General features: G+C 37.0%; 1 protein-coding gene and 1 pseudogene across 14 annotated transcripts; one reads left to right on the top strand and one right to left on the bottom strand.

Moving 5' to 3' along the window:
* Positions 1-4066: 4066 nt before the first annotated feature.
* Positions 4067-71904, top strand: LOC117014598 (membrane cofactor protein). 14 transcript variants are annotated; one of them, XM_033092662.1, is made up of 14 exons: positions 4067-4883; positions 25224-25412; positions 26136-26229; positions 32089-32174; positions 32754-32951; positions 43272-43454; positions 43845-43889; positions 43997-44041; positions 44149-44193; positions 44301-44345; positions 59592-59642; positions 61141-61176; positions 61680-61740; positions 70025-71904. In XM_033092662.1, exons 1-14 carry the CDS (start codon positions 4646-4648, stop codon positions 70092-70094), a joined length of 1386 nt encoding a protein of 461 aa, XP_032948553.1. In that variant the 5' UTR covers positions 4067-4645; the 3' UTR covers positions 70095-71904. The 14 variants fall into 14 exon arrangements, with proteins under 14 accessions (XP_032948553.1, XP_032948556.1, XP_032948555.1 ...); XM_033092665.1 differs by lacking the exon at positions 70025-71904 and adding an exon at positions 69706-69728; XM_033092668.1 differs by lacking the exon at positions 4067-4883 and adding an exon at positions 4890-5048.
* Positions 10861-24812, bottom strand: LOC117014557 (60S acidic ribosomal protein P1-like; annotated as a pseudogene).
* Positions 71905-101572: the final 29668 nt, after the last annotated feature.

Here is a 101572-nt window from a genome sequence, read left to right as displayed (position 1 = left end):
TATTTCACTCTCATGAATGCACTAGTAAGATATAATCCTAACATTTTATTGTGGCTGGAAAGTAGGCACCATCCTTTGATGCTTCCTTGAACCGGGTATGAATTTGGTATGAACTATCCTGCCTGGTTTTTCTTAAACAACACTTGCATTTATAGAGCAAGTCAAGAGTATTAAAATGGGAAAATGTTTGTTTTTATGTAAAAATCTCCATATTTAGAGAAATATAGTCCAAGATTAAATTACATTTTATGTGTGAAGAATGTGATTTTGAAATCATTTTTGTTCAAAGATTAATGCCAGCTCTTAATGTGCATTCTTTCAACAACTCTAAAATGTATTTTATATACTGTTTCTTCTAAAAAGTCTTTACACTATGTGTATGCTACTTCAGCCCATAAAAATTAACAAGAACATGGAAAATTGGGATTTGAACAAATTTGACTATCTTAACTAAGAATATTATTGGAAATTCTCTTATATTTAATAGGGTAAAATTCTATTTTAAAAAATTATTTGTAACTTCTTGGTAATTTGAAGAAGTCATGAAGTCAATGTATGAGTATGACATTTGTTCTTCACCTTTTTTAATACCAATAAGCCAGTCTGAGAAGTCGGTGAGAACTGGGAATCAGTTGCATGCTTACTTCTGTAAAACTTAAGACGGCTCTCATCCCCGGAACAAGGATGCCAGCTTGGTACAAAGTGAGCGCTGTGGCCTTGTCGTTTGCTTAAGGAGAATTCCAATCTTCAAGAGACAGAGAATCACTCTGAACTCTGGCCTAGGTGGTTTTCTCTCTCCGTATTCGAGTAAAAAGATGTCTCACTTAAACACATCATCTAAATGTAGGTAGTTCTGTAGGGAGTAAATTCATCGGATAACCTCAAGTTGTATCAGAATCTCAGTGTGTGTGCCTCGCACCTCAACTGCTAAACGGCGGAGTAAACATTAAGCCATGTATTCCAGCAAAGGAAACTTCACTTTGTGTGGTGGTCATTGGTCCTAGGAAGGGATGAAAAAGGGCCTAGCTCAGGTATCACTTTGTGCTCAGGTGGAATAGATCCCTCCCTCTTCTGAGTCCTCATGCCAGGCAGGGTCACTTTCAAATGAACCAGCGGGCAAAGAGGGGGGACTTCCACTCTAATGCAAATTACATTTTTACAAGTTTTCTTTTATACTTTTATATTAGCAGCTCATGGGCCAAAGAAGCATTGCCTTGAGAAGGACATGGGGAAGCAGAGTGGACCAGAGTAAATACTGTTTTACTCTATAAAGACATGTTTATAATGCACCATAAGTGTTCCTTCCCTTTGTTATTGCTGGTGAGGGACTTTAGGAAGATGAGTTTGAGCAGAAATAAACTGTAATTCTGAATTAACTACAGAGTAGATGTTTTACTGCACCCATTTTCACATATGTATTTCCAAGAATGTAAGGCTTAGAAGTGGGGGTGGCTGTACTATTTATTTTTTTAAAGTCTTCAGTCAAAGATTCTTATGCTTACCAACATATTTTGACTTTTATAGTAGGTTCTGCTTCAAATTTAGTTTTCTAATTTGAATATATTTACAAGTGATACTGACATATATGTGCAAATATAAATTATATTGTTTTTCAACTAATGTCTCAATTACTGAAGTAATTGAGTATATAAGAAAAACAGTTTTTTTGTACAAAAGTTTGTTTAAATGACAGAAAGAAGCATATTTGAACTAAAAATTTCTTAAAGCTGGAAGAATGTATTTGTAGTGAAATGGAAAGTCTTCTATAGAGGTCCTTATTGTTCATTTTGTGAAAATTTGATGTTCAAATCTGGTAAAAATAAAATGTAAGAATGGAGAAGTTTTATTTGTGATAACACGTTTATTTTCCAAGTGTTTTCTCTCAAATGAGAGTATGTTTCTAACTGGGACCCGTCTCCTCTAACCATTTCACTGCCACGATCATCGCTCCTGCCCCTCACGTCTCAGAGCCTGAAGTATGTCTGGGCTTCTCCACTCCCAGCCCATCATGTGCTGCTCCTGCTCACAGGTGTTCAGTGACACCACATTACTTACAGCATAAAGTCCAGGTTTCTCAGCATGATGCTTGATGACTTTCCACAATTAAATCCCCACTTCTGTTCCCAAACCGCCTCTTTCTACTTTGTTTCTGCTGCTTTTCCTGGTTTCTGCCCAGCTCTCATCCCCTTTGTCCCAACCTTGAGTTACCCACATCTAAGTATCTATATACACGTTTCTGGTACAAACTTATCTTCCACATCAGTTTAATGCATGGGTATGGCTAAGTAATTAAAATCCCAAGTCCAACAATGAAACTATAAATTTTGATCTGTGTAACTGATATTAGGCTTTGTTTCTGTTTATGCAAAAAGTTTCTTGTTTTCTTTGCAGATTTGAATTAAATCATCTTGCTACACCTCTGAGATCAGGCCTCAGTGTGTTTCAACCATGGCTGCACATTGCAATCACCTTAACAGATACCTGTGTCCCACCCCTCAGAGGTTTCTCACATCATTGATCCGGGATATGGCCTGGGCATAAAAATTTTTCAAAGCTTCCCAAGTGCCTGTAATGTGCAGTTAAGGCTGAGAAACTTTGTGTTAGTGACTCTCAAATCCCACAGGTCATTTCTACATAGAAAACTATAAAGATAGATGGTAAAGCCTTATATTTACAAAAGAAAATCGAGGTTTTATTAAATTGGCCTATTCAAGAAATCGGAAAATGCCTAAGACTTCTTAAGGCCTTGTTGCCTGGCTAACCAAACAACGGTATCTGTGGTTTCAAAATACAGAAGCAATCTTTCTAATATCAACACAGGATGAAAATTAGGTTGACTATAAATAAAGCATTTTATCAAATTTTATTTGGCTTTAACTTGAAACTAAAACGAATTTTTTAAATTAGTATAAAATATACAAGGGGAGCTTTTAAGGTGACTAACAATAAAATACTGCAAGAATGCTGAAAAGATCTGGGATAAGCAGGAATTTGAATTTGCATTGTTAAAGTAGATTCTAGGTTTAAGGAAAATAGGCAATCTGGTATTCCAAAACTTAGTAATGCCTGACAGCTAGCATTGTAACCCAGAATGAACTTTTTTACATATTTTTAAAAATTGCATGTTTGTACTCAAGAGAAAGCTTTAACATAAGTGTACTGACTTCCAGTAATGATGCAAAATTGAATGACTGTATACTTAAAGATTTTTTATTATTTCTAAGGTACATAACTTCCATCATTTCCAGGCTCATCCATCTAAGGTTACACTAATATGTAGTTGTCGTTCTTTATAAATCGTAGCACCGCTGCCCTCTGTACTGAAAAGCACAAAGAAAATGAACTATGTATAATCCTCTCAACTATCAGTTAATTTTGGTATATTTACAACTGATCTCTTGTTATGTGTATCAGGATACTTTTTGTTTTTTTTAAGAAAAAGAATGGCAAAAGGCACATGCTGATTTGGAGTCTGCTTTTTCCTCTAATAAATATATTATAGTTTCTTAGATTGATACTGTCACACTGCTTGCTGCATAGAATTCCATCGCATAAAGCTACCTACCATAAACTCCTTAATACTATTACTAGACATTTAGTGTTTATATTTTTTCCAAAATTATACATCTTTGCTCACAGCTCTGATGATTTCTTTGGGATAAACTCTCAACAGTATTGGTGGTTTAAAAGTCATGTCTATTTTAAAACTTTTAACTTAACAGAGACATTATATTAAAAACTGAAAATTAGAGGGTGCTGCTACTTCCAATATGTTTACTCACAATCCCTGACGTTTTAATTCTTTCCAACTAATAGGAAGAAAATGTCAGCTCTTTTAATACTCATCATGTTATTTCTTTTTTTTTCCTTTTACTAGTTATACAGGTTTACTTAAAACTCTGGAAATAAATCTTGCTCATTTTTAATGTTCCTGAATTGAAACTGCTTCACCAGAAAAGTTCTCCCTCTTATCAATTCCTATCCATCCCACCAATCATGGCATTCCTTGCATCCAGGAATTTGGCACTTAATACACCCTTGTCCTTACCTTTTTCGTAAATGTATATTTCCTCTTCAATAAAACATTTAGTTGCTCAAAGGTAAGGGTCCTATAGAATTTAGGCCCAATATGCATAACGGCAGTGTTTGATAATTTACCTTCCTGGGCGTCCTCTCAAGGGAATAGGGGCAGAGTCATTTACATTAGGGGTTGGGAGTGCAGTGGCGAAACCATCTTTGTGATTTTGAATTCTATGAGGCTTTGATGGGATTTAGTAGCAGACATTGAACCAAGGAAATCTCAAGTACTCTCCTTAATTATGTCTTATTAATGTCAAATATTAAGCAAGGGTCCTGGTAACCCTGGCAGTCTGGAGGCTCCAGGACAAAAGTCGAGTCTTTAGTGGTGTTGGCCTCAGGGCGATCCCCTGTGAAATTCTGGGTTTCTATTTTCAGGTCGGTACGCTTTGTTCTTCAATCCAGCATTCCGGAAAAGGCACACCCATAACCCCGCCAGCAATTGTTTCCTTTCCACTATTTCTGAGTGGGGTGGTAACTGTCTCTTTAGGGACGCGATGGTGAACTAGCCATTTCCCGCAAGCCGCCGCAGTGCTTCCGGGTAGGTATGTAGCCAGAAAACAGACCCATGGGGGCGCAGGCGGAGCCAGAGCTGCCTGCGGACCCGGATGGGTTAAACCCCGGCCGGGGCTACGCTCCGTTTCCGCCAGGCCTGTACCGCTCCGGCACCGAGGGCCCACCTCGCAGCTCGCCGATTGTCCCCGCCCGGCCCCGTTACGTCACGGCCCACGCCACGCCCACCTGGGACTACACTTGGCACTTTCTGAGTCTGCGTATTGTTGCGTCTAATAACCGCACTCAAAAAGGTAAATTCTCACTGTCCCTCAGTTTTCCGCAGATCTCCCACAAAATGAGGGTGTCTTGCGCACCACGCAGGGCACCACCCCGCCGCCCTGAAAAACCCGTTTATTCTTGGAGCTTCGTTGGGATCCTTTTGAAGGCTCTAGTGTTGCTGTTACCCACATCCTCCGGTAGGGGCCTGGAGGGTTTGCGCTCCGGGGGCAAACTCGAGCGGGTCGTGGATGAGGCCGGCGGGAGCCGAGGGCGGTGGGTGCTGTGCTTGGTGGGTCCGGTAGGAGACGCGGAGGTGGGTCGGCTCCGGTGGTGCGAAGTTGGAGTGAAGGCGTAGCCAGAGATCCCCCGGGTCGTGCTGTGCGCGGATCCAGGGGAGTGGGAAGCATGTAGTGCCGGCGGTTAAGGTTGCTTGGTGGAGGGCACTGAGCTCTGCGGAGCGCTGGGCGCGGCCGGTGTTTGCCCGCGGCCAACGTGTGTCCGTAACGCCTTGCCGGTGTTTCCGGACTGAGCCAATCCGGCTGCGGAACGCGGACCGGGTTTTCGAGGTGAGGGCTTGTTCTTGAGTGCCCAGATGCGTGGGGATGTTGCTAGGGCCCGTGCTGTGCCCGTGGGGAGGGTTTGCACTGTGTTCTCTGGGCGGGGTGATGCCTTGGTAAGTGGGGTGTTTGTCTTACTGGGTGCGTGCTTTAAAGAAGTGGCCAGGCCTGCGGTGCGAGTGTGGGACAAGGAACCCCTGCCTGCTTTGTGTGGGGGCTGGGGAGCGCATGTTGTGCGTGGAGTCCTTGAGTGAGAACTAGCTCTTGGTGCATGGGGTTTAGAGAGATTGGGAAGGGCGCACAGTGCTTTTTGTACATAAAGGTAACAGGCTCCTTGTTGCCCCAAAATCATATTGGTATTGGTTTGTAGGTTGTTACTTTTTTTTTTTTTTAACCATGGAGTCACCTTCCTATTCCTATCCAAAGTAGACAATATCCTATTCTATCCCCTAATGTCCTTTGGGCATTGTTTTTCTTTTTTTCTTTTTTTTTTTTTCATTAGGTTGGTTCCTGTTTGAGGGGAGATCCGAAGCAACCTAAAAAATATTGGTAGCCACACCTAGTGAGAAATGAGAATCTTAAAAAACGAGTGGTAAATAAACGTTAATAGCGTTTTCCACTACAGATCATAAACTAAAGCTGAAAATCATGCACTAAGTTTGATTCGTGTTTCATTGAATGTAATGAGTATTAAATATATATATATATGCTAAAAAATGCTTATTGTATAAAGCATACACAATCAAAGACAACCATTTTTAATAGTTTGGTATATTTCCTTATGTCTTTATATGTATGTGGGTTTCAATGCCCAACTTATTTTTAGGATCCCATTACATATTCAGTTTATATGTTTAGCAGCCATCACTCTACAAATATTTGGTTTGTATGTTCCAGGTTCTGTGCAGGTCCTGAGAATACACTGGTGAGCCAATAATACCTACCGTGTTTCCCGGAAAATAAGAGCTAACCGGAAAATAAGCCCAACATGATTTTTCAGGATGACATTCCCTGAATATAAGCCCTAATGCGTCTCTTGGAGCAAAAATTAATACAAGACCTGGTCTTATTTTCTGGGAAACATGGTAACAAGCCATTCCAATTTTCATGATCCTTATTTCTGTGTTTGTGTGTTTGTCTGTTTGTGCAAACACACACACAAATAGAAACAGGGACTGTGTTTTGCTCACTGTTAGATCCCCAGTGCCAGGCACACGGTAGACAATCAATAAATATTTTTAAAATTTATTGGGAGTGGCAGACTAACCAAACCACAATACTAATATGTTACCCATATAACCCAAGAGAAGTGATCTGGAGGAAAGGAGCATGATTCTCTGACAGCATTAAACAAACGACTGATATAAGGGAAGACTTTTCTGTTCATCAGACAGGTCGAACTCTGGCACTTTGGGGATTCTGCACTGGCTGTTCCCTCAGTCTGGGAACATTCTCCTCCTGCCTCTTGTATAATTGGCTCCTTATTTTTCAAACTCAGTTGTGATGTTACCCCTTCAAGGACCTTCTCTAACCAAACTACCTCAGGGAAACACACACACTTCAACTCAAATTCCCTGTAACTTGTAGTCACTCTTCCAAAACTAGCTCTTCTGTTCTCTCCTCACTAGAATGTAGTGATCCTGTCTATATTACCACACTTCTGGTTGTACATGCCCAATTATTTGACTTGGTATCAACACTCTTTTATAGTTATTAAGTGCGAGAAAATTAAGGATAGTATTCAGCTGGGTCTTAGAACCCAGGAAAAATTCTGCCTACAGGAGGAAGATTCTTTAAAGATCTATGCTTAGGATGGCCTTTCTGTGGTGCCTAAAAAGCTAAGGCAGGGACAACTGAGAGACAGGCTCTGTCTTTCCCTGTTTATGTAGAGTCTGCAGGGCCCTAGATACTTGTCATGTTGGAACTGATCATTAAAAAGCTCATTTCTGTGTTTGTGGGGGAAGGGGGAAGGGAGAAGGGAACAATGCTGGTAAAAAGAAAACTAAAGGAATTTTTTAAAGGAGAATAAAGTTTCGAATGGGCTTAAAGCTAGAAGTTAAAGGAGATTTGAAAAGCTATTTGGAATAGAGGATAATAAATAAAGTGAATAGGGTGCAACATGGAAGGTAACAAAACTAGAAATGAAGAGGATGAAAAATAAAATCAAGATTGAAAGGTAAAATCAGGATAAAAGGAAACTTAGAGAAAGTAAAAATGAGAACTCAATATGCTCGGAAAATATGTGGATAAAATAAACTCACTTTTGAAGCACCTCAGGAGGAGAAGATTTTGTACACAGACAGCATTGTGTCTGGGAAGCTTGCCATCTCAGGAGTAGTTAGTTGCCAAGTAGTACAAAGTAGCAGAAGGGAACATTTGTCAAATTTCAGAGACTGATCTCATGCCTCCAGAAGAGGTGGTCTTTTTGGACGAAACCCCAAATACCCTGCTTTGTGTGCTGTTGTCTGCCTATTTTAGGTCTTTTCTTTCTTTCTAATTAAAGAAGCCAACATTAACAAGTGTTTATACAGTAGTTTCCTTTTGCTGCATATTACAGTGCAAAGAGAGCAGTCCTTTTCTTGTCAATTGGTACATTACCAGAATACTGGAAGACAGGCAAAAAAAGACATCACATGGTCAAAAATTTCTCCAGTACATAAATTTTTAAAATGATTATTTTCAATATTATGTTTATTACAGTACACTCGTCACCATTGTTTTCTGTTTGACAGCAGTGGTACATTGAGTACCACATTTTCTTGAATAGCTACAACCGTATTTCTGTGAAAATAAGACCTAGCTGCACATCAGCTCTAATGCATCTTTTGGAGCAAAAATTAATATAAGACCCATCTTACTTTATTATAATGTAAGACCGGATCTATACTATAATAATAATATAATATAATACCAGGTGTTATATGAATTTTTGCTCCAAAAGATGCATTAGAGCTGATTGTCCGGCTAGGTCTTATTTTCAGGGAAACACGGTCTGAGGGACATACTATGCTAGGTGTAATAGCCACGTGGATGAATGGAGTCAGCCATTTTAACTATTAAACACAAAAACGTGCTATCGACCGTGCTATCGAAACGAGAGATCCACGCAGAGGAAAGTTCAAGAGGAGGGCACTGGTCACTGCCTCCTTGGGGCAGTGCTCCCTAGAGATGTTGAGTGGATTGAGTCTACAAGAGTTGAACGGGAGTTGCAGCTGAGAAGGAAGGAAGAGTGTTCAGAGCAGAGAGCAATGGGAGCAAAGGCTGAGAGATGTGACAGGGCTCAGAGTATTCATGGACTCGCAAACTGTCCATTATGGCAGCAGTAAGGCAAGGAAGCAAGAGAACAGCAGAGGACTAGTCACAGAGTGGCTAACTGTGAAAAGGACCAGGAATGTCAGGAATGAACAATTACCATCATAAAATTGAGACTACAAAGTCAATTACCTATCCTTTTAGGGCACCTTGAGTCCTTATGTTTGACTTAGCAAAATGCAAATCTAAAGTAGTGTTGCTTTAATTTCTCCAGGTTTAGTAGAAGAACATACTATGAGGACTAAATTGCAGACGGAGTGTGTTGGTATAAGCATGCGACCGTTCCAGAGGAACACTTGGAGTATTAGTAGTAGAACAAGGCTGTCTGGCTTGGATCTGTTACCTATTGGGTCCTGGATTTGTTACCTGCTGGGAATGTATTGTTGGGCAAGTTACTTCACCTTGCTATGCTTCAGCTTGCTCGTCTTAAAGAGGGGTAAATAGTACTCAACTCATAGGATTAGTAAAGTTAAGTTAGTTAAGAAGTACTTAAAATAATGGTTGGCATAGGTAGTGTTTAATGTTTGCTATTTCGAAAGTTATTAGTATCGTCACAGGTTGTTGAAGAAAGAAGTACTGGGATCTTTCATTACCATACGGTAGGAAAAAACATAACCAACAGTATTTGGAGTTCACCTTTGATAATATTAAAAGACTGTTTCTAATAATAGCAGGAATTTAAAATGGGTTCATAGTAAACCAAGTATAAATATTTTGACATGAAAGAAATTTTAAAACCTGATAAAGGAAAATGTCTATGACTAATGAAAAAAATTAAAGACAAGCATAAAAACAGCAAAGAAAAAATTGTGATTTACAGAAATCTCCAGAACAAGTTGGCTGAACAGTAAAGAATTTAATTTTGATGTAAGTATGTAGAACTGATAGCAGTGCTCATTCAGCTCTGACACTGGGTACTAGAAATGCAGTGATGAATGTGACATGGTCCTCAAAAAGGTGACAGTCTCATAGGGAGTATAAACAATAAGCAATTATAATATGAAAAGTGCTATAAAGGAGAAAATTAGGATGGCCTGAGGGCACTTAACCCAATACATGTGTTTTGAGTGACAGTTGTCAAGAGTTTCAAGGAGGAAGTGATATTTAAGATGAAACTGAAGGATGAGTGGGTGGGAAGAATGGCAAGGTCTCTGGTCAAAGCTGAAATAAAATGATACATGGAGGCCTAGATTGCTAAAGTAATTTACGTAATTTAATGGTCACTACCAGGAATTGAATATGGCTTGAGAATAGTGTGCAAGAGTGAGCAGGGTTCCGATAGTCACAGATTTTAAGTTCGTTAACCATGTTAAGGAGACTTAGACATTATCTTGAGGGCTTTGGGAAGCCATTGAAAGGTAATTGACTAGGGAGAGCTTGGTCATTGTGTCATATCAATATTCCTATAGTAGCAATTTGCAAAGTGAATGATAGTGACATAAAGATCATGAATGACAGAGTGAGAAGACGCCATTGTTTCTCCCCTTAAATTTATAGTAAATCTGACAACTGTAACTCAACAAAAGATCTCCTGCTCAAAACACAAACATGTCTGAAAGATCCATGCACTGGGACATCTAAAGTGGAAATATTGGAAAAGCATGAGAGGCAGGATGGGGGGAAAGATGGTAGGTGGCCACAGATGCAGTTCGGCACCCACCGGAGCTCCAGTGAATGCAGTAGTGAGGGATAAGTCGGGCTGCACCACTCACTATGGTGTGGAGCATAGGAGGGTCAGAAGCAGTTTCCCTCTGGTAAAAGGCATCTCCTTTCCTCCTTCCCTAACGTGGCACAGCTGGGGAGAGGTGGCTAGAAAGCTGGAAACAATACAGTGGTGCCAACTGCCATTATAGGAAGAGGACAAAGCAGCGATATGAACTTGCAACTCCTCTGCCCCACACACCCTGCAGAGCCTGGTGAAGCCAAAATCACATCAGAAATAGGACATAGCTCTGGGAACTCACAAAACTGGTTCTCCACCACCTACCGCATTTCCCACCACAGTTGTGATGCCCCATAAATGACACGAGCTGGTCACAGAAGGGACACCCAACATCCCAGTGGGAATGCAGCATTTTTCTTTTCTTTCTGTTTCTTCCCCCAGAGTTCAGCTTTTTATTCAAAATGTTACAAAAGAGGTTTAGTCAAAAAGACCAAAGCCCGTGTTATCATCAGACTCCTCAGATTCTTCTTTCTTTGCTTCCACTTTCTTCTCTTCGGCTGGGGCAGCAGTGGTGGAGGGGGCAAGACCTCCTGCTGGTGCAGCACCAGCAGCTGGGGCAGGTCCACCAGCCTACATTGCAGATGAGGCCCCCGATGTTGACATTGGCCAGAGTCATTGCAAACAAGCCTGGCAAGAAAGGTTCAACATTCACACCAGCTGCTTTAATGAGGACATTGATCTTATTCTCCGTGACTGTCACCTCATTGTGTGCTGCAGGATGAGGGCCAAGTAGATAATGGAGAGCTCTGAGAGAAGGCCATGGTGCAGGCCAGTGCTGGGCGAGCGCTGCCTGGCGGGTGCGGTGCTAGTCGCCAGATGAAGTAAGGGCCCCACCCCAACGCGGCCTTAGCTTCCGTGGAAGTATCGAGCACCTTACCGACAGCTGAAGAAAGGGCACGCAGGATTTTTCTTAATGGAAGCTATGCCTCTCCACCCTTAACCTATAGGCACAAATGGTGCCTGTTCAGAGAAAAGAAAAATTTGCGCTATAGCACCATCTACTGGAAAACAAAAGAAACTACCCTACCTATTAACTTTCTGAATTGTTAGGAGCAAAACAATATGTAAAGAAAAAAAATCACTACCTCAAATGCACAGGGAAACAATCCATCAAGTACTATGATAAACCAAAGTAACTGGAAGCCCAGAAAGAAAATAAAAAGTCTTCATTAACCAAATCTCAAAGTCATGGAAGACTGATTTAAATGGGAGAGAATTTAAGATTGCAGTTATGAAGAAACTCAATGATATACAAGAAAACTAACAAAGGCAATTTAATGAATTCAGGAATAAAATTAAAGAACAAAAAAGGTACTTCACCAAAGATATTGAAACTATTTTTAAAAAACAATCACATAAACATAAATTCTAGAACTAAGAGAATTGATAGATGAGGAATGAATCGGAAATAGATCAGTCCAAATTCAATGCAGTCCCTATCAAAATACCAATGACTTTCTTCTCAGCGAACAAATAATCCTAAAATTGATATGGAACCACAAAAGACCCCACACAGCCAAAGCAGCCTTGAGAAAGAAGAACAAAGTTGGAGTTATCACGCTCCCTGATTTCAAACTGCACTACAAAACTAATAATCAAAACAGTATGGTACGGGCACAAAAGTAGACACATTTATCAATGGAACAGAATAAAAACTCCAGAAATAAACTCTCGCTTATATGGTCAGATAAGCTATGAAAAAGGACACAAGACTATACAATTGAGAAATGACAGTCTCTTCAACAAGTGATGTTGGGAAAACTGGACAGATAGATGTGAAAAAATGAAACAGGACCACTCTCTTACACCATATACAAAAATAAATTCAAAATGGACTGAAGACTTAAATGTAAGGCCTGAAACCATAAACCTCCTAGAAGAAAACACAGGTAGGAAATTATTTGATATTACTCTGAGTAATATCTTTTTGAATATGTTTCCTTGAGCAAGGGAAACAAAAGCAAAAGTAAACAAATGGGACTTAATCAAATTAAAAACCTTCTGCACAGCAAAGGAAAACTTCAACAAAACAAGAAGACAACTTACTAAATGGGAAAATATATTTGCAAATGATATATCTGATAAGGGGTTGATATCCAAAAATATATAACACAATAATAAATAATCCAATCAAAAAAACAGAAAGGGGACATGAAAAGACGTTTCTCCAAGAAGACATGCAGATGGTCATGAAAAGGTATTCAATATTCCAAATCATCAGGAAAATGCAACTGAAAACCACAATGAGATACCACATTATACCAATCAAAATGGCTATTTTCAAAAAGTCAACAAATAACGTGTTGGCGAAGATGTGAAGAAAATGGAACCCTTGAGCACTGTTGGTGGAACTGCAAATTGCTGCAACCACTATAGAAAACAGTATGGAGATTCCTTCAGAAACTAAAAAGAGATCTACAATACCATCCAGCAATTTCATTTCTTGCATATTTATCTGAAGAAAATGAAAACACTAATTCGAAAAAGATATATGAACTCATATATTCATTGCAGCATGACTTACAATAGTCAGGAGATGAAAGCAAACTAGGTATCCATCGATAGATGAAGGATAAAGAATATATATTCCACAATTTCTCTCTCTCTCTCTCTCTCTCACTCTCTCATACACACGGTGTGACAATTAAGTTCACGAACTTGCTGCAACGATGTTGCTAAATTTTTTGATATCAGAGGGATTATTTATTATGAATTTGTGCCAACTGGACACACAATTCACCAAGTTTACTATTTGGAAGTTCTGAAAGTGCTGCGTGAAAAAGTTAGACGAAAACGACCTGAACTTTTCGCCAAAAATTCATAGCTCTTGCATCACGACAATGCACCAGCTCACATGGCACTGTCTGTGAGGGAGTTTTTAGCCAGTAAACAAATAACTGTATTGGAACACCCTCCCTACTCACCTGATCTGGCCCCCATTGACTTCTTTTTTACCCAAAGATAAAGGAAATATTGAAAGGAAGATATTTTAATGACATTCAGGACATCAAGGGAAATACGATGACACTTCTGATGCCCATTCCAGAAAAACAGTTCAAAAATTGCTTTGAACAGAGGGCTAGGCGCTGGCATCCATGCATAGCTTCCCAGGGGGTGTACTTCAAAGGTGATTGTAGTGATATTCAGCAATGAGGTATGGAGCACTCTTTTTAGGTTGAGTTTCTGAACCTAATTGTCAGACCTCATATACCAATAACAAAAGATGAATACAAGTCACGTTTGACTTCTTCAATTACAAGAGGTGCTCAAAGTGGTTACCATCAGTGCCCCGACACTTCTGATTACAGCGAACTACTGCTTTAGCATAGATAACATCTCTTAAAATGTGTATACATGTTTTTGGCACCTGCGGTATATATACAAGTTCTGACAATTAAGTTCGTGAACTCATCCAAGAAAAGTGCTCCATACCTCACTGCTGAATATCACTATGGTCACCTTTGAAATACTCCCCTTTGGAAGCTATGCACCAATGCCAGCGCGTAGTCCATCCTTCACAGCAATTTTTCAACTCTTTTTCTGGAATGGGCATCAGAGGTGTCATCATATTTTCCTTGATGTCCTGAATGTCATTAAAATATCTTCCTTTCAATATTTCCTTTATCTTTGGGTAAAAAAAGAAGTCACTGGGGGCCAGGTCAGGTGAGTAGGGAGGGTGTTCCAATACAGTTATTTGTTTACTGGCTAAAAACTCCCTCACAGACAGTGCTGTCTGTGAGATGGTGCATTGTTATGATGGAAGAGCCATGAATTGTTGACGAAAAGTTCAGGTTGCCAAACTTTTTCACACGGCCTTTTCAGCACTTCCAAATAGTAAACTTGGTGAACTGTTTGTCTAGTTGGTACAAATTCATAATGAATAATGCCTCTGATATTAAAAAAGGTTAGCAACAGTTTTGCAAGAAGTTTGCAAACTTAATTTTCAGACCTGGTGTATATTTCATTATCTTTTCATTGCAGTGTAATATTATGCCTCAATGAAAAGAGAATGAAATCTTGCCATTTGTGACAACATGGATGGACCTAAAAGATATTATTTATGTGAAACAAGTAAGAATGAGAAAGACAAATACCATATGATTTCAGTAGTATGTGGAATCTAAAAACAAACAAACAAACAAAACAAAACAAAAACAGGGTCATAGAAACAGAATAAAGGGATGATTGTCAGAGGGGAGGTGGATGGAGGATGAGTGAAAAAGATGAAGGGAAATGCAGTTAATAATATTTTGGTAAGTTTTCACAGTGACAGATGATTACCAGAATTAGTGGGGTGATCAGATTGTAAGGTATAAAAATATCAAGTCACTACATTATAAACCTGAAACTAATACAATTTTGTATACCAAAATATTTAAATTAAAAAAAAAGAATTAGAAAATCTAAATAGATCAATCACTAGTATGCAAATTAAAATAGTTATCAAAAAAACCTCCCCTATAACGAAAGTCCAGGACCAGATGGCTTCACTGGTGAATTGTGCCAATCTTTCAAAGAAGATTTAATAGCAATCCTTCTCAAACGCCTCCAAAAAATTGAAGAGGAGGGAATACTTGCTAACTCATTTTATGAGACCAACTTTACCCTGATATTAAAGCCAAGTAAGGACAACACAAAAAAAGAAAATTACAGGCCAATATCTCTGATGAACATAGATGCAAAAATCCTAGACAAAATACTCGCAAATCAAATACAACAGTACATTAAAAGGATCATACATCACGATCAAGTAGGGTTCATTCTAGGAATGCAAGAATGGTTCAACATCAACAAATCAATTAATGTGATGCACCACATTAACAAAACAAAAGATAAAATCATATGATCATGTCAATAGATGCAGAAAAACCATTTGACAAGATACAACATCCATTTATAATTAAAACACTAAAAAATGGGTGTTTTAATTATAAATGGATGTTGTATCTTGTCAAATGTACAACATCCTTCTTCATAAAATATGTAGAAGAAAACTACCTCAACTTAATAAAGGTCATATACAACAAATACTCAGCTAATATCATACTCAATGGTGAAAAACTGTAGCTTTTCCTCTAAGATAAGGAACAAGATTAGGATGCCCATTCTCACTACTGTTATTCAATATAGTACTAGTAGTTCTACCCAGAGCAATTAGGCAAGTAAAAGAAATAAAAGGCATCCAAATTGGGATTGAGGAAGTGACACTGTCAGAGTTACATATGACAAGATTCGCTATATAGAATACACTAAAGACTCCACCAAAAGATGATTAGAAAAAATAAACAAATACAGTAAAGTTGCAGGATACCAAATCGATGTACAAAAATCCACTGTGTTCCTATATACTAACAACAACATCAGAAAGATAAGCGAAGATAACAATCCCATTTGCAACTGGAAGAACAGGATAAAATAACTAGAAAAAAGCTTAACAAAGAAGTTGAAGGACCTTTACACTGAAAGCTACAAGATTGTTGAAAGAAATTGAAGAAGACACGAAATATGGAAAGATATTCCATGTTCATGCATTGGAAGAATTAACATTGTTAAAATGACCATGGACCTAAAGCAGTATACATATTTAATGCAATCCACATTAAAATCTCAATAGCATTTTCAAAGAAATAGAACCAAAAAAATCATCGAATATATGTGGAACCACAAAAGACCCCAAATAGAAAAAGCAATCCTGAGAAGAAAGAAAAAAGGCAGAGGTATCACACTCCCTGACTTCAAACTATCCTACAAATGTACAGTAATCAAAACAGTATGGTATTAGCAGGAAAACAGACACACAGACCAATGGAACAGACTTGAGAGAAAGAAATAAACACATACATATGAGTATATCTCACATATGAATGAAATCATACAGTTCTTGTCCTTTTCTGATTAATTTCCTTAGCATTGTCCTCTCTATATCTATCTATGTTATTGCAAATGGCAGTATTTCATTTTTTTTTAAGGCTTGAGTAGTATTCCAGTGTATGAGGTGTGATCACAAAATACGGTGGATGTTTAAATTTTTAAATATTATTATAGTAAAAGACACATTGCCATTAATTCTCCTCAAAATACTCCCCCTGACTTTCAACACACTTGTCCTATAATTCTTGCCACTTTCTGAAGCAGTTCTGGAAATCCTCTTTTGAAGTGTCTTTACTTCATCCTTCATCATGACAATGATGAAATCCACATTCAAATCTCTGTCACACATCGCTTCAGGTACAGCAATTTCTGTCAAATAGAAACATTATGGTGTGTCCTTATGGACCTTATTCACTGGATCTGGCACTGTGCGTCTTCTGGCTCTTCCCCAAAGTCAAAATGACTATGAAAAGTAAACCCTGTGAATCGATTCAGGACATCGAGGCAGACACGACAGCGCAACTAAAGACACTCGCTAAAGAGGGCTTGCAGAACTGTTTAAGAAAGTGACGAGAATGATAGGACAAGTGTGTTTGAAGTGAGGAAGAATATTTTGAGGGGGATTAATGGCAATGTGTCTTTTACTGTAATAATTTTTTTTATTTAAGCATTCACCTTTTTTTATCACACCTTGTAAAACAAAAGCAACAAATGAACAAACAAAGCAAACACACACTCAAAAAAAACCTCACAGATACAGACAAGACAACAGAATTGTGATTACCGAAAGGGAAGGGAGTGGGCGCTGAGAATGAAGAGGGCAAAGGGAATCAAATTATGGTGAGGGAAGGAAACTAAACTTCAGGTTGTGAGCACATAATAGAGGATACAGATGTTCTGTTATCAAGGTGTACACCTGAAATTTATATATTGTTATTAACCAATGTTATTAACCCCAATACATTTCATTTAAAAAGATATAATTTTTGTTATTTGATAGAAATATATACAGAGAGTGCCAAAAAATGTGTACACATTTTAAGAAAGTGAAAAAAATGTATAAAATTGTAATATTCAATATATACCAATAACAAAAAATGAATACAAGTCATGTGTATACATTCTTTTGGCACCCCTTATATATATGCAGTGTGTGTGTGTGTCTTCACACACACACACACACACACACACACACACACACACACACACACACACACACACATATATACACATTAACAAAAAGTAATGCATACTCATGAGAATTTTTAAAAATTCACAGAAATATAAAAAAGTCCGCTGTTTTCACCATAGTTAAGCTCTTGGTATATTCCTCAGCAGCATTTCATCCCCATAGTCATCAATTGAAAAAAGTTTTAAATCCAGTTTGTAAAATATTACTTGTAATTGAACTTTTAAACAGCCACTGTTTTCTGAGAATTGTGTATGATAGGTGTCATGGTTACATTTTCATGAGGAAATTTTAGTGGTCTACTGAATTCCTTATTATTGGCTGCAGGAGCTTAGAAAAATAGGATGGTAAACTGCATTGTGTCCTTACAAACTGAGCTTAATACTATTTTTTCAAGACAGGAACTTATAGGGTGCATTGAATGATTTAACAGAAACTGTCTTCAACCGTGATTTTACAGATGGTATGTTGGAGAAAGAGAGACTGATAACTATGTGTGATCTTCACATACCAATTTATTTTATCAGTTTAATAAAAAATGAGGGCAAAAGGATAGCCAATTCAGAAAGGGAGATCTGGTAGAATTTTGTTGCACTCCTTCCTCACCACAAATACCCAAACTACCTAGATGGTGACAGTAGCTTAATTGTGAAATCTTTGTATCAATGATTTTCATTCCATTGTTGAAGAAGTTCTGTGGGATAGGATAAACAATGCATCTTGCACAGTTATAGACTACTTTTTTTAGAACGTATGTAGGTAATATTGTGACTAATTAAATGAAAATGAATTAAAGACAATTATTGTAGTCAGTAATAAAAATGAATTGAATGAAAGGTAGAAAGGTAGGTAAGGGGATCTAGTCAGAAACTCTTACTCCAGATGAGAAATGATACTGGCTCTAATTAGAAGTAAAAGATAGAACTAGAGGAATGGAACAAGTAGTTCAGTTGTGGAAACAATTGAACTAGTTTGCTGGGTGTGTGTGTGTGTGTGTGTGTGTGTGTGTGTGTGTAGAATCAAAGGAACACGCACTTTGGATTCATTATGTTATTTGAGAGAGTGTGACACTTTCCAAGTGGAGCTATGTGGGACAGCAATTGAATATATAGACTTGGCATCCCAGCTAGAGATCTGTCGTGGAGAGGAATTTGGGAGTCTGCTCTTCTCAGAGATAGTGAAGTCATGGGAGTATATCTACCCACCCAGGAGGTCTTCAGAATGGAATAAAAAGAGTGCCTAGAACAACCCATTATAGGAACATCATATTATACACTCAGGCAGAGAAGGAAAAGCAGCTAGAGGACAAGCTGAAAACCAGGGTGGCAGTGCTGTCTGGGAACCAGATAGCCAGCTTTTCAGGCAGAAAGGAGCGAAGACAGAGTGATCAAATAGCTAACTAAAATTACAGAGGAAGAAAGTGTTAGGATTCATTGACCAAGAAGGAGAACACTTAATGACATAAACAAACGAAGAGATCAAAGAATACATAGAAAAAAATAAGAATGAAAATACAGTATATCAGAATAATTGAGATACTGTGAAAGCAGTATTAAGAGGAAAATTTATATCATTACAAGCCTATCTCAAGAAATAAGAAAAATTTCCAATAAACAACCTAACATTACATCTTAAAAAGGTAGAAAAAGAAGACTATATGAAACTGAAAGTCAGCAGATGAAAGGAAATAATAAAAATTAGAGGAGAATTAAATGAAATGACACGGGGAGAAAGGAGCAGGATGGTCAGCTTTTATTGAGGTTCCAGTTTTGGTCAGAGACCATGATTTTCTGAAGGTATCAGTCTCAGTAGGGGTTGCATACTCATGTCAGAAAATAAATTTAGTTTGTGCAAGCAGGTATAGAGTGTTTTCATGATTTTGCCAAGTGTAGAGAAGGTGAGCAGTTCTCTTGATCCATAGCAGAAAACGATTTCACTTTCCTGGAACATTGGGGAATTTTCTGAATGAAGCATATCATGTTGCATAATATCATCTACTGTTGAAGTACAGCATTGCAGCCTAATATAATTAATTTTATTTAAACTATCTAGAAAATAACTAAGTCAAATTACTATTTTTATGGATTTGGGAATGTTCAGTTTCAACATCCCAACAGGAAAAAAAAATCAGTGTTCTGAGCAAGGGAAGAAATTTGCTTATTAAAATGTGTGATATTGGACTCAATTATTACAGCATATAAATATTGTAATCAACTGGTTGCCAAACCAAAATTTACACTCTGCACATTGGTGAAAGCATGTCTTTTATAAAACATGTTAGGAGGAAGAAATACTTAAAATTAGTTATATGGATTAAACCATCCAATTGACTTTTTCCATACAGAGAACTACATGTGAAAAACATATTAGGAATCCTCTTTCTTTTATATGCTTTCAAGATACTTACTGAGATTGAATGCATAAAACAAAGAATACGTGTGTAATTAGATTGTGGACATGCTGTTACTTGATTTCTTTTCTTGGTAGTTCCATTTGTATCTGAATGGAAATATATACCAATTCTAGCCCATGTCTGTTTTCCTATTGAAAGTGAGAATGTGTGTGGGTCAGGGTATTCAGTAAATGTAATGTTATTAATAAACCTCACCTCTATACTAATCCTCTTTTTAAACAATGCTTTTACTTACTAGGGTTTTTGGTTTGCTCTTTGCTGTTTTGGGCAGTTGATTGAGGAACATTCAGATATCAAGGTCAGCACAGTGGAAATGTGGAAAACATTTTGCTACAGTAGGTGGATTTCAGGACATGATGAAAATGAAATGTTAGCCTATATATACAGAGAATTCTAGAATTTAGAATATGATACGAAAGAAGGCAAACATTTTACTTGTTTAAATGGTTCAGTCAAGATGGCGGAGTAGGTAAAAACTGTGGTTATAACTTCTCTCACGGCCACATCAAAATTACAACTAAACTGCAGAGCAGCCATCATTGAGAGTTGCATGAAGTCTTGCTAAACTGAAGCCCTACAACTAAGGACATACAGAAGAAGCCACCTCAAGACTGGTAGGAGGGGCAGAGATGCGGAACAGGCTGAATGTGGCCATTAAAAATCTTGAGGGATATCTTGGCTGTGGAGTTCCTCCCTGAAGGAGTAAGGGGTCCCAGTACAGTACCACACCAGGCTCCCCAGCCCAGGGTTCCAGTGCCATGGAGAGAAGTCTCCATAATTTCTGATTGTGAAAATCAGAGGAGATTGTGGCTGAGTGAGAACTGAGGGTGGATGCAACCACACACAGATTTACTCACTGATGGAATGAATCACTGGCTCTGAGCTCCAGTGCTGGGGCAGCAGCTGGAGAGGCGACAGGGACTAAAGGGGGGGGGGAGGGCGGGAGCCTGAGTTGTCTGGCTGCAGGGCAAGGGTGGGAGGGTCAGCTTTCCCCCAGACAGAGTAGCTGGCAGAAGCCATTGTTTCTTTGTTGAGCCCTCCCCCTTCCCTACATGGAGAGGCAGGCAGCTGTCATATCTGAGTCTCCACCAAGCTGCCTGACACCATTTGTTTGCCGCACCCTGGGGATTCTGAGACCTCGCCCCACCCAACTTTTGGGTACACCCAAGCTGCCTCCTACAAACTGTAGGAGTTTGTAGGCTTCTTCCTACAAACTGCCTGCCTTGGCTCATGCTACAGACTTTCCTAGGGTCTCTCAAAGGTTCGCAAAACCCAGACAAGCAGCATCGTGTCTGGCTTGAGAATGTTCTATACCTCTGGCTGAGCAGCCCTAAGCCCAGCACTAGTTGCAGCCAGCCTTGCTTTGTGGCGTGGCCTCTTAAGTCACTTCCAAGCACAGACCAGGTGATCACCATCTGTGGATTGTTTTACGTCTCTTGCTGTGTGGCTCTGAGTGGGCATGGGATGCAGCCTGAACTTGACCTGCAGCGGGTCCCCTCCCAGGTGGCCCAGGGGCTGGCACTCCTAGCAGCCAGCTTTAAAACGAACTGGAGCATCACCCAGCCGTCTCCCAAGGATGACACACCCAAGGGGCAGATTGAGCAGGCACCAGAGCCCTGCTGGGGCAGATCTTGCTCTGTACGGTCAGCCCCTGCACCACAACTTCTCCACTGTAGTCAAGACCAGTCCTCACAACCAGTGAGCCCAAGGGTCAATCCCTCCCATTGATGTGTAAATAGCAAGCGGAGCTCAACTATAAGAGGAGGGCACACGCAACCCATACAAGGGCCAAACCTGAGTGCATGGCTCAGGTGACCAGGAAGATGGTGCCACTGAGCCCCACCGCACACCAACTATATAAGGCCACTCTACTAAGACCGGGAGACAAAGCAGCCCTACCTAATACATAGAAACAAACACAGGGAGGCAGCCAAAATGGGGAGACAAAGAAACGTCCCAAACAAAAGAACAGATCAGAGCTCCAGAAAAAGAACTAAGCAAAATAGAGATAAGTGATCTACCAGACACAGAGTTCCAAACACTGGTTATAAGGATACTCGATATCGGAGAACTTCAACAAAGAGATAGGAAATATAAAAATAGAGACAGAAAACATAATTAAGAACCAGTCAGAAATAAAGAACACATTACAGGTAATCAACAGTAGATTACATGAAGCAGAGTATCAAATCAGTGATGTAGAAGATAAGGTAGCAGAAAACACCCAATCAGAACAGCAAAAAGAAAAAAGAATAAAAAAACAGAGGAGTATTTAAGGGGCCTCTGGAACAACATCAAGCGTACTAATATTCACATTATAGGAGTGCCAGAAGGAGAAGAGAGAGAGCAAAGAATTGAAAACTTATTTGAAGAAATAATGACAGAGAACTTCGCTAACCTGGCAAAAGAAATAGAGAAATAGATATACAAGCCCAGGAAGCACAGAGAGTCCCAAACAAGATGACCCCAAAGAGACCCACCACCAAGAAACATCATAATTAAAATGCCAAAGGATAAAGACAAAGAGAGAATCTTATAAGCAGCAAGAGAAAAGCAGTTAGTTTTCTACAAAGGAGAGCCCATAAGAGTGTCAGCTGATTTCTCAACAGAAACTTTGTAGGTCAAAGGGATTGGCAGGAAATATTCAAAGTGATGAAAAGCAAGAACCTACAACCAACATTTTGCTACACAGCCAAGCTGTCATTTAGAATCCTACAGCAGATAAAGAGCTTCCCAGACAAGAAAAAGCTAAAGGAACCACCACCAAACCAGTATAACAAGGAATCTTAGAGGGACTTCTTTAAGATGAAAATAAAATAAAAATATGAATAATAAGATGGCAATTACATACCTATCAAAAATTACTTTAATGTTAATGGGCTATGTGTTCCAATCAAAAGATGGGGGTGCTGAATGGAGAAGAAAACAAGACTCTTACATACACTGCTTACAAGAGACTCACTTCAGATCAAAAGACACAAACTGAAAGTAAAGGGATGGAAAAGATATTTCATGAAAATGGAAACAAACCAACAAAAAAGATGGGGTGGCAATACTTATACCAGGCAAAATAGACTTTAAAACAAGAGACAAAGAAGACTTAATAATCCCACTTCTTGATATTTATCTGAACAAACCCAAAATGTTACTTCGAGGGGATGTGCTCATCCATATGTTCATTGCAGCATTATTTACATAAGCCAAGATATGATGACCACCTGAATGTCCCTGAATGGATGAATGAATAAAGGTAGTACATATATACAATGGAATATTACTCAGCCATAAAATAAAGAATGAAATCTTACCATCTGCAACAACATGAATGGACCTAGAGGGTATTGTGCTGAGTGTAGTAAGTCAGACAGCAAAAGATAAATGTCATATGATTTCACTTATACGTAGAATCTAAAGAACAAAATAAACAAGCGAAACAGAAACAAACTCATCGATACAGAGAACATTTTGGTGGTTGGCAGATGGGAGGGGATTTGGGGGTAAGTGAAAAAGGAAAGGGATTAAGAAGTACAAATTGGATGTTACACAGTAGTCATGGGGATGTAGGGTACAGCATAAGGAATATAGTCAATAATATTGTAATAACTATGTAAGATGTCAAATGGGTACTAGATCTGTTGGGGGATAAATGAGAGGAGTGTTGGGACAGGGTAAAAAAGGTGAAGGGATTAAAAAATACAAATTGGTAGTTACAGCATAGTTATGGGGATGTAAATTATAGGGAATATAATCAATAATATGATAATAACTATGTATAGTGCCAGGTGGGTACTAGTCGGGGGATCACTTCCTAGGTTGTGTAGATGTCTGACCACTGTGTTGTACACCTGAAACTAATATAAAATAATATTGAATGTGAACTCTAATTGAAAAATTAAAAAGTGCAGGGGAAGATAAAGAAGAATAAGAGAAATATAGTCAATAATATTGTGATAGCGTGGTACAGTGTCAGATGGTTGCTGGACTTTTCATGGTGATCACTTCTTTAGCATAGGCAATATAACCAATAATGTGGTAATAACTCTGTATAATGCCAGGTAGGTACTGTTGAATAACCATGATTTACACCTGAAACTAATATAATATTTTACATTAGCTATATTTTAATAAAAATCTTTTTAAAAATTTCCTTGTTTAGAGTTCTCTTAACCAGTCTCTCAGTCTGATGTAAGAAGGGAAAGATTCCTCAGGGATCGAAATAGATCTATGTCCTTTCTTCTTAAGTCCTTACCCTCACAGAAGCCTCGGCATTCTTTTGCCCTTTAGTTTATTTGATTTGTCTCCATCGCATTATTTTACATAGTATTTCCAACAGATATGTTAGGTATTTCAAGCCCACGATAATTTAAAGAAAGAGGAATTGCTAAAGTAGAAATGACACTATTCTAGGAAGAAAAACTACTACAAAAAAAAAAAAAAAAAGAAGAAGAAAGCCCAAAAATAAAAACTTGTAAAAGTATAACAGTATAGTAGCTTTCTTGTAGGTATATATTGGATATACACAGCCCAAACAGCTAACTCAGGGAACTTCTGAGGTCATGCATGATACACTGATCAGTGAAGGAAGATTAAATTATATTTAAAATAATGTCAGGAGTTGTAAAATTTGACACGTAAATTATATCTGTTCACTTATAAAATGCTCAGTTCACTGATACGAAACATATGAAATGAACTCTTCTATTTTCAAATACTTTAACCCATATTTATTTTGATCTGTGAAATCCACAATGCTTATTTAATAGCCACCTCTTACCATACATAGCATTTCTTAAGCACACGCTGGGTACAGCGTGTACTAGAAACGGAAGGCATATGATCCCTGACTTCGAGGAACTTCACTCCTGAGAGGAGACTGAGCCTGAAGTGACGGGTCATCAACAGTTTGTGTTTCAAACTATGGAAGAGTGATCTGGCCAGAGTGATATATCCTATACAAGTCTTCTTAGGGGAGAGGTGAGTGTGAAAGGAATTTAGAAAAAAACGGGGAAGAACGCATACCTATAAATATACATATTTTAAAACCAAAAACATTACTGCTGTGTCTTCAATTTACTGTTGAGTGAATATTCACCTTACTCTCCAACAAACCAAAGCTAATATGATGTTATTTAAAGCAAGCACAGCACATCCTCCCCTACTATGATCACTTGGGTGAAAGCATGGAATGACCATTTAAAATCTTGCCAAGGACCTTTCCATTTTTTCTACCCGCTGCCAGGCCACAGGTCCTGGCTGGTGAAAATGATAAAATACTTTATTTTCATGTTCTTATTCTCTTATGCCCAGATGCCTGTGATGATCCACCGAGATTCCAATCTATGAAGCTCAAGGGTGCTTCTCAAGCCACTTATAATCCTGGGGACAAAATAGAATATGAGTGCCGCCCAGGATACATGCGTATTGTTCCTCTTCTTACCACCACTGCTGTTTGTCAGGCTGATAACACGTGGGCACCTCTCCAGGAGGCTTGTACAAGTAAGGAAACAGAACTTTTTTTTAAAAAAATTGCTCTAGAGGTTTTTTTCACATTTTGGGATGCATATTCCACTATTACAGTGATGGCTTTCTCATGTGAATGTAGGTTTTAGGTAATAATGTATTTTTTCGGGCTTTCAAAATCTCCAGGGAATCTTTTTCTTGGCAGTGGTTGTCAGAGTAAATATGAAAGCTAAGTTTGAGCTTTTTTTTTTTTTAATTGGGGAATATTGGGGAATAGTGTGTTTCTCCAGGGCCCATCAGCTCGAAGTCGTCCTTCAGTCTAGTTGTGGAGGGTGCAGCTCAGCTCCAAGTCCAGTCACTGTTTTCAATCTTTAGTTGCAGGGTGCGAAGCCCACCATCCCATGCGGGAATTGAACCGGCAACCTTGTTGTTGAGAGCTCGCACTCTAACCAAGTGAGACATCCTGCTGCACCACCGCCCCCAACCCCAGTGGAAGCTCAGCAGCAGCTCCTTGTCTTCAGTCTAGTTGTAGAGGGCGCAGCTCACTGGCCCAAGTGGGAATGGAACTGGCAACCCTGCTGTTCAGAGCTCTTGCTCTAACCAACTGAGCCCTCCAGCCACCCCAATTTTGGGCTTTTAATAGTTAAAGAAAGAAAATTATATTCCCACGAGTTCAATAGAGCAATGTAGAATTTTGATTTTCATGAAAACCCATGTTGAAATTGGTATAAATCAATGAATTTCAAATTTTTCTTTCAGGAAAACCATGTCCACAGCTAGGAGACCCCCTAAATGGCCGCGTAAATGGAACTTTCCTGTTTGGTTCACAGGCTCACTTTGTTTGTAATGAGGGGTAAGTAGAGAAAATAAGGTAAATGTTACTAGTTTGATTTTATTTGGTTTTGTCTTTCTTTTAGCATTCTCATGATGTAGATTTCATTTTGCTTTCCATGTGACAACTTGTACTTATAGCCAGTCAATTCTTGGGCTTTTCATGGAGACTGAAAAGATGTGTAATTAATGCAAAGAAATGTCAACTGAAGGAAAGCAAAATTATGTAATACTTACTGTATGTAATAATAAGCATTGAGAACGTAGTAATCATGGTGACTTTATCCTTGACAACAAAGTGCACCCTATTCAAAATGGCCAACTCTCAGAGCTGAAGCGGGGCTTACAGAAATGTGAGGTAGAATAGCTCACCAAAGATATTCTTATATCGGATAACTCTATAAAGTGTGATCAGATCAAAATTGACCTGGTTAGCCTGGACCTTAATGTTGAGCAAGATCTCTAAGTTGGAAAACCTTTTTGAGACTGCTACAAAGGAGTGAAGCATCTCAAAAGCACTTAATAGTGACTTTTGTTCTACAGGGCTCTTTTAGTAGTACATGTTCAGAATATTGGGCATTTATGACAAATGTGCATTTAGAGGGTGAATGTAGTACACTGTAGAAATGCAACTAATTTTTTTTAACTTTGTGTCTTGCTAATTTGCTGAATTCATTTATCAGTTCTAACAGGGTGTGTGTGTGATCTTTAGGATTTTATACACATAAGATCCTATTAATTGATAAATTTTACTTCTTCCTAACTAATTTCATTGTCTTTATTTGATTGACTGATTGCCTAATTGCTCTGGCTAGAACTTCCAGTACTTTGTTGACAGAAGTGGTGAAAGCACACATCCATGCATTGTTCCTCATCTTAGAGGAAAATCTTTCAGCTTTTTACTATTTCGTATGATGTTTTTGCGGGTTTTGCATGTATAGTGTTTATTATGGTGAGGTAGTTTCCTTCTATTCCTAGTTTATGAAGTATGTTTAACATGAGAGTTAAATTTTGTCAAGTGCTTTTTCTACATCAAAGGAGATAATCATGTGTATTTTCCCTTCATTCTATTGATGTTGCATATTACATTAACTAATTGTCATATATGAGTCATCCTTGCATTTCAGGAATAAATCCCACTTGATCATGGTGAATAATACTTTTATTATGCTGCTCAATTCTCTTTGCTAGTATTTTGTTGAGTTTTACATCAAGGTTTATAAGGGATATGTGTCTGTAGTTTTCTCTTTTTTTGTAGTGTCTTTGTCCGGCTTTGGTATCACCGTAGTGTTGTTCTCATAGAGTGAGTTCAGAAGACTTTCACATTTTCCATTTAAAAAAAATATTGACAATATAGGTTTTAGTTTTAAGATATCACCAGGGACACCATAAGGTCCAAGGACGTTTTTTATTGGGAGATTTTTCATTCCCTATTCGACCTCCTTACTAGTTACACGTCTGCTCAGACTTCTTATATCTGTGTGATTTAATCTTGGTAGGTTTTGTGTTTCTGGGAATTTTTCTATTTTATCTAGGTTAGTTAATTTGTTGGCATAAAATTGTTCATAGTACTCTCTTATAGTGTCATGTATTTCTGTAGAATCGGTATTAATGTCTCCAGTTTCATTTCTGAATTTAGTAATTTGGGTCTTCTTTTTTATTTATTAGTCCATCTAGGTAGGTAAAGGCTTCTCAATTTAGTTGATCTTTCTGACAACCAACTTTTGGTTTCATTGATTTTTTTTTTCTTTTCTATTGTTTTTCTTTTGTCTGTATTGTTTACCTCTACTCTACTCTTTATTATATACTTCCTTGTGTCAGCATTGGGTTTAGTTCTTTTTCTAGTTCCGTAAGTTGTGAATTAGGTTGTTCATTTCAGGTGTTTTCTGTTGTAAGCTTTCATAGCTATAAATTCCCCCATTGGCAAGTTTTTGCTGCATCGCCTAAGTTTTAGAATATTATGTTTTCATTTCAATTCGTCTCAAAGTAGTTTATAATTTCTCTCATGATTTCTTCTTTAATCCATTGGCTGTTTAAAAGTGTGTCATTTAATTTTCACAGTAAGGTGAATTTTACAGTCTTCCTTTTGATGTTGATTTCTAACTTCATCCCATGTGGTCAGAGAATATACTTTGCATGAAATCTACTTTTTTTGTCTATGGATTATTTCATATTAATTTGTGGCCTAATATAATTATTTTGTTATGTATTATGTGATTAATTTATTAATAGCATTAATTTGTGATCTAAAATATGGTCTTCCCTGGAGAATTTCTCATGTGCACCTGAAAATGTGTATTTTGATGTTGGTCAGAGTTCTCTGTCTATGTCTGTGAGATCTAGTTTGTTTATAGTGTGGTTGAAGTCCTCTAGTTCCTTATTTATCTTGTGTCTCGTTGTTCTATCCATTATTGTGAGTGGGGTATTGAAGTCTCCAGCTATTATTGTAGGAAAGCCTGTTATGTAGAAATGGGTATTTCTCCCTTCAATTCATATATTTTCATGGTCTGTAGTTAGATGCATAAATATTTATAATTGTTATATCTTTTTTGCAATAGTGAACCCTTATTAATATATAATGTGCTTCTTTGTTCTTGTAACCTTTTTTGCTTTAAAGTCTATTTTCTATGAATCAGTGCAGCCACCTCTGCTCTCTTACGGTTACTATTTGCATGGAATATATTTTTCCATTTTTTCACTTTCTATTTCTTCGTCTTTCAAGTAAGTCTCCTATAGACAGCATAGAGTTGGATCATTTGGTTTTAATCCATTCTGCCAATCTCTGTCTTTAAATAGGAGAGTATAATTATTTTATATTTAAATAAATTACTGACAAGAAGGACTGCTTTCTGTTATTATGCTATTAGTTTTCTACATGCCTCATAGCTTTTTGCCCCTCCTTTCCTGTTCAGTTTATTTTTGTGGTGAAATGCTTAAATTCCTGTCTCATTTTCTTTTGCTTGTGGTTATCATGCGATATACAGTTACAATGCTGCACTTTGAATTTATACTAACTTAACTTCAGTAAATTACAAAAACTGCTCCTTTACAGCTCTGTCCCCACCCTTTTAGATTGTTGATGTCATACTGGTCTCCACAATAATAATTGTAATCCTAGCTTCTACAGTAATGTGTTGATTTTCTTTTAAAAGATTAGTTTCTCAAATTACATAGAAAAGAAAAATTATAGGTACAAACCATTGTTACAATAATATAGCTTTGATAATTGCCGAGGTATGTACCTTCAGGGAAATGTTTATTTATCCATATGCCTTTGGGTTACTTTCTAGTGTCCTGCAATTTCACACTTTAGGACTCCCTTCAGCATGTTTTTATGTGAGGTTTAGTGGTAACAAACTGCCTCAGCTTTTATTTCTGGGAAAGTCTTAATATCTCCCTCACTTTTGAAGCATGGTTTTGCTGGATAGAGGATTTTTGGTTGACAATTTTTTTCTTTTAGCACTTTGAGTTTATCAGCTCAGTCTTCTGGTCTCCAGGTTTCTGATGAGAAGTCTGCTCCCGATCTTATTTAGATTCCTTGTACTTGATGATTCACTTCTGTCTTGCAGCTTTCAAGGATCTCTCTGTCACTGACTTTTGAGGTTTGCTCATTCTGTATCTTAGTGTGGGTCTCTTGACTTCATGTTATTTGGAGTTCATTGTTTTTTTTGATCATTTATATTCATGTCTTTCATCAAATTTGGAAAGTTTTTGGCCATTATTTTTTCAGACAGTCTCTCTGCCCCTTTCCTCTCTGTCTTCTCTTTCTGAGAGTACCACAGTGCATATATATATTGGTCTACTTACTGGTGCCCACAGGTACCACAGGGCCCTTAGGCTCTGTTCACTTTTCTTCAACATTTTTTCTTTCTGTTCCTTAGACTTAATAATTTCCATTGTCCGTTCTTCAACTTCACTGATTCTTTCTGCTGCATGCTAAAAACTGCTAATTTATCTAGTGAATTTTTCATTGAAGTTATTGTACTATTCAACTCCAAAATTTCCTTTTGGTTTCTTTTTAGGTTTTCTATCTCCTAGTTGATATCTACATTGTGTTTACACATTGTTTTCTTGATTTTTTTTTTACATTTCTTCCTTTAGTTCTTTCAGTTTCTTTAAAGCCTTTGTGTATTAGATCTGGCATTAGGTCTTTTTCAGGGAGAATTTATGTTAATTTATGTTTTCCTTTGAATGGGCCATGCTTTCCTGTTTCTTTGTATGCCTTGTGATTTTTTTTTTTTTAACAGGACATTTGAAACTAATAATGCAGTAACACTGAAAATCAGATTCTCCTTTCCAAGCCTTCTTATTTGCTATGCTTTTGGTGTTTTGTTTTTTTGTTTTCTTTTGTTTGTTTTGTTTTAATCTTGTAGGGTCTGAGGATCAGCCTGCTATGAAAACTGAAGGCCTTCTCCGGTCTTTTCTGAGCCTTTCTCTGGGCATGCACAGTCACTCTCTAATTTTCCCCACATATACAGTTGTTTTTGAATGTCCTAGTTTTAATGTCTGGCTCCATAAAGCGGAAAAGCAGAAAATGAAGTGGGGAAGCAAAAGACACTGGACACTTCCCTATGGGAAGTCACTTTAGTACGCAAGGAATGTGCTTGCTAGAGTGGGGGACATGTGACAGTAATGCTTAGCCACCTCTTTATCTGCTTTTTTATGATCAGGAGCAGCGGTCAGTGATAAGAGTACAGATTCCTGATATTTGTGAAGACTGGGTCCTTTTTCCCTTCCTGGCTATTCATAAGCTGCTCCAGGAACACATGACCTCCTAGGGGATGGGGGTGGGTAGCTGCCATTATGCTAAGAGCGGAAGGTGACCAATATTAATGCAATTTCCCTATCCAAGTCTTTTCCTGGACCTTGCAAGCGTTCAAGGGATTCTGGAGTTCCAAAATTGTTATATCAGACAGATTCTAGCATTGTAGATTCTTGGTGTGTCCTACCCTGCCATCACCCCAGAATCCTCTACTAATACATTGTAATGTAGAATCAATGAGTGAGCCTTGGGGGGAAAGTCAGCTGGAAGCACGTACAGGCAGTTTCACTGACGGGTTTTTACTTGATCAAGAAAAAATATCTGGCCTAAAGTTAGAACCTGATAGGCACTTTGGGGAGTACCAACAGGTTAAGACATAGACATTTCTCAAAAAGTAATAGCTCTATTGAGAAGGACAATATATACAGAGAGGTGTCAAAGCAAAATAGTAAATGAGAAGTACCAAAGGAATAGAATTATTCATGGTCATTACAATGAGAGTCCAGAAGGAAGGGAGAGATTTCATCGAGTAGGAGTTTTCCTGAGCTACTTCTAGGAAGATATTGCGATCTGAAGAATATTTATAAGAGCTAAAACTTACCCAGCACTTACTGTGTGCCAGATGCTAACTCATGTAATCATCAAAACTAGCACACAAGACATATACTATTGTTCCCTTTTTAGTTGAGGAAACCAAGCAGGAGAAACAATAAGGGACTGACCAAGCTCAAATAACAAGTCACTTGTGGAACTGGGACTCAAATATGCACAGGCAAACTCTAGGGCCTGATCTCTAGTCAGTGTTCATCCTGATTGAGCAGAATGGAAGGAGCAAAGGCAGAGAAGTTAACGTGTGTGATTGCCAGTGATGGTGAACACCTGACTGACAGGCATGACAGATTTATATAGACATTTTGCTCTAGGTAGTGTGCTTGAAGCAGAAACTGTTTATTTCATTAAATTGCAGATTTAATTAGTATTTTCATAATACATTGTTTAAGAAACTCCTCCCTGAGACTACTGTAGTGCAAAAAAACAACCGTATAAAAATTTTCTTCATTATTATGTGCATCATGTTAACTGGTAAAGAAAACAGTAATCTTTTCTTTTCTCATTTAGTTTTTACATACTTGGATCACAAATCCTACATTGTGATCTTGCTGGAGATAATGTGGCTTGGGATGATGAGCCCCCACGTTGTGAAAGTAAGTATATTCTCTCTTTAAAATTTAGAGCAGCAGCTGTCACACATTTTGGCCTCGGATTAACGCTTTTAAATTAACAAAGATCCCACAGAGCTTCATTTCAGATGGGATATATATGTTGATATTATTTTGGAATTAAAACTGAGAAGTTTTAAAAAATAATTATTTATTAATTCATTGTTAAGAAAAGTAAGCAAAATACATATTAAAATGTACAATATATTTTTTACAAAAAGTGAAATTTTTCTAAAACAAATAGTGAGGATAATGGCATTGTTTTACATTTTTGCAAATCTCTTCAATATTTGGCTTAAAGGAAGACGTCAGGATTCAAATTTTGCAATAACACAGCATTTGTAGCTTCTGGCAAATTTCACCATACACTCCTTAGGATGAAAATGAGAAAAGATAATATATTTTCTCATAGAACTTTCTTCTAAATGGATGATGGATTCACAGCTAGATTGGAGAAATCATGTTAATGAATTTATTAAAGGCAGTTCGTAAGACATTACTAATGCTGTCTTAATGTTTTACCTTTTCTTTGGCCTTTCCTGTCCTCTTTTTTCTCTTTTTAAGAGATTTTGTGTAAACCACCTGGACAAATACCAAATGGAAAATACACCAATAGCCACAAGGATACTTTTGAATATAATGAAGTAGTAATTTATAGTTGTAATCCTTCCAGTGGACCAGATGAATATTCACTTGTTGGAGAGAGCAAGCTGATTTGCTCTGGGTTTGATACATGGAGTAGTGACCTTCCTGAGTGTAAAGGTAATATATTTCTATTTACTTTTTCATTTATAAATAGTATGTGAACACTTTGTGTATACTTTTACGAACAAGTAAACTAAACAGCCATATGTGCTTTTTCCTCTTTTTCATTAGTTTCTAATTTAATTAGGTAAAATAGAATAAAAAATAATTCTAGTTGTCGAGTTCCCCACCCTTCACTCCACATGTTCTTGACATTCTAATTTAAACATTGTGAATTACTGTGTAGATGTATGAGTTTAGGATTTTTTTTGCTTCAAAGTATCAAAACTCAGCACACCTTGGCTTAAAAATAACAGAGTTTTATCTTATATTACAAGAAGTCTGAGAGTTCTGGCTAGAGGAAATGGTAGAGTTTATTGTAAAAGACTAACCCTCTCATTGATAAGATTAATAAATTCCGGATTTAACATATAGGCATACCTTGTTTAATTATTTTTTGCTCTATTGCACTTTGCATTTTTAAAAATTTAAGGCAAGACCCTCACCAGCAAAAAGATTATGCCTTGCTTTATTTTGATACTCATTTTATTTCTGTGGTTTGATACCGAACCCGCAATATCTCCTACATATGCCTGTATTTTAAAAAGAATATTTAAGGCCTTAGACTGTGATTTAAAACACGGAGGCGCTGAAGGTTGTTTGACTCTTTCTTGTTTATATTTATTTTTTGAGTTAGAATTGACATTAATATTATTATATATTACATTTGCCTCTAAAAAAAGGAAACCACTAGATGGGACAACCAAGATGGCGAAGTAGGTAAATACATTGTTTACCTTCTCTCACAACCACATCAAAATTACAACTAATCTACCAAAAACCATTATTGAGAATTGCCTAGAATCAAGCTGAACTGAAGCCTTTCAATTAAGGACTTGCAAAAGAAGCCACCTCCAGACTGGTAGGAAGGGCAGAGACGTGGAACAGGCTGGTCCCACACCCATGTGACCATTAAAGATCAGGAGGGCTATTTCAGCTGTGGGAGTCCCTCTATCCCTAAAGGAGTGAGAGATCCCAGCCCCACCCCAGCTCAGGGATCCAGTGCCAGGGAGAGAAGCCCCCATAATTTTTAGTTGTGAAAACCATTAGAGATTGTGACGGAGTGAGACTGAATGCAGCTGAACTCACAGGCAATCCTCTTAAAGGGACTGCATGTGGACAGAATCACTCGCTCTGAGCTCCAGCCCTGGGGCAGCAGCTGGAAAGCAAGCAGGGACAAACAGTGGGGAAATGAGTTGTCTGGCTTGAGACAGGGGGCTGGAGAGGAGGCTTTCTCCTGGATGGGGGAGCTGGTGGAGGTCATTTTTCTGTTGTTGAGCCCTCCCCCTTCCCAGCATGTGAGCACAGGCAGCCGCCATATCTGAACCTCTGCTGTTCCTTCAGCATGCCCTGGCGATTTGAGACCTGGCCCCACCCAACTTTTGGGCAAAGCCAGGTTGCTTTCAGTGGTTTTTTCGTTCAGACCGTCTGCCTTGGCTCAAGCTACAGACTTTCCTAGGGTCACTCAAAGATTCACGGAACCCAGACAAGCAGAATCTGACTTGAGTGTGTCCTATACCTCTAGCTGAGCAGCCCTAAGCCAGCATTACCGGCAGCCAGCCTTGGTTCATGGGTTGGCTTGTCAAGGTGCTACCAAGCACAGCATGGGCAGCAGACATCTGTGGATTTCTTTCTGGCTCCTGCTGGGTGACTCCAGGTGCGGTACAGACTGTGACTGAAGTGGATCCCTTCCAAGGTGGGCCTGGGGCTGGCGCCCCCAGTTGCCAGCTTCAAAACTGGAGCATCACCCAGCCACCTCCAAGTACAACACACCTAAGGGACAGATTGGGCAGGCACCAGAATGCTGCTGAGGCAGATCCTGCTCCATAGGATCAGCAACTACACAACAACTCTCCTACTGTGGTCAAGGCTAGTCCTCACTACCTCCCATTGATATACAGTTATCAACCAAGGCTCAACTACAAGAGGAGGGCACATACAACCCACACAAGGGACACAACTGGAGCACGTGACTCAGGTGAACAGAAAGACTGTGCCACTGAACCCCACAGCACACCTTCTGCATAAGGCCAATCTACTAAGATTGGAAGACATAGCAGCCCTATCTAAGACATAGAAACAAACACAGGGAAGCAGCCAAAATGGGGAGACAAACATATCCCAAATAAAAGAACAGAACAAAACTCTGGAAAAAGAACCAAGTGAAATGGAAATAAGTAATTCATCAGACGCAGAGTTCCAAACACTGATTATAAGAATGCTCAATGAGCTCAGGGAGAACTCCAACAGAGAGATAGGAAGCATAAAAATGGAGATGGAACCCATAAAAAAGAACCCGTCTGAAATAAAGGATACAATAATGGAAACGAATAATATATTACAGGGAATCAACAGTAGCTTAGATGAAGCAGAAGATCCAACTAGCGATGCAGAAGATAAGGTAGCAGAAAACACCCAACAAGAACAGCAAAAAGAAAAAAAGAATTCAAAAAATTGAGGAGAGTTTAAGGGGCCTCTGGGACAATATCAAGCTTACCAATATTTGCATTACAGGGGTACCAGAATGAGAAGAGAGAGGGCAAGGAATTGAAAACCTATTTGAAGAAATAATGACAGAAAAATTCCCTAACCTGGTGAAGGAAATGGACATACAAGCCCAGGAAGCACCGAGAGTCCCAAACAAGATAAACCCAAAGAGGCCAGTACCAAGACATATCATAATTAAAATTCCAAAGGTTAAATACAAAGAGAGAATCTTAAAAGCAGCAAGAGAAAAGCAGTTAGTTATCTATAAGGGAGTCCCCATAAGACTGTCAGCTGATTTCTCAACAGAGACTTTGCAGACAAGAGGGGAGTGGCAGGAAATGTTCTAAATGATCAAAAGTAAGGGCATACAACCAAGATTGCTCTACCCAGCAAGGCTGTCATTTAGAATTGAAGGACAGGATAAGGAGCTTCCCAGACAGGAAAAAGCTAAAGGAGTTCACCACCACCAAACCAGTATTACAAGGACTCTTAGAGGGACTTCTTTATGATGGGAGGGGGGTTAAGGATGGGTGAAAGGGAGAGTATTAAGAAGTACAAATTGGTTGTTACACAGTAGTCATGGGGATGTAGGGTATAGCATAAGGAGTATAGTCAATATTATTGTAATAACTAGGTATGGTGCCAGATAGCTACCAGATCTATCAGGATGATAGATGAGAATGGCGTTGGGGGTAGGGTGAAAAAGGTGAAGACATTAAGAATACAAATTGATAGCTAATGCAGTATGTCATAGACTGTGCAGATGCCTGACCAATGCTCAGTATACCTGAAGAGCTGAAGTAGAATAATATTGAATGTCAACTATAAATATATAGGTATATACAGTCATGAGATGTGGAGTACAACATAGAGAAGATAGTAAATGGTATTGTAACAGCTATATAAGATATCAGAGGAGTAGTAGCTTGGGGGGTGGGTTATCACTTATGAGGGGTTTAAATGTCTAACTATTACGTTGCTTTGTACAACTGAAACTAATGAAAAAAGAAACCACTGAATAATACCAAAACAATTACTCTTGTCAACTGCAAATGGAACATTCTCTATAATTACATATTCTAGGCAACAAGATAATTTTTAACAAATTTCAAAAAATTGAAATCATTCATTATACATTATCTGATCACAGTGGAATGAATGTAGAAATCAAAATAAAGTTATCTATAAAATCACCAGATATATGAAGATTATGCAAGATACTTCTAACTAACACATGAATCAAAAAAGTCACAAGCAAAATTAGATAGTGTTTTGAATTGAATAAAAATGAAAATACAACATATCAAGATTTGTGGGGTAGAAGAAAAGCATTGTTTAGTAGGATATTAATAGCATGAAATACTTATATTAGAAAAGGAGAAGTGTCTCAAGTAAATAATTTAAGCTTTTACTTCATGAAACTAATAAGAGCAAATTGTACCTCAAACAAGAAACAGACGGAAATGATAAAGATAGAAATCAATGAAATTGAAAAGAAGAAAAAGTAGATAGAATTAATGAAACCAACCTGTAGTTCTTGGACAACATCAATAAAGTGTTTTAACATACAAACAGTCTGACAAGAAAAAAGATTTTTTTAATTACCAATATCAAGATTGAAAAAGAGGACATCACTAAATATCCTGCAGACATTTAAAGAGAATAACAGGAACAACTTTATGCCAATAAATTTGACAACTTAAAACTTCTCGCTAAAAGAACTGTTCTTCCTGGGGTAATTACCAACTATTTCAGGAGTAAATAATAGCAGCTCTACACAAACTCTTCAGCGAAGGACACTTTTCGCCGGAGTATCCTCTACACGAAAGCAAAGGATACTTTTCACATCATCTCATGAATACAACATTGTCCTGATATCAAAACCAGACAGCAACATTTCAGAAAAATTACAAACAATTTCCTTAATGAACATAGAACCAAAACTTCTTGACAAAACATTAACAAATCAAATCCCTATAGTGTGTAAAAATAAGAATACATCATAATCAAGTAGAATTTATTCCTTGAATGCAAGGTAGATTCAAATTTTAAAATTAATTAGTGTAATTAACATGAAGAGACTATAAAGAAAAAACTGCATGATCATCTTAATAGATGTGAGGGGGGAAAGCATTTGACAGAATTCCTCATCTTTTCATTATAAAACTTCTTAGAGAGCTAAGAATAGAAGGGAACTGACCAATGCTCAATATACCTGAAGAGCTGAAGTAGATAAATCCTGCAAAAATCCCATAGCTAACATTTCACTTATTGGTAGATGACTGCTTCATTTCCCCCTCACGTAGGAACAAGACAAGGATGTCTACTCTCACTGCCCTAGCACAATAAGGCAAGAAATAGAAATAGGCATACGTATTGGAGAGAAAGAAATTAAGTAGGCTATAGTCACTATGATGTGATTATCTCAATAGAAAATTTGAAAGACTGAAGTTTTAGCCAGGTTGCAAACAGAGCATTAATGTACAGGAATCAATTGCATGTCTATACACTATTAGTAGTAAACTATTAGAAATTAAAACTTTTAAGTAATAGTTACAAAAGCTCCAAACTACATATAATATTTGAAAATAAATTTCATGACATGTACTTTTTGAGTGGTAAAAACAACTAAACACTTATAAAAGACATTAAAGAAGACCTTAGTAGAGAGATAGATATTCAGTGGTCATGGATTGCAAGACTGAATTATAATAAAAATGTATATTTCTCATAATTGATCTATAATTTCAGCACAATCCCAATAAAATCCTAGTAGAAATTTTTGTATAAATTCATGAACTGATTCTAAAATGTGTATGAAAAGACAAAAGAAGTATAACAGTAAAAATTTTGAAAAAATTAGAGGACTCATTCTACATGGTGTCAAGATTTATTATAAGCATGTGATGCAGACATTATGGTATTGGTGAAAGGATGACCTTAGAGAACAATAGAACAGAATAGAGTCCAGAACAGACCCTTTCAAATGTTTCCAGTTGATTTCATTGCAGATGTACAAACAATTCAGTGGAAAATTGGTAAAGAACAGGCACTATTTGTTATCTGTATTCAAAAAGAAAAAAGAAAAGGACCTCAATCCATGTTAACATCATGTACATTTACTCAAAGCATTATATACTTAAAGATAAAACATAACAATATAAAACTTTTATTAGAAAATATATGGGTTTGCCTCCCGGTCAGAGAACAACATTTTCCTCTCCTGGGTTTCTACCCAAAAAATCTGAAAACATTTATTCATAAGGACATATGTGCTCCAGTTGTTCATTGCAGCTTTATTTACAGTAGCCAAGACATGGAAACAACCAAAGTGTCCTTCGATAGATAGATGATTGGATAAAAAAGTAGTGGTATATATACACAATGGAATACTATTCTACCATAAGATGAAATAGTACCATTTGCGACAACATGGATGAATCTTGAGATTATAATGCTAAGCGATATAAGTCAGACTATAAGTAGAAATAAGTAGAGAACCATATGATTTCACTGATATGTGGTATATAAAACTGAAAACAAGAAAGGAACAAGTCAAACAAATGAAGAAACAAAAACTCAGACACAGACAGTACGTTAGTGGTTATCAGAGGTTAAGAGGGGATGGGGTGGTAAATGAGGGTAAAGGGGATCAAATATATGGTGATGGAAGAACTGACTCTGGATGGTGAACACACAATGTGATATATAGATGAAGTATTACAGAATTGTACACCTGAAATCTATGTAACTTTACTAACAAATTGTCACCCCAATAAACTTTAATTTAAAAAGAAAAAAGAAAATATAGAAGATATTTGTGATCTAGACAAAGGTTTCTTAAATACAACCCTAAAAGAATGCTCATTTAAAGAAACAAAAAACGAATAACTGGGACTTCTTAGAAACTCAAAAATTCTCCCAAGAAACAGTTACAAGAATAAAAAAAAAATGACTCAGACTGGGAGAAAGTATTGGCAAAGCACATATCTATGATATGTAAAGATATATAAAGAACCCTCAAAACAAATAATAAGAAAACATCCCATTTTTAAAAAATGAGCAAAAAAGTTGTGTGAAAATTTACTCAATAACCCAAAGATGTTATATGGTTGTCAAAAAGTACATGAAAAGTTACTCAATAGCACTAGTTGTCACAGAAATGTAATTTAAAACCACAATTATTAAATCATACAATATAATTATATAATTAAACACATGTTAGAATGGCTAAAACTAAAAATGAAACCCTTAATACCATTACTGTCAAAGATATGGAGCAATGGGAACTCTCATAAATTACTGTTAAGAATGCAAAGTGGTATATCCATTTAAGAACACAGTTTAGTGATTTCTTAAAAAATTAAACATACAATAGAACTGCAACCCAAGTAAAATGAAACTGTGTTCACATAGAACCATATATGAGAATATTCATAGCAGACTATTCATAATCACCCACATTGGAAACGTCCACATGTCCTTTAGTGGTGAACGAGTGTACAACCATGGTACATCCATACAATGGAATAATACTCTGCAGTAAAAAGGAGTGAGCTTCTAATCCATGCAACAATAGGAATGAATCTCAAGTGGATTATGCTAAGTGAAATAAGCTGTATGCAGAGGCCGTGATCCCATTATGACATTCTGGAAAAACAACAATATAGAGATGAAAACAGATCAAATGATTGGGTGGTTGGGGGTGGTGGGGAAGGTTGATTACAAAGTGGCAAGAGGAAATATTACAGGTAATGGAACTTTTATGTGTCTTTATTGTGGTGGTAATTACATGATTAGTATTTGCATTTATCAAAACTCATAAAGCTGTACTCTTAAAAGGGTGAGTTCTTGTGCGACAGTTATAAGAATGAAAAATGAGTCATAAACTGGGAGAAAACATTTGCAAAGCACATCCCTACCTATGATATGTAAAGATATTTAAAGAACTGTCAAAACAAATAATAAGAAAACACCCCATTTTTTAAAAATGAGCCAAAAAAGTTGTATGAAAAGTGACTCAATAACCCAAAGAGGTCTGATAACTCAGTTCACAAACTTGCCACCGTGCGCTTACCTGGGCAGTACTGTACAAACAGCTCTGTAAGGTTTCATAACCTTGGTGTATCAGTGTCTCACAGCTGTATTCATGTTGATATGTGGCGGTGTCTTGCTGAGTGGTGTTCTTTATTGTTGTTGCACATTTTGTGTGCTGTCTCCAGAATGTCTGAGCTTGAATAAGAGCAACGAGCAAACATTACATTTCTTGTTAAACTTGGCAGAGTGAAAGTGGAATCAGGGACATGTTAGTCCAAGTTTATGTGGACAGTGCCATGAAGAAAACGGCAGTGTACAAATCGATGAAACATTTTTCTAAGGGGAGAGAACGCGATACTGATGAAGAGAAGTCAGGGCGGTCAGTAACGAGCAGAACTGACGAAATCATTGGAAAAATTTGTCGAATTGTGAGTCAAAATTGTTCGCTGACTGTGAGAAGCATAGCAGACCAAGTAAACATCGATAGAGAAACAGGAAAATTTTAACTGAAAATCTTGGCAAGAGAAAAGTGTGTGCAAACATGGTCCCGAAGGAGCTCTTGCATCACACCAGTGCACCAGCTCATGTGGCACTGTCTGTGAGGGAGTTTTTAGCCAGTAAAAAAGTAAGTGTATTGGAACACCCTCCTACTCACCTAATCTGGCCCCCAAAGACTTCTTTCTTTACCTGAAGATAAAGAATATATTGAAACGAAGACATTTTGATGACACTCAAGACATCAAGGGTAACATTATGAAAGCAATGATGGCCATTCCAGAGAGTTCCAAAATTCCTTTGAAGGGTGGACTAGGCGCTGGCATTGGTGCATAGCTTCCCAAGGGGAGTACTTCGAAGGTGACTCTAGTGATATTCAGCAATGAAGTATGTAGCACTTTTTCTAGGATGAGTTTGTGAACTTAATTGTCAGAACTCATATGTAAATTATGTCCAGCAAATCTAACTTAATCATTAGTGTGATTTACAGCAGTTTAGCACAACAGAGAATAGATCAGTGAACCTAAAGTGAGGACAGTAGTATCCAACATGATTTGAAAGAAATCTTTTAAAAAAAAGAGACTGAGAGAGACTTACCAACCTGGAGAAGACTAGCAAGCAGTCAAACATACATGTTAATGGAGTTTCAGAAAGATAGGAAAAACAACAGTATAAACAATTATTTGAATAAATATTTGCCCAAAATTATCTACATTTGATCCAAAACAACAACCCACAAGTCCAAGAAATTCAATGACATTAGCAAGATAAGTAAATTTTTAAAAATTGCCAAGAAATCTCCACTACACTAAACATATTGTGGTATAACTTCTGAAAACAAAAGGTGAAAGGAAAAGCAGCCAGTGAGAAGGGGAAAAAATCGCATTGCCCCTTTCCTCTAAGAATGACAGATGACTTCTCTTAAGGAACTATGGAGACTAGAAGACAGAATATCTACTAAAGTGCTGAAAGGAAAATAAAACACGTAACCTAGAAATCTTTGTCAAGGAGAAATCTTTTATTTTTTACTTTTCAATTACATTAAATTCAATATTGTATTAGTTGTAGGTGTATCACATATTGGTTAGACATTTATATAACTTATGAACGGATCATCCCATAAGTCTAGTACCCACCTGACACCACCCATAGTTATTAACAATATTATTGACTATATTCTCAATGCTGTATTTTACATCCCCATGGCTGTTTCATAACTGCCAAATTGTACTTAATCCCTTCACCTTTTAAGGAGAAATCTTTTAACACTGAAGGTGAAATAAAAACATTTTGAGATAAAAGCTGAGAGAATTGTCACTACTTGGCTTGCCCTAGAAGAATTGGTAAAGAAGTTTTTCAGGCTGATGGAAAAACATACCTAATGGGAGTTCAAATTCACATCCACGGGCAAGGAGGAGAGCAGTCTTCTGGTTTAAAAGGCTTTACATTATGGGCCCTTATATGTTGCTGAGATTTAATCTCATAAGATGTTCTCTTGCACTCACTGCCCAGACCAGTGTTTTCTTGTTTTTTTCCCCCCAAATTCTGCCAAAGTCGTTAGTGGATCTTGAAGTCAATGTAGAGGGTCTTGACCAGCCTTTTACTTCCTAAGAAGTAGAGTAGAGTGAGAAATACCAGAGTACACTGGTATGAAGCCTAAGTATTAACTTTATCTCGGGCCTGTGGGATTATATACTGGTTTACAATGTAAGATGTGCTGTTTGATCTCTGGATTGCAGTCCAAAGTGTTTGGAAAACCCTGCCCTACCTCCACTGGACTTTCTATTTCTTGAACATCCCAGTTCTTGTATGTTGTTGCTACCTGAGGACTTTGTTTTTGCCTGTCTTTGCATGGCTAGCTTCTTTCCAACTTTTAAATTTGAGCTCAAGTATTACCTTCTAACAGGAGTGTTTCCTGCCTTTCTTACAAAGCAGGGCACTGTAATCAGTATTAGCATGAAAGGGGGAAAAAAGTCTCTAGAGCTAAAAAGAATATCGAAAGTTGCTTTTGAACTTTCCCAGAATTTATATCAGGCAGTGATACCAGTACACTGTAATGACAGTCTGTTCTAGGTAGAAAAAGATTGTTAAATCTGTACACCTGGAATTAAAATGCAAAATAAAGTCTGTAAAAAAATTAACATGCTGCCTTCTATTCCTTGTCTCTTTGTTTCCACTGGAAATTTCTGCTTTGCACTAGTTTTTCTGTCCTATGTTAAAACAGCTTTCTATTAATTGTGCAATTTCTCCACTTTTCAGTGGTCAGATGTCCGTATCCAGCACTCCGAAATGGAAAATTGGTATCAGGATTTGGGAAAAAATTTTACTACAGAGCGACGGTTGTATTTGAATGCAACCCGGGTTATTACCTTCAAGGCAACGACACAATCGTCTGTGGAGCTGACAATATGTGGGAGCCTAAGATGCCAGAATGTATTAAAGGTACAAAGGGTGTCTTTTTCCTCAGGCTTGTTTTTTTTTTAATTTTATTTTATTTCTTTGATTTAAATAGAAATGATACAGAGTAACTGGAATGAAGCAGTTTTAGTATGTTTTGTATTCTTTTTCATGACGGATGTAAAATTCACAAAGAATCTTGCTTTTGTTATTTTGTATATTTTTATAGGGTTAGCACATTATGTACATCACACAGGTATATAAATTTTTCTTGTTTGGTCTTTTTATGTTTAGGTAGCAAACATTTTTCAGAAAACTGATGAATGGGTATTTTCATCTAAATAGGTCAAGCATGAAACGCATAATTCATATAAATAAAAAGAAAGTGATAATTCCTAAGTGGTTGAACCAGTCTAAGTTATTTTTGTTTTCCAGTGTCGACTCCTCCCAGTACTAAACCTCCGACTTCTAGTCATTCAGGTTTAATAACACCTTGCTTATATTTTTCAAAATTCTTTTAAATCCTTAGTGAAAATACCAGTGATAACTCCCAAGTATTTGATCCAATCTGTTATTTTGTTTTCCAGTGTCGACTCCTCCCAGTACTAAACCTCCGACTTCGAGTCATTCAGGTTTAATAACATCTTGCTTATATTTTTCAAAATTCTTTTAAATCCTTAGTGAAAATGCCAGTGATAACTCCCAAGTATTTGATCCAATCTGTTATTTTGTTTTCCAGTGTCGACTCCTCCCAGTACTAAACCTCCGACTTCGAGTCATTCAGGTTTAATAACATCTTGCTTATATTTTTCAAAATTCTTTTAAATCCTTAGTGAAAATGCCAGTGATAACTCCCAAGTATTTGATCCAATCTGTTATTTTGTTTTCCAGTGTCGACTCCTCCCAGTACAAAACCTCCAATTTCCACTGTCTCAGGTTTAGTAACTTTCTGTTTATATTTTTCAAACTTCTTTAAACTCCTGGTGATTATTTTGAAATCCTTCAAATCCTTGGATATGTTTTCAAAATCCTTTAAATGTCTGGTGACTTATACTGATTCATCACTTTTAGTAATGGAAGGAGGAAGAACATATTTACAGCCATTTTAGTTGTTATACTTAGTGATTCTAAAATCATTTGCCATGGTCCTCAGATATAAACAGCTATGTTAACTTGTTAGTTATATAATAACTGTAAATGTATTTATATGTACAATGATTCAATGCGGTCCTCAATGGATGATATTAAAGCTTAAGTTTGTTGCACTTAAAGTACTTAGCTCAGTGCCTGGCATATAGGAGGCTCTTAAAGGAAGCTCATATGACTTACAGCATCACGTCAATTAATATTAGAGAAGAGGAAGGTGGGTCTGTGGCATTTGTTTTCTAATATGCATTTTTTTGTATCACCAATTTTGCTTTTTTTATTAGTTTTAGATGTACAAAACAATGTAATAGCTAGATATTTATAACCCTCACAAAGTGATACCCCCCTCCCCCAATCTACTACCCCTCTGACGTCGTATGTAGCTGTTATACAATTCCATTGACTCTGTTCCCTATGCTGTACTCCACACCCTGTGACTATATATATTAAATTATAGTTGACATTCATTATTATTCAGCTTTAGCTTCAGGTATACACTGCAGTGGTCAGGCATCTACATACTCAATGGGGAAAATCTAAAACCATTCCCCTTACAATCTGGAACAAGGGAAGGTTGCCCACTTTCTTTACATTTATTCAACATAGTTCTGGAAGTTCTAGCCACAGCAATCAGACAAGAAAAAGATATAAAAGGCATCCAAATTGGTAAGGAGGAAGTAAAATTGTCATTATATGCCGATGACATGGTACTATATAAAGAGAACCCCAAAGACACCACCAAAAAGCTATTAGAACTGATAAATGAATTTAGTAAAGTAGCAGAATACAAAATTAATATTCAGAAATCAGTTGCATTTGTATACACTAATAATAAACTATCAGAAGGAGAAATTAAGAAAACAGTCCCATTTACAATTGCTTCAAAAACTATAAAATAGTTAGGAATAAATTTAACCAAAGAAGTCAAAAACCTGTACTCAGAAAATTATAAGACACTGAATAGAGAAACTAAAGAAGATAGAAATAAATGGAAACACATACTATGCTCATGGACAGGAATAATTAATATAGTTAAAATGTCCATAATGCCTAAGGCAATGTATAGATTCAACATAATTCCTATCAAACTACCAAGGACATTTTTCACAAAAATAGAACATATAATCCTAAAATGTATATGGAATCGTAAAAGACCCTGAATAGCACGGCAATCTTGAGAAATAAGAATAAAGTAAGAGGTATCACGATACCTGACATCAAATCATACTACAAGACTATGGTAATCAAAACAGCATGGTACTGGCATAAAAACAGACACATAGATCAATGGAACAGAATAGAGAGCCCAGAAATAAATCCATACCTATGTGGTCATTAAATTACGACAATGGAAGCAAGAATTTATATGGGGTAACAATAGTCTATTCAATAAATGGTGCTGGGAAATCTGGACAGACACATGCAAAACAATTAAGCTGGACCTCCTTATGCCATATACAAGAATATATTCAATTTTGCTATTTTAATTCATTTTAAAAGTGATCTGTTGAAACATATCTTCCTGGTCCAGGATTGTGTTTCATTTCCCAGACTGCAATAAGTTTAGTTCTTTTTATGTAGTCCAATCTGAACTGGGAAATTACTGCTGTTTTCCAGAACAAGACTGGTATTTCTGCCAACCTCACCTCTCCCCACCTCATACAATTTTTCTTTTTCTCTTTACTGGGAATTTCTATTTGTCAACAGAAAGGCAGGGAAAGTGCTTATTTATTAAAATGAAATGGAGGACTTGTTACATGGACAACTGATCAACCGCTCTGCTTAACTCTTGAGAGACTATTTTGATATGGTGGGAGGAGTGTCTTCCTGATTTCAGTACTGCGATCCCTGACTTCTCTTTGGTTTAAGCAGAAACCAGAGACAGGCATAGTGGGAAGAGCATTAGCCTGGGCCGACCTCTCTCAGGGTCCTGGTTAGGCTCTGCTTGCTCCAGAAACATCCTCTCTGTGGGCTTAGTTTCCTGTTACATGTGAGAGTGTTGCACTCAAGTAAATCTCAATTACTGGCTTCTAATTTGTTGGTATATTTCTGGTTGTCCCAATATTTTAAAGGATTGAGGGGAATTATGCATGTAAATGTGGTAATAGAACACATTTTTATAATTCCTATATACCTGGTAACTTGTAACCACTTTGAGTAACTTAGCTGAGTGCTGTGAGGTTTGGGGGGAAAGAGATGGTTTTTTGGTGGACTGTTATATTAAGATTACAGGTGAACTTTATACTCATCAACACATCCATGTTTACTTACATGGTCCTAGTGGGTTTATGCACTGTGGGATACTGTGTTTGTTGATATGCTCTTTTGAAAGAGTTGACCATAAGAATTCATAATGGATTTATTAAACACTGATGCAGTTTAGTATTTCAAAGATGAGAGAATTGATTGTGAGGAAAAGTTTATAAAGAAGATAAACTGCGGGGATCTTAAATATCAAAAATCAAAATTCCCCATGGGACTGTCAATCATTTTTTGTCATCAGAGAATGACTACAAAAAAGATCAGTAGCAACATATAATGGTGATAAGGTAGATATAATTGTGCTAATATGAAAAAATGTTTGTGAAATACTAAGTGAAAACAAAAGGATAAGAAGTATTTAGTATAATACTATTTGGATGGTAATTTTTTTAAAGATACATATTTTTATTTTTATCAAATTTAGGGGTGACAATTGTTAGTAAAATTATGTAGGTTTCAAGTGTACAGTTCTATAATACATTATCTACGTATTGCATTGTGTGTTCACCACCCAGAGTCACCATATATTTGACCCCCTTTTCTCTCTTTTACCACCTTCCTCCTCCCTTACCCTCTGGTAACCACTAAACTGTTGTCGATGTCTATGAGGTTCATGGGTTGGTTTGTTTTTTTTGTTTGTTGCTTTCAGTTTTATACCCCACATGTGAGTGAAATCATATGCTTCTCGACTTTTTCTGTCTGATTTATTTGTGACACCATGGATGGATCTTGAGATTATCAGCTAAGCAACGTTTATTTTTAACACATTATTTTTATTATTTATTATTAACTTCTAGGATTTCTATTATAAAATACAAAGCTATAGTGAACATTCTTATGAAAACATCCATGTATACTTGTGTAGATATATATTTAGGTTAAATTCCCAGAAGTAGAATTGCAAAGTTTGGAAAATATGTGTATTTTTCATTTTGACAAATAATCTTTTCTAAAAATAAAAAATGAAAATAAATGCCTAATTTTGTATTGATAAAGCTGGTGTCAAGCCTACTATCCCAATTACACTTCCAGTTTCAAATGATCCACATTCAGTAACTGTTTTCCTACTTATATTAAGAACATCATAAGGTGATGGGTGAAAATTGATGCCATGTATTAATTCACATTCTTTAGTTATCAATCAAATTGAACTTTTTTTGGCCTACATTTATTTATGCAAGTTTTTTGCTCATTTTTCTATTAGGTTTCTAAAATATTTTCTTATTTATTTGTCAGAACTCATAAGTTAAAGCTTCATTTTAACATGAAATGAACATTTTTTTTAGGGATTTTTTTCTTTGCCTTATTTTTACTAGTCAGTTTTCTTTTAAAATTTCATACTTATGTTTTTGGAGAGGCTGTGGAGAGAAAGGAACCCTCATACACTCTTGGTGGGGATGTAGATTGGTGCAGCCACTATGGAAAACAGTATGGAGTTCCCCCAAAAATTGCAAATACAGTTACCATATGATCCAGCAATCTCTCGCCTGGGTATCTACCCCAAAAATCAGAAAACATTTATCCGTAAAGATGTTATGTACTCTGATGTTCACTGCAGTTTTATTAACAGTGGCCAAGACATGGAAACAACCAAAGTGTCCTTTAGTTGGATAAAGAAGATACGGTATATACTATACACAATGTTATACTACTACTCTGCCATAAGATGAATATTGACATTATGTTAAGTGAAATAAGTCAGAGAGAAAAAGTTGAGAACCATATGACATCACTGATATGTGGGATATAAAAACTGAAAGCAACAAAGGAACAAAACAAACAAAACTCATAGACACAGACAATAGTTCAGTAGTTACCAGAAGGTAAGGGAGGATGGTAGAAAAGGGTAAAGGGGTCAAATATATGGTGATGGAAGAAGAACTGACTCTGGGTGGTGAATACACAATGTAATATATAGATGATGTATTATAGAATCGTACACTTGAAACTTATGTAGTTTTGTTGACTATTGTTGCCCCAAAAAATTTAATTAAAAAAAAATATACTGTCAAATATGGAATCCTTTTTGTATTTTAATTACATAAGTAGTATATGAATATAAATTTGTAAAATGTCAAACATCGGAAAAGTATACAGACTAAAAAATTAGTCTCCTCTTTCTCTGTGCATTGCCTGAATTAATCAATTAATAGTTTAGGTATCTTTTTTATGTTTCTGTACATTAGTATCCTTACCTGCGTAGATATACATATTTTAGCATGTTTTTCCTTTTTTCTTAACCAGAAATGGGATCATGCTGTTCATAGTTTTCTAAAACTCTCACATTTTACACTTACTGTCTTAGGTCGACTTGTATTTAGATGTATTCCCATCCTTTTAATGATGACGTTAATATATATGTGATATTTATTTAGTCATTCTCCCATCAGTGGTCATTTATATGTGCAAAAGTTTTACATTAATAGGTAGTTGGATGTATCAGTTTTTCTCTAATGGTTATGAGTGTTGTGTCTTTATTATAAAAGCTGTAAGTCTTCCCCATGATGAAATTATGTTAATATAAGCATTTCAGCCACGTGTTTTGATTTCATTCTTTGCATTTAAATCATTGTTACATCTGAAACTTGTGTATACATTACGATATATTGAATGAGATAGTGTTACTTTCCACTCCACTCAATCCCATGTGTTGCATAAGTTGTCTTCTCTCCAACTGTTCTGTGGTGCCAGTTTTTATCATATGTTAAATTCATAGGTGTTCTAGTCATCTTTCGTTCCCTTGAACTCTGACCATTCCTATGCCAGCACCATACCATTTTAGTTTTCACTCTAATGCTATGGATATGTTTTTATATATTTTAGAACACTTCCTTTTCAGAAATGTTCAGACCACAATTTATGCTAACTTTTGTAGATCAACTTTTATTTTTCTATCATTTTAACCACTTTACATGTATCTCTCAGTGGTATTAAGTACATTCACATTGTTGTACCATCATCACTATGTATCTCCAAGACTTTTTCATATCAAAGTAAAATATGATACCCCTTAAATAATAACTTGCCATAATAATAATCTTACCCTAGCCCTGGTAAATGCTATTCAGTTTTCTGTCTATGAATTTGACTATTCTAGGTATCTCATAGAAGTGGAATTATTTCTGCCTTATTTCACTTAGTAGAATATGTCCTGGCTTATTTCACTTAGCATAATGTTTTTGAGATTCAACCATCTTGTAGCAAGAATCAGAACTTTATTCTTTTTGTAGCTGAATAATATCCCATTGTTTGTATATATCACATTTGGTTATCCATTGACCTGCTGGTGGACACTGGGTTGTTTCCAACTTTTGGCTATTTTGAATATACTTCTCTGAGTATTGGCATTTGGGTAACTCTTTGAGTCCCTGTTTACAATATTGGGAGTGTACATCCCTAGGAGTAGAATTGCTGGGCTATGTGGTAATTCTGTGCTTATTTTCTTGAGGAACAGCCATACAGTTTTCCGCAGTGCCTGTACCATTTTACATTCCCACCGGCGATGCACAAAGGTTCCAACTTCTCCGCCTCTTTGTTTTCTGTTTTTTGACACTAGCCATCCTAATGTATATGAAGTAATATCTCATTGTGGTTTTTGCTAGCATTTCCTAATGACTAGAGATCATATTTACATTTGCTTATTAGTGTTTTGTATATCTTGTTTGGAGAAATGTCTATTCAAGTCCTTTGTCCATTTTTGATTTGGGTTTTTGTGTGTGTGTGAGTTGGACTCCTTTAATACTTAGCATTAGCTTAAAAGCATGTATAATGACAACTTATTGATTCATTCATCTATTCACTCATTCAAGCATTTAATATACATTACCCACACACAAGACAATTTGATATGTAGCCTAATAATATGCTGTAAATAACATGTACTTTAAGATATATAACTAACATAATCAGAAATTCAAGATTTCTGATTATGAGTATAGTTAACATAATCTGTTAACTGATTAACATAATTATAGTTAACATAATCTGATTTCTGATTAAGATATATAGTTAACATAATCAGAAATTCAAGTATATTCAGGTATAAGGAGTACCTTCCTGCAATAGTATATAAATATTAATACCCAAAGTAAGCCGGTCTACAACATTTTATTTTATTTGTTTTTTTATTTTCATTTTTATTTATTTTTTTAATTTTATTCACTTATTTATTTTAACTTTTTTTATTAGTTTCAGGTGTACAAAACAATGCAATAGTTAAACATTTATCATTTATATCCCTCACACAGTGACAACCCTCCTCCCCCATCCACTATCCCTCTGACATCGCACACAGCCATTACATTTCCACCGTCTCTATTCCTAATGCTGTACTCTGCTTCTTGTAAAAAAAAATATATATACATATATATACACATATATATATATATATGTATATATATAATTGTAGTTGACATTCATTATTGTTCAGCTTCAAGTGTACAGTGCAGTGATCAGGCATCTACATCATCCCTGAGGTGGTCTCCCTAATAAGACAAGTGTCCATCGGATACCCTACAAAATTTTTACAACATTATTGATTACATTCCCCAAATTGACTTTCGTGTGGCCATCTTGTGGTTACTGATTGTGCTTTCTAATCGCCTCACCTTCCCCTTTATCCCCAACCCCCCCATCTAGAAACCCTCAGTTTTTCCTCTATGTCTCTGAGACTGTTTCTGATTGGTTCATTTATTTATCCTTTTCTTTAGATTCCACACATAAGTGAGATCATATGGTATTTGTCGTTCTGTCTGACTTATTTCACTTAACATAATGTTCTCTAGATCCATCCATGTTGTTGCAAATGGTAAGATTTCTTTCTTCTTTATGGCTGCATAATACTCCATTGTATAAATGTACCACAGTTTCTTAATCTAGTCGTCTACCGATGGGCATTTCGGTTGTTTCTGTCTTGGCTATTGTATATAGTGCTGCAATAAACATAGGGGTGCATAAATTTTTTCTAATTAGAGTTTTGGATTTCTCCGGATAGATACCTAGGAGTGGAATTGCTGGGTCATAAGGTAGTTCCATTTTCAGATTTTTGAGATACCTCCATACTGTTTTCCATAGTGGCTGCACCAATCTGTAATCCCACCAACAGTGCACAAGGGTTCCCTTTTCTCCACATCCTCTCCAGCACTTCCTGTTTGTTGATTTATTGATGATAGCCATTTTGACTGGAGTGAGATGGTATCTCATTGTGGTTTTTATTTGTATCTCTCTGATGGTTAGTGAGGTTGAGCATTTTTTCATATGTCTGTTTGCGATCTGTATGTCCTTTTTAGAAAAATGTCTCTTCATGTCCTCTGCCCATTCTTTGATTGGGTTGTTTGTTTTTTTTGGAGTTGAGTTGAGTGAGTTGTTTGTAAATTTGGGATATTAACCTCTTATCGGATATATCATTGGCAAATATCTTTTCCCATTCAGTAAGATCCCTTCTTGTTTTATTGATGGTTTCCTTTGCTGTGAAAAAACCTTTTAGTTTGATGTAATCCCACGTTTATTATTTCTCTTACTTCCCTTGCCCGAGGGGATATATCAGTAAAAATCTTACTCCGGATAATGTCTGTGAAGTTTCTTCCTATATTATCTTCTAGGAATTTTATGGTTTCAGATCTTACACTTAAGTCTTTAAGCCATTTTGAATTTATTTTTGTATATGGTGTAAGGAGGTGGTCCAGCTTCATTTTTTTGCATGTGTCTGTCCAGGTTTCCCAGCACCATTTATTGAATAGACTGTCTTTACCCCACCGTAAATTCTTGCTTCCATTAGCCGTAGATTAAATGTAGAATAAGTCGTAGATTAAATGGCCATATAGGCATGGATTTATTTCTAGGCTCTCTATTCTGTTCCTTTGATCTATGTGTCTGTTTTTATGCCAGTACCATGCTGTTTTGATTACTGTAGCCTTGTAGTATAATCTGATGTCAGGTATTGTTACACCTCCCACTTTGTTCTTATTTCTCAAGATTGCCGAGGCTGTCTGGGGTCTTTTATGGTCCCATATAAATTTTAGGATTATATGTTCTATTTCTGTGAAAAACATTCTTGGTAGTTTGATAGGAATTGCGTTGAATATGTATATTGCCTTAGGCAGTATGGACATTTTAACTATATTAATTCTTCCTATGCATGAGCATGGTATGTGTTTCCATCTATTTGTATCTTTTTTAATTTCTTTCTTCAGTGTCTTATAATTTTCTGAGTACAGATCTTTTACTTCTTTGGTTAAATTTATTCCCAGGTATTTTATAGTCTTTGAAGCAATTGTAAATGAGATTGTTTTCTTAATTTCTCCTGATATTTTATTATTGGTATATACAACTGCAGCCTATTTATGAATATTAATTTTGTATTCTGCTATTTTACTAAATTCATTGTCGTGCAGGGCAGCCTGCGGGGTCTCTGCTCCCGCTCCCCACATAAGAACACAGGATATGGCTAGGCCAAAAAGGAACACCCACGGAGCCATAGGTAGGGAAGTCATATCACTATGGTCTCACTAGAGGCTGGGTTAACACAACGTGCGACCTGCTGTCCGCTTTGCTGCCAACCGACCGACTCTCCTCGACTCTCCTCCGTAGCCGCAGCAGTTATATTAGTGACCAATGGCTCAATGGTTACAGCTGACGGCCAACTAGCCACAGCTGACGGCCATCTACTACCCGAGCCAGCACCTTTCCACATGAGGCCGAGAGCCTGGAAACTGCTCTCTGGGCCTCTGTCCCCACATTCATTTATCAGCCCTAATAGTTTCTTGGTGGAGTCTTTAGGGTTCTCTATATATAGTATCATGTCATCTGCATATAATAACAATTTTACTTCCTTCTTACCAATTAGATGCCTTTTATTTCTTTTTCTTGTCCGATTGCTGTGGCTAGAACTTCCAGCACTATGTTGAATAGAAGTGGAGAAAGTGGGCAACTTTGCCTTGTTCCTGATCTTAAGGGGAATGGTTTTAGCTTTTCCCTATTTTGATGTTAGCTGTGGATTTATCATATATGGCCTTTATTATGTTGAGATACGGTCCCTCTATTACCACGTTCTTAAGGGTTTTTATCATAAATGGCTGCTGGATTTTGTCAAGTGCTTTTTCTGCGTCTATTGATATGATCATATAATTTTCAGTTTTAATTTTGTTAATGTGGTGTATCACATTAGTTGATTTGCAGATGTTGAACCATCCTTGCATACCAGGAATGAATCCCACTTGATCATGGTGTATGATCTTTTTAATGTATTGCTGAATACTGTTTGCTAATATTTTGTTGAGGATTTTTTATCTATGTCCATTAGGGATATCAGCCTGTAGTTTTCTTTTTTTTTAATGTCTGTCTGATTTTGGGATCAAGATAATAGTGGCCTCGTAAAAAGTGTTTGGGAGCCTCCCTCCTTCTGGATTTTTTGGAATAGTTGAGGAGATTAGGTGATAATTCTTTTTTGAATGTTTTGTAAAATTCACCTGTAAAGCCATCTGGTCCAGGGCTTTTGTTTGTTGGGAGATTGTTGATTACTGATTCAATTTCCCTGGTGGTAATCAGTCTATTCAGGTTTTCTGTTTCTTCTTGAGTTAGCCTTGGAAGGTTGTATGCTTCCAGAAAACTGTCCATTTCTTCCAGATTGTCTAATTTGTTGGCATATAGTTGCTCATAGTAATTTTTTAAATTTTTTTGTATTTCTGTGGTGTATCTTGTCACTTCTCCTCTTTCATTTCTGATTTTATTAATTTGGGTCCTCTCTCTTTTTTTTCTGATGAGTCTAAAGGCTTGTCGATTTTGTTTATCTTCTCTAAAAAACCAGCTCTTGGATTCATTGATATTTTGTATTGTTTTTTGGTCTCTATTTCATTTATTTCCACTCTGATCTTTATTATCTCCTTCCTTGTACTCCCTTTGGGCTTATATTGCTGTTCTTTTTCCATATCCCTTAAGTGTGAAGATAAACTGTTGATTAGTGATTTTACTTGTTTTTTTTTTTTTTAGGTAGGCCTGCAATGCTATGAATTTCCCTTTTTGGACTGCTTTCGCTGCATCCCATAGATTTTGAGTTGTCGTGTTTTCATTTTCGTTTGTCTCAAGATATCTTTTCATTTTTTTTCCTTGATCTCATTGTTGACCCATTCGTTATTTAGTAACATGTTATTCAGCCTCCATGTATTTCTGTGTCTTCCAGTTTTTTTTCCTGTAGTTGATTTCTAATTTCATAGCACTATGGTCAGAGAAGACAATTGGTATGATTTCAATTTTCTTAAATTTATCAAGACTTGTTTTGTGGCCTAACATGTGGTCTATCTTGGAAAATGTTCCATGTGCACTTGAAAAGAACATGTATTCTGCAGCTTTGGGGTGAAATGCTCTGAAAATATCGATTAAATCCAACTGGTCTAATGTGTCATTGAAAGCTGTTGTTTCCATATCGATTTGCTTTCTGAAAGATCTGTCCCTTGTTGTCAGAGGTGTGTTGAAGTCCCCTACTATGATAGTGTTACTGTTGATCTATGTCTTTATGTCAGTCAATATGTGTTTTATATATTTAGGTGCTCCTATGTTGGGTGCATAGATGTTTCCAAGGGTTATGTCCTCTTGTTGGATCGATCCCTTTATTATTATGTAGTGCCCATTTTGTCTTTTAATATATTCTTCATTTTAAAGTCTATTTTGTCAGATATAAGGATTACAACTCCAGCTGTTTTCTCATTTCCATTTGCATGAAGTATCTTACTCCAACCCTTCACTTTCAGTCTGTCTTTTGATCTGAGGTGAGTCTCTTATATACAGCATATGCAGGGGTCTTGCTTTCTTATCCACTCAGCCCACCTATGTCTTTTGCTTGGAGCATTTAATCCATTTATGTTTAAAGTGATAATTGATAGGTACATAGTTTTTGCCATTTTTTAAAATTTGTAGTTAGATTGTTTTCATCTTTCTTCTGTTTACAGAAACCCCTTTAATATTTTCTGCAATGCTGGTTTGGTGGTAATAAACTCCTTTAGCTTGTTTTTTTTTGGGAAGCTCTATCTCTCCTTCAATTTTAAATGATACCCTTGCTGGATAAAGCAATCTAGGTTGTAGGACTTTGTTTTTCATCACTTTGAGTACCTCCTGCCACTCCCTCCTGTCCTACAAAGTTTCTGTAGAAAAGTCATTTGATAGTCTTATACGAGTTCCCTTGCATGTAACCCACTGTCTTTCTCTTGCTGCTTTTAGGACTCTATCTTTAACCTTTGCCATTTTAACTATAATATGTTTTGGTGTGGACCTGTTTGGGTTTATCCTGGTTGGAACTCTCTGCACTTCCTGGGCTTGTATGTCGGTTTCCTTCACCAGTTTAGGGAAGTTTTCGGTCATTATTGCTTCAAATATGTTCTCGATCCCTTGCTCCCTCTCTTCTCCCTCTGGTATTCCTATGATGCGCATGTTGTTGCACTTGATATTATCCCAGAGGTCTCTTAAACCATTTTCATTGTTTTTTATTCTATTTTCTTTTTGTTGTTCCGCTTGGGTGATCTCTACTAACTTGTCTTCTAAGTCACTGATTCAATCCTCTGCCTCATCTAAACTGCTGGTAATTCCTTCAAGTGTGTTCTTTATTTCAGTTGTTGTATTCTTTAGTTCTAACTGGTTGTTCATTATGATTTCTCTCTCCTTCTTTATGTCGTCACTAAGCTCTTTAAACATTCTTATCATCAGTGTTCTGAACTCTGTCTCTGATAGGTTGGTTACCTCTATTTCATTTTGTTCTAATTCTGGAGGTTTCTTTTGTTCTTTTATTTGGGACATGTTTCTTTGTTTCCCCATTCTGGCTGACTCTCTGTGTTTACTTCAATGTATTAGGTAGATCCCCTAGAGTTCTTAGTTCTTGCTGGGTTATCTTATGTAGTATATGTCCTTTATATTTAACTTGCACCACTTTCTTCTTCTCCTCTGCATGTGCTCCAAAGGTGACTCTTGTGTTGTTTATATTGTCCTGTTAAAGTTGGTCTTTAATTGCTCTCATCTTGTGAGTAGGTGGGATTGACTCCTAGGCTGACTAGTTGTGAGACTTGGCTCTTCCCACAGCAGGATGTTCTGCTACGTGAGGGTTGACTGCTTAAATAAGGTTTGGCCTCTATGGTCTCGTGTGCCTGTAGAGAATTCCCTCTGGGTGAGTCACTTGTAGGTCAAACCCAGTGGTACTCTGGTTTGGTCTGGAGTTGGCCTCTGGTTTTTTTGAATCTTGTGCCTCTTGGGCTGGGCCCTGGTGTAGGGCAATTTCAGAACAAAGCAAATCACCAAGCACAACAACAGCAAGAACAACAACAAAGAAAAAAACAAATACATTCACATGTAAAAACAACTGATAACCCACACTCAACACAGGCAAAAATATCAAAAATACAAAAACAAAACAAAACAAAAACAGCAGTGCCAGTCTTGGCTTAAGCCCACCAAGTAATCTCCAGGTTGTCCTCTGCTGTACCAAAGAGTCCTCTGCGTATTGTGCAGGCAAAGCCAGTCACCTGGTGCCCCAAGTGACCTTGGGACTGCAGAGTTAGATGAGTAGAGCTAAGGGGTCTGGATGGTAGTTTCTACAAAGTCAGTGCAGTTTCTGCTCTTGCCTGCACATATGCGCACTGAGAGTAACACAGCCAACCCTGTTCCCAGGTCTCCTGAGTCTTAGGGCACTTCTTCCGTGGGTGGGTGTGTGTGTGTGGAGGGCACGAGATTTCTGAGCTGCTGGAAGCCCCGCGTTGCATCTGCCACCTGCTGCTGATCAGTGGGAGTGTCTCCATTGTTGTAATTGCCCTGCCCTAGGCAGGCCAGAAAGGGTTGGGGCTGGAGATGGAGGAGTCTTCTCTCTCCCAGACCAGCAGTGTTACACTCTTCCCGCAGGCCAGAAAAGGTGGGGGCTGGGGATGGAGGAATCTTGTCATGGAGGAGTCCTCTCTCCCAGCCCAGCAGTGTCACACTCTTCCCATCCTCTTCCCTGGGTCACAGCCACTGCAAACTGGGTCCTCCCAGATCCTGAGCACTACTGCTCCTCTGTAATCTGATGCTGCTCCTCAGTTCAGGAGCCAGCTTGAGTCTCTGTAAGGGTGGGGGGTAGGATTGGGAGAGTGGGGGGAGGGGCCCAGGTAAGGTATTTAAGTCCTTTGTCCAACCTAGGTCCCAACTGGAGGTCTCAGCTGAGGTTACTGCCTCAAATGCTGGATATGCTGCTCTATAGGCAGGAGAGATCAGCTGTCGGACTCAGAGAAAGAGCCCACCTCCTGGCTCTTATGGTCTCTGTTCTGTCCTGGGACCCCCTGCATCTCCGCAGCCATAGATGTGGGCACGTCTCCACTCCACTCCCTTCCCTCTTCCTCTGCTCGCCCAGTTTGCCCACCTTCAGGCAATCCTCATATGAATCTCTTAGCTGTTCTGTGTGATGAGCAGAGAGTCCTTTGATGGTTTATAGATGTTCAATTTGTGGTAAGTTCTGGAGGAGAACTCAAGAAGACCACTTCGGTGCCGCCATTCCTGTGACGTCACTTCTACAACATTTTATTCCATGAGAGAAGAGGTGAAGGAAAGCCTTTCCCAGGCACCACTCTTTCAGCACCTCAGTGCTTTCTCCAACCCAGACGTTCTCTGAATCCTTGGGGTTTTTTGTTGTTGTTGTTTTTTCTGTTATTGAGTCTTAGTAGTTCATTGTGTATTTTGGATATTAATCCCATATCAGATGTATTATTTGTACATGTATTATTTTATGGATTGCCATTTTATTCTATTGATAGTGTCCATTAATAAACAAAAGTTTTTAATTTTGATAAAGTCCAATTTATTTTTTTCTTGTGTTGCCTGTGCTTTTTATTTACATCCAAGATGTGTTACATCATTGTCAGATCCAACATCATGAAGCTTGTTTTCTATCTTTTTTTCTAAGAGTTTTATAGTTTTAGTTCTTTGATCCATTTTGAATTAATTTTTGTATATGATGTAAAGTAACTTCATTCTTTTGTTTGTAGATATCCAATTTCCATGAACCATTTGTTGGCACGACTGCACTTTCCCAATTAAAATGTTCTTAGCACCCTTGCAGACAATCATTTCACCATGTATACAAAGGTTTATTTCTGGACTCTGTATTCTATTCCATTGGTCTGTCACTCTTTATGCCAGTACCACACTGTTTTGATTATTGTAGCTTTTGAGTAAGTTTTGGAATCAGGAAGTGTAAGTTCTCTCAACTTTTCTGTTCAAGATTGTCTTGGCTATTCCTAGTCCTTTGAGATTCCATATTAATTATAGTTTGGATTTTTCTCTTTCTGCAAATTGCATATTCAAGATGGTGATGGGGGTTACATTTAATCTGTATACTGCTTTGTGTAGTATTAACATCTTAGCAATATTAATTCTTCTAATAGATGAACACAGGATTTCTTTTCATTTATTTATGTAGTCTTCGATTTCTTTCAGTAGTGTTTTATAGTTTCCATTGTAGGAGTCTCACCTTCTTGGTTAAGTAGGTTTAAGTAGAATCATATTGAGTGCACAGGCTAATACTGACATTACACTCATGATAAATTTGCATGCTATACCACAGAATATTGTCACAGGAAATGTTACTGGAGAGGAAGAAGAATGATAATGATACTGAATATAAATGTATAATACTTTATGATCCTATCTTTAATAAGAATCAGTATAATTTATGTAAGGAAAATGACCCATTGATTTACAGGTTTGTAAGCTTTGTTTTTTTCTACTTTTTTTTTTTAACTTATTTTCATTTTTTTTTCTTCTTTCTAGTACATCCTACTCCCAGTGATGAATCACCACCTAAAGCCATCGATGATTTAGGTATTATTTGGGTTATTAATAACCTTGCATTATGAGACCTTAGAGTTCTACATGGAAATACTATATTTCAATTATCTGTAGTTAGAGAAGAAACAACCTGTCACAAATGGGTGATAATTGACACTTGTACTTGTTTTAATAGTGCAGATACTATGACAAAAGTAAGCAGTGGTATATGTAGATACATAGATATTGATAGTTTCTAAGGGGTGCCTCAAATTAGGATTCCTAGTACGGTGAGGTAACTTTATCAAATACTATGGTTATATTTAAATTAAAATACATAAAACATAACTTGCTTCGCATATGATAATATTATTTTGTAATGACAGTTTGTAAATAAATTTTCTTTCTATTCATACCTTTTATACACAATCCTTAGAGTACTATAATATGGGTTAGCTCTTTTCTAAAACAGGTTGTTATAGCACATTTTATATAGACTCACATGGTTCACACAATATATGTTAAAGAAAATAATGAAGTATAGTTGTGACATTTAAATGAAATATAAAGATTTCTTGATGAATAAATGAACAAAAGTATGTATTTTATTTACATTAGACTAGTTTAATAAGGTTAATTCTTTTACTAAATGCACCCTAGACTTGTTATGTTTTCCCTTTCAACATTGTGGTCAAACTGTCATTGTACCAGTAAATCTAATGCAATCTTAATTTATCAGAAATGAAAAGAGCAGACCTTAATTTATTAGGTTAATTTATTAGAAATGAAAGAGCAGAGGTAAACCTGACATTGCATGCATTGGCTTATAGAAATTCAATAAAAATAACGACAGTTTAGGAGCAGAGGTACCAACATTTGTAAGAATTAAGATTTTATAGTATTATTTATTGCTTTCTGGATAGTCAAAAATGCATATTTGTTTCTATGCATAATTTTTATCCATGTGCCCTGGTGTTTCATTGGCATCTTATAATCTCAGTAATTATGTCTTAATGTGGGGTCGGGGTGCATGAGGAAGGATTTATGATAAGATAACTTATTGTTTGTGAAGACTGCAAAATGCATCTATGTAATCCATTAATAGAACTTTATTTATGACTTATTCCACAGACTTACTGTTGGAGAACAATATAATTTAAATTTTTAGCAAAATCCGTAAGAATAATAGACTGAATACTGAATTAAACCAACTATAAGGGGATAATACGTTCTTAAAACAATTTTCCTCTAATCTAGTAAATTCTAATTTTTCTACTAATTTTTACTAAGTAACCTGGTGTGGTAACTACAGCACAAAACAATAATAAGTGAGATTCCTATTAAAACGTTCACAAGTTAACCCTAAGGCTGGAATTGGATTAGAAGTTTCTGTGATCAAAATGACCTGGATGCACTAGCACTCACACTAAACTTGGTTTATACACTTTTTCTTTGCTGTAGTTTGTAAGTCTTCTGGTCAAAATTAAAATGCAACTGCTATCTGAATACCCACATGTGATCAATTATTTTCAAACTGGTTTTATTTTCTCAGATGGAAGACTCATTGCTGTGATTGTTCTTACTGTACGTAAGTGTCCCAAGCTTGCATAACACTTAAATCAAAATAGTAATGTAAAACACATTATTTTTTTAATGACTTTTCAGTTTCTATGGTTTTTATAGCTTGAAATTAAGTAAACCAGTCCATAAGTACCTGACCTTTTATATGATGTATTGCCTTGTGTTGGTAATTGTATATTCTTTTATATGCTACATGTCCAATTAGTAACAAATCCTAAATAATACATGTTTTTTGGGGTGATTAGTCAAATGAGTGTGCATCCCAAATATACTTTGAGTAATTTTCTAAATTAAGCAATAAGGACTCTTTTTTGAGTTACTGTGGACCATCACTGATTTCAGGGAATTGCATTTAGACAGTGAAGAGTCCCGCTGGAATGTATATGTACTTAAATTAAATAACATTTTCTGACTATTGAAATGTAACCAACATTAATTTCTTCTGCTAGATTTTGAATCTTGGTATTAGATTTTAGGGTTACATGTATTTTTTCCCCTGTTTTCTTGTAGTTGTTGGCATTGCAGTAGTTGGCACCTGTGTGTACAAATTTCTTCACATCAGGAAAAAAGGGTAAATTAAACATGTTTCTTGAATGTATTGGTGCTTCTCACACGTGACATTTTTTTCTGCAGCTTTGTTTGTACTCTGTGTCGCATGCTGCCTTTTTAAAGAATGTGCCTACATAAGTGTGTCATCAGAATTACATTTGCTAAAAATATTTTCAGCTACTTTTAATATCATTGTAACAAGAGTAATCTGTGAAGAGCTGCAGTAGCTATTATGACTATCTGTGGGATTTGAGGTTGAAATTCTGCAGCATATTATTGGGGCCTTCCCTACACTAGGTATATACTCTGTTTCCTAAATTGGACTCTTGGCCAGGATTAAATTTAAAATAGTTCACTGTGGAGACTATGACAGTTGTATTCACTGGACTTTTTAGGATGGAGGCTTCCATTTGTCTGTATAACTTAGGTAGTTGTAGGAAGCTTATGTAGGTGTCTTCATTCAAATACCCAATTTGATTTCTTTTCATTTAGAGTTGTTATTTATGAATGTTAAACTAAGAAATTAAACTAAGGAATTAAAATCCCTATTTGATTTCCCTCTTATGTTCTCTTAATTTACTAGGTTGCAGTAAAACTGATAAGGTTAAACTTAAAGTTGCTGAGAGGGGTAAGATTATCAAGATACTTCATTATTGTAAAAGAGGGGAACTTAAAATAGAAAAAAAAATGTACAGATACGAGTCTTCTAAGGAGAAGAGAGCTTTTAAACATCAAACTTAAATTTTAATGAAATAATTTACAATGCAATGAAAGACTTAGAATAAATCCTACAGCATAGACCAAGAGTGAAACATCTGATTTTTAGAGATTTGTTATTCTCCATTGCTTTGGAGATAGCTTTGAAATCAAACTAATATTTTTAGGCTTCTGGTATTTGTGGTTTTATATTTTCCTTTTATATTAACCATTGGGTTTGGACAATGTAATAAAAGTATGTGTTTTTTTTTAAAATCAAAGTTTATTGGGGTGACAATTTTTAGTAAAGTTACATTGGTTTCAGGTGTACAATTCTGTAGCACACCATCTATATATCACATTGTGTTCACTACCCAGAGCCAGTTCTTCTTCCCTCACCATATGTTTGAAAAGTACGTTCTTCACACATAAAGAGCTCAAACTTTTTTATACGAATGATTACCTTTTATAAATACCCACAATGCCTTCATTTGAATCTTGAATCTTATACTGTAGATCACGTAATATACATATTCAATTTCTCAGTAGTTATTTTTAAAATTACATGCAAACAGTAGTCAGAGTAGGAAATGATCTCAGTGGAATATTTTACATTCCAAAAAGTTTGCATAGAAATAACTTCTAAAGAAAGCAAAAATAATAGCTTTTTGTTCCTCACTTTCCTTCTTTGTTTAAAACATCATTGTATCTGTTGCAATGGCAGAGTAGGTAAATGCTGTGCTTTCCTTCTCTCATGACCACATCAAAATTACAACTAAACTACAGAAAAACCATCATTGAGAATCACTTGAAATCTAGCTGTACAGGAGTCCTATAACTAAGGACATACAAAACAAGCCACCTCCAAACTGGCAGGAGGGGCAGAGACATGGAATGGGCTGGTCCCACACTCAACTGTGGCAGTTAAAAATCTGAAGAAATATCTTGGCTGCACAGCCCCCCACTCTGCCCTTGAGGAGTGAGGGGTCACAGTCACAACCAGGCTCCCCAGTACCAGGAAGAGAAGTCCCCACAATTTCTGGCTGTGAAAACTAGTGGAGATTGTGGCTGAGTGAGAGAGGGTGGCTGCAGTCCCAGGCATTCTTCTTAAAGGGCCCATGCATGGATTTACTCTCTGATGAACTCACTCACTCTTAGCTCCAATGCTGGGGCAGCAGCTCAAAAGGCACCAAAGACATATGGGGAGGAATGGAGTTGTGTGGTTTCCAGATGAGAGCTGGTGGGATAACTTTCTCTCAGACAGAAGTGCTGGAAGAAGCCATTGTTCCTTTGTTGCGCCCTCCCACACCCAATGTGCAGTCCCACGCGGGTACCATATCTGAATCTCTATCCATCTACTTAACACCATTCATCCTGCCCTGGTGATTCCATGAGACCTCACCCCACCCAACTTGTGGTCCCACCCATGCCACTTCCAATGGCTTTTCCATACAAAGAGCCTGTCTTAGCTCATGATACAGACTTTCCTAAAATCTTTCAAAGGTTCACAAACCCCAAAGAAGCATTACTTAGCCTCAGCATGCCCCATACCTCTTGCTAGGCAGGCCTAAACCCAGGACTAGTGAGAGCCAGCTTTGGTTTACGGCTTAGCTTCTCTCAGGCACCTCCAAGCCCAGCATAAATGGCAAGCAACTGTAGATCACTTTGTAGCTCATACCAAGTGGCTCCTGAAAAGTCACAGCCAGTGCTGAACTTGGCCTGTAACAGATCCCCTTCCAAGAGGCCCCAGAAACAACATTCCCAGTGGTCAGCTTCAGATCACACTAAAGCACCACCCAACCATCTCCACAAACAATACACCTGAAGGGTAGATTGGGCGGGCACCAGAGCCTCACTAAAGCAAATCCTACTCTGTGGGGTCAGCCCCTGCACCACAGCTCCTCCACTGTAATCACGGCCAGTAATCACGGCCAGTCCTCACAACCAATCAGTTTGAGGGACAACCCCTCCTATTGGTGTGCAAATAGCAACCATGACTCAGCTATAACAGGAGGTACATATAACTCACACAACTGACACACCCGGAGCACCAGGCTCAAGTGACCAGGGAGACTGGGCCACCGGGTCCCACAGGACACCTACTACATAAAGCCACTGTACTAAGACCAGCAGACATAGTAGCTTGACCTAATACCGTGTTTCCCTGAAAATAAGACCTAGCCCGACCATCAGCTCTAATGCGTCTTTTGGAGCAAAATTAATATAAGACAGTCTTATATTATATTATGTAAGACCCAGTATTATTATATTATATATTATAATATAATATTGTTATATATACTATTATTATTATATTATAATACATATTATATTATATTATATTATATTACCCGGTCTTGTATTAAAATAAGACCGGGTCTTATATTAATTTTTGCTCCAAACGATGCATTAGAGATGATGGTTCAGCTAGGTCTTATTTTTGAGGAAACACGTACATAGAAAAAAAACACAGGGAGGCAGCCAAAATAGAGAAAGAAACATGTCCCAAATGAAAGAACAGAACAAAGCTCCAGCAAAGAACTAAACAAAATGGAGACAAACAATCTACTAGATGCAGAGTTCAAAACACTGATTATAAGGATGCTGATGATCTCAGTGAAAACTTCAACAGTGGTAGGAAACATAAAAACAGAGGTAGAAAACATACTGTGTTTCCCTGAAAATAAGACCTACTAGAAAAAAAAGTCAGAAAAGAATACAATAACTGAAATGAAGAATACATTAGAGGGAATCAACAGTAGGTAAGATAAAGCAGAGAATCAAATCAGCGATTTGGAAGCTAAGGTAGGAGAAAACAATCAGAACAGCAAAAAAAAAAAAAAAAGAGTCCAAAAAAATGAGGAGAGTTTAAGGGGCCACTGGGACAACAACAAGTGTACCAATATTTGCATCATTGGGGTATCAGAAAAAATAGAGAGAGGTCAAGGGATTTAAAACCTATTTGAAGAAATAATGATGGAAAACTTTTCTAACCTGGCAAAGGAAATAGACATACAAGCCCAGGAAACTCAGAGAGTCCCAAACAAGATGAACCCAAAGAGGCCCATGCCAAGACACATCATAATTAAATGCCAAATGTCCAAAACAGAGAGAATCTTAAAAGTAGCAAGTGAAAGGCAGTTAGTTACCTACAAAAGAGCTCCCAGAAGAAAGTCAGTTTATTTGGTTGTCTTATTCCCTTGTTGTTTTCAGTTTTATATACAAAAAAACTCATAGACAATAGACAATAGTTTAGCGGTTACCAGAGGGTTGGGGGGAGGAAGGTGGTAGATGAAGGTAGAAGGGATCACACAAAGATGATATATTATAGAATTGTACACCTGAAACCTTTGTAACTTTACTAACAATTGTCACCCCAATAAACTTTAATTAAAAAAAAAAAAAAAGAATGTCAGTTGAATTCTCAACAGAAACTTGCAGGCCAGAACGGATTGGCAAGAAATACTCGAAGTGATGAAAAGCAAGGACCTATGACTAAGATTATTCTACCCAGCAAAGCTATCATTTAGAATCAAAGGACAGATAAAGAGTTTCCCAGACAAGAAAAATCTAAAGTGTTCATCACCACCAAACCAGTATTACAAGAAATGTTAAAGGGACTTCTTTAAGAAGAAGAAAAGTTAAAAAATGATAAAAATATGAATAATAAAATGACAATAACTACATATCTATCAACAATTACTTTATATGTAAATGGGTTAAATGCTCCAATGAAAAGACGTAGGGTGGGTGAATGGATAAGAAAACAAAATGCTTACATATTCTGCTTACAAGACACTTACTTCAGATCAAGAGACACACTCAGACTGAAAGTAAAGGGATGGAAAAAAATATATTTCATGAAAATGGAAACAACAACAACAAAAAGCTGGGATAGCAATACTTATACCAGACAAAATAGACTTTAAAACAAAGACTATAAGAAGAGACCAAGAAGGACCTAGTAATTCTACTTCTGGGTATTTATCTAAAGAAACCCAAAACAGCAATTCAAAAAGACATATGCACCCATATGTTCATTGCAGGTTTATTTGCAATAGCCATATATGGAAGCAACTTAAGTGTCCATCAATAGTTAAATGGATAAAGGTAAAGTGGTACATATATAAAATAGAACATTACTCAGCCATAAAAATGAATGAAGTATTGCCATCTGTAACAACATGGATAGACCTAGAGGGTATTATGCTGAGTGAAATGAGCCAGAGAAAGACAAATACCATATGATTTCATTTATATGTGGAATCTAAAAAATAAAAAAGAACAAACAAAACAAACATACTTATAGATAAACAGAACATTTTGATGGTTGCCAGATGAGAGGGGTGTTGGAGGGCATAAATGAAGGGGGGGAAGGGATTAAGGGACTAAGAGGTACAAATTAGTAGTTACAAAACACTGTGTTTCCTTGAAAATAAGACCTAACTGGAAAATAAGCCCTAGCATGGTTTTTCAGGGTGACATGCCTTGAATATAAGCCCTAATGTGTCTTTTGGAGCAAAAATTAAAAAAAGATCTGGTCTTATTTTCAGGGAAACACGGTAGTCATGAGGTTGTCAAATATAACTTGGGGAATATAGTGAGTAACACTGTAACAACTATGTATGGTGTCATATGGGTACTAAATTTATCAGGGTGATCATAAGTTATCTAACTGTCTACTGTGTTGTGCACATGAAACTAATACCATATTCTATGTCAACTGTAATTGAAAAAAATTTTTTAATTTAAAAAATAAATAAATAAAACATCAATGTATCAAAATACTTAAAGGTTCTTAAACAAGTATGAATCAAACACTGTAGCTACCAGTTAACGGGTCTTCTAAAGCTGAAGAATTATCTGAGTATTGAATCCCCAGATTAAAGTTCAGTAACATTAGTTATCTGAAGTTCTATTTCTAATGAGCTCCACGTGATGATGCTGGTGGGCCTGGACTACACTTTGAGTAAACAGAGTGACCACTAGTATTGATGTGCCCATATTCTTGAAATGTGAATAAACAAAATCAAGTTTATAGGCAAGTTTCTCTCCTGTTTTAGATAATCGGTTTTTTAAAAAGGCTACTCATCTATGCATATGTGCTAAAAAGGATGTGGTGTGATACTTAACTTTATTTTCCTATAGGAAAAGTGAAGGTTTTTATTCTTTGTACTGTTTAAAGTCCATGATCTTCCTTCCTCCCCAAATTGGCTGCCTTTGCCTTAGAAACTAATTTATGAGAGTCGAAAATATTTGCAGATACTTCTCTAATTTTAGGCGTAACTCTGGAAGCAGGCTACCAGACACAGATAATCAAATATTGCTGTTAAAACTTGGTACCAAATGGATTGATGTAAACTTTGTGCTTACAATGATTTTAGTCATTTTTTAAAATTATTATGAAAATGGCCACAAGATTAAAGTATCTACTATAGTTTTCTGTTTCTTAGCTCTCAGTAAGAATAGAATAGGATCCCAATTGGCTGAAATGGGCCTCATCTGTCGCGCCTTCCTTCTATCTTCCAATTTCCTTTCTTAACTAATTCTTCTACCATACTATCTAGTCTTGGAGTCCACAACTCTTGCCGTGTCCTTTGCTGCTGCTGTGTTCATTTTGCACGTCATGACTGTATGATCCCCAAAACCAGATGCCTTTTGTTTACATTAAATGTCTTCACTTCTTTGTAGTGAATATTTTTTTCATAGATGCATGATTTTCTTTATCCTCATTATATCATCCACGGATAAGTGAGAGATTGCCGCATTCATTAGAAGTATTTGCATACTTTATGTATTTTATTTTCTGTGACTAAATATTTCCCATTTTTTCCATTAAGGTTATTTATTATTTGTTACAACTTAAAACCTATTTTTAATGTTACGTTAAAAATGACTGATTCAGTAACATTGTAACTTTTAAGCTGTCTGTTTAAAAGAATGTCACAAACTTTTTTGAATTCACTATACATAGCGGTCAGGTCAGGTGATGGGGAGTATAATGACATAGGGCAAAAATCTGAAGGATCAAATTATCTTGAACATTTTTCTACTTGGTTCTCAAATTCTTGAGCACTCAACAAACTCTTCAAATAGTTTAAACAGAAAACTAATAAAAAAACAAAGATTTTGTGGTTAGTTGAGAGAGCACCTTTACAAGATTTAGATGCATCCAAGGAAAATGAGAGGTCTTGTAACAGTTTCACAGAGATTTTCCCTCAGGTTGAAAACAAATGAGCCATGGGAAGAAACTGTAATCAGTGCAGAAGTCAAGGTGCATCTGAAAATATTCCACTACTACAGAAAATAAGATGAACTGACTATGAAAAATAGAAAACTATAGGCATCTTGGAGAATTAGGTGACAGGCCTAACGATTAAGTCTGACCCCACAACAGTCCTTAGGAAATTGCTATTTCACAAGTGCGGTACTGTGACAGTGGTGGCCATCAGTGATGGCTTTCCCCACAAGAGACATACTGAAGCATCCCAATCTGACAGATTAGCTCTTACAATGGATAGGCATCCCTGAAGTGTTTGCTGTGACAAGCATCCTGTAAATAACTGAGCGGTTCACTTTTAGTTTTAGTCAGTGTGCTAGAGTCAGTTTGCTAAGGCAGGAACTACAACTGCATTTTCTAATTCAAAAGTCAGTGGTTATGTGTGGCTCCTAGAAAATGGACTGCAAAAAGGACTGCAAAAGTGGCAGGTCCAATGTAAGATGTGCTGTAAGTGTAAAATACACACCAGATTTCAGAGGTAGTACCAAAAAAATGTAAAATACATGGCAAAATGTTAATATTTTGGCTGGACTGGGACAAGTAAAATATATTAAAATTAATTTTCCTCTTTTACTTTTTTGAATGTGGCTTCTAGAAAATTTAAAATTACCCATGTTACATATTTTTTTAGAAAGATGTCTATTGTTAGAATAATAGCATGATATAAAGTTTAGTTATTGAGCAGACTCTCTTACCAGAACACGATTTCCTTGACAGTGGGAGAAAATGAGGCATTATTGAATGCGAACACTGTTGGAATCATTACCTTTTTAAAAGTTTCATCTTGGAGATAGATTTAAAATTGCAATATTAGGCAAACACATGTTTGTCTCTAGTCTTTCCCATGGGCCCTAAATTTAAATGAGGAAACATATTTACTAAGAACTTTATATGCAATTGCTCTGTTTCTTGTTTGCAGGGAATGAAATATACAAGGGATTCTAGAGTGAGACTAGTGGAACATTTGAAATTGTTTTAAAAGAATCATTTACAGTGGTACCTCGGTTTTAGAACGTAATCCATTCCGGAAGACCATTCGAGTTCTGAGACATTCGAAAACAGCCGACAGCTAGGCCTCAGGATCTTGCACTCAGCAGAAGCTGCATGACGTGTCCGACTTCTGAGGTGTGTACGAAGCATTTACTTCTGGTTTTACAGAGTTCGTAAACCACAATGTTCGTCAACAGAGATGTTCGAAAACCGAGGTACTACTGTATTTCCTAGATCAGGGACTCTTGATGCTATAAATACAGTTTATTTTAATTGTGCATTTTTCATTATGTACTTAAGTATGTTCATCACTGATGCTGTCTCTTTATCTTGCCTTTAGGGAAAGAGAGGTTAATGCTTCATACAGCACTTATCAGAATAAATCAACCACTGCAGAGCAGACTCACTAAATGGTTTCCACAAATGAGTGTAACACATTGTCTTTTGGTTCTGGTAAAATGTCAAGATTTACATTAAATTTGTATAGCTACTATGAAAACAGTGTGGAGTTTCCTCAAAAAATTAAAAATAGATCCATATGATCCAGCAATCCCACTTCTGGTTATATATCCGAAGGAAATGAAATCACTCTGTGGAAGAGATATCTGTACCTCCCTGGTTATTGCAGCATTATTTACAATAACGAAGACATGGAAACAACCTAAGTGTCTATTGATGGATCAGTGGATAAAGAAAATGTGGAATACATAGATAGTGGAATACTCCAGCCATAAATAAGAAGTCCTGACATTTGTGACAACGTGGATGGACCTTGAAGGCATTTTGCTAAGTGAACTAAATCATAGAGAGAAAGACAAATAGTGTGTGGTCTCACTTATGTGTGGAATCTATAAAAAAACCTAATGAAAAATGAGATTTGTGGTTGCTGGGGGTGGGGATGGCGGGGTGAGGGAATTGAGTGAAGGTGGTAAAAAGATATAAGCTTCTAGTTCTAAGCACGTATTGGGATGTAATGTACAGCACGGTGACTGTAATTAGTAATACTCTATTGCATATTGGCAAGTTCCTAAGAGATCTTAAAAATTCTGATCACAAGGAAGAAAAAACATTTTGTAATTGTGAGGCCATGGATGTTAACTAAACTTATGGTAATCATTTCATAATATACACATTATCAAATCATGCTGTATACCTTAAATGTATATATTATGTATATTGTAAAAAGCCTGTACAGATATGTGTATACTACTTCAGCCCTTAAAAATAAGCTCACTGAAAATTGGGAATTTGGACAAGTTTGACTTCCTTAACTAAGAGTATTCTTGGAAGTACTCTTAAGTAAATATAGGCTAGAATTCTATTTTTAAAAAATTATTTGTAACTTATTGATTTGAAAAAGACATAAAATTAATTTATGGAATTTGTTCTTCACCCTTTTTTTAATACCAATAAGCCAGTCTGAGAAGTCGGTGAGAACTGGGAATCAGTTGCATGCTTACTTCTGTAACACTTAGACGGCTCTCACCCCCGGAACAAGGATGCCAGCTTGGTACAAAGTGAGCGCTGTGGCCTTGTCGTTTGCTTAAGGAGAATTCCACTCTTCAAGAGACAGAGAATCACTCTGAACTAGGAAGGGATGAAAAAGGGCCTAGCTCAGATATCACTTTGTGCTCAGGTGGAATAGATCCCTCCCTCTTCTGAGTCCTCATGCCAGGCAGAGTCACTTTCAAATGAGCCAGCGGGCAAAGAGGAGGGACTGCCACTCTAATGCAAATCACATTTTTACAAGTTTTCTTTTATACTTTTATATTAGCAGCTCATGGGCCAAAGAAGCATTGCCTTGAGAAGGACATGGTTGGGGAAGCAGAGTGGACCAGAGTAAATACTGTTTTACTCTATAAAGACATGTTTATAATGCACCATAAGTGTTCCTTCCCTTTGTAATCTCTAGTGAGGGACTTTAGGAAGTTATGTTTGAGCAGAAATAAACTGTAATTCTGAATTAACTATAGAGTTGAAGTTATGCACTTATTTTCATGAATTAGTATTTGCTTAAAAGTGAGTATGCTACACTATTTATTTTTTTAAGCCTATTTGAAGTATTTTTCAACGGAAGATTGTTATCCTTACCAATGTAAATTGACTTTTATAGTAGGTTCAGCTTCAATTTTAGTTTTCTTATTTGAATATATTTATATGTGAGATTGGTATATATGAGGTCTGACAAGTTCACAAACTCATCCTAGAAAAAGTGCTGCATACCTCATTGCTGAATATCACTACGGTCACCTTCGAAGTACTCTCCTTGGAAGCTATGCACTGATGCCAGTGCCTAGTCCACCTTCAAAGCAATTTTGAAACTCCTTCTGGAATGGCCATCAAAGGTGTTGTCATACTACCCTCGATGTTCTGAATGTTATCAAAATGCCTTCCTTTCAATATTTCCTTTATCTTCAGGTAGAGAAAGAAATCACTGGGGGCCAGATCAGGTAAGTCAGGAGGGTTCCAATGCAGTTATTTGTTTACTGGCTAAAAACTCCCTCACAGATAGTGCTGTGTGGGCTGGTGCATTGTCGTGATGCAAGAGCCATGAATTGTTGGTGAAAAGTTTGGGTCATCTAACTTTTTCAGGCAGGCTTTTGATCACCTCCAAATAGTATACTTGGTTAACTGTCCAGTTGGTACAAATTCATAATGAATAATCCCTCTAATAACAAAAAAGGTTAACAACATGATTACAACAAGTTCGCAAATTGTCATATCTCACGTGTGTAAATATCAATTATGTTCTGTTGTCAAATAATTTATTATTTAAATATATGAGGACAATAGTTTTCTCTAGAAAACTTTGTTTAAATGACAGAGAAAGAAGCATATTTGAATTAAAAATTTTTCAATATTAGAGGAATGTATTTGCAGTGAAGTAAGAAGTCCCATGTATAAAGATCTTTATTCATTTTTTTGAAAACTGGATCTTCCAAACTGGTTAAAAAATAAAATGCAGCATTGGAGAAGTTTCATTTGTGACGATGTATTTATTTCCAGTGTGTTTTATCTCACATCAGGTGTGTTTTTGCGGTGTGTTTTCTCTCAAATCGGAGTGTTTCTAATTGGGGCCTGTCTCCTCTAACCATTTCACTCCCACAGTCATCGCTCCTGCCCCTCACGTCTCAGAGAGTGGAGTATGCCTGGGCTTCTCCACTCCCAACCCATCATGTACGGCTCCTGCTCACAGGTGTTTGTGTGATACCACACTCTGGTGTGACACAAAAAAAATGCTGTCCTAAAAGTGTATTAAGTAGATAATCTTCGAACACAAGAATTGAGTTTTGTGTTGTGTTGTTTTCAAAATTTGCCTGAAAATAAGATTTGCAAATTGTGTTTAAATTTTCCACATCCTAATTATATCACCTTCTTTGGTTGTTTGAAGCTAAAAAACATGTCTCTATTTCCACTGATACCATAACCAAGAGAAAAAGACACAGAATCTATAAGTTCCTACCAGTTCTTTAGGCCTCTAGATACAGGCTTGTATTTTTTTATGGTCCCTGGAAATAATGGTATGTCTGCTCTAAGGGAAGAGAAGGAAGCAACATTTGAATACCAAGTTGTGCTCTTTAATTCTCACAATAGTCATTTTTGCAGGAGAAGAAATGGATCCTCAACATGGTTCAATAATGTGTCCAGTCACGTGACTAATAAATGGTGTAGATCCCAGATGGAACACCGAAGCCTGTGTCCTGCCCCTCTGCCCACTGCCGCCTGCTCCAAAGCTGCACAATCATCTCCCCCTGTACTTGAACTTAATTACGAGCAAGGCGGGGTGAGGGTGGCATGTGTATCTGAGGCAATATTTCTGCATGGAAGTGGCATGTTACTGACTGTACAACACGTTAAACTCTAGTGGAGACTGGAGCACGACTGGTTCTGCAAGGGGCCTGGTGGTTGAGGCAGCTGCTTTGTTCTGCTCCTCTGGCGCCTTTGCGATGTCCCATAGCACAGCTGTGGGAGTGGGGGCCGCTGGAGATGAAGCTCCCAGCAATGCTGAGAGGATGCCCAAGTGACCCTGACACCAGCACCAGGGCTCTGCAGCCCGTGGATGAGAAAATAAGTCTTTAGCCATAAATGACCATTACTGGGAGATGTAGTGTAGTCTTTTTAAAGCAAGTACTTTGTCCAAAGGCTTGGTCCTAAGGTGAGTTTCCTCTAAGTGGTCAGTTCTGTGGAACAATCAAAAGTATATAAGCTGTTCAGTATGCTGCACTCAGTCTGATCTTGAGAACCAAGGTAAATTGAACTCTACACTGAGTCCCAAATTCTGCTCCTTTCCTATCGGAAAATCTTGTGGAACTCCACCAGAACCTTTCAATGGTGCGATACATATAAACAGATACCCAGTTTGGATCAAGAGTTAATTATTCTTGTAATGAAGGGTGAGTTGGTAGCACTCTCTCTGGAATATGAGTTCCAGAACAGCAATGTCAATCTCTGACCCAGTCTAGCTAGGCAAACTAAACTACTGCCACCCGTACTTCAAAAAGTAGGAAATAGGACTTCTGGATAAAGATAAAAATACAACCAAAGGAATCTAAAAAAGTAAAAATAATCTATGTGTAAGTGTACAGTGGAAAGTTTGTGAACATAATTGTTCATCCTTTGTATTTGTATTAGAAACTAGGGGAGGCCACCATGTTCCCACCAAAAGTAGTACATGTGAAACCTGGTAAGATACCAACTGGTTAAAAAGGGCCAGCCTGACAAATAAGTAAAAGGATAAATGCTAATTGAACCATGCAAATATCTGTAAATGAGATCAGCGAGTACTAATGTTGAAGGACGCTGAAGCAGGAGCTGAGAGGTTAAATCTTAAATGTAACATCAGTTTTCAGACATGTAAGCATTAAAGTGCACACAGAGAGGGCACACTCTTGCTTTTGAGGAACCTCCCTACTGTTTTCCACAATGGCTGCACCAATGTATATTCCCACCAGCAGTGTCCGAGGGTTCCCTTTTCCCCACATCCTCTCCAACAGTTGTATTATTTCATGTCTTACTGCTAACTTCAGGTGGTGAGCACACAATAGAGTATACAGGTGTCATAACATTCATCTGAAATTCATGTCATGCCATCAACCAATGCTATCCTAATAAATTTTTTAAAAAGAATAGTAATATGCTCAGCTTTGTGGGCCACATAATCTGTGTTGTAACTACTCAGCTCTGCAGTTGCAGTGAAGCAGCAGCCCTAAACAACAGATAAATGAATGTGTGGCTGTGTTCCCATAAAACTTAATTTACAGATACAGGCTGCAGGGCATATTGGGCCTGCAGATATAGTTTGCCAACCCCTGGTTAGAAGAAGTGATAGTGAGCATTATTTTTTCCTCATTTCCTATTATTTTTCAAAGTCAGAGAAGTTTTAAAAAGAAATAAAAGGATAAATTGGTAAAATAATTAAAGTAGTTGAAAACTTCAGATTGGTAAGTAAAGATACAAAAACTAAGACTTTGAGGAATAGGCCTGCTTTGATACATGTGTGTTGAACTTTGTACCTTACACAGAATGTAAACTTTCTCTCTAGGAATCATTTACAAAAGTTGATATCGTGACACTCCATAGAGTATACCTCAATACATTTGAAGATAGAAGAAATCAAAACAGCCATAAGTCTCATTACACTACAACACTAGAAATTAATAACTAAAGAACAAATTAAAAGTTCAAATGGAGGATAAAAGTTTTATTTAAAAGAGGATTTAATGTTGTGGAGATGTTAGTTATCTCTGAATTAGTATGCAAATTCAATGTAATTCCAATCAGAGTTCCAAATGGCATTCTCTTTTAATTTCACAAGATAGTTGTAAATATCATGAAACTGATCAACATAATTCCCTGACATAGTAACAGAAGAGTGTTTAATACCAGAATATATTACAAAACAGAAATGCTGTTAAAATTTATTTAAAAGAACAAAACAACGGAAAGGATACAGGATAGAGACATAGATCTGTAGAACAAAACACAGAGAAAGCCCAAGAAATAGCACAAGTTTTGGGAAGATTTTGGCAGTAATAAACATAACATTTGAAGGCATGGAAAACTGAAATTAATTATTAATAAGGCAACTATCTGAAAAGGGAAGTTAGATTCCTGCTTCACATCATTCACCAAAGCAAAGTCCATATGGATTAAAGATTAAATGTTAAAAATAAAACCATAAAGGAACTAGATGAATATATAGGCAAACATATTTCTGATCTGAGCTAGTTTTATATTTTTCCTATTTATTTACCTTTAAATTGCTTTTATATGTACAAAGGTTTTTGGTATTCAGTTTTGTCAATCTAGTCTATAGCAGAATTTTTCCTTAATATATGCCTTAATATATGCTATAGACTAGATTGACAAAATTGAATACCAAAAACCTTTGTACATATACAAACAATTTAAAGATAAATAAACAGGAAAAATATAAAACTAGCTCTTATATATCAATTATAAAAACTTAAGCACCCAAGTAGAAAAATGGTAGTTATGATTGAATGATTTACAAAAGAAAAATGAAAAGTCAAAAAATATGAAAACATTTAGCTTCACTTATGAGACATATACTTAAAGTAAAAATGGAATACCATACTTGCCTATTAGATTGACAAAACTTAGTACCGTGTTTCTCTGAAAATAAGACTGGGTCTTATATTAATTTTTGCTCCAAAAGACACATTAGAGCTTATGTTCAGGGGATGTCATCCTGAAAAATCATGCTAGGGCTTATTTTCCGGTTAGGTCTTATTTTCGGGGAAACATGGTAGTAATGGAGACTCAGAAACAAAAACACTCTGTCATGACTTATTAGTAGATCATGGTCAAAGTTTTCTGGAGGGCAATTTGGAAATATGTACCAAAAGACTGAAAACTATGCACAGCCTTTCCCAAATCTACAAATCTCACTTGGGTAGTCATTAAGATCTGAATCCTCAAGTTTTTTTATTTTTTATTGTTGTTGTTTTAAGTCTTCAATGTCAGTGAAGTTTCCATCTCATTTCTTGTCATGTGTACAACAAAAATGTGCTTTGCGGTGCTTTTTCTAACTGTAAATGAGAAGTTACTTCAATTTCTGACAATTGAAAATAGATAGATTATGGTCCATCCAAATAATAACCAATAAATAGCCACTAAAAATGATATTGTGGAGTAATACATAGTAATGAGGAAATTTTTCACATTATAGTTCATGGTTATAAAACCATGTGCATATGAGTTTAAACATTTGGTTTAAACTATAACTGTATGTGAAGATTTGAAGAGGTTAACATTTTACCCATCTTCTTAGGAAAGAAATTGTATTTGTTTGGGAAACTACTTGGAGAAATGGAGACCAGATATACCTAAGTAGGACAATTCTGTTACAGATAGGTGTAAGATATTTATTATTCCAGAGAGGGAGGATTAGGGAAAAAAGAGCCCAAAAATGACCAGAGATGCTCTTCAAAATGTAACTCCCTGCAGATATTCAGCAAAGGTAATAAAGTCACAGAATACTTAGATGTGAGTGGAATTTTTACTGAAATTCCCAAAGGGCTTTGGTTTTGTAGCTGAATATTGTATGTTGAACCCCGAGTTGGCAGATATGGACATAGAGGCATAGAAACAGAGAGAAATATGAGGAAGTAAGCCCAAAGAAATCTAAGAACTTATGATTGGTGGGTTGGGGGGTGTTGAGGGCAGATGGGAATCTATCCTTAGACAGATTCCCAAACAACTGTGGAATTTCCGCTTGTGTGCAATTTAACCAGATCTTCCTTTTAAAGGGAAGTGAGCACAGTTGACATCTTGGTTGCATGTATATTTCCCGATAAAAAAACTAGATGGATTCATAGCAAAACAGTAACTATGATGAGTGGTAAAGTAATGGATGGTGATATTTTTGATCTTTTGAGTTATTTATGACTTCTAAATAAGTCTACAGTAAGTATATATTAACTTTTATAATCCTATAAGATTCAATATAGATTTCTTAAATAAAAAGAGACCTGCTATAGAATCATATCCATGCACTACTTCTAAGAATTGGCAGTCTATTGAATGTCTCCATAGATTCCCTCTACCGAAAAATAGTTCAAAGTACATGTACAAATAGGCAGATAGGAATGACGCCCTCTCCCAGCCCTTAATTCTCCCATTCCTGACCTTACTTTCCAGTACCTCTGCATGCTTCTCCACAGTGTGTATATTGATTATAGGGAAAGATATCCTAAGACTGTCCTTGGATGATGATTTAACCTCATGACTACCCAAATATCTAATGCTCAGGGGAACTAACAAGTAGGATCCAATAAAAGAACTTCAGAGAGGTGGGAAATCACGTCAGGAAATTTTACAATGTAATCACTACTGTAGTATATTAGTGTCTTACAATACCCGCAAAAATATTCGTCATTTTACAGCCATACATAGGCTGGAACCTACTTCACATTGTTACTCCAGCTCTCTAGCTTAGTCATAGTGAGCAGGTTAAGAGCAAACTTTACAAGGTCAAAAGTCAGAGGACATCCATGATTCTGATCTCTGAAGGCAATTTTTAAATGCATGACAGGACACAGGCAGAAGGAAACACACATGTAATGGAAAGATAATCTTCTTTCCTTACTATAGTGGTTCTCAGATTGTTTGCAGAAATTTTGAAGATTAAATATTTGTTGGAATACTTGAAAAGATTTTACAACATAGCCAATAAAAAATAATTAACAATAAGTAAAATTCAATCATTACCTAAATATAAAAGTGACTCAATGTGTCTGCAAAAATATTCACTGTCATTGGTATACCCACATGATTCCTGTCATCTTTATGTCACTGTTTTGAGGAGAGGTGATAAAGTATATCAGTTAGGATTTGATTATGCTGCAAAAGACATAAAAAAAAAAATAGGAGCTTAAACAAGATAGTAGTTTACTTCTCTCTCGGGTTAAGAACCACGGGCAGTTTAGAGCTCAGGATGGGTCCAAGGTTCACAGAAACCTGGGATTTTTTTCCATTTGAGAATCCATCTCATCTCATTGTTCAAACTCCAACCAGCAAACAGGAAGAATGGAAGAAGGGAACATCCATCCCTTTAGAGTCACTTTCCAGGCACTCTACTTAATCTCTCTAGCCAGAACACCGTCAGATGGCTATACACAACTGTAAGGAAGGCTGAGAAATGAAGCCTTTATTGAAGGTGGCCATTGGCCCAGTTAAAACACAGGATTCTCTTACTAATGAAACTGATACCAGAGATACCAATAGTCTCTGCTACAAATGGTTACTGCTCTGATCACATGTCTTAAAAATAATCAAGAGACAAAGTTCTTAGTTGGCCCAGTAACTACCTCACTGTTACATGACATTGCATTATATGCCTTACCTTTCACTTAATCTACTTTTGCCCTGCTGTACATTAGAACACTTTAATAGCTTAGCTGAACATCCTTTGTGACAAAATGTTGCAGTAACAGCATAGACATAATAAATTAAAAAATAAATGATATTCCAAAATTTGTGGCCTACTCTAAATGATTTTATGGCACGGTGGGTGAAGTGTAAAGTATAAAGATGGTTAACTCTTTCCTCTGAATCTTCAGGATAAAGCCATATTCTTTCCTTCAATCAACACATACTTTTGAGTACCCCATGTTTGAAAATCTCTATACTACGGCTAGAGAGGGTACGTATTTCAATAGGACATCTTCCCTGATAATCAAGGAACTTACAATTTTTTGATGAAAGTACACATGGATGAAATAATACTGTGAGGCTCCCTAAAGACAAGTACTAAAATGTCCCATAATGAATGGAATTATTGTGTTGAGTAGTGAGGGACTAGGAAAGAAGATGTATTGTAGAGGTAAGGACAAATTAAAGGTCTGAGACTGAATTTCTCCACATATACAAATACTAATTTGTAAGCAGTCACACAAGCTGTTCTATAAGATCAAAATTGTTACTCAATGTTTCTGTTTTGATTTTAGATTTTCAATATACAAAAAATTTCCACTTTATGTCCTTCCTTTAGAAGTTTCTTTAGGTTGGATTTCTCCTAAGATCTCTTTAATCGGCCTTTATATTTATTATATAGTTACACTTTGCATGAAATTCTAAAAAATTATTCACTTTAAAGATAGCAATCACACTGGCTTCTGCTCCTATTGTGGCTGTTGCTAAATCAGTTGTCATTCTCATTGTTATGTAATCTGTCTTTGTTCTCAGGCTATTTTAAAAATCTTTTCTGTCTTTGGTGATCCGAAGTTCCACTAAGGTGTTTCTGGGTTTAGATTTCTTTTGATCTATATTGCTTTTTACATATTAGATATTACATTTTCAAATACCACCTTTATGCCAATATTTTCCCCCTAGAATATTAAAAATGTATCTTTCATTTTAAAAAAGCATAAGGAGTTTTATTGTTTAACATTATCTTCTTTGGTCTGATTTGATTGAGATATAATTGACACATAAATTACATTATTATCTAACATTGTTATGAGCTGATAACTTTCTAAATATTACAGAAAATGAGATAAACCTAAGAATCAGAGAAAAGATGAAAGCAATTATTCTCAACAAGATGGGACAAACATGGGAATGAATTGGAGGGGCAGGCACTTCAATAAAGTGTTTGTGTGGAAGTAGAAATTCACTCCTTGAAGTTAATGCTAAATTATTTTTCCAGGTACGAGGTAGAAAATATTCAAGTAGCTGAATACTCAGGTGTTGTTCACCATCAGCACTGTCTATAGCAGTGATTCTCAAAATCTGGTTGTGGACTGGCTGCTTCAGGTTCCCCTGGGAACTTGTGAGAAATGCAAATTATTGACTTCCACCCAGAGTTACTAAATCAGAAGCACAGACGGTGTGGCACAGCAATATACGTTTTGGTTTTTTTTTTAATTTTTAAAGTACTTTTATTATTTTTTAAGATTTTTATTAAAATATAGCTAACATACAATATTATATTATTTTCAGTTGTACATCAGTTATTCAACATTGATATTACCTAAAAATGTGATCACCATAAGTCTAGCAACCATCTGACACCGTACCATGCTATCACAACATTATTCACTATATTCCCTATGCTATGCTGTACATTATATTCCCACGATTATTTGTTTTATACCTGGAAATCTGAACCTCTTATTCCCTTTTACCTTTTTTCTTCCTTTTTTAAAAATTTTAATTACAGTTGACATTCAATATTATTTAATATTAATTTCAAGTGTACAACACAGTGGTTACACATTTATGTAATTTAGGAAGTGATTCCCCCTTAAAAAAAAAAGTGCACTTTCAGTTCACATTGACTACTGCTTTCTGAGCTGCAGCTGTAACACTGAGACCACCTGGCCCTTGTGGTTCCACTATTGGGCTGTATCTGAGCTGTGCTGTTCCACAGCCAAGCTGTATCACAGTTGAGCTGTTTGCACAGAATAAATTCTGCCCGCCTTCACCACACCCCAAATTAGGGACTCCTATTGACATTGAATCGGTAACTACAACCTTCGGTTGACAGCAAACAACCCAGCAACACCGACTTGGGTTTTCCCAACAGGAATAAGCACCATGTCCACCAAAAGACATGCACAAGGATGTCCTTAAGCTCTTTATTCATAATGGTCCAAACTGGAAGCATGCCAAATGGCCATCCGTGGGAACACGGCTAGATGAACTGTAGTACAGTACATCCATACAATGGACTACCAGGCAGCAGTGAAAAAGTATGAAGTACTGATACACAACACAGATACATCTCACAGACCTACTGTGGAGTGAGAAAAGCCAGACACAGAGAATACAGATTCTATTTATATGAAGTTCAAGGACAGACCAGGCTAATCTGTGATGATAGAGATCAAATAATGGCTACCTCTGTGGGTGTGTGCTTATGTGTGTGTGTGGGGGGGGGGGTCTAAAGCTTGATGTGAGAGTGGATATTAGTGTGTGCATGCATGTGTGCATGTACATGTGTAAGTTCTCCCCCACAGGATGATACTACCTAGGGCAGCCATCAGGTGCACCGAGCAGAACTTACCTGCATTTGGGTCACACTTAAGAGGCCTTGGAGAGCTTGCTTCTTTGTCTATTGTTTCTTTGAGATGTACATTATACACTGAGCTGTATACATACAATAAAGTGAGCACATCTCAACTGTACAGCCCAGTGAATGCTTACATGTTTACACTGAGCATTTGCCCTCAAGCATAGTGCTGTTCTAGGCCCCTGGAAATGGAACCCAAAACAAAAAAGGAGGGGTAAAAAGAAAAACAAAAGGAGGTAAGAATTAGAGCTTCTCTTTAGAAACAAAGAACTAATTTGCACATGTTAATGGGGTTTCTTCTTTGAGGTTTCCCATGTTTTAATCTGTCCTGTGATTTATAACATGCCCCTGCTATTATTTTCTCACAACAATGATAAGTCAGGCAACGGTTGTTTCAGGATATTTAAAATCAATCAATAGTGGAATTCGTAATAGTGTACTTTTAATCCAATCACACATCTTTGCATCAGTAATGTCTTTGGCAATGGAATTATTATGACCATAGTTACTGTTTCAGGTACTATTATTAGTTGTTTATGTGGATCCAGTACTCTCAATGGTATGCACTGTCTGTGGAAGATAACAAAAATACAGTAATTTCCAAGCAATTTTTGACATTTACAAAGTCTACCACCCAGTAATAATCAGCAGATCTCAGAAGGACAACAGGATCCAGTAATAAGCTGGGCATTTCAGGTTGGCAAAGACTCCTCCCCTCATCCATCTTTTTTTCCTAGAACATTTGGTCAATATGCTTCTGTGAGCCTCTTTCTGGCCCTTACAAATGTAGTGGCAAGAACGATGCCAGTTCTCTGCAGATGTCCCCTGCTTTGCTTACCCAGATGGAGAGCTGTTCTTCCTTATGACCCACTGATGAGAATAAGTGGCATGTCACAGGGCTGTCAGTGTGCCCTAGAGATGGTTCTAGGGCACAGGGAGGAGTCCAGCTCTGTGTTCCGTGGCTTCTGTAGGTGACAATGGGCTATGATGTCTGTAGGACCACTGAGTGTATCAGTTCTGATTGCTTTGCCCATTACAGAACACTGTGATTCTTTAGAATAATTAGACTTCTGAGTTCCTAACAGCTACTGAATTCAGATCCCTAATGAACGAAGACGGTTAGCTGGGCCTCAACCTAAGAATGAAACAGTATTTAGACTGAAGAGGGAAAGCTGAGTATCAGTGATGAGATAAAGGAGGAGATGGGACTTCCTCGCCCATTTGCTACCTCTTTTTCTTCTTTAGGCACTAAAAGTTAGTGTGTCCCACTGGTACACATATCAAGACTGACAGTGTGGAAAAATTGAGACTTTGCATTGGGTATTAACATTTAAAATAAACAAATCTCTTATAAACACCATTTACTTTTTAAACTTGCAAAGAAAAATCTTGCAAGGATTAAGATATAAAAAAAACATTTTTGAATGGGAAGAGAACATACAAAGCTTTTGTATTTGTTGATTTAGAATAAAATCAATGAGGTTAAAGTCAATGAGATCAATGTTATAAGTTTGATGAGCAAATTCTATACCCATGACAAACAATTTATCACTTTAAGTGAACAATTTTCTATAGCAAATATTCTAACCAAATGCAGTCTCCTACAACAAGCTTTATAGAAAGTGAAGTTTTGATATTTCACAGAGGATGCCAATATAAACTTTTTAAAAGCAGAATATCAGAACAGGACTTCTTACAATCTCGTCAGGAACTCAACTTCATAATAAAATAATTAATAGAGATTTAAATTGAAGTTAAATCTTTATCCTTCCTAACTAATATTCTCTATATGTTTGGCTTGACATGTAAATACACTTTTCCCTTTTTCATTACAAAAAGAAAATGGAAGTAGCCTGATATTTTACATCAGTAGATGTCCTGTCAATAACTTCTTCCTCTTAAAGTTTTGCACTTAGTGCTACTATAATTTATAAGTTACTGTCTTTTTAATTTTTAGCTTTTTAAAAATTAAGGCTGAATGAAAGTAGTTGGGGCTTCTAATTTTCTTTTTCTGTACCAGTCTCCAGTTAAAACCACCCAGGGCAAATGATTCCTTCTTCTTCTTTGAGATAGTCAAGATGACCTCTCATCTCCTCCCTCCCAACTACTTCATTCCTCATCTCTCTGGCTTGTTTCTTATCAACTGGAGGGTCAAATTCCCAAGTCTGACTGTTCATGTTTTTCACCTACGTAATTTAAGACAATTTCCTCATATTAGTCATCCTCAGGCATAAACAAGGTTCAATAACTATTTCATAAAAATTACTTATTTACACGATTATCTTGTCTCATCTGAACTACCTCAGATCATATGCATTTTGTCATGTATTATGTCTCTTAAAACCTGTCTCCTGTTGTTTCCATGTCCTTTAAGTGCCAAGTCCACAGCACAACCGTTCTCTCTCTGACTGGTGGCAACCAGGGATATGAAAGGGAAAAAGATCGTGGTCCTCTTTAACCTGAAAGGTCAAGGAGCAAAGCTCCCAAACATCTAAACAATCCCCCAAAAAACCTATTATATATGTGTAATTGATGAAAATTTCAAAACATTTTTTAAACTCTGATTTTTGGCCTGTTTCACTTTAACAAGATGACACTTATTTTTGTGTTAGAAATAATGCATAACTAAAACTCTCGGGCGGAAGTATTCAGCTGAAATAATCAGAATGCAGAAGTCCCTTTTCTTAGAAACAATTGAGCTAATTCATCATTCAGTCATACATCCATGTGTTCCAGACGTTGATAAGCTAAGGAGGTGCGGTTACATAGGGCGGAATGATTCTTCTTATCTGGAGCTCAAGTTTTCCTCACAGGAAGGGAAGGGCATTAAGGTCCTCACAGTAAAGAAGAAGGGAGCCATGTGAGAGACACCGAATAGAAGAGTGAAGAGGACCTTAGTAGTTGTCTAGCCAGAAGAGCAGTTTATCTCAGAGCCAAAAAAGACTAACAGAGATAGAATAGTGTAGCATGAGATGGCCTGCTCTCTGTGGGAGAAACATGGTCAAACCAGGCCTGGAAGGATGCAGGCTAAACTCTACTTCTAATATAAGAGATAATTCAGAAACTATGCTCTATTTTGTAGTAACACTCTTAAGTGGAGTTTAGCACACTGATTCTGTGTAGTAAAGATTTGTTGAGCACCTCTCTGTGCCAGGGAGAGTTCTAAGGCTTTTCTGCATCCATCAGTGAAGACTGGCAAAAACCCTGCCTGTTATGGACTTGGCACTCCAGTGGAGAAAGAGAAATTTAATTATATTAAAGGGAATAAAAGCGATGAACAAATACCATGTTTCCCCAAAAATAAGACCTACCTGGACCATCAACTACCGTGTTTCCCTGAAAATAAGACCTACTCTGAGGCGGCCCAGTGGCTCAGGCGGTTGGAGGTGGTGGGGAGGAGTCCAGGGGAGGGCAAAAAAAAAAAAAGAAAGAAAAGAAGACCTAGCCGGACCAGCTCTTATGCATCTTTTGGAGCAAAAATTAATATAAGACTCAGTCTTACATTAAACTAAAACGCAGCATTTATTATATTTTATTACCCAGTCTTATTAAATAAGACCAGCTCTTATATTAATTTTTGCTCCAAAAGATGCATTAGAGCTGATGGTCTGGCTAGATCTTATTTTCAGGGAAACACAGTATTAATTTCTTAATAAATCTTCAAACTACTTATGCTTTTCTTCGGAAAAGAAGATTAATTTTGTATACCTTGTTCAGAGAAGGGAGTAAGAATGAAGTGGCCAGGAAGTGATGTTAGAATGGGAAATGACAGCTACAAATACGAGTAAATGGACTGAGGTGGGGTTTAGTTTCCAGTAAAGAGCAGTGTTGCAACAATTAGTAATATATTCCAGGGGTTGTGTTGTGTCCTTGACTGAAGGAATGGATGTCTATAACTGCGACTCTTCTCCATCATGGAATTCTGCCAAGTTAACTCTCTACCAAGTTAAATAGTACATCTTGAACTTATCCTAAACTTACCTCAGGGTTCCAGGATGCTCATTGTTTTAATATACTAACACTGAACTTGGTGAGCAAATCTGTTTTAGACCCTTACAACATTACTGATGACTTCATATGCCTCCTCAGTCCTCAGCTTTCCCAGATTCATGATGTCTAATTACTCTGTGCATTTTCTCCCTTGCCCCAGCGTTGTGCTTTCCCACACTCTGTTAACTTATCTCTTGTCTTCTTGGTCCCCACTATACTTCTCACCACCCCCCTCCCCAGACAATGAACTCCTTGTAAGTGGGGACCACCTATAGGCACTCAAAATAATTTTTATTCAATGATTTTTGACCTTCAATTGCACAATAGTCAAAATAAATAATAAGAATAGCAACAGTTAATATATTTGTGTACAAAATGCTTCACCACTTGTCTTCTTTGGTTCTCAAAACAACACTGAAAGATAGGTAGGCCCAATAATGTTGTTATCCCAAAGCAGAGAAGACTCAGATTCAGAGAAATTCAGAGTCTTGCTTAAAATCATACCAGTCGGAACTTGTTATGAGTTAGAGTTTTAATCCCAATTATCTGACTCAAAATCTTGAACCCATTCAGCTATTCCATTGATAATTTTAGTTGTGCATTTCTGAATCTGATTCTGTATCACTAAAATTCAGTATCCAGAACTGCGTATAGTACAAAGCTGGAATGTTTCCTTTTTCTTCCTTCAGATACCACACATACACACACACCTCTATTTTATTAGATTTGTTTCGGTACTTGGGTACATTGAGCCAATATCCTTCTATAGAACAGTATGTGGTCTCTCCTTTTATACACTATTCTGAGTTATTAGCTGTAGTGCAGGGGATCCTGCCGACTACGCCAAGTGTCATGTGGGGTGTCCGGCGGGGTCTCTGGTCCCACTCCCCACACAAGAACGCAGGATACAGCTAGGCCAAAAAGGAACACCCACGGAGCCGTAGGTAGGGGAGTCATACCACTATATTCTCACTGGCGGCTGGGTTGGAGACACAGGAACCAGGAGCAACATAATTCTCAACCCTCACTGTGCCGCTTGCAGACTCAGCCACCATGTTCTTGCTAGCCCCCCCCTTTTTTTCTTTTTGCTACTAGCCTAGCCACGGCAGTTATATTCATGGCTAATGGCTCACTGGTTACAGCTGACGGCCAACTAGCCACAGCTGCTGGCCATTTGATCACAGTCGATGGCCATTTACTACCTGAGCCAGCACCTTTCTATGTGAGGCCGAGAGCCTGGAAACTGCTTTTTGGGGCTCTGTCCCCACATTAGCCTATAAGAAAATTATGGTATTTTTTGTGAGGGCCTTTGTCCATATTAAGATTTAGTGAAAACTTTCTTGTTCGTTCACATAGACTTACAAGTTCTTTCTGTGATTTAACCTAACTGGCTTGACATTTCACTAATGAAAAAAAAATCCTGTTATCTGCACATTTGATATTTCAGTGTGTATTTACTCCATCAATAATTTGTGACAAACGTTAAACAAGAAAAGTCATGCACTGATATATGAGGAACAATTCTGTTAGACTGTACTCATGCAGAGCCCATTTATCCTTGACTCTTGCTTCTGCCTCTAATCCATTCCCATTTCTCTACAAAACAGCCTTCTTGTTCACAGTCAGGTAAAACTTTAAAGTCTTCATTGCTATGATGCTTGGAGTGACAAAACTATTAAGGCCACTCTCTATAAAGCCTCCCTGCATTATCATATGTTCACTTTAACCACCAATAACCATCTGAATAAGCCATTCATTTAACACATACTCTCTAAGTTGGTATTCTCCCCCACCCCACATACCACTCATTATCTAAGAGCACTTTCAGGCCATTGCTCATCTAACCACTTAGTCACTTCTCCTTGGAAGCCCATCCCACCTAGCTGTACAACCCTCTACTCTCTCATACTTGCATCTCAAATTTGCCCTTCCTCAACCTGTGACTACTTAGGCTCCTGACTCACAGTTAATCTTTGTCTCAAGTGATGCCCTCATCTATTTTCCATGAGAGGGTAGAGGTGAGTAATGAGGAAGTAGTAGTAAGTGGTGGATAGAGTTAACCCTGTGCTTCCATTCTTAAATCCCTAATACCAATGCATATCTGGAATTTAAAGGTACTAGCACTGTATTATTTATCATTTCGTTGAGGTAAAATGAAGTGCTTACTAAATAACCCCTAAAGAGGCAGAGTAGCATTATCATGTAAGAGTATGGGCTCTGTAATCAGTAAAACCTGTATTCACACTCACTTATTAACTTTGAGACCCTGAGAAAGATACTTAATCTCTCTAAACTTCATTTTCCTTGTAAAATATGGATGATAATAATAGTCCCTACCTCACTTAACACAGAGCCTCACTTATGATGACTGTTAGAAAATGTTAGCTCTTATTATTTATACATGACTGTTGTTATTGACATTTAAAAGTGATTAAATACTTCTTATGGTCAGTTTTCATATACCTTCATGACAACTACTGCTGCTCTATCAACTGTGGGTATTAATTGTACAGAAAACAGAACTTATATCTTCTCTGTGTTACTGTCAATTTCTCCCTTTATGTCAGTCAATATTTGATTATACATCAAGGTGCTCCTATTTTGGGTGCATAAATGTTTACAAGGGTTATATTCTATCCTTGGATTGATCCATTTATTACTATGTAATATCCTTCTTTGTCTCTTATTGTAGTCTTTTTTTAAAGTACATTTTGTCTGATGTAAGTATTGCTACCCATCCTTTTTTGTTTGTTTCCAGTTGCATGAAATATTTTTTTTCCATTCCTTTACTTTCAGTCTGTGTGTCTTTCAATCTGAAGTGGGTCTTCGTAGACAGCATATATACGGTCTTGTTTTCTTCTCCACTCAGCTACCCTACATCTTTTCATTGGATCATTTAATCCATTTACATTTGACCCCGCAATTCCACTTCTGGGTAATTATCCAAAGAAATTAAAGTAATTATTAATAGATAAATACAGTAGTTATTTCTATTTTATTATTCATGCTTGTGTTCTTTTTTTCTCTTTCTTTTTAAAAAAGTCCCTTTAACATCCTCATAATACTGGTTTGGTGATGATGAATTCCTTTAGTTTTTTCTTGTTTGGGAAGTTCTTTATCTCTCCTTCAATTTTAAATCATAACCTTGCTGGGTAGAATAGTCTTGGTTGTAGCCCATTGTTTTTCATTATGTTGGGTATTTTGTGCCAATCCCTTCTGGAAAGATTCTGTTGAGAAATCAGCTGACAGTCTTATGGGAGCTCCCTTGTAGATAATTAACTGTTTTTCTCTTGCTGCTTTCAAGATTCTCTCTTTGTCTTTAACTTTTGGCATTTTAATTATGATGTGTCTTGGTTTGGCCTTTTTGGGTTCATTTTGTTTGGGACTCTCTGTGCTCCCTAGACTTGTATGTCTCTTTTCTTTACCAGGTTAGGGAAATTTTCAGTCATTATTTCTTCAAATAGATTCTTGATCCCTTGCTCTCACTCTTCTCCTTCTGGTACCTGTATCATGTGAATGTTGTTACATTTGATGTTCCAGAGGTCTCTTGAACTACCCTTATTTGTTTCTTCTTTTTTCTTTTTGCTATTCCAATCAGGTGTTTTAGCTACTTTGTTTTCCAAGTCACCGATTCAGACTTCTGCTTCATTTAATCTGTTGCTTATTTCTTCCAGTATATTCTTCATTTCAGTTATTATATTCTTCATTTGTGACTGGTTCTTTTTTATGGTTTCTATGTCTGTTTTTTTTTGTTTTGTTTTGTTGTTTTGTTGTTGTTGTTTTGTTTTTTGTTTTTTGCTTATTATCTCCTTGTTGAAGTTCTCATAAGTTCCTTGAGCATCTTTATAACCAGTGTTTTGAACTCTGGTAGGGTGTATACTTCCGTTTTGTTTAGTTCTTTTTCTGGAGTTTTCTCCTGTTCTTTCATGTGGGACATGTTTCTTTGTTTCCTTATTTTGGCTACCTCTCTGTCTTTATTTCTATGTATTAGGTAGATCTGCTACATATCCCAGTCTTGGCCAAGTAGCCTTATGTAGTAGGTTTCCTGTGGAGCCCAGTGGTGCAGTCTCCCTGATCACCTGTGCCAGGTGGTTCAGGTGTGCTCCTTGTATGGGTCGTATGTGCCCTCCTGTTGTAGTTGAGCCTTGACTGCTGTTGGCATATCAGTGGGTGAGACTGATCCTCAGGCTGACTGGCTGTGAGGATTGGCCTTGTCCACCCTATAAGAACTACTACGTAAGGGCTTACCCAATGGAGTGGGATTTACCCCAGTGGTCTGGGCTCTGGTGCCTGTCCAGACCACCCTCTGGGTGTGCCACTTGTGGGGCTAATGGGGTGATGCTCTATTGGGGTCTGAAACAGGCCTCCAGGTGTGTTGGTTCTGCAGCTACTTGGGAAGAGGACCTGTGCAAGCCAAGTTCAACTAGGAGTTACCAAGCCATTGATTTCAGTTACTGCCTGTGCTAGACCTAGAGGCACATGGGAGAGGCCACACTGTGAACCAAGGATGGCTGCTACCTGTACCAGGCTTGTGGCAGCTTAGCAAAAGGCAGTGCATACCCTGAGGTCTCCCACCACCTGCCAGCTGCTTATAAGCCATGGCCCCTGAAAGAGCCTCTGGCAGTATGCAAGTTGGATGGGACAAGGTCCCGGGGCATCACCAGGGTGGATAGAGTGGATTTCACCAGGTTAATGCAAGTTCAGATTTCAATGGCACTCCCCTGTAGGCTGTACTGGAGTAGAGCTCAATACAAGGACAATGGTGGTTAGCTGTCCCTCCTTGTACTGAAGCCATACAACTCAGTCTCTCCCTATGTGTCTTTGGCACCTCCCAAGCAACCATTAGTTGGTTGGAGCCCAGGGAGACTCTGTAGGAGTGAAAGTCCTATGCACAGCCCTTTAAGAGTATGTCTGGATATCCAGCAGCCTTTTATATTGAGAACTTATATCTTCTCTATAGCGGAAAATGGAAGCCTTGTGTAAGTTTGCAGTGCAAAGCCATTTACATTGTAAAGCTTGAATGTCACAATCTTATTGTAACAATATTTACTAATCAGTATTTCTCTGAGACAGGGAAATGTGTTGTTTTAAGGCACGGGCAATTGTTTATTTGGAGTCTTCTGACAAAATGTATAGGATAGTTTTAGTAGTACTTCTTATTCCAATATTTTACTTAGTCTTGCAAGGTGGGATTCAGTTATGATTTTCTTTTTAGATATCTTGCAAAGATTTCAGAAATGTGAGGCAAAGTATGCTCTAAATTTTAAGATGAAAGCTACCGATTAATTTCTTTCAAACTGCAATGTATATAAAATTATTTGTCCTAGATTTTCTCCTTGGCCAATTAGCAATAATACAGATGAAAAATCTAAAGAAGTGATTATCCATTTACATCCTCAAGAAGGCAGCTATGTGCATATTCAAAGTCTGCTAACAAATCAGGAACATAGCAGGTACATAATACACATATTGAATTCAAAATATTTTCAACCGCTTGAATATCGAAAATAGGAACAGGGGGCCGGCCCAGTGGCTCAGGCGGTTAGAGCTTCATGCTCCTAACTCCGAAGGCTGCCGGTTCGATTCCCACATGGGCCAGTGGGCTCTCAACTACAAGGTTGCCAGTTCAATTCCTCAAGTCCCGCAAGGGATGGTGGGCTCCACCCCCTGCAACTAAGATTGAACACGACACCTTGAGCTGAGCTGCCGCTGAGCTCGCGGAAGGCCCAGTTGGTTGGAGTGCATCCTCTCAACCACAAGGTTGCCGGTTCAACTCCCGCAAGGGATGGTGGGCTGTGCCCCCTGCAACTAGCAATGGCAACTGGACCTGGAGCTGAGCTGCGCCCGACACAACTAAGACTGAAAGGACAACAACTTGAAGCTGAACGGCACCCTCCACAACTAAGATTGAAAGGAAAACAACTTGACTTGGAAAAAAGGCCTGGAAGTACACACTGTTCCCCAATAAAGTCCTGTTCCCCTTCCCCAATAAAATCTTTAAAAAAAAAAAAAAGAGAGAAAGAAAATAGAAACAGGATTTCAATATATTGTAGTAGTTGGATCATTGATACCAGAAAAGGTAGACAACAAAGGTAGAAATGCCTTTGTTGTTGTCTTTTCTTAGATTATTATTGTTTCCAGTGATTTAGGGTGAAGACTCTGTCAGTACTATGCAGAGGCACTGTTTTTCAAAGCATTCCTATAATTTCCTGCATTGATGCTATGAACCTTTGAGAAGTAGTAAACTTTTCTTTCTCTTGTGGAACCCAATCATTTTCCACTTGGGTGTACCTCCAAGGCCTCCAGCTTCCCTGAAATGTGCAGGACCTCTTAAGGACCCTGTGGAGACTTTCTCTTTACCTCTTCCCCTGCTGTCCAACTTTCACTGAATTCTGTCTCTCAGCTGATCTCCTATGACTGCTCTCTCCTCTCTGTCCTCTCCACTGGCCTTGTTACCACATCCTCTCCCTTCATTCTACCTATTCAAAGTAGCCTTACCATAAACTGTTGTGTAGCAAATATTCAGCTGTTTGTTAAAGGTTTGGAGTGAAATGGGAAATTACACTACAACCCAAAGTGGCACACAACATAGAATTGAATATTAGAAATCACTGAACTAAAACGTAACTGTTTTTGTAAATAGTTTTACTAGAACACAGCTACACCCATTTGTTTACCTATTGTCTATGGCTGCTTTCACACTGCAACAGTAAAACCGAATGCAAGCCACAGAGAACCAGAGACTACATGGCACACAGAATCAAAACGTTTCCATTTTTTAAAGTCATATAGAGCAATTCATTTGGCCCTTCCTTACTCTGGCTATGCCTTGGAGTCCTAAAATTTCCCTTCTATAAGATCCTCAGGGCATTTTCAGAAACAGCTGTACCAAAAGCCCTAGAAAAGGATTAGGTCATTCCTGTAGAAAGCAGAATCAAAAACACCACATTTTTAAAGTAAATTTCCTTTCTTCCTGTCCTACCATCCCAAATTGCTGTGCACTAATCTAAACCTGGCATTTTATATCTACACACGTCAGAAATCCTAAATTCTACAGAGTACAATGAAAGTGACCACTGGAAAAAGTAAGGAGGTGGGTGAGGCATTTATAGTTAACCAAGATATAGATCGTTCAAATTTTTCTAAACAAAGAAACCAAAAGAACAGTAGAAATGAATTTGTGAAGCCCTATGTTTATTATCTGGCTTACTCACTTTGCTTTTGTCCAATAGCTTGTTTTTCATGACTGTTTATGGAAGCAAATGAAATATGTATTGCTTTTATAAAATTCAGGAGTGATAATTAACTTTTTGAAGATTTTTATGTCCTTTACCTTGGTTATTCTCAAATGGGCATGTACTTGTACGTATGCCTGGGAATGCTTGGCTAGTGTACCAAGAGCATATGGAAGTCATGAGTGAAAAAGGCATGGCTTCCTAGAATATTTTTTCTAGGAGAATATTGAATGTTATTTCAATTGTTTCAAGGGAAAATAGCATTACTTCTGTATTAACACAAATACATATACAAGGGAGAAGAAGGCAAATAATGCAGGAGATTTTAAGATAAAATAAGACACAGAATATAGTGCTTTCTGGGATGCTTTAAATTAGCCTCCAGAGCTCTTGGGGTGATGCATTTGTTTTCCTCAACTATTGGGGTACTTTGGTGGAAAAGTTGTGTAAAAGTGACTCATAGCCAGCCATGCTGCTACCAAATATAAACAGACAAAATAACTAGACTATGAGGGCAATTGATGCTGCCTTTACAAAAGTTAATTTAAAAATATTTCAGAAGACTGATCAAAATATCATTGGATTTCACCTCATTCTTGCCCAGGTTACCTGCTTAAGACACATTGCCACCTTTCTTCTAAACTAAGTCGCATTAACCCCACTCAGAATTCACCTTCCAACAAGCTCCCCCAAACAACACCAATCCAAAGTGATGTCTCTCTGGAACTCACAGCACTTCCTGTCTGTTCCAGTTTTCAAATAAACTATTTTCTTTTAAGAGTAATATAAGCTCATTATTGAAAACATAGATAATAAAAAATAATAATATTAAAATTACCTGCAACAGCCTCCACCCAGTGGTTATTCTTAAGCTTCTTTGCATAGTATTTTACATTTACACGCTTATACCTTGAGATTATATTGACTGTACAATATTGAGTCCTGTTTTTCTCCCACCAAATGACAATTTCCCATATTGTTAAAAATGGGACATAAACACATCCCCTAGTATTTGACATTTCATTTGTTTTATGCCTATTAACTCTGTTGCATTCATTTTCTTGCTTATTCATTCTTCAAGCATTGATTAGTCACTTACAATATACCATACTTTATGCTTATGTGTTTGCTTTCCCATGCTAAATTAACTTATGAGTAAAGACCATTTTTTAAGTTTCCCCAAATTTCTGAGTATAGACTTAAGCAAATGAGAAGAATATAGTAAATATTTGAGAATGAATTTATCAAAATTTCTTTTATGTTCAACTTTTTGGATACATTCTTTTACATCAAGGTGCATCTCAAATTCTGTACATTGACTGTTGGCCACCTTTTAAGAAAAAGGTAGGAAGTCCTTAATGAATTTATCTCAAATTTCTCTGTTAAGATTGAAAGTTTGACTACAATTGTTCTACAGGAGAAGGTTAACCATTTGTGGCAACATCTGGTGCACAAGGAAGTAGTTGAGAGTCTGTACCAAGTTGAAGACCTGTGCACTCAGGCCAGGTATAGGGATAAAGGGAGTGATATAGGTCAGAGGCAGTCTCCAATGACACAGCCATGTGTTGAAAGACATGACGATAAATGTTCAATGCTGATGCAGATGACACAGGATGTTGGGAAGACTTGTGAGCTAGAAAGAGAACAATGATGAGGGATCCAGTGACAGTAATTACTGGGGGTGTCAGGTGAGCAGAAGGGCCTCATCAGGGGGTCTGTCCGTTGGTGGGAGGACAGTGTTCTTGGCCTGAAGGAAGAGGACAATCTTCAGCATGGCCCAGGAAGCATCTGTATACCTTAGACTATACAATACCTTCTTTCAGTAATCTCTGTGATTAGGGGACGAGCACATGCCTTCTGAAGCTGATCCTTCTCAAACTACCAGATCCTGTTTATTTCCCTGGATACAATCATGGTTCAGAAAAGAGATTCAAGGAAATAATTTGTGTGTTATGATAGACCTGTATGTATGTTTTCTGGAATAAAGCTCTTTTTATTTAGTTGCTCAACTCTGGGAACACTTTTCTTTTGACAAAAGAAGCAATGAGGAAAGGTAATCATTACTCTCTCTCTTTCCTACATAGTATCTCAATTCATGCCATACTTTCTTGTGCGACCACAACAGAGGGCAATAAACACCTCTTTTAAACTTGAAATTTATGTGTAATGCCAGCATAATGATTATCAGCATATAAATTCTGGATAGTTCAATTGTGGACCATGCAGTCATCTAAATAAAAATTCTTGTTATTTCAGTGTCCTTCCTTGACAATGTACTATAAAGCCAGAGAACACCTTGAATTAAAATGATCCTTGGAAAGGAGCCAATTCATTTGAATTGTAAGATCTGAGATTCATAAAAGTAAGATCTGAGACTCATAAAATCTTTGAAGTGACTTCACAACATGCAACTTGAAGATGCTGATGCTCTCCCAATATCTAGTGACGCTCCCTCTTAGTTTGGATTACTGTCACTCCATCACCCCTTCCTTGTGCTGAAAGCACGCACTATCTAGTCAGGGGTAAAGACTGCACTTGGGATATAGAAATAGTCTCACTCTCTCTCTCTGGCCCTCGAGCTCTCTGGCACTTGCTCTCTCTCTCTCTCTCTTTCTCTCTCTCTCTCTCTCTCTCTCTCTCTCTCTCTCTCTCTCTCTCTCTCTCGCTCTCTCGCTCTCTCACCCCCTGTCCCCCACCTTAGCTAGTCCCATTCTCTTCCCTGAGAACATATCACTAGTAATCCCTGCTTGCATATTGAAAAAAAAAAGAAATAGTCTCAACTACTTAAAGGAAGACGGCGTTGCCTAGGATTTCTGTTTACAAGTTTGCCATTTTTCTTTCTTATTTTCAAGTGTTTATAAGGAAGGTGTGAATTACAAACAAGTCACATATAATTATACTACGCAGTAATAACCACTGTTAATATTTTAATACACTTCCCGCTAATTTTTCTTATATGTTTCTTTATACACATACGTCTTTCTTCCTTAAATACCTTCTTTTTCTTTTTTAATGCAGAATACACTTCTTTAAGATAGATTGGAGTTAAATATATGCTGTAATATATGGAGTAAAATATATAACTTTCACTTCTCAAAGGAAAAAAGTAATCGTGTCTATTAAAAGGGGATTAAATGATTATAGGGAAGATGGGTCAAGGTTATTTCAGAGAAATATTGGGTAAAAAATAAGCTTTGGATATTTTTTAAGCTCTATTTCAAAAGCACTTTGTACTGTGTTCTGTATAAAAATCATGCTAAAACAGAGGATAATTTTTATTATAAAGTAACTATTTCACTTTTGTGTGCATTCAGTATACCCTAAAGTAACTAAGAAAGTATGGCTTTTAAGAATGTATCAAATTAATAAACATGTATTGACACTTTCTAAATAAGTGGCCCTGGAGTCCCTGAGGGACCCATATCTTTACAGATCAAAAATTCACTTGTTATGATATTATGGGCCATGCTAATGATCAGAATCGTTCAACATCAGAATCTTTTTGGATACTTAAGGACTAGATTTGTATATGACTACTGCTAACTTCTGTGTAATTCTGGTTTTAATAGTTGCTTATAAAGTGTATTCTGCCACATTTGCCTTGATAAATACAAAGATTAAGCTGGACACCAAGTTGAATTTCAATTTAAAATCATGCAAGACAGAAAAAAAACAATAGCATAAGTCAAGTCAACTGACAAACAGGGAGAACAAATTGCAACTTATATCACAAAGGGCAATGGTCTTACTCAGAAGGTTAAAAATGCAAAGAAACAATCCTCCCTCATTCCGCATAAAATGGGCATATGACATACAGACAAGTCACCACAAAAAAGAAAAAAAGAAAAAGAAAAAGAAAAAAGAAATGCAAGTAGAAATGATACTCAATGGTTTTACTTCGTTGGAACTTTCGCAAATCTCTTTTATTTCTTGGGTTACTGAAGAACAAACTTTTAAAGGACTATGAATTAATTGCTTAGTAATTGGTCTCTTAGAATTAAAATTTTTCATCACAAGAAAAAATTTGGGCTTTTTTCCCCCCAGATTTAAGTCAGTGAGCAATGTGATTAACAAATATCTGAAGCCTGTGACTTTTTAACTGCAAGCAATCTGCTAGATTTTATTTCTATTGCATTAGTTATCTACGGGAAATATTGTATATACTAAGTGTAAATTGCCATACTGCCTAACTTAACTTTTATGTATTCTTCAGCAATTCTGTTAACCTCAGGCCTTACGTTTTTCATCTGAAAAGTGGGAGCTGGATCAATTACTGTCCAAAGCTGTTTCTAGTGCTAGTATTCTAACTTTGTTTTGTTTTGTTTATCTTCTTGTACACTTGTGAGATATAAGTTAGTTTAAGATTATGAAGCTTAAATGAAATATTCTGTCTGTACTGTTATAATGAGAAAGGAATAAAAGGTTTTATCTTTGCAAATTTACTTGTGGAATATGCTTTGTAATGTATTTACTTTTTAAAGCCATCAAAAGCCAAGAGGAAACAAAATGAAAATACGTCCCTTCTGAGAAATACCCTCCTTGTATTTGGTTGCGTTCAGAATGCCTGCTTTGGGTGTGGCATACCACAGTAATGCTGTTGTTGGTGACAGCCATTGGCTGCCAGGTGCTTACCAGGTGCAAACAGAGGAGGCATAGCTGCCAGAGCCAACATCACAAAGATGGCCTAACTATCCTCTGTTAAGCCGTTCTCTTTCAGGTTTTCACAAATCCTAATATGTAATTCACCAGGACAGTGGACAGCATTTTCTGAAAGCATTTACAAGTCCATTCATACTAAATTAGGAGGCAAAGAACCATTTAACATTGTTTTATTTTGAAGAATTTGGCCTCTGTTTAATGACATCCACATACACTTACTTCCATCCTGCTACCAGTCACAAAGCCTTAAAAGGGATCTACCAAACAGTTCAAAACTTGGTCTACAAACATGCATATTCTCCATTTTCTCTTCATTTTCTTTTGGCAGGTTGGCAAGATCTTTAGGGAATGTTGCAGAAACCACTAGTGTTTATTTACTCCCCTACTTCACTCAAAGCTTTGGCTCTCTTGAATTCTATTTCTATGAGGACCTTAGGAAGTTTACTGTCAATACTCTCCTTTGAACTCAGTCACTAAAATGATCTCAAGGCTAAGGGATAGACATTAGCTCCACTTCTTCGGTCAGCTTGTGATGCCTGATTTAGGAAGATTTCCTGTGCAGCCAGGTGTAGCTCATTCCTTTTAGAGATAAATCCAGCTTTGTTCTTAGTATCTAAATTATTATGATTAAAATCTCTTGGAACTTTCCCAGCATTTGGTAAATTCATGCTCACGGAGAATGGGCAGAGATACGAGATCTGATCATTAAGTTCGCAAATTCATCCTAGAAAAAGTGCTACATAACTCATTGCTCAATATCACTATGGTCACCTTTTAAGTACTCCCTTTGGGAAGCTATGCACCGACACCCGTGCCTGGTACACCCTTCAACACAATTTTGGAACTTTTTCTGGAATGGCCTTCAGAGCTGTCGTAATATTACTCTTGATGTCCTGAATGTCATCCAAGTGTCTTCCTTTCAATATTTCCTTTATCTTTGTGTAAAGAAAGAAGTCATTGGGGGCCCAGTCAGGAAGTAGGGAGGGTTCCAATGCAGTTATTTGTTTACTGGCTAAAACCTCCCTCACAGACAGTGCCTTGTGAGCAGGTGCATTGTTGTGATGCAAGAACCATGAATTATTGGCGAAAAATTCAGGTCATCTAACTGTTTCACGCAGCCTTTTCAGCAACTTCAAATAGTAAACTTGGTTAACTGTCCAGTTGGTACAAATTCATAATGAACAATCCCTCTGATATCAAAAAAAGGTTAGCAACATCGTTGCAACAAGTTCACAAACTTCATTGTCAGACCTCGTATAGTAAATCATTTGACAGCAACACCCATTTATTTCACTCATTATTTAACATGTATTTATTATGCACCTACTACAGGCCAACAACTGTCTGGGTACTGGAGAAAAAACAAGAAAACTCCATCCCTGCCTCATGGAGCTTGTCCAGAAAAATAGGAAACACATTTCAGAACATATCAAATGAAGCCTCCGGTCAACTCAAAATAAGTTAAAGAAATCAACATGAAAATCTTCAGTTATATTAAGAATAGTTTGATGAACCCCAAGTATAGAAATTTCATGGATTGGAAGAAAGTTCCAGTAAAAACCCAATCATTGAGTCTAATCTAGTACCTGTAACTAGGAAACCAAATACTAGCTATATGTTTTCCCTATTTTTTAAATAGTCTCATGAGAAAAAAAAAAAAGAAAAAAAAAACTTACTGCTAAGCCTCTGTAGAGAAGACTGTATAGTTGCCCTTACAAATTCAGAGACCGAGAGTAACCACACAGGGTAGTCTGAACATAAAAATCCCTAACTAAAAGTGGTCATGGTGGGTAGTCACATCCTAGGTCTGTAGCTTCCTTGACAAAGATCAATCTTTACCTGAAGTAAACCTGTCTATTGTCTTTTTGCCATCTAATATAACATATCCTTGGAATGTCAGAGTAATCTTTTTTTCTGGACCCCTAGGGCACAAGCTGCCACACCAGAGCACGAGACCACAGAACCCCTCATTGTTATCTTTTTCCCCCAAATACCATCTCTATTTGCTGTAAATGGTAATTATTAATTATCCTGTACCCACCAATGTAAAAGAAGTATGTCTCTGTTTTACTTTTTATCCAAACTCAGAGATTTCCCTTTTGCTTTCTCCTGCCCCCTTAATCTACCACCAATGGATTTCATTTAACACTCCTTTGATTCTAATATATAAAATAAGCTGCAAAATTGTCATTCTCCAGAGCTTTTCTCAATCTGTTGAGATTTTGCTTCCCTGCAACTGTCATCAGTTTGGCTCAAATAAACTGATAAAAATTCTCTACAGGTTTGGATGTTTCTTATGTTGACAGCTAGAAATAGATGAGAAAGTTTTTTTTCAGCTTTACTGAGATAAAATTGACATATAATATTGTGTACAGATGGCTGTAGAGAACAATAAATAGATTCTCTCTTTTCACAAATATGTGCCAACATGGTGCCACAGAAAATTTCTGTTATATCACTCTTTTACAATTGTAATAATGAATAGAAATGATAATTCCCCCTCACTGAGTTTCCTATTCACTGTCTCCCTAATTATACCTCCTTCAAGTAAGTGTTATCATGGAGTGTCTGGATTTAATAATCCAAGATTCTAAGGTGTTTATTTTATACGTTACCTCCACATTTAGTGTCTTATATACTCTGCCAAGAACCCAAACATTGTGTTGGTCTGAGAGGAAGAGAAAATTACCTGATTTGCTGAACTCAGAAAGTCTTTAGTACATCTTTAGTAGATATAGAATTGTTTAAGTTCTGTAATTCCAGAAGATGTATTTGAGGTTTACATGAAGAGCTTCCATTTCCTCACCACCCTCTCATTCCCTAACCCTGTGTGATACAGGTTCTATCCTCACCATTCTATGAACAAAGTAGATGTTGATACATATGTTGGGTTATTACAATTTTTTTCTTTACCTGATTTCAAATGTAACTTGGGGCAATACAGAAAACTGAAAAGCACAGAAAATGAAATATGCATAATCCTACCAGCTATTAGTTAATTTTGGTAATTTCCAACTAATCTCTTTTTCTGTATATCAATATACTACTTTTGTTTTATAAAAGTAATACCAAAAGGCACATACAAATTTCCAAATCACTTTTCCCACTTAAGAATATAGCATAGTTTTCTATATTTCTATTTTTTTACATTGCTTGCCACACAGAATTTCATCTCATAACGCCACCTAGCAAAAATTCCTTATACTTTTGCTAGACACTAAAGACCTTATGGTTTTTCCAAAATTATATATCTTTATTCACAGGTCTGATGATCTCTGTGGGATGACCTCTAAATGGGACTCTTGCTTTAAAAGTCATGTCCATTTAAAAACTTCAAAACACGAAACTTATGTTCAAAATTAAAGTTTGTGGGTCTGGTCCTCCCAATGTTTACTCAAGTTGGTTGCTGTTTTTATTCTTTGCAACAGCAAGAACATCTCAGTTCTCTGTATTCGTTTTTAATACTGGTCATGTTACTTTTGTTTTTTCTTTTATTAGTCACACAGGTTTACTCACAACTCTACAAATCTTGCTCATTCTGAACGTTGCAGCACTGAGAGACATTTCACCAGAAAAGTTCTCCATATTATTAATTTCTACCCAACAATAATTGCATTCATTGCTTCTAAGGGTTTGGCACTTAATACACCCTTGTCCTTACCTTTTTCCAGTATGTGTATTTCCTGTTCAATAAAACGTTTAGTTGTTCAAGGAGAGGGCTACATGTGCTTGTGGCTAGGTGTTTCATAATTTACCTTCCATGGGGTCCTCTCAAAGGAGTAGAGGCACAGTCATTTACATTAGGGGTTGGGAGTGCAGTGGCCAAAGCATCTTTGTGACTTTGAACACTAGCAAGCCTTGAGACGATTCAGTAGTAGACTTTTAACCACGGAGATTTCAAGTATTGTTCCGACTTACGCCTGATTAACGCCAAATGTTGAGCAAGTGCCCTGGTAATGCTGACTGG

Source organism: Rhinolophus ferrumequinum, chromosome 22 (genome assembly GCF_004115265.2).
Source record: "Rhinolophus ferrumequinum isolate MPI-CBG mRhiFer1 chromosome 22, mRhiFer1_v1.p, whole genome shotgun sequence".
NCBI lineage: Eukaryota > Metazoa > Chordata > Mammalia > Chiroptera > Rhinolophidae > Rhinolophus > Rhinolophus ferrumequinum.
Note: the sequence above shows the minus strand (reverse complement) of the source record. Positions and strands in the feature narration are given on the sequence as shown.

Bases quoted from the DNA above. Each gene is read 5' to 3' on its own strand.
- LOC117014598 (XM_033092662.1), top strand. From the start codon at position 4,646: ATGGGGGCGCAGGCGGAGCCAGAGCTGCCTGCGGACCCGGATGGGTTA. The intron at 59,643-61,140 runs GTATTATTTGGG...TTATTTTCTCAG, and splicing joins TAAAGCCATCGATGATTTAG to ATGGAAGACTCATTGCTGTG. The intron at 61,177-61,679 runs GTAAGTGTCCCA...GTTTTCTTGTAG, and splicing joins TGTGATTGTTCTTACTGTAC to TTGTTGGCATTGCAGTAGTT.